The sequence below is a fragment of the Phacochoerus africanus genome, chromosome 8 (assembly GCF_016906955.1).
Source record: "Phacochoerus africanus isolate WHEZ1 chromosome 8, ROS_Pafr_v1, whole genome shotgun sequence".
Classification (NCBI taxonomy): domain Eukaryota; kingdom Metazoa; phylum Chordata; class Mammalia; order Artiodactyla; family Suidae; genus Phacochoerus; species Phacochoerus africanus.
Window position 1 is genome coordinate 84,798,348 of NC_062551.1, and position 142,733 is coordinate 84,941,080.

The window sequence follows — 142,733 nt, forward strand, 5'->3', positions numbered from 1 at the left end:
GACAGAGGCTCCTTTTAGACATTTCCCTGTGGATTGCAAAAATGGCACCAATTCTTCACCTTTCCCTGTACAGGCTTCCCGCTGTTTCCACTGGGGATTGGATCTAGGGCAACCACCACCCCAACCCACCCCCTAACATGGATACCAAAATCCGCATAGTATTTGCACATAACCCATGCATATCCTCCCATACACTTTATCTTTTTATCTTTTTAGGACCACACCTACAGCATATGGAGGTTCCTAGGCTAGGGGTCGAATCAGAGCTGTAGCTGCCAGCCCACACCACAGCCACACCAATGCCAGATCTGAGCCGCATCTGCAACCTACACCACAGCTCACAGCAACGCCAGATCCTTCACCCACTGAGCGAGGCCAGGAATCAAACCTGTGTCTTCACGGATACTAGTCCTGTTCGTTAATCACTGAGCCACGACAGAAGCTGCCCTCCCATACACTTTAAAATCATTTCCAGTTTACTTCTAATGACAAACACATTGTAAATGCTATTTAAGTAATTGTAAATACAATGTAAATGCTACGTAAATAGTCGCCCAGTGCAGGGAAAATTCAAATTTACTTTTTGGAACTTTCTGGAATTCTTTTTTTCAAACACTTTGGATCCACGGTTGGTTGCATCTGTTGTGGAACCTGTAGACATGGAGGGAGCACCAACTGTAGCCACGCCATTTACCGTGAAATTTTGCAGTGCTCTCTCACTCTGATGCTGGCCTTAGTCATGGGACTTGCTTTGACCAGTAGGATATTAGCAAATGTGACGTAAGCTGGGCCTTAAAAAGTATTTGTGTGATAGGGTTTGCCTCCTCTCCCCCCTCTGCCATTACCCATGAGAACATGCCAGATGTAGCCCCCTGGAGGAGCAGAACCGGAAGGCTTAGTCCTCCCAGCCAAGGTCAGGGAAGGTGAGCCAGTAGCCAGCCAACCTCCAGACATGTGAGCAATTCCAACCAAAATTAGCAGAGCTGCCTAACTGACCCCAAAAGTATAAGCTTCTTGTTGGATGCTTCAGAAGCATGTGATTATTTGCTCTGCACCATGATTTCAGCAACAGACAACTGATATATCTGCCCTAAGCAATGTATTATTTCCCCTGTGACCTTGATGGAAAAGTAACTCTAAATGACCCATGCCATCCATCCCTCTTCTCACCCTTGAGGACAAGGCTGTGATGGACACTAACCCTCTCAAATACCTTCTCCCGAGAATTTGAATTTGAAGATGGTGCAGCCAAGATGTACGATCTTGTCGGAGGTCATTCATCGCGGTAGCAGTGGTGGCACTCAGCTGTAAATGTGTCTCCAACCTGATCCTTGACCCTCCATCTCTCCATTGGTTCCTGTCTGTCCCCAGACTTGCGTCTCCAGCTACCCATAAGTTCCTGAGCCTCGCCCACATCCCTCCAAGAAATTGTCTTTTGCTGAAAATTGGCAGAGGTGGTGCCTGTTGCTTGCAGCTAAGAACCCTAACTGCTACCCAAATTCAAGTTCAAGTCTCAGCCTTACTACTTAACAGCTGATCATTGTCCAAGGATTTGATGGATAAATGACATTCCAAGAGTTCATTGACCCTAGGGTCACCCAAGAACTATAATGGGGAGATAAGAGAAGCAGTGTCAGGGGCTCTGATGTCAACCCCCATTTTGTCATGAAAAGGGGCAATTATCTCCTCTCCCTACAACTAGGCAGCTGGAATCCAGCTAGGTGACCATATTTCTTTCCTTTTTTTTTTTTTTAAAGGAGCACACCTGCAGCATACGGAAGTTCCCAGGCTAGGGGTTGAATCGGAGCTGCAGCTGCCAGCCTGTACCACAGCTATAGCAACACAGGATCCAAGCCACATCTTTGACCTACACCACAGCTCACAGCAACTCCAGATCCTTAACCCACTGAGCAAGGCCAGGGATCAAACCCACATCTTCATGGATGCTAGTCGGATTCATTACTATTGAGCCACATGGGAACTCCTAGCTTATTTCATATCATGTAATATCTTCAAGGTTCATCCATGTAACATGTGTGAGAATTTCCTTCCTTTTTGGCTGCATAATATTCCACTGTATGTATACACTACTTTTGTTTATCTATTCATCCCTCAATATACACTTGGATGGCTTCCACCTTTGGCTGTTGTGAATATTGCTGCTATAAACATTGGTGTTAAAATCCCTGCTTTCAGATCTTTTGGGTATATAACCAAAAATGGAATTATGGGTACATAGGGTAATTCTGTGTTTAAATTTTTTAGGAACTTGGAATTCCTGTCATGGCTTAGGGGTAATGAAGCTGACTAGTATCCATGAGGACACAGTTTAATCCCTGGCCTCACTCAGTGGGTTAAGGACCCTGTGTTCCCATAAGCTGTAGTGTAGGTCACAGATGAAGCTGGGATCTGGTGTTGCTGTGGCTTTGGCATAGCCAAAAGGTGCAGGTCCGATTCGACCCTTAGCCTGAGAACTTCCATACTCTGTGAATGCAGCCCTAGAAAGACAAATAAGTAAATAAATAAATGAATTTTTGAGGAACTGCATTTTGTTTTCCACAGCAGCTGCATTATTCTACATTCCAATTTTTAGGGCCACTGGTGTGGCATATGGAAATTCCTAGGCTGGGGGAATCGGAGCTACCCCTGCCAGCCTACACCACAGCCACAGCAACACAGGATCTGAGCCACATCTGCAACCTACACCACTGCTCACAGCAACACTGGATCCTTGACCTACTGAGTGAGGCCAGGGATCGAACCCACATCCTCATGGATGCTGGTCAGATTCATTTCCGATGTGCCGCAATGGGAAATCCCCAACTGTTGAGCATTTTTTCATATGCTTGTGGGCCATCTACATATCTTCTTTGGAGAAATGTCTCTTCAAGTCTTTTACCTATAAAGAGTTTGTTGGGGTTTTTTTTTCTTTTTTCTTTTTTGCCTTTTCTAGTGCCGCTCCCACGGCATACGGAGGTTCCCAGCCTAGGGGTCCAATCAGAGCTGTAGCCACCAGCCTACGCCACCAGCCACAGCAGCATCTGAGCCACGTCTGCAACCTAAACCACAGCTCACGGCAACACCGGATCCTTAACCCACTGAACAAGGCCAGGGATCGAACCCGCAACCTCATGGTTCCTAGTTGGATTCGTTAACCACTGAGCCACGACGGGAACTCCCTAATTTGTTGGTTTTTTATTGGTGAGTTGTAGGAGTTTTTCCTATATTCTGAAGAAGATCACTTATCAGATTTGTGATTTGCAGATAACTTCTCCCAGTCAATGGATTGCCTTTGATAGCGTCTTTTAATGCCCCATCCATTTATTTATTTATTTATTTATTTATTTATTTATTTATTTATTGCTTTTTAGGGCCGCACTTATGGCATATGGAGGTTCCCAGGCTAGGGGTCTAATCGGAGCTACAGCTGCTGGCCTATAGCCACAGCCACAGCAACATCAGATCCAAGCCGCGTCTGCGACCTACACCACACTTAGGGCAACACCGGATTCCTAACCCGCTGAGCGAGGTCAAGGATCGATCCTGCAACCTTATGGTTCCTAGTCAAATTCGTTTCCGCTGCGCCATGACGGGAATGCCCATCCTTTCTTTTAAGGAACTTATTCATTACTTCCTTCCAAAAGCCAAAATCCCCTGACTCTTGCGTGTAGCAATTCTTAAAACACTCTCTGAATGTATTTTTGAATGACACAGGAAGTGAAATAAAAAGAAAGCCAGACTAATCACACTCTGCTCCTCTTTTTAAAAAACAAAATTTGACTGAGTAAATTATAAAGATCTTACTGGCTCTTTTCAATAATTCATGGATCAAGCAGCATCCCATCTAACAGAGAAAGGAGCTCTGAGGAGTTGTACAAAATAGAAGATTTTTATGGGCAGAAGGGAGCAGGGACAAGGAAGTTTTACTAGCAAAAAGCAGATTGGTTATGGCAAGGCCACCTCCTATAGGGGCCAGAGAAGGCAGGGGGTTATCAGGCAGATTACCTCACTAGTATTATTTAGTTAGTTAGTTATTGCTTTTAGAACCTCACCTGCAGCATATGGAGGTTCCCAGGCTAGGGGCTGAATCAGAGCTACAGCTGCTGGGCTGCACACAGCCAGCCACACCAATGCAAGATATGAGCCTAATCTGTGACCTACACCACAGCTCACAGCAACGCCAGATCCTTAACCCACTGAGTGAGGCCAGGGATCAAACTGCAACCGAATGATCACTAGTTGGATTGGTTTCCGCTGGGCCACAACGGGAACCTCCTACCTCACTAGTATTGAGAAATTAGGTAATTTCAGATTTACTGGTTTAAGAGTCCATTCCTGGGAGAGGCTAATACTGTAATTAAGTTAAGTGTTAAGTCTTGGTTTGATGCCTTGGGGTTTAGCATAATTGACTCCATTTTGGACCTGTTGTCTTGTTTTTAACCCTCTTTAACGGTGTCACAATTCTAAGGGAAAATTCATATGAATATGCCACATGAACTTCATGAAAAAGGGGCTGGGGAGATGGGGGGAGATGGAGAGAGTGGAAAAGAAGGCCTTTTGTGTACATTGTAAATGAATTTTCCAAGAATACATTCAAAGCCAAAGATATTTATTGAACATAATAGACATATTATGTGGGATGAGAAATAGTATGAGAATGGTGATGAAGGAAAATAACGTGCAATCAAATGGAAAAATGGTCGAGAGAAGAATTTTGTATAATGAAGGTAAAAGGAGTTCCCATTGTGGCTCAGTGGGTTAAGGATCCAATGTTGTCTCTGTGATGATGCAAGTTCGATCCCTAAGGATCCAACATAGCCACAAGCTGAGGTATAAGTTGCAGATGTGGTGGCTGAAACTCTGATCGACCCTAGCCTGGGAGCTTCCTATGTTGCAGGTCCAGCCATAAAACGAAAAAATAAAATAAAACAGAGGTTAAAAAAGGCTCTGCGGGAATTCCTCCGTGGCCTAGCGGTTAAGGTTCTGGAGTGGCTACTGTTGTGGTGCAGGTTCGGTCCCTGGCCCAGGGAGTTATTGTTATGTGACTGTGGATAATCATTTCTTTCCTTGATATTTGTTTTCCTTATCTGAAAGATGGAAGAATGTAGGGCTTCACGTTCTCTGTCATGAAGAAGGTCTGCAGAGGAAGTCAGTGTGACAGGATGGAAAGTGCATGGCCTTCAGACACGACCGAGCCCATCACTGTGTGGCCTTGGGGGAGCACTTCACTCTCTCAGCTTGTTTGTTTTCTGTTTTTCGTTTTTTCCTTTTTTTTTTTTCTTTTCTTTGTCTTTTTGTCTTTTTAAGGCCGCACCCGCAGCATATAGACGTTCCCAGGCTAGGGGTCTAATCAGAGCTATAGCTGCCGGCCAGCGCCAGAGCCACAGCAACATGGGATCCAAGCCATGTCTGTGACCTACACCACATCTCACAGCAACACCAGATCCTTGACCCACTGAGTGAGGCCAGGGATCAAACCCGCAACCTCATGGTTCCTAGTCAGATTCCTTAACCACCGCGTCACGAGGGAACTCCACTCAACTTGTTTTTAATGAAGTGGTCAGGCCTCACTGAGAAGGGACTACTTAAGAAAAGTCTTCTTTTTCTTTTTCTTTTTCTTTTTTTCTTTTGCGGAACCAGAGGATGCAGAAGTTCAAGGGATCTTGGGCCAGGGATCCAATCCAAGCCACAGCAGTGACAGCACCAAATCCTTAACCGCTAGGCCACCAGAGAACTCCCTGAGCAAGGTCTTAAAAGAGATGAGGGCATGAGTCATATGGATATTGGGGCCAGGGGGGAACAACCCAGGCAGAGGAAAGAGTCAGCTCTATCTATAGGTAATGACGTGAGGTCCCCTCCACTCAGCGACTGTTAACTATCCACTCCCCCCTTTCCTTCCTCTGGCAGAAATGTCAGGATCCAGGTGACCACTTAATATACCTTCTAGCTTCAGCGACAATGACAGTCTGGCTTCAGAAGTTCAGAAGTTCTTTGTTCACATACACCTGCCACCTGCAGGAGTGCCTTCCCTAACTCATCATAGGAGCCTCAGCCTTGGAAAATCATTGCTGCTGGGGCTTTGGCCCACATGGGGAGCACAGGAGCCCTCAGAGAGCAAGATGGGGCTCTCACTAACTGGTATGCCTCTCAAGGAACCCCTACCCCAGCACACATCAAAGCTAGGATGGTGCCTAGGGTGCAGTTACATGGGGAGAGGAGAGAAAGGAAGGGACCCATTTTTACTAAGGCAAATCTGGGTTTGAATGTTATTCTGCCACTAACTAGCTCACGTACCCTTAGAAATCACTGAAGCCCTCTGAACCTCGATTTTCCCATCTGTAAAATGAGCATGAAAATATCAATTCTGCACAGTGGCTGTGAGAGCTCAATGAGATAAGATTCATGAAAGTGGCAGCAAACATCTGGGGCTTACCAAAAAGTAGGCCCCTTTCCCTCTGTACCAAGAATGTGGGAGGCATTCACATTCTTAGTTCAGGTCCTAATTATTTTATTCACTTTGATGGGGATTGAATCTCCTTTCAAGGAGGTTATGAGGTTATAGTGAGACAGTAGATAAAAATTGTGCTTAGTATAGTTGCTGAACCTAGGTGTTTGGCTACCTGGATGGATGGGGGAGGGAGGGAAGGAGGGATGGATGATTGGGTAGACGGGAAGATGATTGCTGCTAGGATATCAGGGGAAACATGATTTGTATTACAGAAATACCAAGTCTGCCCAAAAATCGAATCTTTCAACAAGAGGGTTTTATTGCATCTGTTTGTGGCCTTGAGTCTCAAGCCCAGATATAAGATAAATGAGCAAAAACAGGCACAAACGTGCCCAGTTCTAGTCAACCACGGCCTATACATTCTACTCTTGTGTTTATGACTCACCTTGATGAGGTAAGGGGCCAGGTCCTCCCTGAGCCAATGTCCTCTAAGTGGGATCACTGGTAGTTCCCTGGGTCAAGGCTGAGATCAGGAAGAAATGCAGGGGGAGGACTTCTTGATATGCAAGACGGCTTGAAAATCCTGACTGGTGATGCTTCATAGAAAGAATTACAGCGCAACCTTTCCCATAATCCTGTCCCCATTGCAAGAAGGGAGAAACACAGGTGAACAGCCAGCTCTGTACTCACTGCAGCTCTGCACTATGTAATTTCTGCAATCACAGAGCCCCTCTGAGTCTCGTGTTTCTCATAGCAAGATGAAGGGATTGGATCCTCCCAGCTCCAGAATGTTCTGATCCTCTAAAAATCCCTAACATCTTCCTTTAAAATATTACATGGAACTTTGGAAGAATACACCTTAAAGTCTTTCTGCATCCGTCCCTAAAGAGTCTCCTTAAACTCCTTCAAGTAAGTGCATATATATGTCAATGAGTCTGTTTATGCACATTACCTTGGGGGAACAGCAAGCTTTGAGACACACACAGCTCAATTCTAGGCCTTGCGTGGATACATTGATAAATTGATAATTACGATTCAATTCCTTCAACTACACTTCAAAAAAAAAAAATTCAGTTCCTATCCCCAGGAAAGACAGATATTGAAATGGATAAACTTCGGTAACCATAGCAATTATGCTATAAAAAAGTTGCACCTTCCCAGACCTAAAATGATGTTAGGAGACAGCCAATTACCCTGTTTGGAGGAATCCAGGAAGGCTGCCTGGAGGAGGTATACTAGGCTAAGTCAAAAAGAAGAGGAAGCATCCAAGAAAGTCACAGCCAGGCAGATGTCACAGGGGGAGTAAAGCTGGTTGTGTTCATAGTGGTACAGAGACCCAAAGGTCCCTAGCATGGGCTACAACCTAAAATACTTCTCCCACCCATCTGGGCCCTGGGTGGGAGTGAGACCCTGGCCTGTATGTTGGGGCAACCTTCTGGGAGAAGCAAGGGGGCCATCACAAGTCACTATCTCAGAACTGTCTTTTTATTGAGCACTTACTGAATGCAGACTCTGTGTGCTTTATCTCCATCACAGCCATGTTCCCTGAAGTGTGCTGTGCAAGTCTATAGGACACGTGAGGTGACAGTAGCCAGGACACCAAGAACACTATGACTTTAACACTTATGCATTATGTTTATGTTTACCGTCTATGTGTGGCAGGTGGCACTCATTTTCATTTACAATTTAGTTCTAAAGCATCCTTTAAAACAGGTTTAAATTTTAAAAAGCGGCTTGAATTAGAGATAAATATTTATTGAATCAAAATACAGATGGAACATTGCAAAAATTACAGGGGGATACACAAACAGCTGAAATTCCAGAATCACTGCACTTTAATATATAAGCATTTATCTCCTTCAGAGATCTTTTGCTTGTAAGAAATAGATACTCAAATCAGCATAAGCGAAATAAGAGAATATATCCTAACAAGGGAATCTCACAAGAATCCAAAGGAGGCAGTGCATGAGTTTTGGGAAGGGCTGGGCCTGGAGGAAAGGAGCCAGCAGCCCCTGGAAGTGCCACCACCTTCTCTCTCCAGGCCCTACAGTGCCCCCCACCCACCCCCACTCCGCTTTTCTCTGCACATCTACCTCCATCTCCTTTCTGAGCAGAGCCGTTTTCTCTACAAAGTTCATGCAAGTGCCTCCCCTACCAGCCGCGAACACACACACACACACACACACACACACACACACACTCACAGCTCAAGAGTTTATATATCTTCAGGTAAGTGGCCCACGGAACCTGAAAGAGCATCCCGTGGAGTTCCCGTCGTGGTGCAGAGGAAACGAATCCGACTAGGGACCATGAGGTTGCAGGTTCAATTCCCAGCCTTGCTCAGTGGGTTAAGGATGCGGAGTCGCTGTGAGCTGTGGTGTAGGTCGCAGACACGGCTCGGATCTGGTGTTGCTGTGGCTATGGTGTAGGCCGATGGCTATAGCTCAGATTAGACCCCTAGCCTGGGAACCTCCATGTGCCACAGGTGCGGCCCTCAAAAGATAGAAAGAAAGAAAGAGAGAAAGAGAGAGAGGGAGAGAGAGGGAGGGAGGAAGGAAGGAAGGGAGGAAGGAGGAAAGGAAGGAAGGAGGGAAGGAAGAAAGAAAAGAAAGAAAGAAAGCATCCCTGAATCTTGCCACTTATCCCTGAGAGAGAACACGACTGGCCCCACTAGAGCCAGGAGCTCACCCTTCAGCTGCCCTCAGAGGATTAGGGGGAACAAATTCTCAAAAAAAGGGAAAATGTGGGATGAGCACTCACCCTGAGCAAGAAGTGTCTGCTCCTCGTAACAACTCTATGAGGTAGGAAATTCAGCTCACAGTCCCTGGGCAGGAAGTGGCAAAGCCATGACTTGAAGCTTGGTCTCTGTGATACCAAAGTTCAAGTACTCGGCTGGGTCCCTCTAGTCCCTGTCTGCTCCATCCCACCAGCAGCTCCCATCCAGACTCAAGCAGGTCTCTGGGAGGCAGTTATGACGATCAATGCAGTATCCAGGAAACAAGGATCCTGGCTTTGTGGGGACACTGGCTGGAAGGGGGGAAGCGTTCTCAGAAGGACCACAGGGCTCTGGAAACCAGGAAAGCCTCCTCTAAGCCCCTGGTCTGGTCTGTGCCCAGAATTCAGAGCGCCTGCCTGCCCTCGGGATCATAGCTGCCCCCTCACCCCCTGGAAGCTAAGGCAAGAGGGACCCCCCCCCCCCGAAAGTGAGGTAGGGAGAAGAGCTGACCGGCTCCTTCCACTCTGGAGGCCCCACCCACCCGAGACACTTCTCCGCCCAAGCGCCCTTCCCCTTGGAAGCCTCCGTGCACTGCGGAGGTCTGGATGGCCTGTTTGGTTTTGAGGAAGCTATGCTCACCCACAGTGGGTGGCTGCCCCACAGGAGCTATTTCATCAGAGTCCCTTGTCGAGATGAAAAAACGGATGTGGTGGTTTTATCTCTCCCACTGCCCCAGAGCTGACCCAGACCTGTGCAGAAAGACACACCTGCCTCAGGAAACAGGCTCCCTCCCCGTCCTAACTTTCCACCTACGTGTGTTTTATCTTCCCTGGTTGCCATGCAGGGAAGGTGAGTCAGGAGCAGGTTCCCCTAAGAAGTGTCCCAAAGACCTTGCGTGGCACAATTCTAGCTAAAAAGTCTGTCCCAAAGATAGTGCCACACCGCCTGGGGAGCACCTGTTCCATAACCCCTGATCTGTCTTGAGAGTGATAAAAGGAGTAGCTGCCCAAAATGTTAGGTTAGACTCCCAGATGAGTCTGGGACTGCTGCGCTGATGGGGTCAACTGGGTGGCTCAGGGTCTGTGCCCACGGATGCTCCTGGTCCTGAAATTCCTCCCAGTGCCATCAGACTCAGGCGCTCAGGATGAGGTTACCTGCCAAGGTTATTAGGGCAAGTGCCCAAGGTGGCTGAATGGGGCTCATTCAAGCTCTGGATGTCCCAGCAGTCTGGCTCTACCTTTGTCTCCACATCAATGAGGCAGCCTCCATACCTAAAAGGCCACCGGTGCCCAGGGAGGAGGTGCCAGGACCACAGAGAACACCCCTTTTTTCCCCCAGATCAGTCCGTGATGTCCATGAAGGAGAAGCCTCTGGGCCTGCTACTTTTTGAGGGAATTGACAGGGACCTGGCTGAGCGGCACGACCACTTCTGTGCCCGTCTCTGTGGTGACCCGGGAGCATTTCCGGCTGCCACGCAAACTGTAGAACTTCTCAGAAAGGTGCTTGCGGAACTTCTTGGTGAGGAAACAGTAGATGATGGGGTCTAAGACACAGTTGGTACTGAGGAGGCAGAGAGTGATCTGATGCGCGTCGTTAATAGCCTGGTGGAAGTTGCCGCTCTGGAAGCCCAGCTCGGCCAGGGTCCAGGGCAGCTGCACGATGTGGTGGGGCACGAAGCAGATGATGAACACAGCCAAGACCGTGCAGACCATCCAGAGTGCCCGGCGCTTGACCTCTGCGTTGCGCTGCATCTGCACGGACTGTGTGAGCAGCGTGCGGATGATAACCAGGTTGCAGAAGAGAATGATGAGGAAGACGAGGAAGAAGCTGAACACGAGGAAGATGTGGATGATGAGTACGGGCATGCTGCCCTTCTCGTAATGCTCAAAGCAGCGAGTGACGTTCCCCGCGCCGGTCTTGCTGAGCTCGATGTTGGTGGAGTCCAGGACGAAGAAGTAGGAGGCGGCGGCCACCATGGCCACCCAGATGATCAGGGACAAAGAGATGCCACGCTTGCGGGTGGTGGCCTGAGCGGTCTTGATGGGCCGTGTCACGGCCTGGAAGCGGTTGTAAGTGATGACAGCCAGGAAGGACACTGAGCAGTAGGTGTTAATGAAGAAGAAGCAGCCAGCCAGGTTGCACAGGAATTTGGGAAGAATCCAGTTGCCCTCATGGTAGTAGTAGATGATCCACAGGGGCAGAGTGACCAGGAAGAGCAGGTCCGCCATGGTGAGGTTCAACATAAAGATCTTTATCTCATTCAATTTCTTGGAGGGGTACACGCGGGCAAAGACCCACAGCACGTAGCTGTTGGCAACGACCCCCAGCACAAAGATGATGCTGTAAAAAATCGGGAAGAGTGTGTATCGGAACTCAGAGTCCACACGCCAGGAATCATTTGGCTCCATCCTTATGGGCTGGAGGGGGCAGCTGGTCATAGGATCCTTCCTGTGCCTGGAAGACCCACAGGAATTCTGGTTAATTAAGGGCCAATAAGGAACTCTTATTTACTCAATTCCAAGACTCTCATTTTGCACATTTTAAAAACTCTCATATTGTTGGCCTCTTCCAATTCATCGGCAATTTTTTTCTTCCTACATAAAATAATGATGTTTTTAAAATAAATGGCATCTGAGATTCAGTAAAATCAGTGGCAGTTTATTTTCTTTTCTCTTGTCCCATTTAAAAATATACCTTTTTTTTTGTCTTTTTGTCTTTTTTGTTGTTGTTGTTGCTATTTCTTGGGCCGCTCCCTCGGCATATGGAGGTTCCCAGGCTTGGGGTCCAATCGGAGCTGGAGCCACCGGCCTACGCCAGAGCCACAGCAACGCAGGATCCGAGCCACGTCTGCAACCTACACCACAGCTCACGGCAACGCGGGATCGTTAACCCACTGAGCAAGGGCAGGGACCGAACCTGCAACCTCATGGTTCCTAGTCGGATTCGTTAACCACTGCGCCACAACCTTTTTAGGAGTTCCCGTCGTGGCGCAGTGGTTAACAAATCTAACTAAGAACAATGAGGTTGCGGGTTTGATCCCTGGCCTTGCTCAGTGGGTTAACGATACGGTGTGGCCGTGAGCTGTGGTGTAGGTTGCAGACTCAGCTCGGATCCCTCGTTGCTGTGGTTGTGGCGTAGGCCGGTGGCTACAGCTCCGATTCGACCCCTAGCCTGGGAACCTCCATATGCCGCGGGAGCAATCCAAGAAATCGCAAACAGACAAAAAATTAAAATAAAAAAATAAATTAAAATATACCTTTTTATTCTTGCTTTTGTTTGGTGGCCGCACCTGCGGCATATGGAAGTTCCCAGTCTAGGGGTCGAATCGGAGCTACAGCTGCAGGCCTACACCACAGCCACAGCAATGCCAGATCCTCGAGCCATATCTTTGACTTAACACCACAGCTGATGGCAACACTGGATCCTTAACCCACAGAGCAAGGCCAGGGATCGAACCCACGTCCTCCTGGATCCTAGTCGGGTTTGTTAACTGCTGAGCCACAACGGGAACTCCTAACTTTTTATTCTTTAGGTGATTTTAACTTGAAGTTTTGGATAATCTATTTCTGGTGATGAAATATATGAAAATCTATATTATAAAATTTTTAATTTTCTTACAAAATTTGAATATTTTTCTTTTGAAATTTGATTTTTTTTTTCATTTTTGGGCCATACCTTTGGCATATGGAAGTTCCCAGGTTAGGGGGTGAATCAGAGCTGCAGCTGCCAGCCCATGCCACAGCCAGAGCCATGCCAGATCCAAGTCACATCTGTGACCTACACCACAGCTTGCAGCAATGTTGGATCCTTAACCCACTGAGTAAGGTCAGGGATCGAACCTTCATCCTCGTGAATACTAGTCAGCTTCATTACCACTGAGCCACATCAGAACTCCCCGAAATAAAAATTTGGATGGTACAGAGTTTCTATCATGGCTCAGCGGTTAACAAACCCAACTAGTATCCATGAGGATGCGGGTTCAATCCCTGGCCTTGCTCTGTGGGTTAAGGATCCGGCATTGCCGTGAACTGTGGTGAAGGTCAAAGATGCGGCTTGGATCCCATGTTGCTGTGGCTGTGGTGTAGGACGGCAGTTTCAGCTCTGATTCAACCCCTAGCCTGGGAACCTCCATGTGCTGTGGGTGTGGCCCTAAAATAGTCAAAAAAATGAAAGAAGGAAGGAAGGGAAAGAAAGAAAGAAAGAAAGAAAGAAAGAAAGAAAGAAAGAAAGAAAGAAAGAAAGAAAGAAAGAAAGAAAGAAAGAAAGAAAGAAAGAAAGAAAGAAAGAAAGAAAGAAAGAAAGAAAGAAAGAAAGAAAGAAAGAAAGAAAAGAAGGAAGGAAGGAAGGAAGGAAGGAGGGAAGAAAAGAAAGAAAGGAAGGAAGGAAGAAAGGAAGAAAGAAAGAAAATGTTGATGGTAAAACGTTCCATGTTAAAAAATAATTTTTGTGTTCATAAATCTGGAAAATACAGAGAAGTATATTCGGGTCACCCAGGCAATGAAATAATAGCCATTAATTAGAAAGAATGAGATCTGATTGTACTGACATGGAAAGCTATCCCTGGATAATATTGTTACTTAAAACAAAACAAAAAAGTTGGCATGACCCCATTACATATGTGTATATGATATGGAAAATGATCTAGGAGGATACATCTCAAAGAGTTGACAGTGGTGAGTAACCTCTGGGAAGATGAGGAGGGCTTGGTGAGAAGTTTATGTACTTTATACTTTTTGTTTGTTTGAACTTTTTAGGAGCATTTATTGGTTGAGTAATTTAGTTTTTAAATATAATTTTAAAAGAAAACTATACAGGGGTTCCCTTTGTGGCTCAGTGGGCTAAGGATCCAGCATTATCACAGCTGTAATGTGTGTCTGGTTCCTGGCCCAGGAACTTCTGCAATCTGAGGGCATGGCCAAAAAGAAAAAAAAAAGGGGGAAAGTATACAGTGGAAAAACCCAGTAGACAACAATTTCACCAAGAGTAGCATCGTCATTAAGACGTGTCAACATCAGACTTTCCCACTGTGGATCAACAGTGCCTCTGCAGATTTGATCCCTGGCCCAGCACAGTAGACTAAGGATCCAGCATTGCACGGCTGTGGCATAGGTCACAGCTCCAGCTTGGATTCGATCTCTGGCCAAGGAATCCATATGGCCAAATAAGGGGGGAAAAAAAGGCATGTCAACATCACATACCCTGATATGATGTACTGAAAAGGACACATCACTTCTGTGATATTCTTGCCAAAAATGCATACTCTCAATTCAGTCATGAGAAAACATCAGACAAAATCAAACTGTGAGACATTCTACAAAATGACTGATCAAAACTGACAAGGTCATGAAGGACTGAGGAATCATCTAAGATCAGAGGATTTGAAGGAGATGTGGGAAAGCTTAGTGCAATGTGGGATCCTGTGTTGTATCTGGGAACAGAAAAAATCATTAAAGGAAAAACTGGTGAAGTTCAAATAAGGTCTATAATTTAGATAGTACTGTATCCATGCTCATTTCCTAGTTTTGATCATTGTATTTTGGTTTTATAAATTGAGAATGTTGGGAGAAGAGCAGACATAAACTCTTTGTATTACTTTGCAACTTTTGAGGCCTAAAATTATTTCAGAGCAAAAGGTTTAAGTACAGTGGACCCTTAAACAACATAGGTTTGAGTTGTGTGGGTCCATTTATACATGGATTTTTAAAAATTAAATGCATACTATGATACTACATGACCCATGGTTGGTCGAATTCACAGGCATGGAGCCAACTGTAAGTTAGAAGCAGATTTTCAACTGCTTGGAGGGTTGGCACCCCTCCCCCCCACTCCTAAGTTGTTCAAGATTCAAATATATATATATATATTTTTTTTCCTTTTTAGGGCTGCATCTGCAGCATATGGAATTTCCCAGGCTACGAGTCTAATCGGAGCTACAGCTGCCGCTCTACACCACAGCCACAGCAACGCAGGATCCAAGCCACATCTGCAACCTACACCACAGCTCACGGCAACGCCGGATCCTTAACCCACTGAGCGAGGCCAGGGATCGAACCCACAACCTCACGGTTCCTAGTCGGATTTGTTTCCCCTGCACCACGATGGGAACTCTAATTCAAACATATATTAAAGATTAAAACTAGCCATAGTCCTGCTACTTAAAGTCTGGTCCATTCTCAACAGTTCTTCACCTCCATCCACTCTCCTTCAAAACCAGTTTTTCCCTTCCTCCCCCTTGTTCTTCCCACTATGTTGCCATACAAGAGCCTGGAAGCCCCTTTGATGTCTGTGTTGGAGCTGGAGGGAATAGGATGGCAGAGGCTCAGCTGGGATGAAGCAAAGTTCAACGCTCACCGTATATCCTAGTACAGTGAAAAGAGCAGGGAATTGGGAGTGAGAAGCAAGGAAGACAATCAACACTCTGGAGCACCTCTTTTGGAGCCAGGTACCCATGCCCTACCTCCCCTGAGTCCCACAAAAGTCCTTTTGAGATAAAAGATAAAATCCTCATTTACAGAACAGGAAGCTATAGAGTGCCATCCTATCTAGTGCCACCTTCTCACTAAGGCTCCAGCCAAAATGGACTTCCCACCCAGATTTTTCTTGTCTCGGCCTCCACCCATACCCATGCCCCTGCCTTAAACATCCTTCCCCAGCCACACCCCGCTTCCACCTGGCCAACTCATGCTTCGGACCTTAGCTGAATTTCACCTCTTCAGGGAGATCTTCAGTGACCTCCAGGTCAGGTCAAGTCCCATCTCAAAGCTCCCTGTACTTGTGCGGCTTGAAGTGGGATCTCAGTTCCCAGGCCAGGGATTGATCCCAGACCACAGCAGTGAGAGTGCTGAGTTCCAACCACTAGAACACCAGGGAACTCCCTCCCTGAACTTCTTAAATCTTAGCACAATTGTAATCATATTCGTGTTTGTATGATTGTTTCGTGCTCTCCCACTTAACTGTGAGCAAGATCAAGGACCTTGTCTGTCTATTCAACACTATTCCAGCACCATGAACCAATAAATAAAAGGAATGGGTAATAAGCTTTGTTAATTACACCCATCCCTTAGGAAGCCCAAGAGCAGTGAAAATACTTGGTGAAGTCTATAGATACTTACAGATGAGTTTAAAGAAAGTACTGGCTGTAATTGGAATTCTATTGATTGGCAAAAATTTTGTTCTTTGCTCCATTTACTGTGGTGGTGGTTTGTCTGTGTTAATTGAATAAATTCCACTTATTGCAATAAGCCATTGGGATTCCTTTAAAAACAAAAAACACTCTCAAGTCACCTTGTGAATTACATAGCTGATTTAAATTACATAGTGGTGTTTTTGGGGTTTTTTGTTTTTCCTTTTTCAGAGGTAGCATATGGAAGCCCCAAGTCTGGGGATCAAATCCAAGCTGGAGCTCCTTAACCCACTATGCCACAGTGGGAGCTCCTGAATTACAGTTTTATGCTCCTTCTCCAGAAGTAAAATTGCTAAATTCTTCTCAGCTGGGAACTTTTCAACTCCTAAAGCTGGAACTTTTCCACTGCCATCTGATCCCCAAAGTGTAGGATAATTCTCAAAGTGTAGGCCACGTAAATGAGGAATGAGAGAGGTCTATCTCTGAAATTTTTCAGGGGAACTGTAAGGTCAAAACTATCATAATCATAATACCAAGACATTATTTGCCCTTTCACTGTGTTGACATTCATGCTGATGGTACAAAATGGTAAGCCCAACATCTGGCTCATTGGCACAAATCAAGGCAGAGACACCAGGCTATTATAAGAGTCATATTCTTCACAACCACGTACTCAGTACAAAAAAATTTTTAAAAAGCCAATTTTAGGAGTTCCCGTCATGGTTCAGTGATTAACGAATCCGACTAGGAAACATGAGGTTGCAGGTTCGGTCCCTGGCCTCGCTCAGTGGGTTAAGGATCCGGCGTTGCCGTGAGCTGTGGTGTAGGTCACAGACACCGCTCGGATCCTACATTGCTGTGGCTCTGACGTAGGCCAGCAGCAACAGTTCCGATTAGACCCCTAGCCTGGGAACCTCCATATGCTGCAGGTGTGGCCCTAAAAAGACAAAAAGATGAAAAAAAAAAAGCCATTTTCAGGGGTTCCTGCTGTGGTGCAATGGGGATCAGTGGCATCTCGGGAGCACTGGGACGCAGATTCAATCCCTGGTGCGGCACAGTAGGTTAAGGACCCGGTTTGCCTCAGCTGCAGCTTAGGTTACAACCTCATATCTGATCTGATCCCTGGCCCAGGAACTCCATATGCTGTGGGGCAGCCAAAAAAGAGAGAAAACAAAAAGCCAATTTTTTTTTTTTTTTTGTCTTTTTAGGACTGCATCCAGGGCATATGGAGATTCCCAGACTAGGGTCGAATCAGAGCTGTAGCCGCTGGCCTATGCCACAGCCACAGCAACACAGGATCCAAACCTCGTCTGTGAGCCACCACGGAACGCCGGACCCCCCTGACCCACTGAGCAAGGCCAGGGATCAAACCTACATCCTCATGGATACTAGTCGGATTTGTTTCTGTTGTGTCACAATGGGAATGCCCAATATTTTGTAATGAAAGGTCAATATTTGGAAGAACTGCTTATCTCAGTGAACCATTGTTTTCCAAAGGAGGAAAGTATGATGTTTCGAAATTACAGAGAGGAAAAGGACTCAAAGGGAAACAGACCAATACATTACAGTGTTAACAGATGACAAAAAGTTCATTGATATGATTCAGATTCCACACTGCAACTAACCTTTAAGAAACTACCATTTGTGGAGTGCTGATCAAAGAAGAGTATCACCAATTATACGAAAAAACCACTAAAATAGTCCTCCCTTTACAAATACACATCTGTGTGAGGGCAGATTTCTTTCATAAACTTCAACCAAAACAACACATCACATAGACTCAAGGCAGAAGTGGGTATGAGAACGCAGCTGTCTTCTATTAAACTGAACATTAAAGAGACGCACGAAAAATGTAAATTAATGCTACTCTTCTCACTAAATTGTTTATGTTTTTAAATTTTCAGCTATTTTCCACAAAAAATGTTATTTATGTTAACAAGAAATGAGTTTATTATCGGTCTCTATAGTTTAAAACAAAACATTTTAGAATGGATAGTTTTCATTTCGAATGTGGTAAAACTTGGTGGCTATAACCCATGTAAACAAAAGCTCTCTTGGACCCTCCGTAAGTCCTGAGACCAGAAGATTTGCAAATGAATGATCCATAACCTCAGCTCACTCCCCCTCCCTCCGTTTCCCCTGCGCCTAAGAGGATGGTTCCTTTGGGGCCGGCCTTGATTCTTTTTCCTGCCGGTCTCTTGCCTTAGGGGATTGCGTTCCCAGGGCCTGAGAGGCAGGGAGGCAGCCCACAGCTGGGCAGTGTGTGATGCTCACTCCAGGTCTGTGAGGAAGTCATGTCTCTATCCATCCCCCACCCCACCCCTCACCCCCAACCATAAGTAAGTGCCTTCCTCTTCTTGGGTTTAGGCTTCAGCTCAGTGAGGGCAGGGACAACTATCCTCAGAGATTAGCCGTCAGGGGTTCTCAGGCCATTTTGTTTGCTTGCTTTGTTTGTCTTTTGTCTTGGTTTGGTTTTTTGGTCTTTTTAGGGCCACACCCATGGCATATGGAAGTTCCCAGGCTAGGGGTCAAATCAGAGCTGTTGCTGCCGGCACCTCAGCCACAGCCACGTGGGATCCTACCCACGTCTGCGACCTACACCACAGCTCCCAGCCACGCTGGATTCTCAACCCACTGAGCGAAGCCAGGGTTGGAACCTGAGTCCTCATGGATGCTAGTCAGCATCGTTTTTGCTAAGCCACCATGGGAACTCCTCTCAGGCCTTTTTGCAAGAAAGACTCAGAAATAGAAAAGTAGTAAGTGTTATAATGGTCAAGGTTGTAGCTGTCAGGGTGGTTCTGAGCGGGGCCTGCAGCCCAGAGTTGAGGGTCGGGAACAACTCCTGCTGATTCTGAAGGGAGAGAAGGAGTTAGCCTGATGCAGCTGGGAGACAGAAGAACCCTGGAAGAATAGGAGAGGATGTCCCCTGTTCTCAGGGAACTTGAGACATTTGGTTTGGCTAAAACTTAAAGGTAGGCATGGGGTGAGGAAACATAAGGCCTACCCAGTAAGCATCAGCCAACTGAAGCAGGGTCTTGAATCCTATGCTAAAGGACTTTGTACTGGATTCTGCAGAAAATGAAGAATCATTGTGAGAGTTTAGAGTTTGTGGAAGATGGCTTTGACTGCTGTGTGCAGAATAAACGGGAGGGGCATCAGATCAGCGGCAGGGAGAGAGCAAAGAGATCATTGCAACTGTCCAGTGAGTCACAGGAGGCTTGGACTGTGGCAGAGCAGATGGAAATGGATGCTTGTGAAAATGATTTGGGAGATCAAAGGGACAGAACATAGTGAGACCTGGGATACTGGGTGAGAGAAAGGGAGGAGTCAGGACTGCCAGGTTTCCGGCCCAGATGATGGAGCTGGGTGGTGTCTGTCTTCATGGAGATGACACTGAGAAGGAAGTATGTGGGGTGAGGAGGATGAATTCCCTGGGAGACCTACAAGAATGCTTTCCTCTGAAACATCCAAGAGGACCCAGGGTTAAACACTGAAAACTGGTGGCGAAGCAGTGGTGCACCCAACAAGCATCCATAAGGACGCAAGTTCGATCCCTGGTCTCGCTCAGTGGGTTAAGGATCTAGCATGGCCATGAGCTGTGGTGTAGGTCACAGATGTGGCTCAGATCTGGCTGTGGCATAGGCCAGCAGCTACAGCTCCAATTGGATCCCTAGGCTGGGAACTTCCGTAGGCCACAGGTGTGGCCCTAAAAAGAGAAAAAATAAATAAGTAAAAGAGAGGTCAGAGGAGAAGGAGACGGTTTGGGTCAAGCAGCAAGAAGAGAACCCGGAGAGTGTCACACTGGAGACCCGACAGAAGAAAGTTTCACAAGCATGGAAGCAAGTGGCCAACAGTGTAAAAGCCACTGGGAGATCCAGTACAATGCAGACAGAAAAGCGAACTTTGCCCAGGGCCTCTTGGGAATCCATCTCCTGTGAAAAGAGGGAGAACAGTTTCTGAAAGCATGAGTTGAGGAATGAATGAAGGGCGAGGAAGTGGAACATCAAATTCTCATTCAGGAGGCCGAGTTGAGCAAATAAATGCTGTGTATGGATCTTGTGTGTATCCTGAGCTAAAGAAACTGTGAAAACCATTTGTTAACCAACTGGGAGAACGCAAACACAAAGGAATAGATGGAATTAGGGAATGGATGCAAATTTTGTGAGGTGGTGATCACGATTATATATGTTTTTATATTTTAAATTCCTTATCTATTATATACACATACTGAAGTATGTCTAGGTGAGATCATACCGTATCTGGGTTTTACTTTAAAATATCCCAGGAAAGGAGTTCCCGTCACGGCTCAGTGGTTAACGACTAGGAACCGACTAGGAACCATGAGGTTATGAGTTTGATCTCTGGCCTCACTCAGTGGGTTAAGGATCTGGCGTTGCTGTGGCTGTGGTGTAGGCTGGTGGCAACAGCTCTGATTAGACCACTAGCCTGGAAACCTCTATATGCCACAGATGCAGACAAAAAGACAAAATAAAATAAAAATATCCCAGGAAAAACATGCCTTGAGAAAGGTTCCCAGGAACCCAACCTGTGATGATGTGTACTCAGGCCTCCCCCGTCCACTGGGCCCACACAGGAGGCCCGGCAGAGGTAGGCATCTTCCTTCTAAATGTAGGACCAGAATCAGTTCCTTGGGCAGAACCTCTGCCCTTGCCCAGAGCCTAGTCCTTGGTGCCTCTGGTACCCACTACCCAGGCTCTTCCTGCTTCTGCTCCCTTCCGTCAAGTCATAGGTCCACATGTAACTCCCACTCCCTCGGCCTTCATCCCAAACTTAGTACCCAGATGTCCCCTGAAATCCCCCAATATGTAATCAGCCGAGTCTCCTCTGGATCCGGGGGCTCATTTACCTACCTTCGTTCATGCTTCCCTCCCCCTCTCTGCCTGGCTAACTAGTGATCATCCTTTAAGGCTGCTCAGGCCTCTTTGCACCAAGGTAGTTCTTCCTCAGCTCCCTGACTCTTTCACATCCTGCTCTCTCTCCTCAGGCCTGCTGAAGTGCCCACCCTCTGGGCTCTCAAAGCTCACTGAAACTGCCTGTGTGTGTCCTCCTGCCACTAGAGCGTAGCTGCTGGAGGGCAGAGACCATGTCCATCCATTCCCCTGACATCCTGCTGGGCACGGGCCGTGTGTTGGGGACACTGCAAAATAAAACAGACAAGATCCTGCCCTTAAGGAGGTTATACTCTAGTCATGGAAAACAGACAAAAATAAGCAGAGAGAGGAGTTCCTGCTGGGGGCAGTGGGTTAAGAATCTGACAGCAGTGGCTCTGATCACTGTGGAGGCACAGGTTTGATCCCCAGCCCAGCACAATAGATTAAAGAATCCAGCCTTGGGTTTCCTGTGGTGCAGTGGAAATGAACCTAACTAGTATCCATGAGGATACGGGTTTGATCCCTGGCCTTGCTCAGTGAGTCAGGGATCCAGGGTTGCCAGGAGCTATGGTGTGGGCTGAAGACACGGCTTGGATCCCGAGTTGCTGTGGCTGTGGTTAGCTGTAGCTCCAATTCAGCCCCTAGCCTGGGAACTTCCATGTGCCCCAAGTACGCCCTAAAAAGCAAAAAAAAAAAAAAGAGAGAGAGAGAGAGAGAGAGAGTAGAGTGATAAACAAACAAAGTAATTTCAAATTGTGGTGAATTCAATAATAGCAATAAAAATAGTGACATGATGCTGATTGGATAGGGGGCTGCTTAAAACAGAGTGACCAAGGAAGGCTTCCCAGTGGAGGTGACATATAAATGAAACCAGAGGCAGATTTACCATCAAGTCAATGATGATAAAGCTTCGAGATCCCCTCCTGGGCCTTGCTTCTAGATGTATATTTATAATTTGGTGTCTTTTCTTCAAAGAGGGACCCCCAAAGGGTACAAGCTTTAGGATCCTGCAAAACCTGAGTCTTCCTCTGGCTAGGATCTAAAAGGTGAGAAGGAACAAATCAAGAGAAAAATCCAGCAGTGTATTCCAGGCAAAGGATAGCATGTGCTAGGGCCTGCAGTGGGATTAAGCTCATCACATTTTGAGCTATAAATAAATGTGTCATTTTCAAGGAACTTCTGAAGTCATTTCCCCAGAGAAATGGAAAGAGTAAGATGAGATCATGGGGCAACAGATGCCAAATGACTCCAATGCCATGGTAAGGGGGTAGATTTTATTTTATAAACCCCAAAGGGCTGCTGGAGTGTGTCAAGCAGATGAATAATGTGATGGGACTCTCAGCAGCTACTGGGCAGAGAAGGGATGGTAGGGGACAAAAATGGAAGCAAAGAGACTATTTCGGAGGCAAAAGATGGTGGTGACATGAACCAGAAGGTAGCATTTCCAATTCCCCTCTCCAGCCCCAATTCCCAGCACAACTTTGGCCAGAAGAGGAGCTTGATAAACACTTGTCTAGTGAACAAACATCTAACAGCCACCAAGATGGACCTTTTGGAATTCCCTGGTGGCCTAGCTGGGGAATTCCCGTCATAGCTCAGTGGTTCAACGAAACTGACTGGCATCCACGAGGACATGGCTTCAATCCCTGGCCTTGATCAGTGGGTTAAAGATCTGGCGTAGCTGTGAGCTGTGGTACAGGTCGCAGACGCGGCTCAGATCTTGTGTTGCTGTGGCTGTGGCATAAGCCAGCAGCTACAGCTCTGATCTGACTTCTAGCCTGGGAAGCTCCATATGCCTTGGGAGGAGCCCTAAAAAAAAAAAAAATCCAGTGTTGTCACTGCTATGGCACGGGTTCGATCCCTAGCCCAAGAACTTCTGCAGGCCTCAGGTGCAGCTGAAAAAAGAAGACTGACCCTTTTGTGAGAGCTGCGAGAGGGCTGATCCAGGAAGAAGTAGAGGTCTGATCTCTCCAATGATGTAAGAGCACCAGTGACTGCCTGCTCCCCAGAGCAGCCTCCAAACAAGGCAGAGTGAACCCTCCACAACCTCACTCCTCCAGCTGTGGAGCTTGGACCAGCAGCAGCAGCAGCATCACTTGGGAGGCTCTTGGAAATGCAGAACCTATTAACTACTGCATTTGGAATGGATAAGCAGTGAGGTCCTGCTGTACAATACAGGGAACTACATCCAATCACTTGTGATGGAACATGATGGAGGATAATGTGAGAAAAAGAATGTATAATTGGGTCACTTTGCCGTACAGCAGAAATTGACAGAACATTGTAAATCAATTATAATTTTTTAAATTTTAAAATAAATTTAAAAAAATTTTTGAAATGCAGAACCTCAAACTCTACCCCAGACCTTCTGTATCAGAATCTGTAATGGAAGAAGAGTCCCAGGTGATTCACTTGCACACAGAAGTGTGAGCAGTGCTGGGCCTCAACACAGTGCTGGCTACATGCTTGCCTATTCTAACACCTTCTATGGCCCCCCCATGGCCCAGGACCAAGTGCAAGCCCCTTTCCCACCTTATCTCCCACCAGCCTCTACTGCTGCTTGCCCTCTACTCCAGCTACACCGAATTTGCTGCTTCTCTGAAAACTATTTCTCCTCAAACCTCCGTGCCTTGCACATACTGTGGCTCCTACTGAGAATGCATTTTGCCTATTGCTTTACCCAGCAAAATCTCACTCATCTTTTAAGATCTAATCTAAAGAGTGCTTTCTCTGGGACTCCTTCCCTGATTGCCCCAGGCAGAATGAGTAACCTTCTCTGGGTTGCCGTGGTACCGGGCACATCCCTCAGCAGAGCACTTGATACAGTATGTTGTAAATACTGATTTCTCTTTTTTTTTTTGGCTGTGCAACCACCCGCGGCATATGGAGGTTCCCAGGCTAAGGGTCTAATCGGAGCTACAGCTGCCAGCCTACACCACAGCCACAGCAACACCAGATCCGAGCTGTGTCTGTGGCCTACACTACAGCTCACAGCAACGCCGGATCCTTAACCCATTGAGAGAGGCCAGGGATCGAACCTGCGACCTCATGGTTCCTACCCGGGATTTGTTTCCACTATGCCATGATGGGAACTCCTATAAATACCGATTTCTGTGGCTGTTTCCTCACCAGGTTGAGAGCTTCTTGAGGGCAGGGATGAGACTCTTTTTAATCTCTTTATCCTTAATGTCAGACACTGGGGATGAATGAACAAATGAATGACCAGACCACTAACAATTACTCAGAGGGAACCGGCATGAAGCAAAGTTGACCAGTCTCTCTGGGGGAGCCATAGCAGGGTAGGGAGAAGGACTCTGGAGTCAGAAAGACTTGGATTCTTACCTGGCTCTGCCATTTACTTACTATGTGACCCTGGGCAAGTGACTTCACCTCTCTGAGTCTCAATTTCTTCATCTGTAAAATCTTATAACCCTAATGATGGTTCTAAAGATAAGCATGCGAAGTGGCCACCAATGGCCAGGCCTTCCTCTCACCAGTGACCCAGGCACTTGGACCCAGGGGAGGGGACTATGGGTCACCCGTGACCCCAGGGGTTGTAGCTCACATACTGGCTTTCCTGCCAACTCCAGACAGGGCATCAGGCTAATGCCAATAAAGCTCTCAGCAGGTCAGGAAGGCAATGAACATTTGGAAGGAGAAGGAGGAGGCGACTCAAACTGCTTAACATGTGAGCTGGGCTCCCTGTTGGATCAAGGCTGGGCAGCAGGCCCAGGCTTAGCACTTACGCTGGGTGGGCTAGGGGGTGGGCCAGGGGGCCATAAATATTCAGAGACATGAGAATCCTGCCATCTGGATCTCCCACCCTCTGCCCTGCAGTGTTCAGTCCCAGCCCTGACTCTGACTCCAATTCCCATCCTGTCTGGAAACAATCCCAGTCCCTAATGGACCTGGAGAAAGGGCTAGACAGTCAGAGGGGAACGACCACTGAAATCTGGGCAGAAGGACATCTGTGTGACTGATTACTTTACCAGTGCGGACCACGGATTGGGAAGTTGGGTTTACCAGTCAGACTGGCCCCTAATATTTGTGGAGCTATTTAGGGTCATGAGCGCAACTGTCTAAATATTTATAAGCTATAAATCAGTTGCATTCGAGTTCAAGCCTACTTCAAGCACCAACAGCTCCTTGCAGCGTGGGGGTGTGGGAGGGGCGTAGGCTGCAAGTGAGAACCCCCCCCCCTGGATCCAAGGAGGAGGGCAGGACTGGAGGGGAGCCAGAGCCAGTCCTAAGTGCAGGGCACTGGGCATCATTTACTAATTAAATCTACAAACACTTCTTACTCATGATCCTATTTCTTCTTCAAATCAGACTTGCAAGGTGAGTTTTACAAAATGCCAATTTTTCCAAGATAGAAAATGAGGTCAGAGAGGGAAACAGACTTGTCTACAGTCACACAGCTGGGAATTGGTGGATGAGATTTTGAACTTCAGGGTCTATCCCGTCTCTCCCAAGCCAAGCTGTGACCCCTGGTGGAAGCAGACCACTCCCTGGGCAACTAACTCATCCATTCACAGACCTGTCCTATGGCCTGAAGCCAGGGGCTTCAGAGGCTGCAGTTTCCCAGGAAGAGATGCCTTTGACCTGGGGCCCTCCTTTTATCTTTGCCCCCCAAAGTTGGGAATTGAATGGAGCAAAGGGAGGGGAAGGCCTGCTCTATGTCTATCTCACTCCTGGAGGCAGCATTAAAACTGGAATCAGGAGTTCCCGTCGTGGCACAGTGGTTAACGAATCCGACTAGGAACCATGAGGTTGCGGGTTCGGTCCCTGGCCTTGCTCAGTGGGTTAACGATCCGGCATTGCCGTGAGCCGTGGTGTAGGTTGCAGACGCGGCTCGGATCCTGCGTTGCTGTGGCTCTGGCGTAGGCCAGTGGCTACAGCTCCAATTAGACCCCTAGCCTGGGAACCTCCATATGCCGCGGGAGCGGCCCAAAGAAATAGCAAAAAGACAAAAAAAAAAAAAAACTGGAATCAAATCCTGGTTCAAACTCTAAATTCACCCCATGACTCTGAGTCTCTGATTCCTCATTGGTAAAATGAAGATTTTAAAGTGGGCCTAATGAGTTCCTGCTGTCATGCGATAGGATCAGTTGTGTCTCTGAATCACCAGGACAGAGGTTTGATCCCAGCTCAGCACAGTGGGTTAAAGGATCTGGGGCTGCTGCAGCGGTAGAATAGGTTGAAACAGTGGCTCAGATATGACCCCTGGCCCAGGAACTCCATATGCTTCGGGTGGCCAAAAAAGAAAAAAAAAATTTTTTTTAGGGCCACACCCAAGGCATATGGAGGTTCCCAGGCTAGGGGTCGAATAGGAGTTGTAGCTGCTGGCCTACACCACAGCCACAGCAATGCGAGATCCAAGCCATGTCTGCAATCTACACCACAGCTCACAGCAACACTGGATCCTTAACCCATTGACCAAAGCCAGGATTTGAACCTGCATCCTCATGGATGCTAGTCAGATTCATTTCCCCTGAGCCATGATGGGAACTCCTGAAAAAAAAATTTAATAAATAAATAAAAACAAAATGGGCCTAAGAGGAGTTCCCACTGTAGGTTAAGAACCAGACTGCAACAGCTTGGGTTGCTGTGGAGGCACAAGTTTGATCTCTGGCCAGGCACAGCAGGTTAAAGGATCCAGTGTTTCCACAGCCACTGCATAGGTCACTGCTGCCACTTGGATTCAGCCCCTGGCCTGGAAACTTCTGTATGCTGCGGGTGGGCCACGAAAAAAAAAAAAAAAAAGTGTGGGGGGTTGCTAAGAGAAAAGGAAATTAAGAAAATAATCCCACTTGCAACACCATCAAAAAGAATAAAATACTTAGGAATAAACTTAACCAAGGAAGCAAAAGACTTGTACACTGAAAACTACAAAACATTGCTGAAAGGAATTAAGACACAAATAAATGGAAAGAACTGCTGTGTTCATGGATTAGAAGACTTATTATTATTTAAATGTCCATAATACCCAAAGTGATCTATAGATTCAATGCCCTATTAAAATCCCAAGGGAATTTTTTGTAGAAATAGAAAAAAACAATCCTAGAATTCATACGGAATCACAAAGCACCCTCAAGAGTCAAAACGATCTTGGAGTTCCCATCACAGCACAGCAGAAACAAATCCGACTAGGAACCATGAGGTTGCGGGTTTGATCCCTGGCTTCACTCAGTGGGTTAAGGATCCGGCTTTGCCATGAGCTGTGGTGTAGTTTGCAGACGCAGCTCAGATCTGGCATTGCTGTGGCTGTGGCGTAGGCCGCAGCTGTAGCTCTGATTGGACCCCTAGCCTGGGAACCTCCATGTGCTGCAGGTGCAACCCTAGAAAAGGCAAAAGACACACACAAAAAAAGAGTCAAAAGAATCTTGAGAAAAAAGAGCAAAGCTGGAGGCCTCACACTTCCTGAATTCAAAACATATTGCAAAATACAATAGTCAAACAGTTTGGTATTGGCATCAAGATAGACATACAGACCAATGGAACAGAATAGAGAGCCCAGAAATGAATCCTCACGTATATGGTCAAGTGAGCTTTGACAAGGGTACCAAGACTACACAATGAGGAAAGGGCAGTCTCTTCAACAAAGAGCATTTGGAAAACTGGATGTCCCCATGCAAAAGCATGAAAATGGACCCTTACCTTAAACCACATACAAAAATTAACTTGAAATGGATTAAAGTCCTAAATGTAAGACTGGAAACTATGTTGTAAAACAACTATCTTTTAATTTTTAAAAAAGATTTTAAAAAAGAGACTGGAAACTATAAAACTCCTAGAGGAAAACGCAGAGGGAAAGCTTCATGACACTGGAATAGGCAATGATAACTGGGGTAGATAACAAAAGCATAGGTAACAAAAGAAAAAAAAATAGACATTTGGAACAAAACTTAAAACCTTCTGAATAGCCAAGGAAACAACAGAGTAAAAGGCAACCGATAGGATTGTAGAAAATATTTGCAAATCATATATTGGATAAAGGGTTAATATCCAGAATATATAAAGAACTCTTTCAGCTTAATAACAACAAAAAGCAATGAAAAAATGGGCAAGGGGCTTAAATGGACATTCCTCCAAAGAAGAAATACAACAAGCATATGGAAAGCTGCTCAGCATTGATAATCAGGGAAATGCAAATCACCACAATGAGACATCACCTCACACCCACTAGGATGGCCTCAATTGTAATGGCAGGAAATAGTTAAGTGTTAGCAGGATGTGTACAGACTGGAACACTTGCGCCCTGTTGGTGGGAATATAAAAGGATGAAGCCACTAGGAAAAACTATACCGTCATTCTTCAAAAAATTAAAAACAGAACTACTATATAATCTAGAAATCTTACACCTGATTTTGACATTGAAAACATCCCCCAAAATTGAAAACAGGATCTTGAAGAAGTATTCGTACTCCCATATTCACAGCAGCACTATTTACAATAGCCAGGAGGTAGAAGCAACCTGAATATCCATCAACAGATGAACAAATAAACAAAATGTGGTGTATATATATAATGGAATACTATGCAGCCTTCAAAAGGAAGGGAATCCTGGAGTTCCCATCATGGCTCAGCAGAAATTAATCCGTGAGGTTGTGGGTTTGATCCCCAGCCACGCTCAATGGGTTAAGGATCCGGCATTGCCGTGAGCTGTGGTGTAGGCCAGCAGCTACAGCTCCGATTTGACCCCTAGCCTGGGAACCTCCATATGCAGTGGGTGCAGCCCTAAAATGATGGAAGACCAAAAAAAAAAAATTCTGCTTCTGTCACATCCTGGCCTCATGACCATGGTTGAGCATATCATTCTCTGAGCCTCGGGTCCTTCGCCTATAAACAGAGCTGAAAATATTTCAAACACATGTCTCCCTGCATGGTATGAAGATTCAATGAATAATGTACGGAAAGTTCTCAGCACAATCCCAGGTATTCATGGTCAACAGCTCTAAAGAGCTGTATCTACAGGAAATCCAGACAATCTGCTGATCAGATTAGGCCAAATGTCTCTCAAAATAACACCAGTGCCATTGCAATGATTCACATCAAGCTCCCAGCTTGAAGACACCCATATCAGGCTTCTTGATCTATCATTAACCCTGAAAGCTTCCAGGAACCCGTCATCTTCTTATGGCAGCTGGGGACAGTTGGCAAAATACTATCAGCCAATTTGTGCCCAAGACAATTTCACCTCCAGGAGCCTCTGTTTACTGGTCTTTATAAAAAACCCAAACAAAAACAAACAAACAAAAACCACACAACAAATAATAATATTGCCTATCTCCTAGGGTTATGGAAAGAATTAAATAGAAAATGCCTGATCCATAAAAAGAGCTCAGTGAATATTGGCTACCATTAGTCTTACTTCTCTACCAAAGAAAGAGTTAGAGGTTGGTCCTGTGACGTAACACATTACACTGCATCATAATGGTTATTGATTTCTCTTTCCTTCTGGTCTGGGAACGCCCTGTGTACAGGGCCTCAGGTGTCTCTCTCTCTCTCTCTCTCTCTCTCTCTCTCACACACACACACACACACACACACACACACACGCACACCGTCCCTCATCCACCACTTCCGACCTCTCTCGCACCAGCCTCGGCTTAGATTCCCAGCCCTTAGATTCCCAGGGGCCATTAAAACACCATAGTTTAATCATTTCCCTCTGTGCATCTTAGCATTTATAACATAGAAACAATACCAACATTGATCTCACAGTACAGCTCTGAGGTTGAAGGCAGTTAAAGCTCTAAAATGCTTGCATATCTTTGAGGCTCAGTACATGAGTTACCTCCTCTTCTGATCTCATCTGTTGCTTGACCTGTTGCCCTGGCCTTCCCACGCCAAGTCCCCTCACGGAATGGTTTCATTACCATTTGTCCAGGGAGCAGAGGGATATAAGGGGTGTTTTTTGGCGGGGGGCGGGGGAGTTTTGTGGGGTTTTTTGTGGTTTGTGTGTGTGTGTGTTTGCTTTTTTTTTTTTTTTTTTTCTTTTTAGGGCTGCACCTGCAGCATATGGAGGTTCCCAGGCGAGGGGTCCAATCGGTACAGCTGCCGGCCTATTCCACAGCCACAGCAATGCAGGATCTGAGCCACATCTGTGACCTACACCACAGCTCATGGCAACTCAGGATCCTTAACCCACTGAGCGAGGCCAGGGATCAAACCCGCATCCTCATGGATCCTAGTCGGGTTGTTAACCGCCGAGCCACAAAAGGAAGTCCATGAAGGGCATTTTAAGGGAGCAAGTATCCTGATCTCTGCACTAGGCTCCTCATGGTTTCCGGAACAAGGAGGCTAGCATCACGCCGGATGCATTTATTGGCGGATGAGTGGAGCTCCTTGTCTGGGGAGAGGTCAGGGACAGGGTCTAGGGCCCCAGAGATGGGGTGGCCTGGGTGCCAGAGTTTCCCAACTTTCTTTCTCACACAGGGCCCACCTGATCCCAGGTATCTGTATTACACTGATGAGACTCAAGTCTTGGCTCAGCTGGCCAAGCACATTCCCATGGAATTGGTGGAGCTGGAGCCTGGTGTGAGCCTCCTTCTGGCTCCCAGATACCAAGACAGTATCTGTCTGTGAGTCACCCTCCCCCTTCCTGGCCTCCTGGAAGTCAGCCAGGGCAGGGAGGAGGGAGCAAGGAGGCGCTTCTTCCTCTGGGCTTCCCCAGAAAGGGCACAACCCCCGTTATGCCAGGAACCACTCTGACATCTTTTGGGCGTAGCCCAAGGGAAGATGATGGGTACAGGGCACAGATCTGGATCTGCACCCGGCTCTGCTCTTTCCTCGCTGATCTTTGGCCCTCGGCCTCTCGTTCTTTAGCTGCAAAATGGTGATAATAAAACTTTCCTCATAGGGTAGTGATAAGTAAAATGAAGCAATGTATACATGTGATTCTTGCTCAGTAACTGTGGCTCCTCTCTCCCTCTCAGAAAACGTTTGTTGAATGAATGATCAAATAAATCAGCTGTATACACAGGCAGCCACATGACCTTCTTTGGAAGCCACAGCCAAGGGTGGCTGAAGAGAAATCATAGGAATTGCAATCAGAGGATCTGAGCTCTGGCCTCAGCCACGCCACCTACCACCTTGAGTGAGTCTCTTCCCAGCTGTGACCTGTGTTTACTCAATGCCCCCAACCCCAGCTTCAAACACTGTTGTGAAAAGGAAGATTGTTGGGAGTGATAAAGGGTTTGGGAAACTGGGACTTGGGAAATTGAAATGGACTTTATAGACTGTAAAGGGATCTGCACAAAGATGTGACTTTCTTCTCTCTTTGAGCCATGAGCTCAACTCCAAACTCAGGCCCTGATTGTCTCCCACTTGTTGAATTAAGGTGGGGAGGGACAGCTCAGTGGTGGTCCTCTCTCCTCTGTCTCCCTGTCTCTCTCTCTCTCTCACACACACACACACACACACACACACACACACACACACACGTGCGCGCGCACACACACACACAAATTGGCTCTGGATTCTCTTTGGCTGAAGACACATGGGAAGAAGGGTTACCAACCTCTCAGCTGGTTTTGTTGATGAGCATGCTTCTGAGAAGTGTTGGGCTATACCAGGCCCACCTATGGGTTGGTTGTGCTCCAGGCACAGGAGGATTTAGCCAGAGCCAAATCCCCAATCTACCCCCACACAACCTCAAGCACACATGCGCACGCGTACATGAAGTACCCCAGAGACTTCTCTCCCCTCCAGCCAGGCTGCAAAGGAACCAAGAGCAGCTGGTCAGAAACGGGGGTCCCAAGGTTTGCCTTTCTGGAAACAGGCTCCACTCTGAAGCCAGACACACTCTTCGGGGACCTGTCAGGAAGTGCTTCCTGGCTATAAGTCAGTTGTTGCCCGCTCCTGGACTGACCTGTGGAGAGCAGGGGAGGCCAGTATGGGAAAGGAGGGGCTGCCCCGGGAAAAGAGAGGCACCCTCTTCCCCTCAACAAGGGCATGTTCACAGGCCTGGGATAGGGAGGAGGAGGTCTCTCCATAAAAGTCTCCCTATAGGAGTTCCCATAGCGGCACAGTGGTTAACGAATCCGACTAGGAACCATGAGGTTGAGGGTTCAATCCCTGGCTTTGCCCAGTGGGTTAAGGATCCAGCATTGCCCTGAGCTGTGGTATAGTTTGCAGATGCGGCTCGGATCCCACATTGCTGTGGCTGTAGTGTAGGCTGGTGGCTATAGCTCTGATTAGACCCCTAGCCTGGGAACGCCATATGCGGTGGGAGCGGCCCTAGAAAAGGCAAAAAAAAAAAAAGTCTCCCTATAAAGGGATAAATAGGATCCCAGCCTCTTATCACGCACACACATACACACACACAAACACACACCGGCAGTCAGGAGCAGAAACTCAGCTCTGGAGGCACATTTTGTCATTAGCGCCATACTGTGACTCTTATTCAAATCTTCATTGGGCAGATGAGGAAATTGAGGCCCAGAGGAGAGAAAGGATTAGGGCAAGGTGACAACAGTATGGAAGGCAGAGCTGGGCTCAGATGCTGAGCCTCTGGCTCGCTGTTCATCTTCTTCTAAGTACAACATCCTACTTTACCATTCACTATTCATTTCATATCGCAAGATTATACGACATGCCAAACTCTGAGCAAGGATGAGGCTGAGACAAGGAACAAAAAACTCCTCCTCCTTGAGGCAATGACGGTAAGAACTGTAGGGTCAGTATCAGCAGTAAGACACTGACTCCCGCTCTCGCAGCATCCTACAATTGACGAAGCATTTTCTCATCCTCTTAATTCACCCTCCCTATAAACCCACAGTTCTGTTTTGTTTTTTCCTCTTTTTTGGCTGCCCCATGGCATATGGAGTTCCCAGACCAGGGATCAGATAGGAGCCAAAGTTGGCCTTACCTATACCACAGCTGTAGCTACGGCAACGCCAGATCCTTTAACCCACTGTGCTGGGCCGGGGATGGAAACTGCGTCCTGGCACTGCAGAGATGCCACTGATCCTGTTGCACCACAGTGGGGACTCCACAAACCCAAAATTTAAAGGAGGAAAGTGAGGATCCTGAGTGGCTCAAAGTCCCAGCTTATAAGCAAAAGCTGACACTAAAACCCAGTGCCCACCTCAGGCCCAGGGCTATCTCTTCACCATTGGAGCCGACTTCTTTCCTTGGCTGGGTTGTTAGTACCTAAAAGCAAGGTGATTTTGCTTTCCTAGCACCTCCCAACTCACACAAACACACACACACACACACACACACACACACACATACACACACAAAGCACTTGGAACACAGCTGCATATGCAGTCAGAACTAAATCAGAGCTGCCTGAGTGCTTGGGAAGAGGCTCTGCTGGTTCCCTCATTCTTTACAGTGAGCCAGTGTCCCAGCAGCAGCTGCGCCCTGCACATCTGGACCTCCTGCCCTTGGCAGACAAGGTACCAGCCTGTGTTCTGTCCCTACCACCTCACGGGGGAAGCAGGTTTGGGGCCAGCCCTTTGTGCCAGCAACCTGAGTATCTTCATTAGCACCGCCACCGCTGCCACCACCTCACGACTCCCAAGAAAACCCAGTATCTAGTGAATTCCTAAGTACACAGCCCTGTACCAGACTTTTTACCTCTCCTGACCATCCTGCTTGGGAGATGACATTGTCCTCATTTGACAGTTTAGGAAACTGAGGTGCAGACATGGGGGTGTGACATGGCCACAGTAGATGATAAAGTAGATGCTGATAAAGCAGATGCATCCAGCTCCCTGAGTTCTAGGTAGCACCCTCTCATCACCATCACCCACTCACAGGGAAGTCTGAGGTCACTTCAGTACGGCCTTGGCCTCAGAAAATCAGAGAAGGGAACAGTGAGACCCTGGGAACCTTTGGTCACTTGGACCCAAGGAAGATGCCAAACAAGCTCTTAAAAATAGAAGGACTTGTCTGTTTAGGCACAGTCTAGAGACATGAACTTGGCCTCCTGAGGATGTTTTCACATGCCTCCCCCTTGCCCGGCAGGGTGGGGACCCCTCCTTACCTGTCTAGAAGCAGCAGCTGCCACTGCGAGGTCTGAGTTTCTGTGTCCGCAGCCCCTGGCTCCGTGCTGCTGTCCGGAATTGCAGAAGTGAGGAAAGAGCACAGCACTGCCAAGTCACCCCCTGGAGGAAATGCTGTGACCCCAGCCCCCCCCAACAGATGCCACAGGAACCTCAGAGTTGTGTCACCCAGGCACCGGGCTCCAAGGGCTCTTGAAGAGCCAGGGGCACAGTGGGGTGTGGACAGTGGGCCACCCAGCAGGCTGAAGAGCTGGGAGGAGACAGAGAAGCAGCAGAGAGGGAGAAAGAGGGGAGAGAGGTGTCCTCAAGGAAGAGAGAGAGAAAGAGAGAGAGGTGCAGAGTGAGGATGAGGAGAGAGGAGGTGTGGGTGAGAAAAGAGAATAAGAGTCGGGGGGGAAATGAGAGCTGGAGGGAGAGAGACCCAGGGAGAGACGGACGGAGATAAACTCAGAGAGACAGCATGAGAGGAAGGAGGTGAGGATGAAAACCAAGAGCGTTACAGGGAGAAAGATGCGATTGACAGAGAGAGCGCCTGTGTGTGCATGTGTGTCTGTGCGTGTGTGTGTGTCTGTGCAGGAGGGTGAGAGCGAAAACGAAAGGGAGACACAGAAGGAAGGAAGAGGCAGCTGGAATATAAAAGCATGAGAAGGGAGGAGCTCAGAAGAGCTGTTCTGGTCAGCGGCTCCCCTGGTGAGCAAGGAGCACCAAGCCCATGGAACCGATGGGGACAGAGCCCTGCAGCGCTGGCATTGCAGAGGAGGAATGGTCATAAGACCCTGGGTGGGAATTTGGCAGTGATTGAGTTAGTAGGAATAAGTGGGGGTGAATAGGTGTGGGCAACTGAGTGGGTAAACACAGGTGAGAGATGGGCCCAGTCCTTTTACCCACTCATTCATTCAACCAATAAATGTTTATTGAGGCCCCTCTGGGCACGACAGTGGCCACTAAGGAAGCAGGTCCCTCAGCGGTCAGCCAATCCAACAGCCTCCTACACAGGGCGGGAAGCAGGCCCAGATAGGACCAGGGCCCCACAGCAGGCAGGCGCAGAGCAGAGTTGCGAGTACAGGCTCCTGCTCCCCTTGCAGGGTCTGACCTCAGCCCCACCCTGGGTGTCTGGACTAGTTCCCTCCGGCTCCCTGGGACCCCACTGCTCTTCCTTGCCAAAGCCAAAAATGAGGAGTTGTGGCTCAGCAGTAATGAACCTGACTAGTAACGATGAAGATGGGGGTTCCATCCCTGGCCTTGCTCAGTGGGTTAAGGATGTTGCCATGAGCTGTTGTGTAGGTCACAGATGCAGCTCTGATTCAACCCCTAGCCTGGGAACTTCCATATGCCCCAGGTGCAGCCCTAAAAAGAAAAAAAAAAAAAAAAAAAAGGCCAAAAATGGTTCTCAAAGGACAAACTACCCTTAACATGTCCTGAAAAACTAGAGCCAAATATCTGCCCCCTCTCCCAGCTCCACCCATCACACACAGGCTGACACACTCAGACCACTTATGCACATGACCTTTGCATGCTCACGCACACTCAATACACACCATCATGCAGAGACACGCAGTCACAACTGCATGCCCTCACTCACCTGCACACTCGCAAGCTCAGGGGCTACAACCATCACCCCCTCACTCATACCTGCCCAGGGTCACATCCTTCCTCCTGCTCATTCATACACTCTTCTCAGATCCCAAGATGTGGCTCAAGCCTCCTGGAATGGACTTTGAAAAGGCCCAGGGTGGTCCTTCCCCTCATCTCCCTTGGAGGTCTTTTGAGACTTGAGCCCCCTGAGATCCAAGAGAACATGATGGTCCGTTCATCACATTTAACCTTCGTGCAAACCGGCCACCTGAGCCGATGCCCTAGCTCTGCTCCCCAACCCAAAGCCTCTTTCCCCAAAGTGGCTTCACCTTCGGGACATGGAGGGACCTTGACCACAGACCTGAGGACACCTGGCTCGACTTCAGGCTCACACCAGATTGTTTGTTTGGTTTTCATTTTTGGCTGCCCCACAGCATATGGAGTTCCTGGGCCAGGGATCAGATCCGAGCCACAGTTTCAACCTAAGCCACAGCTGCGACAATGCCAGGTCCTTAACCCACTGTATCAGGCCAAGGCTTGAAACTTTGACCCAGCACTCCCAAGACACCACTGATCCTGTTGTACCACAGCAGGACTCCTCATGCCTGCTTTTCATTCGTCCCTTATGTACGTGCAAGAAGCAGTTATATATATAGTTCGGCACCTCTTTGAGATTATCGATAAGCAGGGCAGGTAGTCAGGCGTTATTATCTACATTTTACAGATGAGGAAACTGAGGTTGAGTGCCCCCTCTCACGCCCGCATCCATTCTGTTAGCAACTCCGTCAGTTCTACTTTAAAATATATCCAAGTCTGAATCTAGTCAAGCCTTTAGATCCAACCTTCCGTTTGCAGGAAACACAGATGACAGAGGAACAAATGAAAGGACTTTTCAAGAAAGTGATGAGCCAAATCCAGAGTGCAAGACAAGGACATTTCGACAGGACGACGGATCCAGTTCCTTCAACAGATCAATCACATGGGGGAGAAGTGGGGAAGGGATTTTAATCTAGGAATCTCTAGATGAAGAGAGATGTAAGAGATAAAAAATTAAACGCAACCTGTGTGGCACCTGGATCAATCAAATCAGCTGTAAAAAGGCATATGTGTCAGTCAGGGTCCTGGAAACGTGAGCAATCTGAGGATGGAGGAACTCCTTAAAGAGATGTGGGCAGGGCCAGAGGACCAAAAGGAACAACGAAGTAGGCCAACACTGCCAAGAATGTGATGTCCTTTTCATCTGGGGCTGAGGAGAGGGAGCAGTTACTGGAACCCAAAGAGGGTAGCCATCTGGAGAGGGCTGCCTGGCAAGAGCTGTGACCTTAGGTAGGAAATTGCAGCTGATCCTCCATGACCAGGCAGAGAGGGAACCAGGAAATAAATACCCACATCTCTCTCTTCCTCTACCCTCTAATGTCTTACCAGTTCCTCCCACTGGCTGAGCCCAACCAGAGGAAGGGGAGATGGATAATGCAGTCCAGACAGATCAGTGCCCAGTGAGCACAGAGTACCCCCTGGAGAAGGGTGGAGAGTGGATCTGGAGGGGAGACAGCTTCCCTGGACAGACTTTGGAGAAAGTGAGGGAGAATTTATTATGGACAGGCTTTGAGATGGTTCTAAGGAATTTTACTAGGTTAATTACCTAAATTAATTGTACTAGGTGATAATAGTGGTGTGGTTATATAAGAAAATGTTCATATATAGAGAAATATTTAGGGATGAAATTGCAGGGAACTGCTTTAAAATATTACAGTAAACTAAGGAGAGAGAGGAGAAAGAGAAGGGAGGAGAAATGAACGATTGAAGGAAGAAAGAGAGAGGCAAAATATTGAATCTAGGGAACAGGTATTGCGTAGGCTGAAAAATGGCCCTCAAAAATATCAGGTCCCAGGAGTTCCTGTCACAGCTCAGTGGTAACGAACCCGACTAGAATCCACGAGAACGCAGTCTCAATCCCTGGCCTCCCTCAGTGGGTTAAGGATTCGATGCTGCCATGAGCTGTGGTGTAGGTTGCAGACGTGGCTCAAATCTGGCTTTGCTGTGGCTGTGGCATGGGCTGGCAGATGTGGCTCTGATTCAACCCCTAGACTGGGAACTTCCATATGATACAGGTGAGACATTAAAAAGAAAAAAAAAAGTTGATACTGATATTGGAATTCTGGCCTCCAGAAGTGTTAAGAAAATAAATGTGTGTTGTTTTAAGCTGTCAAGCTTGTGGTCATTTGTTACAGCAGCTATAGGAAACTAATACCAGGATTTATAATACTGTTCCCTCTGTTTTTTGTGTGTTTGGAAACTTTTCTGATGAAATTGCACGTGCTCAATTCACAACACTACCTATGTAATAGTCTTGCTAAGTAAAGAGAAACAGAATCTGCAAGTTAAGCTACCAGTTTACAGGAAATGTAGAAGAGGAACAGATCATAGGAATACACTCAGCAAACTCAGACCAGAGTAAATGCACAGAACAAACAAACTGGTTCCTTCAAAAAATAAGTTATAAGGGAGGAAGATGATGATGAAAGAACCTACAGATTAAATGAGAATTAAGAGGCACAGCCACCCAATTGTTATGTGGGGGCCTTTTTTGGATCCCGACCTGACCTCATCCCTGACTTCTTACCCTCCGATGCCTGTTCTAGTCACACCAGCTCTCCTGTTCTCCCGCAACACACCAGACATGCTCCTGCCTCAAGCTTCTCCACCTGCTGTTCTCTCTGCCTGGAACACTCTTTCCCAGACACCCAGGGTTCAGGTCTTGACTCAAAGCTATTTTCTCAGTGCCATCTTTCCTAATAACCCAAACAAACTGCAGCTATCTCCTGACATGACCCAGGCCCCTACCTTGCTTGATATTTCTCCACAGCAAATATCACTACCTTGTGATATTCGTTATTACATCTGATATATCATACATTTTATTTTCTTGCTTTGCTCATTATCTGTTCCTTGAGAGCAGGGATTTGTTTGTTGACTACTGTATCCCACTACCTGGAACACTGTCCAGCACATTGTAGGTGCCCGTTGATAAAGGTTTTTTTATTATTATTATTATTATTTTGTCATTTTCCCTTTTCTAGGGCTGCTCCCACGGCATATGGAGGTTCCCAGGCTAGGTATCTAATCAGAGCTGTAGCCACCAGCCTACACCACAGCTCACGGTAACGCCGGATCCTTAACCCACTGAGCAAGGCCAGGGGTCGAACCCTCAACCTCATGGTTCCTAGTCGGATTCGTTAACCACTGCACCACGACGGGAACTCCGATAAAGTTTATTGAATGAATGAGTGAGGTTAGAGGAAAGGAAGTGACTTATCCAAGGTAACAAAGCTGGTAGGTGGCAGAACCAGAATTAGGGTCCAGATGCCCTAAACGCTAGTTCAGTCCTGCACAGCTGTTATAAAGGCTTTGGTAACTTTCAGCCCTGGAGCTGTCCTTCACTCAGAGGGACGTGGATGCTTCACTTCTGTGATCGGTCCTTTTCTCATCTATAAATAGAGGGTAATTCAGGAGGAGGAGTATCACAGAGTAAAGAGCGTGGGTTTAGGATCAAAGAGACTCGAATTCAAATCTCGACTGCCACCAATGCTCTGTGTGAATCTGGAAAAGCCAATTTACCTCTTCAAGCCTCAGTTTCATAATCTGCAGACTGTGACTACCATAAGTACGTCACTCTGTTGGGAGGAATGTGAGGCCCCAAAAGGTTATGAAGCTTGGAGAGGAAAAGCAAAACTGTCACCTTCACTTGCAATATGATTGTTTACATAGAAAAATGAAAGCAATTCCATGGACAAATTATTAGAACTAGTAAAAGACTTCAGCAAGGTTTCTTGTTTGTTCGTTTAATGGAAGTTCCCAGGGCTAGGAGTCGAATTGGAACTAAAGCTGCTGGCCTACACCACAGCCACACTGGATCCAAGCCACATCGGTGACCTACGCTGCAGCTTGGGGCAATGCCGGATCCTTAACCACTGAGTGAAGCCAGGGATTGAACTAGAATCTTCACAGATGCTATGTCTGGTTCTTAACCTGCTGAGCCACAACAGGAACTCCAAGATTTCTGACTATAAAATCAATGTGTAGGAGTTCCCACTGTGGCGCAATGGTTAATGAATCTGACTAGGAACCATGAGGTTTCGGGTTCGATCCCTGCCTTTGCTCAGTGGGTTAAGGATCTGGCGTTGCTGTGAGCTGTGGTGTAGGTCACAGATGCAGCTCGTATCCTGCGTTGCTGTGGCTCTGTCGAAGGCTGGCGGCTATAGCTCCAATTAGACCCCTAGCCTACTGCGGCATGCCGCAGGTGCAACCCTGGAAAAAGACAAAAAGACTAAAAATAAATAAATAAACAAAATCAATGTATAAAAAATCAATCATCTTCCTATAAGAAGAAATAAACAGAAAATGTCATTTTAAAGACACAATTTATAATACCAAGAAAACTATTTTGGCAATTTTTTTTTCCAAAGATGTACAAAGTCTTGATGGAGGAAACTATAAAATCATTGAAAAATAATTAAGGAGTTCCCGCTGTGGCACGAGGTCGGTGGTGTCTTGGGAGCACTGGGATGAAAGCTCAATCCCTGGCCCTGCACAGTGGGTTAAGGATCTGGTATTGCTGCAGCGGTCACAACTGTGGCTCAGATCTGATCCCTGGCCTGGGCACTCCATATGCTGCTAGGTGGCCAAAAAAGAAAAAGAAAGAAAAGTAATTAAAGAACTAGATAAATGGGTAGATGTAATATATTCATGCATGAGACTGTCAATGTCATAAAGGTACAAGTTCTTGCCAATTTAATCTATAAATTCAGTGCCAGTCCAATCAAAATCCCAATAGAGGTGTTCCCATCGCTCAGCGGTTAGCGAACCCAACCAGCATCCATGAGGATGCAGGTTTGATCCCTAGCCTTTCTCAGTGGATTAAGGATCCAGCGTTGCTGTGAGCTGTGGTGTAGGTCACAGACATGGCTCGGATCTGGTGTTGCTGTGGCTCTGGCATAGGGCAGTGGCTACAGCTCCGATTAGACCCCTAGCCTGGGAACCTCCATATGCTGTGGGTACGGCCCTAAAAAGACAAAAAATCAAACAAAAAAATTCCAGCTGGTGTAAAGACCTAACTATGAAAAGTGAAATAGAAAAAATTGGGGGAGAAAATAGAGGACAAAATCTTTACAATCTAAGCATCAGGGAAATTTTCTTAAATTAAGACACAGAAATTATAAGTAACAAAGAAAAGTTGGATAAATAAGACCATATAAATTTTAAATCGTGTACATTGGAAGTTCCCTGGTGGTCTAGTGGTTAGGACTTGATGCTTTCACCACTGCGGCCCAAGTTCAGTTTCTGGTCTGGGAACTAAGATCTCACATCAAGCCCCTGCATGCCTTAGCCAAAAAAAAAAACTGTGTGCATGAAAAGATACTTGAGTTTTTAGGGAGTTCCTGATGTGGCACAGCGGGTTAAGGATCTGTAGCTGCTCCAGTCCTGCACTGGGTTAAGGATCCAGGATTGTCACTTCAGTGGCTCAGGTCTCTGCTATGGCATGGGTTTGATCCCTGGCCTGGGAAATTCCACATGTCTTGAGTGTGGCTGAAAAAACAGAAAAACAGATAAAGGAAGAAGTAGCCAATTTACAAAAGAAAAAGCCTGAAGGTCAAGAAACATAAAAATCGGGGCAACATTTCAGAAAATCAAGGGTTCCAGTTAAAACAGCAAATCACTAGACTGGAAAAAAATGAAAGTCTGCCAGTTCCAAGTACTAGGAAGGATGTAGAACAATGGAAACCCTCATCGCACTGCTAAAAAGAGACTACAAATGCACCACCATTTTCAAAGTTAATTCCAATAAAGTTGAAAATGTGCACATTCTTCTTAGGTACACACTGGAAATACTAATATTTGTATGTTTCAGAATCCCTGGTGGCCTAGTGGTTAAGGACTCTGCATTGTCACTGCTGTGGCTTAGGTTCAGTCCCTGGCCTGGAAACTTTTGCATGCTGTAGACAGGCAAGAAAAAGAAAAGAGGGGTTGGGGGAGTTTCCATTGTGGCTCAGCAGAAACAATCCAACTAGCATCCATGAGGTTGTGGGTTCAATCCCTGGCCTCGCTCAGTGGGTTAAGAATCCAGCATTGCCATGAGCTGTGGTATAGGTCGAAGATGCAGCTCAGATCCTGCATTGCTGTAGCTGTGGTTTAGACTGGCAGCTGCAGCTCCAATTTGACCCCTAGCCTGGGAACCTCTGTATGCTGAGGGTGCAGCCGTAAAGGTGCGGTCCTAAAAAGCCAAAAAAAAAAAAAAGTAAAAAGTATATACCTACAACATAATCCTGTACATATGTTAAAATGAACAGAGCTACATGTAATTGCATGGACAGTAAACATAATGCTAAACTAAAAAAGCAAGTTTCAGGAGGATAAATATAGCATGATATTTTCAAATACAATTAAAATTTTTAAATATTATTATTATTGGTAGACACAATACATAGGCATCAATATGTAAAGACAAATTTGGGTCATGATTAATTACCTCTGGAGAGACAGGGAGGGAACAGGATTAGTGAGGATACACGGGAGACTTCTATTATATCTGTAATATTCTACTTCACTCAGAGCAGGTGCATCGGAATTTATAATACATTTTTATATATGTAAAACCTGAGCCTGAGATTTGGCAAGATAATTTGGAGAATGAGAAGTCAAGAAAGTGCCACATCATAGATCAAGATTTGCTATAAAGCAGTTCCCACAGTGGCTCAGCAGAAATGAATCCAACTAGTATCCATGAAGATGAAGGTTTGAACCCTGGCCCGAATTTCCATGAGCTGTGGTGTAGGTCACAGATGCGGCTTGGATCCTGCATTGCTGCAGCTGTGGCTTAGGCCAGCAGCTACAGCTGCGATTCGACCCGTAGCCTGGGAACCTCCACATGCTTTGGGTGTGGCCCTAAAAAGACAAAAATAAAAAATAAATTTAAAAAAATTTTTTAATTAGAAAAAAAGATTTACTGTAAGTCACAGTAATTAAGATAGGATGGTGAGGAGTTCCCCGGTGGCCCATCAGGTTGAGGATCCAGCACCACCATAGCTCAGGTCTCCAATGTGGCACAGGTTCGATCCCTGGCCCAGGAAGTTCTGCATGCCATGGGCACTACCAAAAAACAAGATAGGATGGTATAAGCACAAGAATAGCCAAACAGTGCGAATGAACAGAATAGAAAAAGAATCACTGGAGGAGGGGGATTACTACAAAAGCACAGACCTCAGAGCCCCCAAGTCACTCGGGCAGCAGCTTCATTCTGACAGCTGAGACTGAGGTGGCCCTGATGCTCAGCTATCCTAAATCCTCTCTTAATCCTCCTCCTCAAAACCTCAGTTTCTCTCTCTGACTCACTCTCTCTCTTTCTCATTTCCTTTTCCTCCCTCAGATTCTAGGGATCAGAATCCCAAATCTGCCACTTAACAACGGGGGCCCCTGGAGCCTCAGATTCTTCCTCTGTAAAGCAGGGATGACACCTCCAACCTTACCAGGGAATTAGGTCTAAAGGACAGTGCCAGCGGCTCCTCTTCATTCTCCTCCCCTTTCCTTCACGTCCTCTGGTTCGGGCTGAGTCCCACCTGCCCCCCGTCTCCAGCCTGGGCACACCTGAGTGAGAAGCTCTCCCCTTCCTGGGCTGGATCCTGAAAGGAAGCTTCAGGAGTGTGGTGGGGTCCCCAGGGGGTGTGAGATTGGGGGCAGAAAATCCAGGTCCAGGGAACTCAGGGCAGGGGGTCTCCCTGAGGATTTAGGGCAAAAGAGGACTTAGGTTGGAAGGAGCCCTAGACTCTCCAGCCCGCCCCTCACCTGGGCAGACAGGCAACTGCCTGTGTGTCCAGGCAGGGGAAGGCACAGGACGCCCCCAGAGCCTGCACACTGCACTTGGAAGCTCGGTAGTTTTCTTTTTCTTTTTTTTTTTTTTCTTTTTTAGGGCTGCACACGTGGCATATGGAGGTTCCCAGGCTAGGGGTCGAATCCGATCTGCAGCATAGCCACAGCAACTTGGGATCCAAGTCATATCTGCGACCTACACCACAGTTCACGGCTACGCAGGATCCTTAACCCACTGAGAGAGGCCAGGGATCAAACATGCATCCTCATGGATGCTAGTTGGGGTTGTTACCGCTGAGCCCCTTGGAAGCCTGGAATGCTTACTGCTAGAGTTCCCTGTGGCAGTTGTTACAAGAGAGACCTCCAAGGGGTAACCCAGGTCCCTCCAGAGAGCGAGACTAAGGATCAGAGAGTGTCTTTTCACCAGGCATTCTTTTACATCTACTGAATCTTTAACTTGTTCATTGGTTACCTCTTTAAAAAAATAAAATATTAATAAATAAATAAGAGATGGAATCTGAGGTCAGACTTACCTAGGTCTAAATCCCACTGCTCTCTCCTGGCTGTGGCATATCAGGCAAGTTTGTTAACCTCTCTGAGCCTGTATCGAAACAGCTCTATTTTATAGTTGTAAAATGACTCATAAAATGTATCATATAATAAAATAAGGCTTACAAAAGCATTGAGCATGATGTCTGACCCACGGCAGGCATGTGATGTGTAGTTAGCTTTTTTATTATTATTATCAGCTTTTGTGGAGTCCCAGAGCCATTAGAAATCAGCACTCAGACAGCTAGGAGAGGGGACCCTCCCTCTGTGATGTGGCCAGGACCCCCAGCTCTGCTCCTGGCTGACCCCCCATGCACAAGCAGGATCCAGAGGGGAAGGTGAGAAGTGGGGATGGTGCCGCTGACTGGGTCCCAGCCCCTGCCCAGGCTGAGCACCACCCAAGGGTCCTGGGGACGTGTGTGTGTGTGTGTGTGTGTGTGTGTGTGTAGACATATGTTTGTGTGTCTTTGTAGAGTAGGTTTGTTTGCTGTGAGTGGAGGGTCTTCATGCCTGTGCTTGTTGTGTCCTGCAAGGGTTCATGTGGTATGTGTTTCAACGCTATTGTACACGTTGTTTGTCTGTAAAGATGTGTGTTTCGTCCTGTGGGTAACAATATCCATCCCATGAAGGGATATTGTGTCAACTGTGACACATGTGTATTGTAGGTAGTGCAGGCTCATGGGTTGGATCAGTGGAGGTCAAGCTCTGTTGTACGATGGGGAAGGGCTGTGAACCATGAACTGTGTTTGTGGGAGATGTGTGAGGGAACACCAGGTCTGTCGGTGACCATATGTGTTAACTGTGAGGGGTGAACGGATGTGTGCTGTGTCTGTGAGAGAGTAAAGGGGTTGTGTGTCTGCGAGGAGGTGCTGATGGGAGGGAATCAGGCATAACCGAGCTCTGCGGACCCCTCCAGAGCCGGACCAGCCCCAAGGATCCTGCAGAGCAGCCAGACAAAGCAGCAGAACCTGGCCTTCTCACCCAGGCTGCTAGCCTCTTACCTGAGAAACTGCAGGGACAGTGGTCCAGGAGGTGACAAAGAGGCTGAGGTCAGGGCCGCTGAGAGCATGTTTCCTGGATGGTTCCTCCGGAGAACTCAGGAAGTGGGGCTGGGAATGGGGAGGAGGCAGAAGGCAGAAGGCAGGCCCGGACCCAGGTGTGTGACTCACTTCAGCTCCAATCCCCAGTGAGCAGTGACAGATAAAGAACTAGGGGAGGGCTGCCTGCAGGGTGGGCCAGGCACCAGGCCAGGAAGCCAGCTCCTTGGGTGGGGCCCCAAACGCAAGATCACCAGGAATACTCATCCAGCAGGGAGTGTCTCTCTCTCTCTCTCTCTCTCTGCACGTTAGCTCGGCCAGTAACACAGGGCTGATCCATCCAAGGCAAAGCCCCTCTGAGAGGAAGGGCTGGGCCTGGGCTGGCAGAGGAGGGAGGAGTGGGTCCCTGGTCTGAGGGAAAAAGGGCCCTGACCTAGGGAAGGTCCCAGCCCTGTCCTCAGGAGCCCCCAATCTAGAGAGATGGGAAAGGGACACAGCCCTATCAGGAGCCTGAGCATCTGGGGATGCTGCCCCAACTCCAGTGAGCTCCATGCTGCTGGACAAGACCCAGAGCTGGGAGTTCTCATTGTGGCTCAGCAGGTTAAGACCCTAACTAGTATCCAGGAGGATGCAGGTTTGATCCCTGGCCTCACTCAGTGAGTTAATAAGGATCTGGCATTGCCATGAGCTGTGGTGTAAGTTGAAGATGTGACTTGGATCCCGCGTTGCTGTGGCTATGATGTAGGCCAGCAGCTGTAGCTCCAATTCGACCCCTAGCCTGGGAACTTCCATATGCCATGGGTGTGGCTCTAAAACAAACAAACAAACAAAAAACCCAAAGCAGCTTTCAGAAGATACCCATCTGAGGGGACACACAGCCAGTCTTGCCCACAGGAAGCTTCTGCCCCATGGGTGTGAGATAGCCTGTCCTGCCCACAATTACCCCCAACCAAGGAAGAGCCTGTCTTGAGGGATAAGAAGTCTATTAGGAAAGAGAAAATTCTGGCTCTGGAAGCCAGCCCCTTGTGAGGGGAGATACAGCATCCCGGCCCTCAGGAGCCCCCTGTCTGAGGGAGAGGACAGCCCACTCTGACGAGTGCCCACTCTGACCACAGCGAAGCACCATAGTTCTCTCAAAGCCTAGGACAGTGCCTGGGCTCCAGCTTTGTGGGTTCTGGGCTGAGAGCTACTCCTTGTCTCCACCTCCCCCCACCACCCGACCTCCCCGACATAGCGAATTGGGCTTAGCAGGAAACAGAGAAAAGCAAGCTGGGCCCTGACATAGGTGGACATTCTCAAATACCAGCTCTAAGAACCCACAAGACCGGGGTCTGACCACCACCTCTGATCTTCGGCTAGAGCGCGCCATTGAGCATCTTGGAGCCTCGGGTTCATTTCCAGGTCAGAAACAGGCGCTCATAATCCCTCCATTATGCCTGGCGTGACATTGGCGCATATTAGGAACTCAGTAAGTGAAAATCGCTCTATTTACCCAAATTCCTACCTCCTGTCCCAGAAGTGGGGGTCAAATTCTTTCTCCATATGAGACTCAGTTGGAGAACTTGTTTAAAATGTGTATTAAAAAAAAAAAGTAGTTCCCCTTGCGACTCAGCGGTAATGAACCCAACTAGTATCCATAAGAACTTGGTTTAGATCCCTGGCCCCACTGAGTGGGTGAAGGATCCGGCGTTGCCACGAGCAGCGGTGTAGTTCGCAGACGCAGCTTGGATCCCGAGTTGCGGTGGCTGTGGCGTAGGCAGGCAGCTGCAGCTCTGATTCAACCTCTAGCCTAGGAACCGCCATACGCTGCGGGTGTGCCCCACCCCTCCCCCCCAAAAAAAAACGGGTTCTCAGATTCCACTCCAAGTGACAATCAGTGCTGGTGACAGGGCCCAGGAAGTGAATAAGCACCAGGTGATTCCAAGGTAGGAGGCCCATGTTGCAGAGCAGACTTGGAGGGAGGCCAGAGGAAGCCAGGGACTGGGCAAAGGGAAGCTCATTACCTAAAGGCTCCTTAGCTACACTCACCTGCCCTGAGTCACAAGTGAAGGGTGAGGATTTGGGCATCTCTGGCAGAATTCCAAGCTCTACCCAGCCCATTCGTGCCTGCCTGATGTTCCAGTGCTGGCTGGGTTAACCCAGGACTTTGTTAAAGATGCAGCCATCTGTCTCTTCCAGCCTGAATCCTAAATCAGAACCTTCAGAGACCAGAGAAATGTTTTTCTACAAGTTTCCCAAATGTCCTCAATCCTCTGCTCTTCCACCCAGTTCTTGGAGCAGGAACCACCCTGCTGGAGGAGAAGCAGGGAGGGAGAAATACCCACTCTGTACCCTGCTGAGGGTTTCCCTGATCCCCTTAACCCTCAGGGAAACGGATTTAAGAAATAAGGAAGCTGGAGTTCCCGTCGTGGCACAGTGGTTAACGAATCTGACTAGGAACCATGAGGTTGCGGGTTCGATCCCTGGCCTTGCTCAGTGGGTTAAGGATCCGGCATTGCCGTGAGCTGTGGTGTAGATTGCAGACGAGGCTCGGATCCCGTGTTGCTGTGGCTCTGGCTCTGGCCAGTGGTTACAGCTCTGATTAGGCCCCTAGCCTGGGAACCTTCATAAGCTGCGGGAGCGGCCCTAGAAAAGGCAAAAAGACAGAAAAAAAAAAAAAAAAGAAGGGTGCATGACCTCCAGCAAGGGGGCAGATGAAGCAGAAGAGCTAGGATGGATAGAGGGTGGGGAGAAAATGGGGAGGGGCAAACCCTGCCTCACTTGCGGTTCCACCCAGCACAGGCCCAGACTCATCCACAGCCTCCCACGCACACATGCACCCCCACGGCTCCACCAGCCGGAGAGAGGACCCAGAAATGGGGGCCCAGCTGTAACCACTGAGAGGCCACAGCCATCCACAGGGGAAGGGAGGAAGGGGTGGTTGAGGGGGTTAGGGGGGCGTCTGCACAGTCAAAGGCAATGACTGACGCTTTTGGGATTTATAACTTCATTTTCAAGGGTCCAGTTCCCACTATACATGTGAGGAAGCTGAGGCTGAATTGAGGTCACTGGCCCAAATGACAGGATTCTTTTTTTTTTTTTTGGCTTTTTAGGGTCCCACTTGCATCATATGGAGGACCCCAGGCTAGGGGTCAAATTGGAGCTATAGCTGCCAGCCTATACCACACCCACACCAACTCGGGATCCAAGCTGCCATCTGCAAACTACACCACAGCTCACAGCAACGCTGGATCCTTAACCCACTGATGGAGGCCAAGGATTGAACCCGCATCATCATGGATACAAGTTGTGCCGCAACTCGAACTCCCTAAATGGATTCTGACCCAACCCATCTGGCTGGGCCCACGGTAGCCCCCAGGCAACAATGAGCTCTGGGGGGAGGTGTGGGGGTGGTACGATCTGCTCCATTCTTCACAGCAAACTGCAGGAAGAGGAGTGAAGTGGCTCATCCAGCCTTTCATTCGCTCTGGGCCCTGGCACACCTCCAGCGAGCCTTTCCTGCCTGAGATGCTGCTTAACCTACTCACGGATGGAGGGGCCGGACAAGCTGCACGGACACAGCCCTGGCCAGAAAGCGTGTTGAGTAATAAGGCCTCAGTTCACTGCCCAAAGCACCTCTCTCACAGGCCAGGTCATCACTGAAAACATTGCTCTGAGCAGGGTTATGGGAATGGGCTGGTACCTTTGCTGACCTTCCAGGTGAGTCTGTGGCTAATGTGTGCCAGAAAGGAAATGGGAAGCCTTAGTTCGGTGGGGCAATGATGTCATGGCTGAAAGCCAAATTGCTTAATACGAGTTTCTCACCTGCCTGGTCTCACCTCACCCCACTTCTCGGCTCCAGGCAAGACACAGGGCATTCAGCTCCACAAAAAACCTATGCTCTTATCTCTGGGTCTTTGCACACTGTCCCCTCTGATGGAAATATCTCCCCTGAAGTCCTACCCAACCTATGCCAGTAAGTCTTCCCTTCCTCCTTCCTCGCCCATAAGACTTTACTGGAAACAGAAGTTGTTCAGGCCCAAGGGATAAGTCCTGGTCTATTTCCCAGGCCCACTATCATTTGCTGTTTTCCTAAAGTTACAGCTAAAGATGGCCATGTCACACATTTTCTGGCCAATGGCACCTTTGGGGGTTAATTTTTCCTCCTGGAAGGCTTCTGTTTGGCAATTGGCACAAGGTGTGGTGCTGCCACAACTTTCTCTGAGACTGTGCAACTCTAAGACGACAAGTCCTGGGAGAATGGAGAGGAGGCAGAGTAAGAGCCTGGTTCCTGGGTGGTATGGTTGACGCCACGAACAACACTTGAAACCACCTGTCACCAGACTGCTTATGTGAGAAAATAGGCCCCCATTTGTTTATGCTAGTTATTCCTTGCAGCTAAAAACATTCCTAACAGATCCATCAACCTCTGGGTTCTAACTTTTAAGAGGCCACCTTCTCCAGGAAAGCTCCTGGCAGCTAAGAACAGATCAAAGGCCCCCTCCTCGTTGCAATGGATGCATCGTGCCTTTAGTGATCTTTGTACTGGTTCACCAGCCACTTGCCCCAGGAGGATGAGGCAGGCAGCAGGGGCCCCATGAGGTTCACCAATTTATTCCTAAGCCAGTGTATCTGTTGAGCACACAAGCATACCCATAGCTGACTACGGGCACAACCTCCTTGAAGGCAAAGACAGGGCCTGGCCCTCATGAGCCTGCAGTTGAACTGTAACCACATGACCTCCAAGGAAGGGATGGGTGTGTGTGAGGTGGGGGTCACTCTCCGCACTAGAACACAGCTCGGCTGCTTCCTGCACAGGATGGCCTGCATCACCTCAGATGGGTATCATTCCGCTGGGTGACAGTTCCCTCTCTCTGCGAGAGCCCCACCCACCCCTGTGGGCTCAGTCATCTGCGGTTTGGACGTGCCAAGCTGCACACAGAAGGGCAGTACGACAACCAAACTTCTGTCCCCTCCCAGAGCAGCTGGTCAAAGTTGCAGATCTCTTGATGCAAGACACTGTGCCTTTGTGATTATTGTACCTCTTCACTCATCTGCAAAACAGTGCCAAGTCTAGCTTCAAGTCACCCGGCTTCTCCTAGCTTCCCATTTTAGGTGTCTCCTTCCTATGTCTCACCTGATGTCCCTCCCAAAGGCTGGTCCTGTCTGCCACAGCCAGCAAGACACTGGAATACATATCATAAGTGGGGTGCTTCCACCCATTATTTCATTTAATCCTCAAAATAATCAGTATCTTCATTTCACACAGAAATAACATTGGCAACACCCGCTGAGCACTATGGTCCCTACCTTGTAAGTGCCACAGCTACTCCTCCCTAAAAGCTGCTAGAGATCTGTGTTCCCATTTGTGGACGAAGAAACGAAGGTTTGGCAAATAAGTGGTCAAGGAGCCAGGGCTGTCCACCTCCAAAGCATTCTGCGCGTGGCCAAGACCAACAGGAGACCCACCCTTGGAACAATACCAAACGTCGGTGGTTAGGGTATAAAAATTTATTACACATACAGAATATTACCACTAACAAATGCAGACAGGCTAGGACACAACGGTACACGATGGAGAATGGCCAGCTCTTTGGAAAGTGAACAGGTTTGGGTGGCTTGCAGCCTCGTGCCACGCAGACTGGCCGGACAGGAAAGCACATGCCAAACTCCAGGGGACGTCAGGGCATCGAGTGGCTGCTCTGTGTGCCCACTGCCTTCCCCGTCTGATCTGGGGCTTGGAAGGACGCCACACCCAGAAGCAAGCAACTGAAGCAAAGGGGCTTCCTAAGGTGGCCCGGGCTTGTCTCTGAAGTCAAGGCAACACCATTTTAAGCAACGTGTTTAATTAACTGGATGATTTCCACAAACTATACACAAAGTTTCTAACCATCACAATTGAGTGGAGTACAAAACATTAAGTTACAGGCTGTGGGAGGAGAAGGCAGCACCAATGGCGGCACCTTCCGATCCTGGTTGGTCTGGGGTAGGGGTGGGGGAGGTTTCTTTTTAAACCGAGCCCCTCATTTCAATGTACAAAAGAATTACTCTGATCGATATTAAATTGTATTGAAAACAAAATGGACTAAAAAGCAAAGACTACTCTATGTTGGGGTGAAAATGGGAAAAAGAATGAGTCCTTCAGAGCAGGAAGGGGAGAGCCGAAGGAAGGTTCTGTGGCCGTGACCTCAGGTCACTCACGCTGTTCCATTTTTACTTTCGGTGGTCTCAGGAAGGTCCGGTTCTTCTTCTCTTTCTTCCCCTTGGTATTAGCTTGGAAGTTTCGCCAGCTGTCCACACGACCATCTCGACTTTCCTAAGCACAAAAGAGGTTCGAGGTGAGGAACCAGTTAAGGATGGGGGGGCCTGAGGCTGCTCTGCCATCTGGCCAGAGCCCAGCCCAGCCCTCAGAATAATCCAAGAGTAGAACAGAGCAGAGCTTTTCTCCCACTTATACGGGCCTAAGAAAGGGTCCCACTACCCCTAGAAGGCAGGATAGGCCACAGGCTGGAAAAGAGGACAAAATGAGTAATACTCATCATGACGAGGCCACCATTTGCTGGGGACCTCTGAACTAGACATTGAACACGTGCTATTTCTAACCCTCCTAAAAAGCTGACTACAGTGTGTTGTGCCACTGGCATTTCACAAATGAAGACACCAGGGCTCAGAAAGGTTGCATCCTTTTCTCAGAGCCAGCCAGCAGTATAGACGCTCTTCCCCCAACTCCTGGCACCTCCCTTCTGGCCCCTAAAACCTGGAGGGAGGCACAAAGCCAGCACAATTCCTGGCCAGCTGTGCTGGGAGGGCCGTGAGGATCCCACCCCCTTACTGAGGGGACTACTCATTTTCTCTCTCTGCATACAGGCAGAGAGACAGAAACAAAGCCAGCAGCTCTGGTTAACCAATCCCTACCCTGAGTCCTAAATTTTACAGAGGACAAGACCAAATGTTGCTCAATTCAGGAAAATGGCTGAACAACTGAAGGATGTAATGAAGATATCAAAGAGGAATCAAGTTCAAAAGCCTTGAGTCTCTCTGCAGGCAGGACTCCAGGGTAACAAAAACCTTGGTTTCTATTAACTAGAACGCTAAGGGCCCAACTCCACGTTCACCCCCTCAGTTAAATGTGCAGGCTATTTTTCTTGAGCCCACGTGGCAGCTGTGCCCATCACACCCTTGCCAAGGCTACAGAGCACAGAGGCAGCTAGGCCAGGACCCATTCCCCAGAGCCCCCACTCTTCCCCACGTAAGCCATTTCCCTGACTGGCTGGCCCCTTCAGGCCTGGGAATGCCAGGAACCAAGGTTCTAGGCTGGGAAGTTTTCTTACTCTGGAGTGAGAGTCCCTGGCCACCCTAGAAATGTACCTCAAAATTTTTCTGCCACTCCCTTTCTCGTTTGGCTTTTTCTTGAGCTTCAATCTCTTCTTCCCTTTGTCGCTTCCTAGGAAGAAAACCAGCCCATGGGATTTACATGATACTTAGAGACTGTTAACCATATAAGTTAGGTATCTCCCCACAGAAGCAAGCACAGAAAGTTCCCTAGGGTTCTCCAAAGACGGCTCTCTGGAAAGGGCTCAAAGCACTTCAGGAATGTGTCATCCCAAAGCACGCTGAGGAGGCCATGGGGCCAGATACAAACACTTGCGTTACAGAGAGAAACAGATGAAGTCATCAAAGCCTAGCCAACACTAATCGGAGGTTCTGGGCTCAGTCCATGATGAAACTAATTTCACTGCAGTTGAGTGACCATTACCACAGTACAGGTTCTTATTCAAGAGGCTCTTGGGACAAAACACTCTCTAAAACAAGGACACTTCACACAACCCCAACTAACAAAACCTACTTACTGTTAAACACCAATAAACAATACAAAATACATAAACTAAATTCATCTCAAGATTTCTGAGAAACAAAGGAAATCATATTTGTAGGACAAAAAAACATTTTGTAAGTGATTACATTCACCACACTACATACTCACTCAAACTGCAGCCGGGAGCCACACAAAACACTCTGGCCTCAATAAGCCTACTTCATTCCCAGAAATTGGGAAGAAAACACACAGCACTCTTGATTATAAACTCCCTAGGGACAGACCTATTCAATATTTCCCAAAAGTCAGAGAAAATTCCTTGCCCAGTGATTCACAAGTTTGACTACGTCAGATAACTATTTTAAACGGTCTCTTAAATGATGTACTACATGGAGTTCCCGTCATGGCTCAGTGGTTAACGAATCTGACTAGGAACCATGAGGCTGAGGGTTCGATCCCTGGCCCCACTCAGTGGGTTAAGGATCCGGCATTGCCATGAGCTGTGGTGTAGGTTGCAGACGTGGCTCAGATCCTGAGTTGCTGTGGCTGTGGCACAGACTGGCAGCTACAGCTCCAACTGGACTCCTAGCCTGGGAACCTCCAAAATGCCACAGGTGTGGCCCTAGAAAAGACAAAAAAAAAAGATGTACTACATAAATTCTCATCAGGAAAATCCTCAAAGACTGCCTTGGTTAATCCAGGTATTTACATATGGCTTAAACAAATATACAAATATATACCTTTCATGCATCTCCTTGGCTTCTCTTTCTTTCCTTTTAATTTCCAGCTCAGCAAAGAGTTTCATGGTCTGTTTGTATACTGCTTGTTTAAACTAAAAAAAAAAAAAAAAAGATTAAGAACAAAAGAAAAGTAAATATTCACCAGCAACCTGAATCAAATACTTTTAGATGGAGCCCAAAACGAAATCAAATTCAACCACCAAAGAAAAAAAGATTCTTCAGAGAGAAGCACTTAATGATGCTGGCTCTCTCCTGGGAGATAAATAAGACAACCGCCAATGAGAGCTTTCCATTTTCGCCACGCAGCTGATATAGAGGAAAAAGGCACCAATACAAAAAAAAAACAAAAAACAAAAAAAAAAACTATGCATTTATCACAACCATTGAAATTTTGGAGGGCCCATCCTCCAAAGAATTTCGAAAAATAACTTTCCTTCTTTCTTTTCACGGACACTTCATATTTACTGTGAGCTAGACACCAAGCTCGGCACTAGAGATGTTCAGGTGCTGTCAGGCACATGAGCCTCAGGAGTCCACTAACTGTGGCAGAGCTACTACTTGTCCCCACTATCTGTTCACCCTTCTGGTAAAATCCTTTATCTGTTCTCCCTTCTGGTAAAATCCTTTATCTTAAAGCACACGGCCACCCAGTATAAAAGCCTGTATTTCCCAGACTTCTTTGTAGTTAGATGTGGCCCTGTAACTTAAGCTTTAGCCAACTGGTTATAAGGAAAAGTGAGGTGGCAACTTCCTGTAATGTTTTCTTTTGTTTGTTGTCTTTTTAGGGCCACACCTCAGGGTGCCCAGGCTAGGAGTTTAACTGGAGCTGCAGCTGACAGCCTAGGCCACAGTCACAGCAACGCAGGATCTGAGCCACGTCTGCGACCTACACCACAGCCCACAGCAATACCAGATCCTTAACCCACTGAGCAAGGCCAGGGATTGAACCCACATCCTCACGGATACCAGTCAGGTTCACTACCACTGAGCCACGACGGGAAGTCCCAAAATGTTCTTAAGAGGAAGCACTTAAGAGGGAAGCTTATCCCTTCCTGCTCCCTTCCTCTAACCTGCTGTTTGTACATGGTGCGGTGACAACACATCCTGGACTGTGAGGATGGAAACAACACTTGCTGGCAGAGCTACAGAAAGGAGGACAATGAGTCCTTGAATGACACAAGGTCCAGCAGCCATCTTCCCAAAGACTGTTACACAGGAGAGAAAAAAAGGCATTAACTTGTTCAAACCACTGTCATTTGGAGTCTCAGTTGCACGCAGTTGAACTTATATTCTTACTCATACACTGACAGAAAGAGCTAACCACAATATTAGGTAGAAAACAAAACTCTTATCTTTTTCTTTTTTTTTTTTTGTCTTTTTGTCTTTTTGCCTTTTCTTGAGCCACTCCCACAGCATATGGAGGTTCCCAGGCTAGGGGTCGAATCAGAGCTGTAGCCACTGGCCTACACCACAGCCACAGCAACGCAGGATCCGAGCCTCGTCTGCGACCTATACCACAGCTCATGGCAACGCCGGATCCTTAACCCACTGAGCAAGGCCAGGGATCGAACCCGCAACCTCATGGTTCCTAGTCGGATTCATTAACCACTGAGCCATGACAGGAACTCCAACAAAACTTTTATCTTTAAAAAAAAACTCCCCCAGGAGTTCCTATTGTGGCTCAGTGGGCTAAGAACCTGAAATAGTGTCCATGAGGATTTGGATTCGATCCCTGGCCTCACTCAATGGGTTTAAGGATCCAGGGCTGCCACAAGCTCACAGATGCAGCTCGGATCCCGTGTTGCTGTGACTGTGGCATAGGCCCCAGCTACAGCTCCGATTTGACCCCTAGTCTAGGAATTTCCATGTGCCACAGGAGCGGCCATAAAAAGAAAAAAAAATTTCCCCCAAACATACAATATTTTAAATATATAAAAAAACATAAAAGATAACCCATCATGTGGATTTCAGTGGGTTTATATCCTAAAACCAGAAACATTAGAACAAAAAAGCGATATATGAAGAAAAAGGGAAATAAAGGAATCTCAAAATTACTCTCACTTCTCTTTAATACTGTTGCCTGCCAGGCACTGGCTCAGTGAAAGCAATGCTGACAAATTCCAGTCCTTAACAAGGACAAACATTGCAAAGCTGAACTGCTAGATGAACAGCTACTAGTGATTTTAAAATTTTTACATTTTCCTGCCTTTTCCAAATTTTTTATCATTAGCACATGTTCCTTTATATACAGGAAGAAAGTTAAGGTTTTTAACAACTTAGGAGAACCAAGGAGTATTTATAAGAAGGTCTTCAGAAAAGTCTAAAAGGATAATTAAAGGGAAGGGAAAGTAGGACTGAGGAGAAAAAAACTAAAATACTGAAGTGGGGTAAACCCCAAACAGGTGACCAGGAGAAAAGATAACCTAATAGTTCTCAAGCACTGTTACCACACAGAAGAGGGAACCAGGTGCTGTTAGTAAAACTACCGAAGGAAGAAGTTTACAGGAAGTTTTCCTAGTGGGACAGCCTCTCCACTAAATCTTTAAAAATAAGCACATGGATAAGTTACTTATTCACCTTATTTGAGGCAAAATTAAGACGACTAAATTTTTCATGCTAGGAGTTCCCGTTGTGGCTCAGCGTAAACAAATCTGACTAGTATCCACGAGGACACAGGTTCAAATCCCGGCCTCACTCAGTGGGTTAAGGATCCAGCATTGCTGTGGCTGTGGTGCACGCCAACCACTAAGGCTCCAATTCAACTCCTAGCCTGGAACCTCCATATACCATGGGTGTGGCCCTGAAAAAGACAAAAAAAAAAAAATTTTTTTTTTCATGCTAGTGAGGCCATTGGACACAAATATTTAAGAGAACCTCTCTCTTAATCAGTCTCCACTAAAGAACCCACGGGATTAACCGATGTCCTCCACTGCTCTGGAAACACATTCCTACCGGGAGCACAATGAGTACAGGTGGCTAGGAGACTGCAGTTGATCAAGAGTCATCTGTGGTTGCTCCCAAAGCTGTCCATCCCAGTTGCAGTTACTACTGTATTTATGTGATTTAAACATCATAGAAATTGATGAACATGGCTATAAAAATAGATGCCTGCTGGTTCTTTTAAAACTAAGTGGAGGGAGATTCCCATCATGGTGCAGCGGAAACGAATCCAACTAGGAACCATGAGGTTGCCGGTTCAATCTCTGGCCTCGGTCAGTGGGTTAAGGATCCGGGGTTGCCATGAGCTGTGCTGTAGGTCGCAGACGCGGCTCAGATCCCATGTTGCTGTGGCTGTGGCGTAGGCCGGTGGGTATAACTCCGATTAGTCCCCTAGCCTTGCAACCTCCATATGCTGTGGGTTCGGCCCTAAAGAGACCAAAATAAAACAAAACAAAACAAAACAAAACAAAAAGTACTAAGTGGAATGCTTTAGAAAGAGTCAATAAACATAAGTCCCTAAAAATAACTGCCGTTGAAGGTACAAGTGAGAGAGCTAGATAAGACAAAAAACAATCTAGGACTTGGCCCTTGATTTGCTTCACAGGTACCAACGATGTCAGTGTACCTCAAAAGAAATTAAAGTTGAAGTTCCCGTCCTGGCTCAGTGGTTAATGAATCCAACCAGGAACCATGAGGTTGCGGGTTCGATCCCTGGCCTTGCTCAGTGGGTTAAGGATCCGGCATTGCCGTGAGCTATTGTGTAGGTCACAGACGCGGCTGAGATCCCGAGTTGCTGTGGCTCTGGTGTAGGCCAGCAGCTACAGCTCCGATTAGACCCCTAGCCTGGGAACCTCCATATGCCCTGGGAGCGGCCCTAGAAAAGGTTAAAAAAAAAAAAGGAAAAAAAAAGAAATTAAAGTTCCCGTCTTGGCTTGGCAGAAACGAATATGACTAGCATCCATGAAGACGCAGGTTCAATCCTTGGCCTTGCTCAGCAGGTTAAGGATCCAGCATTGCCATGAGCTGTGGTGTAGGTCGAAGATGTGGCTCGGATCTGTGGCTGTGATGTAGGCTGGCAGCGGCAGTTCAGATTTGACCCCTAGCCTGGGAACCTCCATATGCCTAGGGTGCAGCCCTAAAAAGACAAACAAAAAAAAGTAGACACTGTGGATAATGCTTTGTGTGTATGTTTTATAAAGTCAACTGCAAGCTCCAATGAGCAGACACACCTTCAAAGCCCAAAGCTCTGTATCAAAAAAATAAGGTGGATTTTTCAAAAATGTTAATGAATATACATTTAAATATTTTCATTAAAATGTTTCTAGCATGTATGTACCATTCTTTAGGCTTCTCTCTCCTTGACTCGCCAGTGAGTGAACCCAATCACACAAGCTGAGGTGTCTTTTCCCGTATTTAACTTACCAGCTCAGGATCATCTTCCTCCACATTTGTAGGCTTTCCTTCCTTCTTTAATTGCTTTTTTCGCTCTTTCACCTAAAAAGAATTTTTTCCCATCAAAAAGTGAGCACTCATACTTTGAGAATATTCAATAAGCTGCACATATATAATATGTACACTTTTCTATAACAAAAAAAGTTTGCATTGAAAAAAGCTGAGCCTCTCCCCTCCCTTCCAAAATAATGATGCAATCAAAGAAAACTAGGAACCAGGGGGTCTTTTCTCTAACCTCATCTAAAATCCAACACAAGGGGACCAGCAGGGGAACTGCCCCCAACTCATCAGATCCTAGGCCAGATCCAAGCAGCCTTTGATACACTGGACAGATTATGCATTTATGTTTCATGGCCCATGGTTATGTGTTAATAGCAAAAAAAGTATATCTGTCAAGTTTCAGAAGAAGCTACAGAATTTGTGCCATCAAATATAATCGTTTTCAGGCATTTCTACAACTGCATTCTGGATGACTTTCACTGTGAAACCTCCTTAAACCAATAATTTTCACATCACATTAACTGCTGTTTTTTATCACTTTGGAGCACCATTGAGATTACCACCACAAAAAAATAAATATACCCATTCACATAAGAATGATATTACTCCATTAAACTACCATTTAATCCAGCAAAAAGTCAAGTGCCTTAAGCTCAGAAAGGCCCTACTGCCACCCTGTGGTCAGAAAGCCTGAGGATGGCTCCTTTACAGGCTAAACACAAAAGGGTAATGACCACAATTCATGGTCAGGTTCTTTTCAGGTTTCTAACAGAATTTGGCCCATAGGTGCCATTTCCAACAAAACCAGCAAGACACAGTTACGGCAGTCTGTGCCCTCTTTTTCCTCATCTACACTGGATTCATTACTACTATTGGTTATATTGTTGTTTCAGATTCCAAAGCTCTCCAAAGAGAAGGTCACATCCATATTCACTCCCAATTGAAACAGCTCTTTTTAATTTTTTTTTTTTTTTTTGTCTTTTTGCCATTTCTTGGGCCGCTCCCATGGCACATGGAGGTTCCCAGGCTAGGGGTCGAATCGGAACCGTAGCTGCCAGCCTACGCCAGAGCCATGGCAACGCGGGATCCAAGCCGCGTCTGCAACCTACACCACAGCTCACGGCAACGCCAGATCGTTAACCCACTGAGCAAGGGCAGGGATCGAACCCGCAACCTCATGGTTCCTAGTCGGATTCATTAACCACTGTGCCACGACGGGAATTCCTGAAATAGCTCTTATAAATGGCCTCAAGATTCTTGTCCCAACAATTAAAAAAAAAAACAAAACAAAGACTTTTTCTTACCTCAAGGAAGCTATTTTAATATTTTTCACCACTCAGGAGATTTAGGTAATGCAAAAAAAATAAAGCCAGCTATAACTGAATTTATTTCAATTGAGTCTTCCCAACCCTGTTATTAATACAGACATTTACCTCCTATTTTAATTTTTTTGAATTTACTCATATCCCCTTGTCAGCCTTTCTCAAGCCCATGTTTCAACCCTTTCACAGAGATAATAAAAATCCAGGGTCAAGCATCAGCATGGCTGCTCCACTTTTCCACTCTCAGAATAAGGCAGTGTGACAACATGTGATGAAAAGGCAAGAAAAGCCTTCTTTCCACTACATGGGACTGGTAAGGCAAGAGTTAGGAGTGTTCTGGCCACAACTCATCCTGAGCTCTAGAGCTGAGTGCCGGCTCTAGGCACACACTACTCATGACACCACAGCACAGTGGTGGAGACCAGAGGAGCGGTCCCGCCAGTCAGACATTGCCATGTTAACGTTTACCCTCCTGCAAGGCTCCCAACCTTACTAATACTTCCTGTAAACACAGCAGCACTATAAATACTTACGGTGTGTTCCACGTATTCTTTTCCTGCCTGAATTACATCCAGGGCCCTCTTCTTTTGTTCCTGATCCAGTAGCAACTTGTAAGCTTTGTCCACAGCTAATGCAAAACATTGAAATTAACTGTTTCTGCAAACACCCTCTAAAAGTCTGAACTATACTCAGGCAGTGTAAATGGACTTGTGCCATCTAAAAACATTCCCTACTTTGTTAAATTATTTACTGTTGTTACACTCATTTAAAAACATACAGCTAAAGCATTGACTTTCCTTGAGAGCCTTGGGAAAAAATTAAATATACACTCAAGGCTAAATATACCACATTCAAATTTAATTCAGTGATCAAATACTTCCAACTAACCATTTTTTTTTATGTTCAAAGGAAGAAAAAAATGATCCTATACAATAACAGTCTCTGTTGGCACATAAAACTTTTAACAAGGCAAAGTTAAGGTCTATTTCGAAACAGAAACATTTTGCTTTGGAATGACAACTGTTCTACTGAAGGCCTCAGCTTCTTCATGACCAGAAGACAAAACTAAAACATTCTTTTCTTGATCCAGGACTAGGAACAGTTAGTCCCTAGCATTGCTAATACATTACTCAGAAGCAGGTAAATTTACAAATACCTTCAAAAGCCTTTTGTGCTCTGTCAGCATCATCTTGATTTTTGTCAGGATGCACCAGTATGGATAGCTATAAGAGAAAGATTTGTCAATAAGAACATGCAGTAATTCTGCGCCTGCTCTGTCTCTTTACAATCAAAAGCCCTAAGTATTCTGACAAGCATTTTAAAAAATTAGTATCATAAAATGCCCAGAATTATTAGCCCTTAATAAAATTCAAGTACCGAAAGGTAAATGTACAAGTAGAAAACCTTTAGTTGAGAAAAAATGTAAGCCTAGCAATCAGGAGGATGTTGTGATAATTGGGGGGAGGAAGGGGAACAGAAAGTACCAAGTTCCTTTTATGTTTCTTATACTGAGCACTAAAGAGGATTAAACAGGTATGAGACAGCATCTCTCTCCTCAAAGAACTTCTGACATAAAGCAGTGGCTCTCAGTTCTGGCTGTGCTCCAGCCCTGTGAAGATTTTTAGGAATACAGAGGTCTACTTTCCAGCCTGAGACCTTCTGAATCACTCTCTAGCATCTGTACTTTTTAAGCCTCTACTAGACTTCATATCAGATGATAGTAAGGAATTAGTGTTAATTTATTAGGTGTGACGAGTAATTACGCAAGGAAATGTCCTTTTCTGTCCCCCCTTTATACGTAGGGTATAAGGAAGGTCCCGGCCAAGGAGTCAAATCAGAGCAGCAGCTGCAGGTTTAGGCCACAGCCAAGGCAATGCCGGACCCGAGCTGCATCTGTAACCTATGCAGCTTGCAGCAACACTGGATCCTTAATCCACTGAGCAAGGGCAGGGATTGAACTTGCATCCTCACAGACACTATGTTGGCTTCTTAACCTGATGAGCTACAACGGGAATGCCAAGAAAATGTCCATTTTTACCTTGGCAGGATAACTGCTTAAGTATTTAGAGATAGAGAATCATGGTATCTGTAATTTATATTATAATGATTAATTGGCTACAAAAATTTATCGGTAATGAGCAGCGGAAACAAATCTGACTAGAAACCATGAGGTTGCGGGTTTAGTCCCTGGCCTCGCTCAGTGGGTTAAGGATCCGGTGTTGCTGGGAGCTGTAGTGCAGGTCACAGACACAGCTGGGATCCTGCATTGCTGTGGCTGTGGTGTAGGCCAGCAGCGATAACTCCGATTTGACCCCTAGCCTGGGAATCTCCACATGGCGCAGGTGCAGCCCTAAAATGCAAAAAAATATATATGTAAATAATGAAGCAAACCATTGCATACAGATGAATATATGGGCATTCACTGATTTCTTCTTTCTTCATTTTTTTTTGGTCGTGCCCACAGCATGCAGAAATTCCCAGGCCAAGGATCAAACCCATGGCACAGCAATGACAACACTGGATCCTTGACCAAGGAATCCCATTTTATTCTTTCTTTTTAAAATGTAATTAAAATTTCTTGGATTTCCCATCGTGGCACAGTAGAAACGAATCCAACTAGGAACCACGAGGTTGTGGGTTCAACCCCTGGCCTCACTCAGTGGGTTAAGGATCCGGCGGTGCCGTGAGCTGTGGTGTAGGTCACAGATGGGGCTTGGATCTGGCGTTGCTGTGGCTGTGGCTTAGGCCGGCAGCTATAGCTCTGATTAGACCCTTAGCCTGGGAACCTCCATGTGCCACAGGTGTGGCCCTAAAAAGCAAAAAATAAAATAAATAAAATAAAGTAAAATAAAATAAAATTTCTAATCATAAAAAATTTTAAAAACAAAAACCCCCATAGGTAACTCTTTCAGAGAGCCTGGGTTAAGACCACAGGTGACTCTTTCAGACAGCCTAGGTTAAGAACCACTGACCTACTCTCACTGACAAAAACAGTGCGAAAAGAGGGACTACGTTCAGGGAGGACAGCAAGTGGGAATCTAAGGCTAAATCCAGCATGACTAGAGCCTGAATCCTGGGTTCTAATTCCAACTTCAATCACCTACTAGCTGCGAGACCTCAAGCAATTCACTTAATCTAGCTCTGCCCCAGTTTTCTCCTTTGTAAATGGGACAATACTATATACCTATATCTCACTGTGTTGTTACAAGGATGAAACAAGATAATGCAAGTAAAGAACTTACTGTCTAACACGCACTAACAATAGCACATGAAACGGACATACCATATGCCAAGACCTAGTATAAGTGCGGTATGTGCGCTACACCTCATGCAAATCCTTACACCAACTCTAGGTGGAGTCACCATCATCATGTGCATTTTACAAATAAGTGCATTTTACAGGGCACAGAAAGGTTAAGAGTAACTTGCCAGAGCTCACACTGCCTGTAAGATGTACAGCCAAGACTGACACTCAAGCCATACAGCTCTAGCACCCACGTTCTTAACTACCTGGCCGGATTAATGACTAAATAAGAACGTAGTTACTGAGTTATTTGTATGATTACATAAAGATCTTAAAAGTTTTGACTATGAATTTGAATGATTGCTCATTTAATTGGGAAAGACCTCTAATACATTATATTTGAAAACCTGAAATTCCAGGAAAAGGTAAAAAAGTTAAACACAAGTCCAGAGTGTAACTCAGGAAGAAAAAAAGCCATCAAGTTATATAATGGGAAATGATTGAGTAGGCAAAGATAAAAAACACCTTGGCTTAATAGTAGATCAGAAGTGATTATGAGTCAGCACTGTGGGGGCAATGACTGTACTGAACGAGCAACCACCAACACTGGATATTAACAAGTCTGTCATGCAGGCGCTGAGAATTATAGTCAGCACTGGTCAGGCCCTATTAAAATAGGAAGTACATGAGTTCCCGTCGTGGCGCAGTGGTTAACGAATCCGACTAGGAACCATGAGGTTGCGGGTTCGGTCCCTGCCCTTGCTCAGTGGGTTAACGATCCGGCGTTGCCGTGAGCTGTGGTGTAGGTTACAGACGCGGCTCAGATCCCGTATTGCTGTGGCTCTGGCGTAGGCTGGCGGCTACTGCTCCGATTAGACCCCTAGCCTGGGAACCTCCATATGCCTCGGGAGCGGCCCAAAGAAATAGCAAAAAGCCAAAAAGAAAAAAATAAAATAAAATAAAATAGGAAGTACCTAAGAGATATGCTAAGGAAAAAAAATTTTTTAAAGACATGAAATACAGAGAAAATCCAATTTGCAAAGGGCTAGGGGGTTGCTCAGCTGTCAAAACTGGAAGAGTGTTTTTAAAAAGGCTACTGGGAGTTCCCAGCATGATGCTGCAGAAAGAAATCTGACTAGGAACCATGAGGTTTGCAGGTTCAATCCCTGGCCTTGCTCAGTGGGTTAAGGATCTGGCGTTGCCATGAAATGTGGCATAGGCCGGCAGCTACAGCTCTGATTAGACCCCTAGCCTGGGAACCTCCATATGCCCCGGGTACAAAAGACAAAAATAAATAAATAAAAGTAAAAAAGGCTACTAATATGTAAACCAGCTATAATGAAAAAAAATCATTATATAAAAAAATGAAAAATAAAAAAGGCTACCATAAAACTTTATAGCATGAGTTATTAAATATTAGAAAAGGCAAGAATCAGAGGTTGTAGATCTCCTTTCCTAGAAAATTTTCAGAAAGCATTCTTTATATTAAACCAAGTATCTTCTGAGTATTCATATGTAAGTTTGCAGAGAAGAGAATTATTGAGGAATGAGATCTCAAAACCAGAAAACTGTTATGAATTGTTTAACATGTTCTCCCCTAGAAGCTAGGGCATTTGCTAAGAATGATTCCATGTAAGCTCTATTATTCCACTTTGTACTTCTCCCACAATTAAGGGGATGGAGAGATTCTATTTGGATATAAAATTCATCCTTTTCACAGGTAAGCTATAGTCATTAAATTGTTTAAGATTTTTACACCACTGTAGACTTTTTAAAGAGTTACATAGCCTTTAAAAAAAAGGGGAGGGGGTTAAATTTTGGCCAAAAAGTCATAATAGCAAGTCCTAAGAGAATCACATGCTTAGTACATTTTCAAAAGGTTCAAACTCCATCTATTACAGGAACATAGTACCATACCTGCCGAAACCTCTTTTTTATTTCTTCATCTGTCACTTCAGGATCTATCTGAAGAACCTGGAAGAATCAAAATCAAAACTGTAAAAGAGATTTTAAAAATTTATAAACTTAAGAGATGCTCAATAATTATACACATTATAATTAGTATCTAGAACAGTACTCAGCCTTCTAGAATAATGCCTGGCATGTAGTTCTAAAAAATGTTCAAGAAATATAAATGAGTAAGCCAATAACAAAATAGTAGCTATAGTGTTTTAGGGTTTTCTATTAATACAGTGGTTATATTTACTCCATCAGAAAAATAATATACTACCCTACACCCAGGGATATGTTTCCAGACCATGAGAAAAATGTTCCATTCCCCTTCATTCATTAAGAAAAGTACCCACCCCCTACTTATCTTTGTATATGCAGACAAAGCATAGCAACTCAACAGGGAAATAATTAGGCTGGCAACCTTTCATCTCAATCCAAAAATGCCCACTTAGCTCCACTTTATATCTATAACTTACATAGCCCGATGGTTCCCAACCCAGAGTAGGAATCTGAGAGCAATGCCTGGGGCTCACTGTAGGAAAGTCTAATTCCACTACAGCCATGCAATTCTGAACACACCAGATCTCATCTGATCTTGGAAGCTAAGCAGGGTTGGGCCTGGTTACTACTTGGATTGGAGGAAAATCTGATTCCAGCTCAGTAAAACTGGGGTACAACCAAATGGCAGGAAAGTCTGTATTTTTTAGCACCACTGTTTTAAAAATAATTTCATCATTCTTCTCCAAACCTGGATATCCTAGTGTTGATATTCCTCATCAAGGATTCTGATCACAGCACCAACAAACACGTTCATTCAAACATTTATACAGTAGCTACTACCTGCTGAACATGCTGCCATGCACTAGAAATGCAAAGACAAGTAAACATGGGCAACACTTTTTTAAATTACTAAATAGCAAGAATTTTTTTAAAGAAAGGATTATCGGAGTTCCCTTCGTGGTGCAGGGGAAACGAATCCAACTAGGAACCATGAGGTTGTGGGTTCAATCCCTGGCCTTGCCTCATGGGTTAAGGATCTGGTCCTGCCGGGAGCTGTGGTGTAGGTCGAAGGCACGGCTCAGATCCCGAGTTGCTGTGGCTGCGGCTGTGGCTGATTAGACCCCTAGCCCGGGAACTTCCACATGCCTCAAGTGTGGCCCTAAGAAGCAAAAATAATAATAATAATAATAATAATAAAGGGATTATTATAAACTATACATTTAAACCACATGGTTTCATAGCGTAGTCCACAGATTCAACCTAACGCCAATTATTTATTTACTTAGTATTAAAGGTGCAAGGAAGGCAAAGAAGGGCAAAGGGTGAGAAGGCCTGTTAGAAATTTAGATGAGTAAACCAGCTATAATGAAAAAAAATTTTTTTAATTAAAAAATAAAAGAGTTGTTCCCGTCGTGGCGCAGTGGTTAACGAATCCGACTAGGAACCATGAGGTTGCGGGTTCGGTCCCTGCCCTTGCTCAGTGGGTTAACGATCCGGCATTGCCCATGAGCTGTGGTGTAGGTTGCAGACGCGGCTCGGAGCCTGCGTTGCTGTGGCTCTGGCGTAGGCTGGTGGCTACAGCTCCGATTAGACCCCTAGCCTGGGAACCTCCACATGCCACAGAAGCGGCCCAGGGAAATAGCAAAAAGACAAAAATAAAATAAAATAAAATAAAATAAAATAAAATAAAATAAAATAAAATAAAATAAAAAAAGAAATTCAGATGTGCAGGCCTCATTTCAGTGTGACTAAATCAGAACCAACATTTCAACAAGATCCCCAGATGATATGAATCCTGCTAAAGTTTGAGACGCACTGCTAAGGCATGATGAGGTCATAAATAAGTGCATTTGGGAGTTCCCGTCATGGCTCAGAGGAAATGAATCTAGTAACCATGAGGTTTCCGGTTCGATCCCTGGCCTCGCTCAGTGGGTTAAGGATCTAGCGTTGCCGTGAGCTGTGGTATAGGTTGCAGACGCGGCTCAGATCTGGTGTTGCCGTGGCTGTGGTACAGGCCGGCAGCTATAGCTCCGATTAGACCCCTAGCCTGGGAACCTCCATATGCCCCGAGTGCAGCCCTAAAAAGACAAGAGACAAAAAAAAAGAAAGAAAGAAAGAAAGAAGTGCATTTGAGGTTAGCAAAACTGACCATCAGTAATTAAGGGGCACAAAGAGAAAAAAAAGAAATCTTGAAATGAAAAATACATACCAAGTACAGCAGAAATTGGCACAACATTGTAAATCAACTTAATAAAAAAAATTTTTTTAGGAGTTCCCGTCGTGGCGCAGTGGTTAACGAATCCGACTAGGAACCATGAGGTTGCGGGTTCGGTCCCTGCCCTTGCTCAGTGGGTTAACGATCCGGCGTTGCCGTGAGCTGTGGTGTAGGTTGCAGACGCGGCTCGGATCCCGTGTTGCTGTGGCTCTGGCGTAGGCTGGTGGCTACAGCTCCGATTCAACCCCTAGCCTGGGAATCTCCATATGCCTCGGGAGCGGCCCAAGAAATAGCAACAACAACAACAACAACAGACAAAAAGACAAAAAAAAAAATTTAAAGAAAAATACATACCAAAGAAATTAAAACTCAAAAGTAATCAACCAAGCTTACTCAGATGTCACAGGCTTAGAAAAACTTGACAAGTAATGTCAAGATTTATAGCAAGCTTTTACCACATTCAAACAGCAATAGAGTTACTGGTAGGCAATGAATCTGAATCATCCCTGCAGTCAGTAGACTTTTGAAGGTTATTACAAGAGCACACCCATTCTCAAATGCCAGCCATATAATTGGGAATGAGGGAAAAGGAAGAAAAATTTTAGAACAAAGACTTTTCAAAAGTCAGTGCACTCCCTTAAACCTTCCCAAGGGAGAAAGGATTTGGGACAAAGTCACTCAAGAGGAAAAACACAGCCATGTAAGATGTGTAGACAAAGGAAGGTAATTGTACAAACACAAATATTCAGAAAACCTTCTTTCCTTGGTCCTGGGGAAAAGGAATGTCCTGGAGCAAACCAAAGTCCAGGAAACCGAACAAGATGTCCAAAATCAATGTGAAAGGATGGAAAGTTCCACTTTCACAAAAAAAAAAAAAACCACAATACCTCAGTAAAGCTATAACCTAGAACTAATCAAGCTAAATGTAGTTCATAAACCTGGACTGGTTCCCAAGTTCAAAAATAAAACAAACAAACAAAAAAAGGAAAGAAAAGGAGTTCCTGTCTTGGCACAGTGGTTAACAAATCCGACTAGGAACCATGAGGTTTCGGGTTCGGTCCCCGCCCTTGCTCAGTGGGTTAACGATCCGGGCGTTGCCGTGAGCTGTGGTGTAGGTTGCAGACTCGGCTTGGATCCCACATTGCTGTGGCTCTGGTGTAGACCTTCGGCTGCGGCTCCGATTCCACCCCTAGCCTGGGAACCTCCATGTGCTGCAGGAGCAGCCCAAGAAATAGCAAAAAGACATAAATAAATAAATAAATAAATAAATAAAATAAAATAAAACAGCTATAATTGGAGTTCCCATCGTGGCTCAGTGGTTAACGAATTCGACTAGGAACCATGAGGTTGCGGGTTTGATCCCTGGCCTTGCTCAGTGGGTTAAGGATCCAGCATTGCCATGAGCTGTGGTGTAGGTCACAGACGAAGCTTGGATCCCACACTGCTGTGGCTCTGGCAAAGGCTGGCAGCTACAGCTTCAATTCGATCCCTAACCTGGGAACCTCCATATGCTGCAGGTGCAGCCCTAGAAAAGATAAAAAGACCAAAAAAAAAAAAAAAAAGCTATAATTGAGATTTGCTTAAGATAACTGGAGCCATTTGAGTGTGAACTCTGTGCCAAATATTAGTGAATTGCAGTAATGTTGTCTTCCCTAGGTGCAGTAATGGTGCTGTGATTACATGGAAATTTGTTCTTATTTTGAGGCGATCCATGGTAAGCAGTTAGTCATGAAGCATCAATGTCTGTAGCTTACTTCCAAATGATTTGGCAAAAATGAAGAGGGTATATATATAAACAAACACACACACTAAAATTTATTTTTCCAAGAGTACACATATATATCATACGTGTACTGATCACTGGCAACAAATATTCACTGACTGCCTTCAAAGCTAGCTAATCCAACTTCTTTTCCATCTTTAAGAGCTGGAGGTGCCAGGGAGTTTCCACTGTGGCTCAGCAGGTTACACACCCAACTAGTATCCATGAGGATGTGGATTAAATGCCTGGCCTGGCTCAGTGGGTTAAGGAGCTGGTGTTGCCATGACCTGTGGTGTAGGGTGCAGATGCGGCTCAGATCCCAGTTGCTGTGGCTGTGGCACAGGCTGGCAGCTGCAGCTTTGATTCGACTCCTAGCCTGGGAACTTTCATATGCGGTAGATGTGGCCCTAAAAAGCAGAAAAAAAAGAGTTGGAGGTGCCATATGTGGCCCTGAAACACAGTAAAGACAATGGGTCTATACCTGTGGCCCAAACCTCTCTGCAGCCAGCTTTACTCATTCAGTACAAACTTGAGGAGCACCTGGGATCACTAGATACTGTGCTCACAACCATTCTCATGGAATTTAATGTCCACAAGGGAAGGAACAGATAAGTCACAAGTAATTCTTACCAAAACGATAAATATATGGCTTTAAGGAAGCACACAGGTCTATTCGATTCTTGGAAGATTTTTTTCCTGAATTCCTGCTATGTCTCAGGCTTTGGGGATACTGCAATAAAAAACCCACAATCTTGGACCTCAGAAAATTAACTAATTATCACATGGAAACAAAAATGCTTGACTGTGGCATTTATATAAGTCCCTAAACTCAAACTGCAATAGTCTCCTTTGGGATCTGCAGTTTGAAAGAGGAATCCAGTCTTAGGTCACACCTGAATTCTCTGACCTGTTAATAATGTGCAAGTTCCAGAGTCCTTTGGGATGAATATCTTTCTTTCCAACGTGCTGTTTTAAACAAGATACAGAAAACAAAGTCTGTGGTGCTGCATTCTGGGGCTTTAAAGTTAAATAGAAAAAAAAGGAACAGGAAAAAGACTAAGCAAGGGCACAGGTTCACCTAAGCTTATGGAAGGAAGTGGGGGAGAACAATTTTAGAATGCCTAAGAAACATGCTTGCCTAATGGCTGAAGGTTAGAAATGTGTCCAAATAGGGAGCTGTAGAGATGGCAGGAAGAGGGGAAAAAAAAGCCCCTAGATTAGGATTCCTGTAATAAGACCCCTTAGAGTCCCATTCTAATTTCTCCCTTTTCTACCTGCTGCTCAGTAAAACAGTACATAGGAACAGGAGGACTACTCACATTTCAATTTATAGCTGAGAGGACAGCTATTACTGTATCACTTCTCCTTACTAGAAAAAGACCAGTCTGCTTACCTCTGCAGAAAAATCTGATTCATTCAGATGTCTTGATAGTAGTACATGAAAAAACAGAAGTTAGTGATTTCTTAAATTGCTAGGATCACCTAATTCTGACTTAAAAGTCAAAAAGCAACTTTTTAAGAAGACAATGACGTTGGGAGAGGAAGGAATAAATTAGGAATTTGGGGTTACTACTACTATATATTAGATATAGAAAACAGATAACCAACAAGAATCTACTTTATAGCACAAGGAACTACAGTCAATACTTGTAATAACCTATAATGGAAATGAATCCACAAAAGAACATACAGGAGTTCACTGTGCTCAGCAGGTTAAGGATCCAGCGTTGTCACTGCTGTGGTGTGGGAATCTGCCTGGGAATCTCTGCATGTCAAGGGCATGGCCAAAAAAAGGAATTTATGTGTACACACAAACACACATACACACAAACATGCAGTTCTGATCTGATCCCTGGCCTGGGAATTCCATATGCCATAAGGCAGCCAAAAAAAAAAGTATGACTTGAAGTTCCCATCATGGCTTGGCAGAAACAAATCTGACTAGCATCCATGAGGACAGAGGTTTGATCCCTGGCCTTGCTCAGTGGGTTAAGGATCCGGCATTGTCGTGAGCTGTGGTGTAGGTTGCAGATGTGGCCTGGATCCCGTGTTGCTGTGGCAGTGGCGTAGGCCAGCAGCTACAGCTCTGATTTGACCCCTACCCTGGGAATTTACATATGCTGAGGGTGCGGCCCTAAAAACACATGTGTGCGCGCGCGCGCACACACACACACACAAAGTACGACTAAACGGAAAGAACATGCCATCAAATTCTGTATCACCTTTCAGACATATTATCTCCCTCTATGCCCTCCCCAAATCATAGCAAAATACTCTTAAGCTTTTCACCTCCTTCTTCCCTTTCAAATACATTAGGTGGGGCGGGGCAAAGTACACATCTATTTTGGGTGGAGAGTCAAGATGGCCTAGACTAGAGAGCCCAATTGGGACAAAGACAGTAACCACATGGGAACACTGGCCAGTCACACAGTGCTGGAGCCCAAACGAGGTGAGAAAAGCATTCACAGAAGGGTAACCCAACACTGTGCCAAAACGGGTTGAGGAGGACATCTCCTTGGACAGGTAGCCCACCATAGGGTGTTAGAACCTAAGCAGGTGAAACTGTCAATATGGGAGGATAGCCCAGTGCAAGGTCTCGAAGCCCAAGAGGGATGAAAAAGGCATTTCCACGGAGGTAGAGCCCAACACAGGGTGGCTGAGACCAAGCAGGGTAAGGAGAATGTCCACAAGGGAAGATGGCCTGGCAGAGGGTACAGGAGTCCAAGCAAGGACATCTCTACAAAGGGGTGGCCCAGCATGTGGTGTGGAAGCCTGTGCATGGTGAGGTTGGTGAGGTGAATGCCCGTGTAGGACGGCATCCAGTGTAACAGGGCAGCCCAACTCAAGGTAGAGAAGCCCAAGTAGAACTGGCAAAGAGAGGTGGAACCTGAGCAGAGAGAAGGGGACCTCCGGGCAGGGAGGTGACCCAGAGTGTGGAATCAGAGCCCAAGTAAGATGAGGTGGGTGTACCCAGAAGAAAGTGGCCTGACAAAGGATGTCAAAGCCAGAGCAGGGTAGGAAGCATGCCTGCTTGGTGGGGAGATTGCTGGAGCCCAAGAGCAATGATGAGAGCTCCCAGGGGCTGAAGGGTAGGCACAGGCGGCCAAAGGCAGGTGAAAAACATACCCACAATGAAGGAAGACCTGGAAGCGGAGTTTAGAGCTCAGGATGGGGAGAAGGATTTCTGCACAGTGAGGCAACCCAGTGTCAGTGTCTGAAAGCAGCAGAATGAGGACGGCATTCACATGAGGGAAGGAGTGGCAATGGGAGATCAGCTGCATACAGGAGGATCGATTAAATATATATTACAGATAGTGGGAACCAGATTTCTCACTATCAGACAAGGGAGCTATGAACATGGAAAGTAAAAAAAAACCTACAATAAACCCTGTTGGGGAGTTCCTGTTGTGGCTCAGTGAACCCGACTAGCATCCATGAGGATGAAGGTTCGATCCCTGGCCTCGCTCAGTGGGTTAGGATCTGGCGTTGCCATGAGCTGTGGTGTAGGTTGCAGACGTGGCTCAAATCCCACATTGCTGTGGCTGTGGCGTAGGCCAGCGGCTACAGCTCCGACTGGAACCCTAGGCTGGGAGTCTCCATATACTGCCAGTGCAGCCCGAAAAGACAAAAAAGACAAAAAGAAAAAAAAAAGAATAAACCCTGTGGTATTGGATTGAAATTCTATGTAAATATGTGTAAGTGTATGTGTACATACACACACCCACACCCACACACACACTCTCACTGGCCCTATTTACCAATAGAGTCTGAGAGAAGGGACATCCCAATGGCAATGGGTATACCAAGCACCCAAATCTTTTTTTTTTTTTGTCTTTTTAGGGCCACACCCATGGCACATGAAGGTTCCCAAGCTAGAGGACAAACGAGCTGGAGCTGTCAGCCTACACCACAGCCACAGCAACATAGGATCTGAGCCAAGTTTGCAATCTACACCACGGCTCACAACAATGCCAGATCCTTAACCCACTGAGCAAAGCCAGGGATCAAACCCATGTCCCCATGGATACTAGTCAGGTTCATTAACCACCAAGCCACAACAGGAACTCCCAAGCACCCAAATCTTGATTTCTAAATATTACTCTTCATTAAAAGGAATCAGAGCGCCTCAGGAAAATGGTTAACTCCTGGCTAGGTCAGGAAAAGCACAATAATGCCTAGTAATCCAAGAATGAAGACATATCAAAAAGACAAGAGCTGGCTTGAAAGTAACCTACTGGCCAAATCTGGGACATTTGTGCATCAAAATAAACAACAGAGAAATATAACCTGTTGAACAAAACAGGAAACCCCAAGTCTCTACTGACAAACGTAGAGAAATTTTGATAAGGAAATACTTATCAATTACAAAGGGAAAAAAAATTAACTTCATGAACAAACCTAGCAGGCATCATGTGATCAAGTTAACATCACTAGTAACCAGATAAATCAGAATCATGCACCACTTTACAAGTCACAAAGAGAAGAATTCAGTATTGTCTCTGCTATTCCTGTCAACATTGCATAAACTGAATCTAATGTGAAGAAACAGCAAACAAACTCAAGCTGAGAAAGATGCTATAAAATAACTGGCCTGTAAGCTTCAGAAATGCCGAAGTCATGAAAGTCAAGGAAAGACTGAGCAGCTGTTTCGACTGAAGGAAACTAAAAAGACAGGACAATTAAATGTAACAGAACCCTAGTCAGGTTCATTACCACTGAGCCACTATAGGAACTCCTTGAGATTATTTTAAAATGAAAATACTATTGGAGTTCCTATTGTGGCTCAACGGAAACGAATCTGACTAGCATCCATGAGGATGCAAGGTTCAATCCCTGGCCTAGTTCAGTGGGTTAAGGATCTGGCATTGCCGTGAGTTATGGTGTAGGTCGTAGACGTGGCTCAGATCCCGTGGTTGCTGTGGCTATGGCGTAGGCCAGCAGCTACAGCTCCGATTCAATCCCTAGCCTGGGAACCTCCATATACTGCAGGTGCATCCCTAAAAAGGCATTAAAAAAGAAAAGAAAAGAAAAATAAACAAATAAATAGATGAAAACATTCTTGAAAAATTACTCTTCAAAAACAGAAACGGAGAGTTCCCATTGTGGTGCAGCGGAAACTAATCCATCTAGTGACCATGAGGTTTCGAGTTCAATCCCTGGCATTGCTGTGGCTGTGGCTGCAGCTACAGCTCCAATTCAACCCCTAGCCTGGGAACCTCCATATATCACAAGTGCAGCCCTAAAAAGACATAAAAAAAATAAAAAGACTTCTAGAAATGGAGAATGGTGATGGCTGCACAACACTGTGAATGCACTTAATGCCACTTAAACTATACTCTTAAAAATGGTTAAAACGGTTAATTTTATGTTATGTCTGTTTTACGATTTAAAAAAATGGGGGAAAAGTTTTTTCCTTTTTCTCTTTTTTTGCACATCCTGTGGCATCGGGAGTTCCCAAGACAAGGATCAGATCTGAGCCTCAGTTGCCACCTACACCACAGTTGTGGCAATGCAGGATCCTTTGAACCCACTGTGCCAGGCCATGCATCAAACTCAAGTTCTACTGATGATCCGGCTGCACCACAGCAGGAACTCCAGGAAAAAGTTTTTGATAAGTGCTCAGTAAGTGTTTTTTATAAGATGTAACAACACTCATTTCAAATTTATTTGTAATTGCGAACAATGAGAAACGAGTTGGAGTTCCCATTGTGACTCAGTGGTAACAAACCCAACTAGTATCCCTGGCCTTGCTCAGTGGGTTAAGAATCTGGCATTGCCATGAGCTGTGGTAAAGGTGGCAGACACAGCTCAGATCCAGCGTTGCTGCGTTGCTGTGGCTGTGTTGTAGGCCAGCAGCTGCAGTTACAATTCAATCCCAGCCTAGGAACTTCCAAATGGCCTTTAAAAAAAAAGAAAAAAGAAAAAAAAAGAAACGAGTTTATCCTACTATAAAGGAATTTTTAAAATAATAACTATAAAGATTTTTTAAAGTGTATAAAAATAGTTTCTGTAACAATATAGCATTTAAAATGGCATGAAGTGGGAGTTCCCATCTTGGCAGTGGAAACGAATCTGACTAGGAACCATGAGGTTGCAGGTTCGATCCCTGCCCTTGCTTCGTGGGCTAAGGATCCGGTGTTGCTGTGAGCTGTGGTGTAGATTGCAGATGTGGCTCAAATCTGGCATTGCTGCAGCTCTGGCGAAGGCCAGCAGCAACAGCTCCAATTAGACCCCTAGCCTGGGAACCTCCATATGCTGCAGGTGCAGCCCTAAAAAGACAAAAAGACAAAACAAAATAAAATAGCATGAAGTGTATGACCCTCGTTTTTAAATAGAACTTAAATAAAACAGGTTAAGTATAAACAGGAGTTTTCTTAGGTGGGATTATACCTATTTATTTATTCCTTTTTTTGCCTTTTTGCCTTTTCTAGGGCTGCTCCCATGGCATATGGAGGTTTCCTGGCTAGAGATGGAATCGGACCTGTAGCTGCCAGCCTATGCCACAGCTACAGCGTGCAGGATCCAAGCCGTGTCTGCAACCTACACCACAGCTCACGGCAACAATGGATCCTTAACCCACTGAGCAAGGCCAGGATTGAACCTGCAACCTCATGGTTCCTAGTCGGATTTCTTAACCACTGTGCCATGACGAGCACTCCATGCTTATTTATTCTTGCTTTCTCTATTTTTCTCATTTTTACATAAAATATAGTTTATTTTTATAATCAGGAAACATTTAAAGTTATAAAAACTAAGGAAACCCCAAAGTGTATTTGCTTGTCTAAAATCTTGTGATCATTTTATGGTGGTTAGGGTTAGGGTTAGATTTTTTACTGTGGTGAAAGAGAAATATTTTAACAAGCAAATTAAAGCAAAGACCATAAATTCAATCAAGGATAGCTATCCCTTCACATCTGAAAATAAATCCATATTACATTTGGGATACTAAAAGATGAGAGTGAGCTCTACACACAATAAAATCACCCAAGTTCAATTCCAACTATGCACAGTACAAATTAGGTGAGTGTTCTGATGCAGGTCTGCCTGTAGCTGTGTAAAGTTCTCTACCACTGGCCACAGCAACACCAGACAGCTCACCTCAAATGGGTTCAAGTTGAAGTAGGAGGAACCAGGACGAGTCAATCTTTCAATCTGATTTTTAGACGTTAGAACTGAATCTCTCTTCTCTATTTGTTTCACCTAAAATGTAAGGGATAAAAATTTCATTAGTAAAGCTCAATAATGAACTCTGAAGTATCATCTTAACAAGTACTCATTGACATGTTCAGCAAACATTTATATGCGTGTTCACATGTTCAAGATACTTTGCTACAACAGCTACCACTTACTGAATTTTAATATAATGTAAAAAACTTTACAGGTATTTATTCCTTTCAACAATCTCATACAATAGGTACCACCATTATCCCCATTTTGCAGATAAGAAAACTGAGAGTTAGGGTAACTGACTTATAACCATCCAAATTGTAAACCAGAATTTTAACCCCACAGCAAACTCCAGAGTAGACAACAAGAAGATTCAAGGATAAAGAAGTCACAGCCACCACTTCAAAGAGCTTCCACTCTAAAGATGGAAGGTGCACTTGTGAGCATTCATACCTAATTTACAACTTTTTAAGAGAAGAAAAATATAGTTACACTGAAATACACACTAAAAATAGCACCAAAGAAGTATGTGGGGGGGAGCAGATACCTTGGCCGTTTTAAGTCTATTAGAGTTAGAAAAATCCATGACCTGAGACAATGTTAAGGAGAACAAGCACCAGGTAGTCCTAGGAAAAACCCCTGGTGCCGCTGTCAGAACTGAAATTTTAGTTGGAATGAATCTCTGGTATATTATACACCATCTCTATTTCTAGGGCCAAGACAAATTTGGAAAGGATTTCAATAACATAAGCTAATCCCTCCCAACATCTTCCTGCCTCACTCTTTTGTAAAACAGCATGCCACTCCCCTCCATACTCTTTTTTCCCCAGACTTATTTTTCCTCATAGCACTTACCACTTACCTGACACTATCTTGTATATACGTTCATTGTTTATCCTTCTCTACAGAATGCAAGCTGTACAAAGACAGGATTTTTTCTCTCTGTTGTTCTCTACCATATCTCCAGAAACTAAACAGTACACTAGTCCATATCAGGTGCTCAATAAACATTAGCTGAATGATGATTAAAGGGTCCTCCTTTAGTTACTTTCTCTCATCCAATTAAACCCAAGACAGCTTTTGCTTAAACCAAGAAACAGTAAGTAAAATAAGTTCCACTATAATTGCTGAGTAGTCATTAGAAGCCAGTAAACTGGTACCAGAGTATTAACATTTTCAAGTGAATTAAGCATTTCAAAAGGACTGACTACAGTGGATGTGCTAATTTCCATTTTTAAATTTAATATTTTTGGGGGGTTTTTTTGTTTGTTTTTTGTCTTTTGTCTTTTTAGGGCCGCATCTGTGGCCTATGGAGGTTCCCAGACTAGCAGTCCAATCAGAGCTACAGCTGCTGGCCTACGCCACAGCCACAGCAATGTGGGATCTGAGCGACATCTGTGACCTACACCACAGTTCACAGCAATGCTGGATCCTTAACCCACTGAGCAAGGCCAAGGATCGAACCCACAACCTCATGGTTACTAGTTGGGTTAGTTAACCACTTAGCCACCTAAACTTAATATTAGCCTAAACTTAATATTTTGGAGAAACAAATATATAACAAGCACTGTCACAAATATCACAGATAAAAAATGAATGTGACATGGTGCTTAACTCTGAGTACTTCAAAGCCAGGTGTGGAGCAACTCCATTCTTCAAATCTATGTCAACTTGAAAAGGTCCACTTTCATCCTTGTTTTAACTCTTACAAAGATGTTTCTGCTTTATATTTTATGAAAAAACCCTTTCTCATATTTAATCCTCAATAAAACTCTTGTTTTAATATTAACTCCTGTTCTACAGACGTTAAAACTGAGGATTAGCAATATTAAGGCCTTCAAAGGATTCAGTCACAGTCACTTCAACTACCTTGCACGAATCCAACCCGTGATCCTCTGACTCCAAAAGCCATGCTTTTCTTTCATTTATCCATTCACTTATTCATTCATTCTTTTACTCAACAAATACACACTGAGCAACCGTGTCCTAGGCTCTGGAGATGCGACAGTAAAGAAGACTCAGACCAAATGCACTCCTGTGCTAACATGATACCAAGCTGTTATCTGCTGTAAGAACCGAACAAATTATTTCACCTCCCTTAAGCTCAGGTTTGTCATCTGTAAGATGGAGATAATGCCTACTTGGTATGATGCATAATGCCTTGCGTTCGCAAATGGCAAAAATAACTACTAATAAAATTCACTGCAGTGTACTATGAGTAGAGAGTGCTTCCGTTTAAAATAAAAATGGGGGCCAAGCCGGTTAAGTTGTCCCCAGGAGGGCCCAGCCTCCCAGCGACTAAGTGGACTTGGGGAACTCTGCACGCGCCCAGGCGCTTCGTTGGCCACACAGGCCGCCTACCCGCAAACGCCGAACCCGCGCTCCTTTTTCGTTGTCCAGAGGATCCTCCCGCTGCATCGGGAAAAGACGTACAAACACTCCCGGCCCCCCACCGCCCCAAAGGCCAGACAGGAGGGGCAGCCCAACTGTCCAGGCCAGAAGGATCACTGCCTTCGCCCGCTGGGAGGGAAGCGCCCGGCCGAGTCGCCCCGGTGCCAGCATTCTTCACTCTGTGCTCACCTCGCTGTAGAAGGTCATAAAAGCTTCCTCTGTGCTGCCTCCGCCACCCGAAGCCCCACTCTCCCCTGGAGCCGCCATTTCCCCCGGCCCAGCCACCACGTGACTCTTCTGCGCAGGCGCCACCTCACAAGAGTCTTATAGGTCGGCCTCTCTAGCTCCGCCTCCTTTCTTGCGATCCTTAAAGGGCTCGCAGCCCAGTCAGACGTCTCTAAGTAAACTCCTTTTTAAATTAAGGTAAAATACACATAATATACAACCAACCACTTTAAAATGAACAATCCAGTGGCCTTTAGTACAGAAACAGTGTTATGCAACTACCACCTCTATCTAGTTCCAAAACAGTTGCAACATCTCAAAAGGATATCTGGCCCCTATAAAGCAGTTCCTCCCCATACTTTCCAACCCATCGCAACACCAATCTGTGTTCTGTTTCGCGGATTTAGTTATTCCCTACATTTCATATAAATGCCGTTATCCAATATGTGACATTCTGTGTCTGGCTTCTTTCACTTAGCATGATGTTCTCAAGGTTCATTCAAGGCATGGCATATATCATGACTTCATTATTTTTTTGGTTGAATAGTATTCACTATATGTATATACCACAATTTGTTTATACATTCATCAGCTGATGGACATTACATTTGGGTTGTTTCCATCTTTGGGTTGTTGTGAAATAGTGCTACTATGAACATGTGTATGAGTATCCGTTTCCAATGGGGGGGGGATATACCTAGAAATGAAGTTGCAGAGTCATACGGTAATTCTATATTTAACCTTTTGAGCAACTGCCAAGCTGTTTTCCACAGCAGCTAACCCATTGGAGGGCTACAATTTCTCCACATCCTCACCAATGCTTATTATTTTCCATTTTTTAAAAAATTATAGCCTGCATCATAGTGCTTGGATCAATCTTTTGCACAAACTCAGCAGGACCCTCCACTGGATACCAGCTAGGAAACAATCAAGAAATAGTAGTATCTGAGGACTAAAATCAGAGTGTCTGAAATGGGAATGGCCCTTAAATATCTAGAAACACTCCAAATTTTTATCACCAGGTAGCAGGCTTATGAGTGATTATTATTTCTATTTCCTGCTTTTGTATTTTTCCAAGTTTTCTGTAATGAACATTTGGAAATGTACCCTGCAGCCATTTCCTTCTACTTAAGTCATATAAACCAGGGCTGGTATTTTTCAAACCAAAAGATGATCAATAAAAACAGTTCCACAGTTTCATAGAAAGCAAGGAAGATATTTTTAAAGTCATGAGTAAGATCTAGCCCAACCCTCTCATCTAAAGGAGAAAAAATCACGCCCAGAAAAGGAAAATGACCCAGGCAAAGGCCATAAACTACTATTATCTTGATCACATTTGTTAGATGGCCAAGGAAGGTCAAGGCAAAGCCTTACCTAGATTCTGCTTTTCCTCTTCATTGCATCACATTGCCAAAAGTCCTGTTATACAGCCCATTTGATAACATATCAATGCATCCTGCAAATATTAATTCAAAGCCTACCTGACTGACCAAGGCCCTATTAACTTCATAAGATCAAAGGTGCAAAGAGAGAGAGAAAGAACAAAATAGGAGGCTAAGATAGAATGACAAAGGAGGTCAGGGAAGTTTTCTCTGAACTTACATTTAAACTGAGACTTGAGAGTGAAATGCCATCGCAACTAAAGAACACTGACCATATACACATACTTTTTTAAGAAAATTTGCTCACAAGTCTTGATGACTAAGTCAAGGAATCCTGGACAAAGCTGCCCACTCTCACTAGCGTAGTACCCATCTTATTGATGCTAGTAGTCCAGGAAAGGGAAGACTTCCTTTGGGTGTTTAAAAATAACAACTTTAGGATTGGAATCGTAAGGGAGGGATGGACACATGCCTAAATCTAATAGCTCCAGGAGCCGAAATCTCGCCTTCTGACCCTCTGCTCCTGTTTTTCCCAATCTCCTCCATTGCTTTCCTCCAGTCCTTTGACCCTGGAGCCCTTGCGAGTGGTTGGCTAAGAATAGGCCCGCCTCTCGGTCAGGATTCGCTGTAAGCCACAGGAACCCCGCCTCCCCCTCTCATGATTCGCTATTCCTGGGTTCATCCCGCCTCTCCAGAGAAACAATTGGCTTCCCGGCCAGCAGCGCCGTTAGCGTACGGAGGCGCTGCACCTCGGGTCACTGGAGAGGTACTGCACTGACAGCGATGGCAGCCACGGCGTTGGCGGTGCGCTCGCGGATCGGCGCGTGGAGTGTCTGGGCCATGCAAAGCCGAGGCTTCGGCTCTGATACGGTACGCCGGCGGCAGTGCCCGCTACCCGATCCCTGAGCGGGGATTCCCATCTCTCCCTCCTCGCCTTTACCAATGCCCCGGTCTCTCTCCGCAGCCAGAGGGTGTCCGCTCCGGTGCGGGCGCTGTCCGGGACGCCGGTGGAGCCTTCGGAAAGAAAGAGCAGGCTGATGAGGAACGATACTTCCGGTGAGAGCCACGGGGCCCAGAGACCAGCCCTGGAAGTCTCACGGCCTTCCAGTCCTTCTTAAACTGCCAATGGCCCCACCCTGCTGCCCTCCCTGGTGTTCTGTGGCGTCCCATCTCCCAACAGAACTTCCCAGCCCCGACCCACTACACTCATCGTTTGAGGGCCCTACTGTTGCCACCTATAGGGCGTTCCCACTGCCCTGCCGAATCCCAAGGCCCTCAAACCCAAGACATTTCCACCTGCGAGTCTTCAGAATTCGCCAACACGGCTCAATTCTTCCTGAATCATTTACCATCTCCGCCCGTGGAGTTCTCTCCGCGTCATGCGAAACGCCCCCCAGATTCCTCCCAGAGAGTCTAGATCCGAAGGTTCCAATTACGCGCAGACCCTCTGAGCCTATCCCTCCAGCCTCCCCCACCCATCACCCAGGCCTTCGCTTTGCTAGCCCGCATGGATGGATTCCCTGACCTCAGACCCTCTCGGCCATTTCTAGACCCTCACACCTCTCCAACTTGCCTGAGCTAGTGGGTTGCAAGAGCATGTGGCAGCCTCTCCTGGTTGGAACCCTCCCCGCTTCTTGTGGGCTGGGCCTATATACTCTGTTTACCAACCTTGAGTTATCTCACAGGGACTGCTAACCACAGTGAGGAGCAGTGTGGAATTAATCTCGATTCTTGGCCTATCTTCTCACTTCTACCCTCTCCTGCACACTCTTAAGAATTATCACCATGACAGATACCATACCAGAGAGACAAGGTGCAGCCCTTAGAGACCTCTAATTGGCCTCCTACATTTTATAGTTAAGGAAAACTGAGGCCCATATATGGCCGAACCAACGTTTGAATCATCCCTTCTTGAGACCTACATTGGACTGCCAGGAATTGCAAGAGTCCCCTTCTTTTTTTTTTTTTTTTCCCCTTCATTTTGACCTTTATAGTGGGCCTTGCATTTCTCAGGCAAAGAAAACTGGGATAGGACACATATATTTGTCCTTTAACGGTACCCCATCGTATATTCCCCCCACCGTTTGCTCTTTTTTCACCCCAAAAGGGATTCTATTCTCTGTGTTATTCTCTAATAAGTCCCCCTATTAGAGACTTATGTCACACCTTTCTGGAGTTTTCTACTCTAAAAACGACTCTGAAGGGAATTGCTCCTTAGTGGTGAATTTTCAGACACTGGCACCAGGAAAATGGAATCATTTTGGTCATCTAGAAATGATACATCTTAAGATGGAATATTCTTTCGTAGCGGGGCCTGAGAGGGTAGAAGAGGATGACCAGCCAGACCCCAATGGGATTGGGACTCCTGTTCTTTACCTTAGGTATTTCAGGTTATGCTTAGAGATCTCTTTGGGGTGAAGGATTAGGATTAAACCAAGAGCCACTGTGTCCTTGTAGAGCTCGGGCTAGAGAACAACTGGCAGCCTTGAAGAAACATCATGAAAATGAGATCTCTCATCACGTGAAGGAGATTGAGCGCCTGCAGAAAGAAATTGAGCGGCACAAGCAGTCAATCAAGAAACTGAAAAATGATGATGATGATTAAGTGCACACAGTTACCCATAAAATGGGCACCTGTTATTGCCCACTTCTATGTAGCCATCATTCTGGTTTTAATTAATAGCTATCTGTGTGCTGCCAACAAATTACAATAAATTGTATCAGTGCACTGTGTCTAATGCCTTCTACTATCTGCAGAGGGGTAGGGGAGCACACTGCTGGACCACTAGAATAAATCAGACAGGGTTCCTGAGGTAGGGGACTGGGAGATGAAGCACAGAGTGATGAGTGCTGTGCAACGTGAGGTTACTGGTGTGACACAGAATGGAAAGGCCCCTTTCCATGTCAACGCCAGTCAAGTTATTCAGAGGTTCCTGTTGTGGCTCAGCAGATTACAAACCCAACTGGTATCCATGAAGATGCAGGTTCAACCCCTGGCCTCATTCAGTTAAGGATCTGGCATTGCCCCAGGCTGTGTAGGTTGCAGATATGGCTCTGATCTGGAGTCTGGCTGTGATGTAGGCCCACAGCTGCAGCTCTGATTGGACCCCTAGCCTGGGAACTTCCATATGCCACAGGTGCACCCCTCCAAAAAAAAGAGGTTTTCAGAGAGCTTGGATAAACCTCAATCCAAAGTGTAAGATCAAGAGTAGCCTGGAAAACAGGAAGGATTGTTCAAAAAGGTATAATGCAGGGCACCATCATTAGTAACCATTTCAAATTTATAAAATGCATTAGAGAATTCTGCATATGAACTAGTTATCCTTGTTCTAATTATCCTTGTGCAGGTTGAGAGGGCTGGAATTAGAAATCACCTGTTACCTGCAGTCACTCGGTATATTAGAGGCACGATTTGGCGTCCAGGTGTTTTGACTCATAATCAAGTCTGTTGACAAAGAATTAGAATTATTGCTAAAGTTATATTTTGGCTTCCCCAAATATGCTCTTGGCTCAAATTAGACCTTAAGACTGTTTAATTATATTTTACAAACTAGTGGTATAACTCCTCTAGACAAAAAAAACAAACCTACCTCAAGTAACATTTGGGCCAATGGCAAGACATTTTCAGTTCACCAGTTCAGTAGATCATTTGGCCCAGAATTGTGATAAGTCGTTGTAAGACCCTACTATACAAAGGCCTCTAGGGCTACTGAGTGATAACCGCTTGGACAAGTCACTGACCCTGCCCTTGCTGATTAGACACTTGGTGACTGTTTCTTTCTTTCTTTTTTTTTTTTTTTTTCTTTTTAACTGCTGCACTTGCAGCATATGGAAGTTCCCGGGTCAAGGATGGAATCTGAGCCACAGTTGCAGCAACCCTGGATCCTTAACCCACATCACCAGGCAGGAGATCAAGCCTGCACTGGTACAGATACAACCCCAGACTCTTAACCTGTTGCACCACAGCTGGAACTCCTATTTATAGATAATCCTGAGGTATGAGTGCTGAGATTACACTGGCCAGCAAAAAAAATGACCTCAAAGATGAAGTGGGAGAAATGGTCATATTAAGTCATTTATTTACTGGGGGGTGACACCTGCAACATGTGGAAGTCCCTGGGCCAGGGATCAAACCCAAACCACAGCAGCAACTGAAGCAGCTGCAGTGACACAGAAGAGAACTTCTCATACACCTTTTTTTTTCTTCAGGGCAGCACCTGCAGCATATGGATGTTCCCAGGCTAGAGGTCAAATCAACAGTTGCCAGCCTATACCACAGCCATAGCAACACAGGATCCGAGCCACATCTGCAACCTACACCACAGCTCATAGCAACACCAGATCCTTAACCCACTGAGCAAGGCCAGGGATCGAACCTACATCCTCATGGATCCTAGTCGATTTCGTTACCACTGAGCCACAACAGGAACTCCGATATACCTTTTTTTTAATTTCAGAATGTTACATAGTTTGCAGAGTTTAAAAAAGGCACACAAAATCTCAAGTTTGGAGTTCTGTTGTGGCTCAGTGGGTTAAGAAATGAACAAGAATCCATGAGGTTTGGGGTTCAATCCCTGGCCTTGTTCAGTGGGTTAAGGATCCGGCATTGCCACAAGCTGCAAGTTAAGCATGTGGCTGGGGATCCTGCGTGGCTGTGGCTGTGGCTGTGGCTGTGGTATAGGTCTACGGCTGCAGCTCCAATTCATCCTCTAGCCCGGGAACTTCCATATGCCGCAGGTGCAGCCCTGAAAAGAAAAAGAATCTCATGTTTGAAGACAACAGCATTTTTGTGACTTCTTATAATCCTTATTGGGAATGATGTTTCTGAGTTGATTCCTCAATAGCAGTGTACTATCTGCTCTTGTTATATATTTTAAATAAAAATCAATCTAACAATGACTGAATAAAAAAAGCAAAAAAGTTGGAACTTTAAAGTGAAGATGGGCGTTCCCATTGTGGCTCAGTGATTAACAAATCTGACTAGGAACCATGAGGTTGTGGGTTCAATACCTGGCCTTGTTCAATGGGTTAAGGATCCAGTGTTGCCGTGAGCTGTGGTGTAAGTCTCAGACGGGGCTCGGATCCCGTTTTACTGTGGCTACAGCTCTGATTAGACCCCTAGCCCGGGAACCTCCACATGCCGCGGGAGCGGCCCTAGAAAGGGCAAAGAGACCAAAAAATAAAAATAAAAAATAAAGTGAAGATGAAAGGAAGAGAAAGAAGAAAGGACGTGCACAAAAAGAAAAGGTAAAGATAAGGAATCATAAGTTTGAATTCTTGAAATGGTTGAAGAATTTTTGGAGTAGCCTAATTTAAGACTACCTGAACTTTACAAAAATGGTAACTCAGTCTTTTTGTTAGGACATACCTGTGGTTAGTTTTTCTATCATGCTGTAATAAAAGCAAGATATGACTATGTTTTTAAATATTTTAAATTTTTAACAAATATATGTTAAAATCCTAAGATAACTTATGTGATATGAACCAGTAACTACAGACACAGCACAGGTCATAAGATTCACCTCAGACCCAGTAGCACCCCCAGGTGGCTTTTAGAATTTGGAAAATACTTCAGCTGAGGTTCTCTTTTTTTTTTTTTTTTTTTTTTTTTTTTTAGGGCTGCTCCCTTAGCATATACAGGTTCCAGGCTAGGGTTCGAATCAGAGCTGTAGCCGCCGGCCTACACCACAGCCACAGCAATGCAGGATCTGAGCCATGTCTATGACCGCCACCACAGCTCACGGCGATGCCAGATCCTTAACCCACTGAGCAAGGCCAGGGATTAAACCTGTGTCCTCATGGATGCTAGTCAATTCCTTAACTGCTGAGCCACAACGGGAACTCCTAGCTGGGGTTCTTTATATATTTTTTATTTTATTTACTTTTTTTTGTCTTTTTTTTTCCACTTGCGCATATAGAAGTTTCCTGGCTAGGGTTTGAATTGGAGCAGCAGCTGCCAGCCTATGCCACAGCCATAGCAATGTGGGATCCAAGCCTCATCTGCGACCTACACCACAACTCACGGCAAAGGTGAATCCTGAACCCACTGAGCGAGGCCAGGTATCGAACCTGCATCCTCATGGATACTAGTCAGGTTCGTTACTGCTGAGCCACAACAGGAACTCCCCCAACGTTAGCATTTTAGAACACAGCATTCCACAGAATACAATTTAGAAAATCCTATACTGGTTTATTGCCTTAGTAAAATCCTTTTTATTTACAAGTAACAGAAACCAGCACTGGCTGGCTTAAGCAGGAGAAGAACAGTAATTTACTAGAAGAAACGGGCTATTGTCTCCCAGAATCTCAAAGACTTGAACAAACAAACTCAGGAAAGGCAGGGACCAGAGAAGCTCTGAGAACTTCAGGGGCAGATCTGTCTAAGCAGCTTTCTAACCAACTGTGTCAGAAACATCAAGATGCTTTTTTCAAGAAAAGTATTTCTATGGAGTTTTACACCAGAAAATTATTTAACAGTTGCACAATGATTTGTATTTATGGAGCACTCATTATTGCTCATTAAATCTCATATTTCTGGTAAATAGGTCCATTCCATTAGCTTAAGTTTATAACTGAAGCAGGGAATTCTGAACTTTCTCAAGGTTGCACAACCAGGTTTGTGCTGAGCAAGGACTTTACTTCAGAATTCCTGCTCCCACAATTTTTTTGCGGGGGTAGGGGGTCACATCTGCAGCATGAGGAAGTTTCAGGTCCAAGGATTGAATCTAAGCCACAGCAATGACAAAGCCAAATCCTTAACCACTCACTAGGCCACTAGGGAACCCCTGCTCCCACAGTCTTGACTTGCAGTTCCAGTGTAGTGTTTCAGCCTCCTATCAGCTCCCTCTTCAATGTGGGACATGTTGGGGGGGGGGGCTTGCCTGGACAATTGGGGATGACCTTGGGTTACTGCACTATTCTTTTATTTATTTACTTATTTTGGCAGCCCTGAGGCATATGGAATTCCCAGGCCAGGGATCAGATACAAGCTACAGCTATGGCAACGCAGGAGCCTTAACCCACTATGCTGGGCTGGGGACTGAACCTCCGACCCAGCACTCCAGGAATGCCGATGATCTTGTTACACCACATCAGGAACTCCTGTTCCACTCTTGAATATTCACTGCTGCATCTCCTATGTATTCCATTTTCTGATTTTTTTTTTTGGTCCTTTTTTTTTAGGACCACACCTATGGCATATGGAGGTTCCCAGGCTAGGGGTCCAATCAGAGCTGTAGTCACCGGCCCATGCCACAGCAACTCGGGATCCAAGCCGTGTCTGCAACCTACACCACAGTTCATGGCAATGCAGGATCCTTAACCCACTGAGAAAGGCCAGGGATTGAACCTGAATCCTCATGGGTACTAGTTGGGTTTGTTAACCGCTGAGCCACAACTGGAACTCTTATTTTCAGATTTTTTTTTAATGTGTTCATTAAAAATTATATTTAATATCTACTACTTGCAGGGCACTCTTATACGGGGAGTACAAATACAAAATAATTTCAGCTCCTGGAGCTCCTGTCGTGGCTCAGTGGTTAATGAATCTGACTAGTATCCATGAGGACTTGGGTTCAACCCCTGGCCTCGCTCAGTAGGTTAAGGATCCTGAGTTGCCACGAGCTGTGGTGTGTGTAAGTCTCGGACGCATCTTGGATCCTGCATTGCTGTGGTGTAGGCCAGTGACTACAACTCTAATTGGACCCCTAGCCTGGGAAACTCCATATGCCACAGGTGCACCCCTAGAAAACAAAACAAAATAATTCCAGTTCCTTATGGACCCCACAACCTAAAAGGCAAAGACAAGTGTTTAAACAATAATGTAGCTTTTTTCCTTTTTTTTTTTTTTGGCCATGACCCATGACATGTGGATTTCCTAGGCCAGGGATCAAACCCATACCACCTCAGCGACCCAAGCTGCTGCAGAGACAATGCCAGCTTCTTAACTCAGTGGGCCACAGGGGAACTCCAAAAACAATGTAGCTGTAACACAGGTGAGTTTAGAGTGTTGGGCAAGGACATGGGACAGGCATTCCACCCAGACCCAGGACTCAAGGTTGGAATAGCCCCAGGTCTGGGTGGGAAAAGGGTAGAATTCAAGACTGAGTGACAACATCTAAGGAATCCTGGCATTGAGAGAGACACTCTTGGTTCCTAGGGAATTGACAATAATTCAGTCTTTATCTCTGGTGTATGGAGGGAACAATAGGGGAAGAGGTGGTAGTGTGATAAATTACATGAATCTTTTAAAAAAAGAAAAAAGAAAGGAGTTGCTCAGTGGTAACAAACCCAACTAGGAACCATGAGGTGGTGGGTTCGATCCCTGGCCTCGCTCAGTGGGTTAAGGATCCAGCGTTGCCGTGAGCTGTGATGTAGGTCGCAGATGCGGCTCAGATCCCGAGTTGCTGTGGCTGTGGCGTAGGCTGGCAGCCACAGCTCCGATTAAACCCCTAGCCTGGGAACCTCTATATGCAGGGCATGTGGCCCTAAAAAGACCAAAAAAAAAAAAAATGTGAATCTTTCCAGGGCTGAGTTGGCCACTTGTAAGCTGAATCAATCACTCTGTCCCACCCTTCAGTCTTTCCTTCTTCCTTCCTTTTTTCTTTCCTCTCTCCCTCCTTTGTCCCTCTCCCTCTTCTTTTTAGGTATAGTCCTTTTTTTTATCCCTTGTTCTATTTTTCTTTTTCTTTTTAGGGCCGCACCCTTGGCATATGGAAGTTCCCAGACTAGGGGTCGAATCAGAGCTGGCCTACACCACAGCCACAGCAATGTGGGATCCTAGCCGCATCTTCAACCTACACCGCAGCTCACTGCAAAGCCAGATTCTTAACCCACTGAGTGAGGCCAGGGATCAAACCTGCATCCTCATGGATTCATTTCCACTGTGCCACAATGGGACTCCCAGTACAGTCCTTTATTAGAAAACACTTAAACCGCTTGTACCCTACGTGGAGGAATCTTTAACCTCAAACACTGGAAAAAAACAAACTTGGGAACAAGGAGAGGAACAAAGTACTAGGGGACAAAAGCCAACCCTTCACACGTTGGTGCCACCTAACACAGCCTCACAATTAGCAGATTCCACAGGTTCTTCCTTGCTCATCACTCTTTTCTTAAATGCAGGTAACAATTCACATAACAGAAAATCAATCATTAACCATTTAAAATATAACATTCAGTGGCACTTAGTATATCCACAAGGCTGTGCAAACATGGCCTCTATTTAGTTCAAGGCGTTTGCATCACTCCAAAAGGAATTCCATACCCATTAAGCTGTCACTCTCCATTTCCTCTCCACTCAGCCCCTGGCAACCACTAGTCAGTCTGCTTTCTTGCCTGTTCTGAATGTTACATGCAAATGGAATATACAATATATAACATTTTGTGCCTAGCTTCTTTCACTTAAGTTTTTTAAGATTCATTCAAGTAGCAGGTTTTATTTAGTATTTCATTCCATTTTTGTTTTAAGATTTTTTTTTTTTTTTTTTTGGCTGCACCTGCAGCATGTGGAAGTTCCCAGGTCAGGGATGGAACCCATGCTATAGCAGCAACCCTAGTGACAACACCAGATCTTTAACCCACTGCACCACAAGAGGACTCCTTCATTCCATTTTTTCAATGTCAGAATAATAGTCCATTATGTGGATATACCGCTTCTGGTTATCCATTCATCACCTGAACATTTGGCTTGTTTCCACCTTTGGCTACTGTGAATAGTGCTGCTAAAAACATTCCTGTTCAAGTATTTATTTGGACACCTATTTTCAGTTCTTTTGGATACATATCTAGGAGTGGAATTGCTGGGTCATCGGGTAATTCTAGGTTCAACCTATTGAGGAATTGCCAAACTGTTTTTCCACAGCAGCTGCAGCATTGTGCATTCTCAAGAGCAACGTGCAGAGTCTAATCTCTCCACATCCTCACTAACATTTGTCCTACCTGACTTTTTGATTCTAGCTGTCCTAGTGGATGTAAAGCTCACTGTGTTTTGTTTTTTGTGGGTTTTGGTTGTTTGCTTGTTTGTTTGTTTTTTGTCTTTTTAGTGCCGCATCCACAGCATATGGAACTTCCCAAGATAGGGGTCTAATCGGACTTGTAGCTGCCAGCCTACGCCACGGCCACAGCAACGCCGGATCCTTAATCCACTGTGCAAGGTCAGGGATCAAACCCACAACCTCATGGTTCCTAGTCTGATTCATTTCCAATGCACCACGACAGGAACTCCTCGTTGTGTTTTTTTTGTTTTTGTTCTTGTTTTTTTTTTTTTTTTTTTGGTTTTTAGAGCTGCACCCGAGACATATGGAGGTTCCCAGACTAGGGGTCAAATTGGAGATACAGCAGCCTCAGCAATGCCAGATACCACAGCTCACAGCAATGCTGGATCCTTAACTCACTGAGCAGGGTCTGGGATTGAATCTGCGTCCTCACAGATACTAGTCAGATTTGTTTGCACTGAGTCACAACAGGAACTCCTGAGGTGAGTTTTCTTTCTGACTTTCTGCATTTCTGAACTCCAGAAGTGCTGTACTCTAATGATGCATGATACATCCTGTAGGTTCACAGATGGTAGTTTTGGCAGAAGCACTGCGTGCAAGGAAAGCAAATTCATAGCCAGGGTGTCCATTCCAGTAAGAACCAAACACTGCCCTTCCCATGTGGAAGGGGTCCTTTGTAATCAACCCACCACCAGGTAGCTGGCTGACTAACCTGGGGAAGGGTGCCATACCAAGGGCTCAGTGTTGATCTCTACTGCTAGCAGATTGGGCACTCAGCAATAGCCAGGTGGGCCCCGTGGGTCCCAGTTCCTCAGACTGGGCATAACCTTCAGCTCTGCCACCACGGCCACTTTGTTGATGAGCCCATTGGGTGATGTTGGGAGTACCTAGAGAAAGAAATTGACTGGCAGCCATACAATAGGTTATCCTATCCACTTGAATATTAATATCTTCCTCTGGTGATGTCACCCTTTGGTGGCATTCACATGGGACACAAATAGGAGTTCCCGTCGTGGCTCAGCGGTTAACGAACCCACCTAGCATCCAGGAGGACTCGAGTTCAATCTCTGGCCTTGCTCAGTGGGTTAAGGATCCAGCACTGCCATGAACTGTGGTGTAGGTGGCAGATGCAGCTCGGATCCCGAGTTGGTGTGACTGTGGTGAGGACCAGCGGCTACAGCTCCCATTGGACTCTTAGCCTGGGAACCTCCATGTCCACAGTTGCGGCCCTAAAAACACACAAAAACAGACACATGGGACAAAAATATTTTCACTTTTCCTGCCCATTTAAAGATATCTATCCACATACCTCTTCCCCAGATTTTCTTGTCACCAATTTTTCAGTCTCATTCCTTCCAACTCCTTTATCATTACAACCAAACCATTGGCCACAACCCATGAACCGGTTTATAACTGCATTTCTGACCATTTCTCCTTCCAAACAAAGTGGATGGCTTTGCACTTCTTGAAGTTCTGCCCGCTGGGAGGATTCTCATCACCGTTGCCTGTGGGGATGTCCCAGAAAGAGGCTATCATGTTGCATATAGTACAGAACTCTCTCTCAACCAGGCTTGAGTTTTTTCTTTCTCTGCCAACTGGCTATAGGGAACTCTCCATGAGGCCACAGGTATAGGCTTGGAAAGAGAAGGTACTAATATTATTATTATCATCATCATCATTATTATAATTGTCTTTTTGGGGCTGCACCCACGACATATGGAGGTTCCCAGGCTAGGGATCTAACCAGAGCTGTAGCCACTGGCAGAGTCTGGACCTACACCACAGCTCACGGCAATGCTGGATCCTTAACCCACTGAGAAAGTCCAGGGACCAAACACACATCCTCATGGATATCAGTAGGGTTCTTAACCCACTAAGCCACAATGGAAACTCCTTTTTTATTGGCTGTGCCTGCAGTACGTGAAAATTCCTGGGCCAGGGCTCGAACCCCACAGCAGTGACAATGCCAGATCTTTAAACCACTGAGCCACTAGGGAATTCCTGGACCTAATTTTTATAGCTTAGCAACTTCATCAATTTTTTGTAAACCTAGAGGAGTGGATACAATCTATCAGCAGACCAAATATGACCCATTGTATATCCAAATACAACTGGATGATAGGATCCACAAAGAGTTTTATGCTCAGTAGTGACTTCGTCGAACTATTTTCTTTGTTTCTTTTTGGTTTTGTTTTTGTGGGGTTTTTTGTTTCTTTGGTTTTGCGCTTTTCAGGACCACACTTGCGGCATATGGAGGTTCCCAGGCTAGGGGTTCAATCAGAGCTACAGCTGCCAGCCTACGCCACAGCCAGAGCAACATCAGATCTGAGGTGCATCTGCAACCTACACCACAGCTCATGGCAATGCCAGATCCTTAACCCACTGAGCAAGGCCAGGGATCAAACAAACAACCTTATGGGTCCTAGTTAGGTTCGCTACCTCTGTGCCATGACGGGAACTCCTTGGTCAGACTATTATCGTGTCTTTGCTTATCTGAGCTATCCATATTTGCTTCCATCTTCCTCATCTACTTGACCTTGGCAACCAGATATTGCACATTATTCATCTTTGTACCTCTGCCTGAAGCAGAGTGCCAGGCTCATTTTAGGGATTGCTATGGACTGAATTGTGTCCCCCTAATTTCATGTGTTGAACCCCTAACCCCCAGTGTGATAGTGAAATGGAGTTTTAACTAAAGAACAACCCCCCTTGGCTAAGAAGGCAGCTGCAAGCCTTTCCAGCTGTGCTAATCACTATGCCACCCTTCTTGTAATAATGTAACAACTGTGTGCTCTCTGTCCAAGCCAGCAGCCCTGCTAATTAGGTACCTAGCATTGCTTATCAGTTCTGCTTCTGTAACCTTGCTTGCTCAGTTTCTTAGGGAGGAACACTGTCTGCTTGGGGATGGGGGAGGTCCGGGATGCTTACATGGGAAAATCAAGACCTTGTAGTGTATAAAAGTTACTGAGAACAAAGACCTGGTGCTCAGACTCTGGAGGTGACTCCTCTGAGCCCGCACCAGTGCTGAATAAACCTTGCTTTTCCATATCTCCGAGTGCTGTTTGTCTCCCAGTTGCCACAGTTTTTGCGGTTTCCGCAACAATAGTATTTCAAAATAGGGCCTTTGGGGAGATAATTAGGTTTAGATGAGGTCATGAGAGTGGGATCCTCATGATGGGATTAGTATGCTTACAAGAAGAGACATCAGAGAGCTTACTTATGATCTGCCATCCGTGGACACAGTGCTAAGGCAGCTATTCGTAAGCCAGGAAGACAGCTCTCCCCTGAACCCCAAAATGCTGGCACCTTATCTTGGACTTTCAGCCTCCAGAACTGTGACAAAATAAATTTCTGTTTTTTAAGCTACCCAGTCTAGGATATTTTGTTATGGCAGCTCAACTGAAAACAGGTTTAATAATATTCACAGATACAAACTTTTAAAAGTTTTTATCATTAGCATCAAGCAAAATGTATTTGTTTACAGTCTTTGACTTGTGAATTTGCTTCTAGAAATTTAGTTTCATTTGACATGTAATATAATTTTATAAACCAATTTTACCTCAGTTAAAAAAAATTACTAAAAACAACATGACCTATCTGTAAAATCTCAGGTTATTATTTTTTTTAATTATGTTAAGGAATACTTAATATCTTGAAAATTATCATGAAATGTAGTAAGTAGAAAAAGCAGGCAATATAACCATACATAATTTATATACTATATATATGCATAGGTTAAAGAACATATATATAAATTTTATCTTTTGTCTTTTTTTTTAGGGCATATCTCCCCAAAAAAGATTTTTAAAAGAATATATAATATATATTAAATAAATATAACCCCCCCCCAAAAAAACCCAATATGTTAACACTGATCCTCTCTTGGTAGTAGGATTAGAATTTTGAAAGGATTGCTCCCATTCTCTAAAAGGATCCTTTTTTATTTATTAAGTTACCAACATAATACATTTTGGCATTCATTTATTTATTTGCTTTTTCAACTGAACCAGTGGTATATGGAAGCCCTGCAGCTAGGGATCAAATCCCAGCCCAAACTGTGACTTCTGGCAGGCATGGCTGCAGAAATGCAGGATTCTTAACCTACTGCACCACAGCGGGAAGTCCCATCTTGGTTTTTAAACAATCATTAAATAAATATAGTGCATAAAATCTTACAATTCTCTATCATCCTTTTATTCCAGATGTAACTGGATCCTAACAGTTTGTTGCAAACTACACATCTGTATATTTATGGATGGTATCTATGACATAATTCTTTTTTTTTTGTTTTTGTTTTTGTTTTTGTCTTTTTGCCTTTTCTAGTGCTGCTCCCCCTGCACATGGAGGTTCCCAGGCTAGGGATCTAATTAGAGCTGTAGCCACCGGCCTATGCCACAGCAATGCAGGATCCGAGCCGAATCTGCGACCTACACCACAGCTCACAGCAAGGCCGGATCCTTAATCCACTGAGCAAGGGCAGGGACCGAACCCGCAACCTCATGGTTCCTAGTCGGATTCGTTAACCACTGGGCCACAACGGGAACTTCATATGACATAATTCTAAGTGCATCACTGGGCAACTTGGTTTTTTGTTTGTTTTAACCTAACATTAAATGCAGCATACATTTTCATTTCACCTAGAGCATCTACAATAGAGCACGTAGAGCTACCTCCTGCTTCTTTGCTGCATGATATTCCACTGTGGAGACAAGAACAACGGGAAGTCCATTCCTGCTGGAGGGTCTTTTGGGAATCTGGTTTATTATTTGAACCAGTCCTCTTTGGTGAGCATTTTGGTCCCTTCCAGTTTTACACTTGTACAATAGAACAATGGACAGGAGTAATACCAGTTTAGAGTAGAAAGCCTGAAAAACATTAGAAAACATAAAGGGGGGAAATATTTCGAGTTACGTCTTTTGTACCTTTACACTTTCCTGTATTTTCCAAAAGTTCTGATATAACATATGTCATTTATAATTTGAAAGGGAAAAACATGCACTAAAACCAAAAGTTCATTAAAAGAAAATGAAAGAGAAAAAAAAAAGAAACGAAAGCGAAGGGGATAGTCCCTGCCACCTCCCAGGGGAGGGGGCCGGCGGCGGGAGGGGCGGGCCGACACAGTCTGCACCAATCAGAGCCCGGTTGATAAGCAGAGCGAGGAGAATTTGGAGACACTCCCCGCCGAGCAAACTGTCTTGCGGTTTAGTTTCCCTAACCAGCCTGGAAACCTGCCTGGGCCTAGCCCGCATGCCGCTGCGGACTGCTATTGGCTGCCAGGCAACCCCGCCCATCTTCCTGTTCATTGGACGCCCGCGGTTTTCGTAAGAGGAGCCTGTTGCTGACCGAAAACAAGTAAGCGCAGTAGCTTTTGTTCAGGAGATTTTTGGACTGCAAACGTCCTGGGCACCCTTGGGTCAAAAAAGCAACATCACTTGGGTTCCTTTCCTGGCTCAGCGTAAACGAATCTGACTAGCATCCATGAGCACGCAGGTTCTCTCCCCGGCCTCGCTCAGTGGGTTAAGGATCCGGCGTTGCCCTGAGCTGTGGTGTAGGCAGGCCAGCAGCTACAGCTCTGATTCGACCCCTAGCCTGGGAACCTCCGCAAGCCACCCGTGCGGCCCTAAAAAGACAAAAAGACCAAAAAAAAAAAAAAAAAAAGCTACATCACTAACCATCGTTAGGCCGGGTTTCTAGCGCCAAACTTTTAATTTGAATGGTTATAATCACCTTTCTTGAACACAAAACTATCTGCCAGTCACTGTACTTTAAAATAAGAACAATAGTAACAATTTAAATGATACTTACAGTTTGTGGGTCTCTTAATCTTTATTCAAGCCTTGTTAAGGAATTTGTATGCCTTAGCTCTCATCCTTACAATAGCCCCTGTGAAGGAAAACGTTATCGCCCCATTTTACTCAGCAGGAACCAGGTTCAGAGAGGCGAAGTGACTTGCCTGGATTCGCACAGCTAAGGGTTAAAACTGGACCCTTCAACATTAATCCTGCTTCCAAGCACAATTTTTTCGAGGAGTGGGGGGTATACAAAAGACTTTTGAGGACAGGAAGAAGTGGATCAGGATGGTGGCAAGGCCCTGGGGCATTGCTTCAGTGACAGGCCTCAGGGTGATTGAGAATGGAATATATGGAGCCTCTAGGCGTGAAGGAGAAAGGAGGAAGAGGGAAATCAGGACATCGGAGCCAATTCAGCAAAGACAGTTCTTCCTGGAAATGTGAGGCTCCTGGGGCCGTGTGTTGTGGTGCAAGTGGCCCTCAACTGGGGACCTGGACCCCAAGGTTCCAGGTATTGCCCTGTGACCAGCTTCCTGAGGGACCTTGAGCAAATGCCTTCTCTCTGGACCCCAGGCTTCCGTCTGTACGGTGAGAGAGTAAGCCGAAACAACGGGAAGTGCATTCTGGCTGGGGGGGCGGGGGAGTGTCCTTTGGGAATCTGGTTCCTGCTGGCATCAGGGAAACTCCTCAACAACCACACAAACTTTACTTAGCTGTTGCCTGGCCTCTTTTCAAGAACGGACAATCCTGTGAACCACCTTTTCCCCTCCCCGTCTGTTCTGAGCTATAGCAGAGTCGTGCCTGCAGGGGGCGCTGAGGGTTCATAGCTGACAAAACCGAACCGGAATTCTTAGCCAATTATCCGAAAGCACCCAGCTCATGGGTTTTGGTATTTTGTTTATTAAGAGCGTTGAGCTTTTTTTTGAAACCTGAAGATTTCTGTCCTCAGGATACAATCGACGAACCTGAATTATGAGTATTGCCCAACATCCGTTCTCTCCACAGTGGTCCTGGAGGGTTAGCATTAATTTCAATTCGTTTTCCAGGTAAGGAAACAGATTCTAAGAGCCGAAAAAATTCTTTTGGGGTCACATTGCTAAAAACTGGTTGCCTGACTCCTGGGCAGTGCTTTTAGGAGATAGTTGGCTCTGTTTTCAAGAGTCTGTGGTTGTTCTGCCTCCTAATGCATAACCGGTGGGGACAATTTCAATGTTGGTTGTATAATTTGACAGCTCAGGACTGGTCAGCCAGAAGGACCTCCTCAGCACCTAGCCAAATGCCTGCTTAATGAGTAATTAAATGAATGATGTGTGAATGAGCCACAGAGGTTGAGTCTGTGCCTTGCTTTTATCAAATAAATCAGCTGGAGTTGGGTTTCTTTCCTGAAATTCCCCCAAGGCAGAAATTATATTCTGAGATGGGAGAGGAGGGTGTGGCAAAACAATAAGAGCTCAGAAAATTACATCTGGGCTGAGAAATCGTAGCCCCAGGTCTGGTCAGGGTATAAAATCATTCTATTATAGCAGAGTGACCCCAGAATTTGGGATTAGAAAATTAATTCAGGAAGACTGAATGCAGAACAGATGAGAATCCCATGAGGGTTAAAATCTGTGAGAGGGTCTGAAGCTGAAGAAACCTCAACATCTCAAATCCAATCTAGTGGTAACTTCAGGACTGGAATGTGATTGAGGAATTAAAAAAAGCTTTGGCCAATCAGTGGCCTCAGCATAGCTGATGCAACAGTGGAGAGTATGGCAACAGGAGGTGGATCTTGCCTGAGCCAAAAATACAAGGTGTGGGGGAGGGGAGGAACAAGCCCAGGCCATGTCCCCTAGCCATGTTCTCCTGGGCTGGAAGCTTCACTGCTGGATTTCCAGAGCCCAGGACAGTGCCTGGAACACACCAGATGGTCAATAAATGTTTACTGAATGAAAGAAAGAGGAAAGAAGCTGGAGCCCCAGCCAGCAGGTTTGCTTTGTGGGGAGCTGGTTGAAGTGATTCATCTTCTCACAGGTTCCTTTTGCTCAGATTCCAACTGCCTAGCCACCTTCAGATGATAATTTGGCTTTTCATGGAGGCTGTTTTAGAAAGAGGTATGTACTGGCCCAGTTATAGGCCCAATTATGTTTCTCACTCCCAGTTAATATATTGGAGTTCTGCTTTACACATCTGTTTCTTGTGTCTCATGCTTCATACATATCCAGGTCCTTCTCTCATCAGTGGTGCAGTGGAGTTTCTGCTTTGGAGCCATTCCTGTCTGGTTTTGAATCCTTACTCAACACATTACTGATGTTGGCCAGCATATCCCTTAAGCCTCAGCATCCTCATCTGTCAAAGAGGGGCCTAGTGCCTACTTCCTGAGGTTGTGGTGAGTTACCTGGGATAACAGGTATATCCTGGACTTTTGTTGGAGCTTGGTAAAAAGCAGTATCTGTGCCCCTTCCCAGCTTTCCTTCCAAGGAGATTGGGTCACAAAATTTCATCCAATTGAGAATATCATTATCTCTTGCTTTTCACAAATTCGCTAATGAAGTGAGGCCTTAGGAATGACTTAGTTGCTTCCTTGAAGACTCTAAAGGGTCATTTCACAGAGGAGAGCAACTCATATTCATTCATTCAAAAGTATTTCCTGAGGACTCACTACATATTAGTGGGGGAGAGAGAAACTGTAAGGCACATTTCCTGCCCTCACACAGTCTGCTGCAGTCAAAAGAAGACACTGTATGACTTTGACATGAAATTTTATTTTCCTGAGCTCAAATTTCCTCATTTTGCAAAAGTGGTCAGTAACCTATTCCATTGTTAGTTGGAGAGAAGGGGTAAGACATGCAGACGTGATAACAAGGCTGCATCAAATCTGAAGACCAGAGGTACACAAAGGTAACAACAATGTGTTGAGGTATTGAAGACTGGAAGAGATGCCTTCACTCTGGTCACAATTTACCAATAAAGTTAATGAATGGTGGGTTGGATTTCAGTGGGCAGAGATTTGCAGAGCGAAAGGCTTGAAGACCAAACAAGGATCGTGGAGGTGGCAGGAATAAGGCTGGAAATGTAAACTGAGGCGGATCTTGGCAGATACTGAATGTCAACCAAGGGGTTTAACCTTTATCTGTAGCTGATGAAATGCCAGTAAAGCTGATGTAAACATTGATATTACAAAGGATATTTTAAAAATAAAAGCTGAATCTGACATAATTAGAGAAGGTGATTTAGAGGGGATTCAATTCAAAGGAAGATTTAGTTAACAAGGGCATGTTATTGGCAGGACATTGTGCTCAGTGGCATAGGGCAGAAGACAAAGATGTCAAGGTGTGGACCTCGCCCTCAAGGAGCTTATAATCAAATGGGTCAGATAAGACTTGCACAGAGAAAAATACAATCCAAGGTAGACTTGTGATAAGTGTTGTGATAGAACCCCAGCCCAAGTGTCAGTAGAGAGTGAGATTAATTTACTTCACCCGGGAGGCTGGAGGCAGGAGACCAAGTCAGAGGGTCATCTTTGGAACCCTAAACCTAGACTGGGAAAGCCCCAGGGGGGACATAGGAGGTCGTCCATTCCACCTTCGCTTGGGATAGGTATTCTCTATCCTGAGTAAAAAATGACTTTAATATTGAAACAAAAAGTGGAGCTCTGAGGAAAAATTGTGAAGGAAAAGGTGGTGGGAAGGGGACAAGAGAAGATGAATTAATTAATTTTTGCTTTTTAGGGCTGTACCTGTGGCATATGGAGGTTTCCAGGCTAGAGGCTGAATCTGAGCTGCAGCTGTGGGTCTTCACCACAGCCACAGCAATGCGGGATCTGAGCTGCGTCTGCAACCTACACCACAGCTCACGGCAACATGGATCCTTAACCCCCAGTGAGTGAGGGCAGGATCCAACCCTGTCGATCATTAGTCCTCAGAGGTTCATTACTAATCGGGTTCATTACTGCTGAGCCACAACAGGAACTCCTGAAGGCAAATTTAGCTTTGAGGTGCTGAGGTACTGGTAGAAGAGACTTACTCCCAAATGGAGAGTTGAAGGCCAGGAAATGGATGAGATCAGAGAGGGAGAGTGTGTCTGGAGAGAGGAGGGATGAAAACAGAAACTGGGGGAACACCCATGTTCCAGGAGGTAGGAAGAGAAAGAGGAGTCAGAGAAGGAGTGGCCAGAGAGAGGTGAGAAAAAAAACCCAGCAGAATACCTTGTCACGAAGTTTTAGAAGAGGGGTGGCAAGAATGGAAGACTGGGTGGGAAGGCCCCAAGGGAACAGAAGACGGAAACTGCCATAGAGATTGAGGTTCCCAAGGGCATTTCAATGAATGAAGGCCTTTCCAAAGAGTCCACAAATAAGCTGGATTCCCAGTGTCTGGGACATTTTAAGGCGGAGCCCTCCCGGAGGCCAGAGGAACAGGGCTGAGTGCTGTGATCTCCAAAGACCTGGCGTTCAGCTCTGTAATTAGCACTACCTCTCCTAACCCGAACCAGTCCCTCCAGGAACTGAAAAGCTGAAGAACGTAGTTGGGAGGGATTTCACACCTGGCTCTTCGGCCCAGCCCGGTGATGTCCTGTTTCATCACGCAGCTCTAATGACTCTCCGGGCTGTCACTCTCATCTGGTATTGCCAGCAATCTGACTAATCCCTCTTGCAAAAGTTTGCAGCATTCGTCCAGACTGACTACAGCTCCCAGAGTTCCTGGGAGCTTCCCGGTGCCGATTGGATGAGCCGTCAGCTCCCGAGGGAGGTGTCGCCCCCGCCTCCCCGGGAAACAGGCATCTGATTGGCTGCGGCGCGGGGCTTTTGTGTCCCCGCCCTTCCCCGGGGACCGCAGCGGGCAGAGCGGCGCTGCTGGTGTCGGAGCCGGGCGAGCGCTGGCAGTTCCGCGGCGGGGATGCTGAGGAGCGCTGGGTTTGCGAGCAGCCCTGGCCACTGCGGACTTCCGAGGTGATCCGCACGGTGAAAACCCCTACGCCGCGGCCAATCACAGGCTCCCGAGGTCATTTACCCCTCCAGAAGCCAGACGAGCGAGGAGTCCAGCGCAGAGGCGGCGGTTCCCGGATCCTGGGCTTTCGGAGCGTTCTGGAACCCCGAGAGACACCCCGAGGGCTCTAGAACCTCCCCAGCGGCCCCCAGTCCCGGCTTCCTGTGCTCGTCCGTCCGAAACCCCCTCGGGTGCACGGGCGGTCGGCGAGCCGCGGCTGGGTCCTGGCGCACACCATGATCGTTGCGGACTCCGAGTGCCGCGCGGAGCTTAAGGGCTACCTGCCCGGGGCTGGAGAGGTAAGCAGGGGCCAAATGACGCCACCCTTCCCTTGAACCGAAGCTGCGTCCGAGCTTTGGGCTGTCTTGAGCTGAGTCTGTGAGCCCCTAGGCTCGAGGACGGAGAGTGGAGCCGGTAACCCGGAGTGGGGTTGCATCAACTGGCAGCCTCGGCCCTCTCCGCCTCCTCCCCCTCCCCCCCGGGCTGTGGAGCCCTCCGAGGCTCGCTCGGACTCCCGGCCAATGAGAGGGGAGCCTTCTCGACGTTATCTTGGATTTGGGCCCTCGTCGAGGGAGTCTTCAAGTCCAGGCAAATCCCGGCGCTGCGGCCCGACCACTCCTCCTCCCCGCCCCCTTCCGCAGATCCCCTCCTCCAGGCTGGGGCTGGCGGGCAGAGGAACTGTTTCTAGGTAGGATACGTGCCCGTTCCAAAGCCCCCGCGCGGGGATTGGTGCACTTGAGGCTGGCCAACGAAGGTCGACCTCGTCCCCCTTCCCTACCTGCACCCCCGCCCCCACCTGCACTCTAGATTTGGAATGGGGGCGCGGGCGTTCTGGGGCCTTGGCTGGCTGCCAGGTGCGCCGCGGCCAAAGCTCGAGGGAGAGGGGGAAAACCCTGGCTGAGGCTCCCGAAGCCAAGCGCCGACTTGGCTGCGCCCTACTAAGTGGTCTGACGTCCCAGAAGTTTGTTTCGCGGGGACACTCTTTGCAGTGAGGCTGGGAATGAATACAGCTGGACCAAATCTGACACCCCTCCCCCATTACTACCACCACGGACAATGGACATCTTACTTTTTATGCACCTACTTGATGCCAGGCTCCGGTTTTGCCTTTTCTCTGAGTCCTCAGGACTAAACTAGCAAAATATGAGCTATGCTATAAGCCCTCCTTTACAGGACGAGAAAACTGAGGCCTAGGAGGGGCTATAGAGAGGTTTCCTTCACTAACCCCACAGAGTAGCTCATTCTTTGGCTTGCATGTCTCCCGGATTGCCAAGTGTGCTTGGCATAACACGGAGCTTTGCTTTAGTTTCCAGCCTAGAGCCTGGTGCAAGTGTCTTAATTGGAGTTGAGAGTCAGACAAGTGCTAGTCCTAAACTGTGACCCTGGGAAAACCTCTGCCCTTCTCTGAGCAGCATGTTTTTGGGGGGTCCAGGGTTTTCTTTAGCTTATTATCCTTCCTACCATGGTTTAGGAGCCTCAAGAGGAGAATGGCGCCTGCCACTTATCAGCTGTATGACTTTGACCAAGTCACCTTACTGTCTGAATCTGTTTCCTTCTTTGTGAAAAAATAGAGGTAATTTTATTTATTGAGAGCACCTGGGCACTAGAGCAGGTGCGCTCCCGGCTCCTGTCCCAGCCCTCCCACTTATTTGCTGTGTGACCTTGACCAAGCGATCATTTCTCTCATCAGCAGCTTCCTCCCATGGGGATTCAGTCATCTCCCAGGGCTTGTTGGGAGAATTAACTGGGAGTATATGCAACGGCTGATGAACAGTACCTGGAGTGTAGAAACCACGTCATACATCACACATGCTAGCTGTTGTTAGAATGTGGCCACAGTACACATTTCCCTTCCCCAGAGTATTTCACATGGGGTTGTCTCAGCCCATCCTTCCTGCCTGAGGTGAAAGGCGGCCCATCCCTCTTTGGGACAGTGTCGGGGAAGTGATCAGGGGAGAAGAGAGCACCCAGATGCTGTGAGCAGGCTCTGAGGGCGTGGCCTTTAGGTGGAAGCCAGCTGTCAACAGCAGGAGGGAATGGGGGAAGCTGGCAATGTCTGAACTCTTTCTACATATTCTTCTTGCTCAAGAAAAGAGAACCTAGGGAAGAAGATGTCTGCTTTAAGCATAATCTTTAGATGACAACAGGGTGCTGAACTTACAGAGCCAGGTACCCAAAGCCCAAGGGAAGTCAGGCAAGTATGTGCAAGGAAGGTGCAAGCCCCTCAACTCCATCACTTCACCACACGCTCTTTCACCAGGTCAAGTCCTTCAGACGCTTCACTCCAGTACTGGTAGTACGTTCTCAAAGCCCTACTGGGCTCTAGAATCACTTCCTCAAACATCACTGCCTCAGAGAAGTCTTTCCTCTCCCACCAGATAAGTCTCTCTGCATACCTGCTTCCTGTCCCCCTTCTTCACTGTAGGAGCTGTTATCCCAATTATAGTGTAACAGTTGTGTAATCAGGCCTTTCTTCTCTGTCCCCCGTGCTAGATAAGAAACACTCTGTAGGTCCCATCCCTAGCACTGTTCTTAGCATCTAATAAGTGCTTGTAACTCTTTGTGCCTTGTTGGCTTAGCTGACCCTTGTGAACTGTGCAGGCTTTGAAGTCAGATCTGAGCTCTGCCTGTCTGGAACAGGACTCTGCAAGAGCCTCAAGGAGCTGTCTCTGAAGTAGGGATAAGAAGACCCATTTTCCTCCAGGTGGTTGTGAGACATCTTGATTGGCCAGATCAAGTGTGAAGCACTTAGCCTAGTGCCTAGCCCATGGTGGGCATATGTGTGTATGGCTGGAGATCCGAAGCTGCATGGGTTCTGTGTCTCTTTCAGGTGTAAACCCAGGCAAGTATCTGAGTTCAGCAGCCCATGGAGAGGGGAGTTTCTGCCCTTTCCCAGACTGCAGAGTGACTTCAAAGGTGTCCGTAGCTCAGTCCTGGGGGTTGTAGTCTCCGGATCTGATCCCTAGAGTAAAGCCTGGGGCTACTCCAAGAGGCGGATCCGGGTGGTGGATAGAACCCTTGCAAGCCAGACTGAGCTGGATTCACATCTCAGATTGGCCACTTGTCAGCTGATGCTTGACCTTTGGAACCTTAATCTTTCTTTGTGTGCAGAATAGAGAGACACCCCCCCCCCGCCCCCCACCCCCAAACTGATGAAGGTTAGCTGGAACTGGTGTGCCAGTGCCTAAGCTAACAGGAAAGGTAACTTTTGGTGAGCACTTAGATCAGGAGCCAGGCACTGAGCTGAGGTGATCATTCTCTCTTTACAACTCGCCTGAAGCCCTCTCTGTTGAGTAGCCACCCACATGGCTGTCTGACCTCAGTGTTCCCACTGCCTTGTGTGGTCCCCTCTGTTGGAACTCACTGGTTTTCCCTCTGCCCCATACTAGCTGGGTTGCCTTGGGTAGGTCACCTGTGCCCTCTGGTTTCCCTTTCTTCATCCATATAGTGAGGGTGGAGATCTTACCTTTATCAGGTGTGCTGTGCCTGCACTGTCCAATATGGTAGCCTTTAGCCACATGTGGCAGTTTACATTTATTATTATTATTATTATTTCTTTTTAGGGCCACACCCACGGCATATGGAAGTTCCCAGGCTAGGGGGTCAAATCGGAGCTGTAGCCACCAGCCTACACTATAGCCACAGCAATGGGGGATCAGAGCTACACTGCGTCTGCACCCTACACCACAGCTCATGGCACCACCAGATCCTTAAGCCCTTGAGAGAGGTCAGGGATCAAACCTGCAACCTCACGGTTGCTAGTCGGATTCGTTTCCGCTGAGCCATGATGGGAACTCCTACATTTAGATAAATTAGATTTTTTTAAATTAAAAATTCTGTTTTCTAGTTGCCTGAGTCACATGTCAAATGCTCAGCTGCTGTGGCTAGAGGCGACCATCTTTATTGGGCAGTGCAGATAAAGAGTGTTTCGTCACTGCAGAACGTTCTGTTGGACTCGCTATGCTAGACACTGAGGTAACAACAGGAAACTAGATCCAATGTGTGTTTTTGAGGTGAGAAACACACTATATAACAAGGGGTCTGTTTGGGACAGTTAATCCCCAGAGGCTTGGGACAGGAGAAGGAGCTCCTCACTCCTGGTAAGCCCCTGAGGCGAAACCATGGTGCTGCTGAGACCTTGAGAAGGTTAGAGAATGGGAATAGTTTCTGCAGTTGAAGAACCTGATTTGTAGTCTAACTTTGCTAACTCCTTCCTGGCTGAAGACCGGAAGTGACTTGATCTCTCTGAACTTCCCCATCTGTAAAATGGGAGCTCTTTAGCAGACTGCCCTTTAAACTGCCACTGGTAATCATCCTTGTTACCTACCATTATTAATGACTTCCTACCCCAGGGAATAAGGGAGGGCCGATTTGGAGGTGTCAACTCTTGGCTGTGGGTCTCTGCCCGTCTGCTTCCTCTCAAGGTTTGGGTGTCTAGGTTGGGGAGGCGTTCAAGGTATAGGAGCTCTAGGTTAGAATCTACTTATTCTTGGAGTTCCCGTCGTGGTGCAGTGGTTAACGAATCCGACTAGGAACCATGAGGTTTCGGGTTCGATCCCTGCCTTTGCTCAGTGGGTTAAGGATCCAGCGTTGCCATGAGCTGTGGTGTAGGCCGCAGATGCGGCTCAGATCCTGCATTGCTGTGGCTCTGGTGTAGGCTGCGGCTACAGCTCTGATTTGACCCCTAGCCTGGGAACTTCCATATGCCATGGGAGCGGCCCAAAGAAATAGCAAAAAGCCCAAAAAAAAAAAAAAAAAAGAATCTACTTATTCTTAACCTCCAGAACTTTTGTTTTGCAACTTTCTGTTGCGTCTGACTGAATTATGGTTCCCTAGATCTTTTTTTGGGGGGGGCTGTGTCTATATGGAGGTTCCCAGGTGAGGGATCCAATTGGAGCTGTAGCTGCCGGCCTATGCCACAGCCACACCCAATCAGAGCCCTGTCTGTGACCTACACCACAGCTTATGGCGACGCCAGATCGCTAACCCACTGATCAAGGCCAGGGATCAAACCTGCGTCCTCATGGATGCTACTCAGATTCATGTCTGCTGAGCCATGATGGGAATGCCCCTAGATCTTTAAAGGCCCTTTACAAGACCACCAACTCCTTTAGATACTTGAAATTTAGATAGTTTATCTCCTCAATGGCTTTCCCTGTCTGCTAGGATGGAGATATTGCACCAACACCCCCATCATATACTCTCTCATTGCTCTCCCTCTTTTACTTTATATAATCTGTAGCTTGAAATCTGATTCATCATTTATTTGTCTCCTTTAGATTATAAATTCTAGGAAGACTAAAACTGTCTTCTCACTCCTGTGCTCTTGCTGCCTGTGATGTAGTCATCAAAAATATTTGTTGAATGTGGAGTTCTCGTCATGCCTCACTGGTTAACGAATCCCACTAGGAACCATGAGGTTGCAGGTTCGATCCCTGGCCTCGATCCAGTGTTGCCATGAGCTGTGGTGTGGGTCGCAGATGCAGTTCAGATCTGGTGTTGCTCTGGTGCAGGCCGGAGGATACAGCTCCAATTAGACTCCTCACCTGGGAACCTCCATATGTGCAGGTGTGGCCCTAGAAAAGACAAAAAGAGCAAAGAAAATTTTGTTGAATGGATAGATGAATTCTGGTTCCACCAGGAGAACATCTAGCACAGAGCCTTACACCTGAGAGAGTGATCAGTAAGAGGTGTGAAACAATGGCCCTCCCTTCCTGACAAATTATGCTGGGCCCCACCCAATTAAATTAGAATTGCCAGGGGTGGGACCTTGGCAATGGCATTTTTTTAAAAGAAAAGTTTCTCAAAGGGATTGGCCCTTGTTTGAAATAACAATGAGGTTAATGATCCGCTGACTTGTTAAGTGCTCTCTGTGATAGAGGGACTGAGGTCAGGGCTGTACAGGCATCACCTCATTAAGTCCACATGACTACCCAGTGAAAGTAGGTACTATTACCCCATAATTTGGTGAGGAACCGGAGGCTCACAGAGCTGGCAGATAAATGGGTGTTGGAGTTATCATTTGCACCTTGCAGTTTGGGTCCAGAGCCCCTGTCCTTTAATTGTCCTCTACATACTTCACCATCATCATCATCACCTTCCTCTTCCTCTTCATCAGGTGGATAATGTTGGTAGATCCAGACCTACCACTTAGAGACCATCAGGCATCCGTGTCTCCCCTTCACAGTTCTTGAGGCAGTTTTTTTTTAATTTTTAATTTTTTTTTTTGTCTTTTTAGGGCTGCACCCGCAGCAGTGGAAGTTCCCAGGCTAGGGGTCAAATCAGAGCTATAGCTGCCGGCCGACACCACAGCCATAGCAATGCAGGATCCTTAACCCACTGAGCGAGGCCAGGGATCGAACCTACATCCCCACAGATCCTAGTTGGACTTGCTACCGCTGAACCACAACAGGAACTCCTTGGGCAGATTTTAGAGTGAGAAAGGAGTCCCTAGTACCCAGTGGTCCCCCTCCCTGTCTGCCCCCTGCAACTCCCCAGTTCTTCCCTGCCCTTCCCCTCTCCACCTGGCTGTGGTTTTCTCTCTGTCCTCAGGTCCCCTGAGGGGGAGGCCGGGTTTGTGGAGTCAGCAATCCTTATCTCCCAGACAGAGCAGTTAGGCTTTTTTTCTTCGGTGAGGGAGGAGGGAAGCTGAAACGGGAGTGCTTGGGGATTGTTGCGGTTTCTATGCTGGACTGGGACCAGTCTGGCCTGGTAGATCTCAAACGTATGGGCTGAAAGGGGCCTGAGCAGTCAGCCCAAGTACTTTCTTTGTCCACAATTAAGGCCCAGAGAGTCTAGGTTGCTTTCTCAGAGTCACACAGCAAGTTAGTGGCAGTAGAATTGGCACTCCTCCCTGTGACTTTGGGACCCCTGTTCTTTCCTTCAGGGTCTTTCAGAGCCTGAAATCTCCGCCTCCCTTAGGGAGCTTTTGGCTCTGTGAGAAGGAAGGTTCAGTTATAATCTTTAGTCCCTGGACACCTGAGGATTCCTACGAACTCTGGATTTGAATGAGGAGGGGAGAGGTAGGAGGACCCTGTTTCTGTCCAGTGAGGGTGTGACTGATTCAGTTAAACTGTTTCTAAGGCCAGTACTGAGAGCCCCCTCCCAGATATCAAAACAAATGAATAAATAAAATTGGTGGTTTCCATGGAGGCTTCAGTACACCCATGTCAGAATAGCTGCTCCCACTGGCGTTGTACGCCCTGCCCTCCATGCCTCTCTGCTCTCTAATTCCTCCATTCACAGACTAGTGTAAATTACCTGGGCCACTGCTGCTCTGCACAAAGTGTGATCTGATAATAGGGAGACCTAAATCCGACAAGTAGAGGCAATTTTTCAGAAGCAAGAGCACTGGGAATTGTGAGGTCGCAAAAGAGGGTAAGAAGAAGGTTCTTAGACCCTAGATGACTGTGAGTTAGCACTGCAAAAGATGTGACCAGTGGGAGGGCGGTGGGCCTGAGCCACTGATTTATCTGGAAGGCTAGGGGAGATGAACGCAAGCTTTAAGCCAGTTGGTGAGCTTTGCACTTGAGAAAGTTTACTCTGGTTACAGAAAGTTTGCCCTGTTTAGAAACCACCAGGGTCCTGTACCCACTAAGTCTGCTCCTAGTCCTCGAGGTGGGGTTCGAGTGGGGTTTATTCATTTGTTTGGTTGACTGGGTGGAGGATGACTAGGAAAGAACAGGGCTGTGGAGGCAGGGACACCATTGGTGAGGCTGTGGGTGACTGTCCAGATAAAAGACAGGTATAGGAGGTGATGATGGCTGGTGGGATTAAGAAATGACAGTTTCTTTCATTTGGGAGTTCCTGTCTTGGCACAGCAGAAACAAATCTAACTAGTCACCATGAGGACACAGGTTCGATCCCTGACCTTGCTCAGTGGGTTAAGGATCTGGCATTGCTGTGGGCTGTTGTGTAGGTCACAGATGTTGTCCAGATCCCGTGTTGTGGCTGTGGTATAGGCTGGCAGCTGTAGCTCTGATTCAACCCCTAGCCTGGAAACTTCCATATGCCAAGGGTGTGGCCCTTAAAAAAAAAAAAAGAAAAAAGAAATGACAGTTTGAGGCGTTCCCATTGTGGATCAGCGGGTTAAGACCCCAACATAGTCTCCATGAAGATGCAGGTTCAATCCCTGGCTTCACCCAGTGGCTTAAGGATCCGGCACGGCTGCAAGCTGCAGCATAGGTTGTAGATGTGGCTCGGATCCGGTACAGCCGTGGCTTGTGTTGACTCTGATTCGACCCCTAGCCCAGGAATTTACCTATGCTCCAGTTGCAGCTGTAAAAGAAAGGAAGGAAAAAAGAAAGAGGGAAGAAGGGAGGGAGGGAGGAAGGAAAGACAATTTGAGAGAGACTGAAGGTGCATCGTAAGAATGGAGGGGACTTGATAACCTGGTTTCAGGATGCAAACAAGGAGGATGCTCACATAGGTTCTCCAGGGATGCCAAGAAGCTGGCCTTGTGGAGATATGTAACATGGTTGATGCATGTGGCTGTGTATTTCATTTGCCCAGGCCCTTTCTAGGCAATAGTGGGGCTCCTGGGCCTCTTCTCATTTCCCGAAGAACTCAGCTTGTGGGTGAGCCCTCTTGCTATAGCTTATACCCACAACACTGGTGTATATCTATCTCCACCTGACTCCTTCACGCAGGATGCACTAGAAAGGTGATTTCGAAAGCTCCATATCGCCTCTCAGGTAGAAGGAGAAAACCGGAGAGAGAACTATCTTCTTAGTCTTCCTTTTTACCTCCAACTAACTATGAAATATTTCCTTCTAGGAACAGAGGGAGAGCCGGGCTCGGCGAGGCCCTCGAGGGCCCAGTGCCTTCATCCCTGTGGAGGAGGTAAGTTTGGAAGGGGTTAGGAATTGTTGGTCCTGGGAAGAAAGGACACAGGGCATTGAGTGGATAGGGGGCTCTTGCCAGCTCTTGAAATTGCCCTTTGAAATTACCCCTTGAGGTTCCTGACTCATTTAATCTACAGAACACCTTGATGAAGCAGGTGTATCAACCCCATTTTGCTGGGAAGAAACAGGCTCAAAGAGATAAAGTGATAACACAGCTAGGTAATGAACAAACATGTGATTCTCAGAACAAGATGTGTTTTTCCTTAAGAAGCTAGAACTGTCTATGTTTATCTTCTCATCCTTGACTGTGCACATATTAAAGTTTTTTCCAACTTCAAAAATAATATACGTTCATTATTTTAAACTTTCCAGTGTTTCAGAAAGTTCTAGTCTCCTGTAATCCCACCCCCATGGAGATAATCACTGTTAACCATTTGCTGCTGTGCTCCAGACTTTTTTTCCACACAGAGCCAAGGCATAGTTTATAACATGGTTTTGTTGTTCTTGTTATTATGTTGTTGTTGTTTTTTTCACTCAATACAACAGAGACATCTTTTATCTACTGAGATCATCCATTTATTTCACAGATATCTACTGAATGATTAATCTGTGTCAAGCACTGTGCTAGGTGCTGAGGATACAGCAGAGAACAAGACAGACAAAAATCCTTGCCTTCATGGAACTGACATTCCAGCGTGGGGTTGGTGGGGGGGTGGAGGGGGGTGGGGGAAACCGACTTCAAAACACATGTACAGGCAAATTGAAAAATAATAGTTTTCCTTCTTTTTCTTTGGCCTTCAATGAACAAACACAAATGTTGCCTTGTCCTCCTTGCCCTCCTACATGTGCAGGCCAAGTAGTTAATGAGCTGTTAGCAAATGTCTGAATCCTCCAGTTCCCTCCACCCTTTGTAAATGGAAAGCAAACAACCACCTCATTATCCACGTCTGTGGCTCAGAATTTTAAGCTCACATAGTGTTCTTATATCTTATTTTTTCATTTATAAATAATCACTCCCCTTTCTTTCCTAATAAAGGGAAGAAATATGCTTTGGGGTTCATCGGGAATTGAATCTTGGTTCTATCATTTACTAGATCTGTAACCTTGGGCACAGCATGAAACCTCCCTGGGCCTTGATTTCCTCATGTGTCAATGGGGCGAAATAGTAGTAGTCACCTCCTCCCTGTAGGATAACTGGGTAGAGTCAATGCGGTAAGGCATGGGGAGCTCCACACTCAGACCTGGCATGGAGAAATCACTCAGGAAATGTGGACTGCTTTGTGTCTGCCTCCAGTGACTGCACAGATGCGTCCATTAGAACAGATGCTCCATGAAAGCAGGAGAAACTGTCCTTTAATCTCTGCCTGAGTTTTCCTGTCTAAAATTGGAAAGTCCCCAGTAGCCTGGAGTTCCCATTGTGGCTCAGCAGGTTATGAACCAGACTAGTATCCATGAGGATACGGGTTTGATCCCTGGCCTTGCTCAGTGGGTTAAGGATCCCCTGTGGCTGTGGCTGTGGTGTGGGCTGGCCCCCTAGCCTGGGAACTTTCGTATGCTGCAGGTACAGCCCCAAAAAGACAAAAAAAAAATGAAAAAAATAGACTTTTAACTTCATAGTTGTGAGGATTAAATGAGTTAATAATATGTGAAGTGTTTGAATAGTGCTTGGCACATAGTAAGCATTATATAAATTATAAATAATATAAATTATTATTATGTAAAGTGTCTCTCAAGTATTTATTAATCACTTACATATCTTTTCCTCCCCTATTCTCCCTTTTTTGGACGTGGTGGTTCCTTGCTAGTAAAATCCCAGTGGATCCAATGTATATGTTGGTCCCTTTGGTGGGGAGGGGGGAGGGGAAGTCATCCTCACCTTTGTTCTGCAGGTCGTGCGGGAGGGAGCTGAGAGCCTGGAGCAGCACCTGGGGCTAGAGGCGCTGATGTCCTCAGGGCGGGTGGACAACCTGGCAGTGGTAATGGGCCTGCACCCCGACTACCTGACCAGCTTCTGGCGCCTTCACTACCTGCTGCTGCACACGGACGGGCCCTTGGCCAATTCCTGGCGCCACTACATCGCCATCATGGTGAGCCTGTCTGAGCCTGACTCGCGTTAGAGTGCCCACATCAGGGGTGGGAGGTGGGGGTTCAGTCCTCATCTCTCCTTGCTGGGGGACTTGATTCTACAGACAAGGAGGAAAGGCAGCATAGAGTAAGGCCCTGGCTTTATCTGACCATCCCCTGAATTCCAGATTTTGAAGAGAGGCACCCTTAGTGCCTGCTTTACAGGTTGGGAAACTGAGGCACAAATTAGTCAGGTGACTTCCCCAAGGTCAGACAACAAGCCAGTGGCAGAGCTGGGGTTAGAACCCAAGTTTCCTGCCTGTTGGGCAACAGGGAAGCCTGTGAAGTCTTGCTCCTTGGGGTGCCCACCCTGAGCACCCCAGCTTGGCACAGAAAAAAGAGGGTGACCTGGGCTCTGTCCATCGCCCCCACAGGCTGCTGCTCGCCACCAGTGTTCCTACCTGGTTGGCTCCCACATGGCCGAGTTTCTGCAGACCGGTGGTGACCCTGAGTGGCTGCTTGGCCTCCACCGTGCCCCTGAGAAGCTGCGCAAGCTCAGTGAGATCAATAAGCTTCTGGCACATCGGCCGTGGCTCATCACCAAGGAGCACATCCAGGTACAATGAGCAGAAAGGCGGGTCCCCGAGGGAGCCTGGGACCTGGGCTGGGGTATGGAAGGCAGCCCAGGGCAGGCACTGAGCAAGTCTGGTCTTTTCTCTCCAGGCCTTGCTGAAGACGGGCGAGCACAGCTGGTCCCTGGCCGAGCTCATCCAGGCCCTGGTCCTGCTCACCCACTGCCACTCACTGGCCTCCTTCGTCTTTGGCTGTGGCATCCTCCCTGAGGGAGACCCGGAGGGCAGCCCTGCGCCCCAGGCCCCTTCACCCCCCAGTGAGCAGAGCACACCTCCCAGCAGGGACCCACTGAACCACTCTGGGGTAAGTCACAGGTCTCAGGCTTGGTGGGAAAGGAAGCTGGCATGGCCCTTTGTCCTTAGGTAGAAGATACTGCCTCGGCTTCTAAAGCTGCTTCCCTAGCTCACCCTGAGGGGTCTTAGAAAAGTTATGGGATTTTGAAACTCAGTTTCCTCGTCTGTGAAATGAGGATAGACCCCTACTTCCTAGAGGGTTGTGAGGATGAGATGAAACAACCATGTGGCTGGCCTCTGTATGGAGCCATGTAGGCCCAAAGTCACTGGTTTACAGCACTTTAAAAATACAAAGTTTGCCTCTTATTCTGTAAGATGACCTTGTTGGTTTTAGTATAGAAACACAGATACTTTAAAAATATATTTTTTTAATTTTGATGAGACTTTGCCATTCATTCATTCATTTATTTTGGTCGTGCCCAAGGAAGTTCCCAGGCCAGGGATTGAACCTGTATCAAGCAGTGACCCAAGCCACAGCAGTAACAACACCAGATTCTTAACCATTAGGCCACCAGGGAACTCTGTGAAAATACAAATACTTTATTTTTATTTTATTTTTTTATAACACAAATACTTTAAAAAGCCCTTTCCTGGGAGTTCTCATTGTGGCTCAGCAGGTTAAGAACCCAACTAGTATCCATGAAGATGCAGGTTCGATCCCTGGCCTTGCTCAGTGGGTTGAGGATCTGGTGTTGCAGCAAACTCTGGCATAGGTCACAGATGATGCTCGGGTCTGGTGTTGCTGTGGCTGTGGCGTAGGCTGGCAGTGGTAGCTCTGATTCAACCCCTAGCCTGGGAATTTCCATATGCCCTAAAAAAGCAAGAAATAAAAAAACCCTTTCCTGTGAGGGAGGTTGACCCTTAGAGAAGGCGTGTCTATTCTCTAGCTCCTTAAACATCCCTTTGGGAGGCACAGGCCATGTGGGCTATCCAGCACGGAATCCAGCACAGTGGCTGGTGCAGAGGAGGCACTGGGCCTTTATGGAGGGAAGGCCTGGCATGTGGGAAAGACGGTGGGATTTCCTGGGGCTGAGGAAGAAGGGGTAGATGGTCACCACTGCGTCCTTCCTGCAGGGCTTTGAGGCCGCCCGTGATGTGGAAGCGCTGATGGAGCGCATGCGGCAGCTGCAGGAGAACCTGCTGCGGGACGAGGGGGCATCGCAGGAGGAGATGGAGAGCCGCTTCGAGCTGGAGAAGTCAGAGAGCCTGCTGGTGACCCCCTCAGGTACAGGGTCTCAGGCCGCCAGGTGCAGGGCCTGCCCCCTCCTCCCACCGTCTCTGCTGGAGAGCTGGTACCCCCAGGACCTGCACCTCTGCTGCCACCTCTTCCAGGATGTTCTGAGCCTGAGCTCTGGGGTCAGACATGGGCTTAGCTCCTGGCCTATTAGCCTGTCTGGCACTGTGACCACGGAGAAGTTACTTGCTCTCTCAGGGTCCCAGTCTCCTCCCATGTGAGAGATGGGTGTGGAGGGTAAATGGGACAACACAGGCAGAGCGCTTAGCACAGAGCCTGGCTCAGAGTAAGTGGCTCCACGAATAATCACTGCTGTTATGATTGTTAGTGTTCCTGAGGGCCTTATCCTCCAGGCCCCAGACCTGATTTACCGCCTTCCCAGGCCTGGCTCTGGCTGAAGTCCTGGTTCCACTCGCTGTGGCCAGGGGCTTTCTCTGGTCCCCTACTCTGTATTGCCCAGGCCCCTACTGGTGATTAATCAGGAGTGGAGCTCCCTGTGATCCAGGCCTTGGCCTCACCATGACCTCTTTCCGATGCCCTCAGCTGACATCCTGGAGCCCTCTCCAAACCCAGACATGCTGTGCTTTGTGGAAGACCCCACTTTCGGATATGAGGACTTCACCCGGCGAGGCACGCAGGCACCCCCCACCTTCCGCGCCCAGGTAGGCTCTCTCCGCTGGTCTCAGCCTGGCTTCCAGTTTACAGGCAAGTGGGTGGATGGCTTGTGAGGAGAGATTTGGGCGCCTTCTCTCCCTCAATATTCCGTGAGGGACATGGGAGACCCTGGATACGAAGGGACTCATCTGTGCCCTAAGCTCAGGGGATCCTGATCACAGGGTGAGTCAGCACTAAGCTGCATCCTCCTCGGCTTCTTGGGTCCAGACCAGGCAGCTGGTTAGATTTGTGGGTGGAGGGAGTTCCTTAGTGGTTTAGTGATTAAGGATCCAGCATCATCACTGCCGTGACTGGGGTTGCTGCTGTGGTGCGGGTTCAATCCCTGGCCTGGGAATTTCCTCGTGCCATGGGTGCGGCCAAAAAAAAAAATAGATATGTGGGTGGAGAGAGGCTTTAGGGAGAGCCAAATGTGCTCCAGAGGATGGCGTCTCTCTGGCCAGTCTACTCACTGACCCCTTCCCATGTTTCCCAGGATTATACCTGGGAAGACCACGGCTATTCACTGATCCAGCGGCTCTACCCCGAGGGTGGGCAGCTGCTAGATGAGAAGTTCCAGGCAGCCTATAGCCTCACCTACAACACCATCGCCATGCACAGCGGAGTAGACACATCCATGCTCCGCAGGGCCATCTGGAATTACATCCACTGCGTCTTTGGCATCAGGTGAGTGTGAGGCCCTTCATCCAGCGCAGGAGTGTCCTGTCAGCCCTCGATCTGAGTTCACAATGTTTTCCTTTTACTCTGTGTTTTCTTTTCCTGTCTTCCTGCCTTTATTATTTTTCAAAGCAAATGTTTTTCTTTGCAGATTACAAAAGATAATAAGGGAGCTCCCGTTGTGGCGCAGCAGAAATGAATCTTACTAGTATCCATGAGGATGCAGGTTCAATCTCTGGCCTCGCTCAGTGGGTCAGAGATCCGGCGTTGCCATGAGCTGTGTAGGTTGCACACAGGACTCAGATCCTGCGTTGCTGTGGCTGTGGTGTAAGCCAGCAACTGTAGCTCCGATTCAACCCCTAGCCTGGGAACTTCCATATGCCGCTAGTGCAGCCCTAAAAAAGCAAAAAAATAAAAAAGTAATAGCTGTGCTCACTTTTGAAAGTCTTTAATCCCCTTGCGAGAGATCACAATGAGCATAGAGAGAGAGAAAGAGAGAGAGACGGTTATGTTTGTGTTTCCATTCCAAATAGCAGTTCTTCTCTTATAATAAATTAAAAAAAATAGAAATACCCAACAGTAGGGGGCTTTCAATGACATATCAGAGTTCCCTTGTTTCTCCATTGTCACAACAGCAGCTTGGGTCGCTGCTGTGGCGTGTGTTTGATCCCTGGCCCAGGAACTTTCATGTGCCGCAGGCATAGCCAAAATAAATACCTCCGTGTATATGTACATACATAGCCATTCAGTGAATCTTTTATATATGTATATAGTACATAGCTATTAGAAATTCTGATAACGGGAGTTCCTGTTGTGGCTCAGTGGTTAACGAATCCGACAAGGCACCATGAGGTTGCGGGTTCGATCCCTGGCCTTGCTCAGTGGGTTAAGGATCCAGCGTTGCCGTGAGCTGTAGTGTAGGTTGCAGACGAGGCTCGGATCCCATGTTGCTGTGGCTGTGGCGTAGGCCGGCGGCTACAGCTCCAATTTGACCCTATATGCCACGGGAGTGGCCCAAGAAATGGCAAAAAGACAAAAAAAAAAAAATTCTGATAATGGTTTGTGTTGCCATGGGAAAATGTTCAAAATGTATTGAGAGAAAAGAAAGCTGGTTTCCAACCAGAATATTCTTTTCATTTCTTTTTATTTATTTTTTTCTAAAACTGTACATTCATGGGAAATGTGTGGAATGCTATATGCTAAAAATGTTATTGAATAATGGTTGTCTGTTTGGTATGTAATGAATTACATTGGTATGTAATGAATTACTGTTACCTAAGTATTTTCTGATTTTTTTTTTCTTTGAGTAGGTTTTTTTTTTTAATTGATAGGATCATACTTGATATATTCTGCAACAAGCTTTTTTCACCTCAGAATCTATTGTGAACCACCTTCCGTGTCAGTATGAATAGATCTTTTATGCTTTTGAGCCACTGCATGGTGTTCTGTTATGGATGAGTTGTTAATTATTCAACCATTTCCCTATTGTTGGATATTTAGGTGGTTTGCAATTTTTCATTATTATAAACACTATATGCATTGACTGGTTTCATACCTAAGTTACTTGCAAGTAAATCTGAGGTGTGAAGTTACTTGTCAAGAATATACACAGAACAGGAGTTCCTGTTGTGGCTCAGCGGAAACAAATCTGACTAGTGTCCATGAGGGCATGGGTTTGATCCCTGGCCTCGCCCAGTGGGTTGAGGATCTGGCATTGCCGTGACCTGTGATGTAGGTTGCAGACGTGGCTCGGATCCCACATTGCTGTGGCTGTGGCATAGGCCAGCAGCTATAGCTCTGATTGGACCCCTAGGCTGGGAACTTCCATATGCCACCAGTGCAGCCCTAAAAAAGCAAAAAATGAAAAATAAGATACATGCTTGGTGTTTGTAAAGAAAAACAGCTAGCTTTTTTAGTAAGTTTGGAAGACAGATAACAAATAGAAAATAAAAATCATCCATGGTCCCATCTGCTCTTATTATTGTCAAGTATTTCCTCCTGTCTTTTTTCCATGAACAAATAACTTTAACTTATTCAATTTTGCAAAAACAAGACTCTCTTGTCTACTCAATTCACTTATTCTACTTAATTTAATCAAATGGGAGCATATTTTAATAAACATGTGACTTTTTTTCTTGTTTAACAATTTATTCCAAGCATTAAAAAAAAAAAAAAATCCCCAAAGTTTTAAAAAGGTACAGGTTCCTTGTAGAAAATGTGTCTTTCTGAGTAGTACTCACAGCAAGTCATATTTCACTAAGTGGGTTGAGCTGTACTTAACTGGCCACCCTCTTTCTGGCCAACCTCACTGGCAGGAGAGGGCAGGGATGGAGGGGCATCTTAGAATCTGGCACAGGCTAGTTCCTGCTCAGGTCTAGGCTCCTCCACTCTCCAACATGGTCCTTGCTCCTAAACTGTTGTCTACCAAATCTGTCCTCTAGTCTAAAACCAGTCTTCTTCCTCCTCACTGAGGACTGAGGAGTGAAAAAGTGGCTTCTAGACTTGTTACCACCTTGCTCTTTGACTTTGAATAAGCTGATTGCTTTCCCTAGGCCTTAGTTTGCCCATCTGTAAAATGACTGCCACCTCCTTTCCCCCTTTCCCTCTTCCTTCTCTAGAATAAATATTTGCATTGATCTCCTGACACATCTTCCATGGCTATAAAGTAGTGAATATGACCTTGGAGCCAGGCAGTGCTGGTTTTGAATCCCATTTCTAGCTGTGTGACTTAGGGCAGGTGACTTCATTTCTCCAACCTCAGTTTCATCTACAAAATGAGGCTGGTGAATACAATGTATTGTACACAATACTTTTTGTATACAACAGTATACAGTAGTTTTGAAGATGCCATGAATACGTAATTTTTTATTTGTTTGTCTTTTTAGGGCCGCACCAGCGGCATATGGAAGTTCCCAGGCTAGGGGTCCAATTGGAGCTGCAACTGCCGGCCTCCACCATAGCCACAGCAACGTGGGATCCAAGCCATGTCTGCAACCTACACCGCAGCTCATGGCAATGCCAGATCCTTAACCCACTGAGCGAGGCCAGGGATGGAAACGAATCCTCATGGTACTAGTTGGGGTCGTTAACCGCCGAGCCGCAACAAGAATACATGTTTACACGGCATGTAGTTGGTACTCAAAATACAGCGCGCTCCTCCTCTGCATTTCTCTGCGCATCCAGTGGCCTGTGATATATGACATCAGCTGTTTTTCTAAGAGGAACCAAGCTTCTAGTTGCTTCCTACCTCTGCCTTTTCTTGCCACTCTCTGTTCCTCCTCCTGCAGGGTGGGGCTGGGGGAGAGGAGCTGCTTGTAGGAGCAGAGGGTGAGTGATGCTACTGGGGCCTTTTCATCCAGATATGATGACTATGACTATGGGGAGGTGAACCAGCTCCTGGAGCGGAACCTCAAGGTGTACATCAAGACAGTGGCCTGCTATCCAGAGAAGACCACCCGAAGAATGTACAACCACTTCTGGAGGCACTTCCGCCACTCAGAGAAGGTGTGGCTTGTGGGGCAGGAGCAGGATGGAAGTAGATGAGCCTGGCCAGCAGAGGAGGCAGGGGTTCAGGACCCGATGAGGTGTCCCCAACTAACTCTGTTCTGCCAGATGGGACATCCGGATATATTGTCCCAGGTTCATGTCCTACTCCACTGTGTGCTTTCAGACTCCATTTACTCAGCTGTAAGATGGCAGTGTACTTCATAGGATCCTCAGGGGCAGCCAGAAGGACCTATCACTTGGTAGCGATGTGACCTTGAACCAATCCCTTTCCCTCTGAGCTTGTTGTCTTTACAATAGAAATAAAAATGGCCTGCATTTCAAGGTGGCTGGGAGGACGAAATGCATGTAAACCTCTGATCCCATTTAGATGCTCCAGAGTAGCTTTTGTTTTTAAGCTTTGGGGGATAAAGAGATTATTAGTCATGAGAGGGGTAAATGTGCTTGAAATTCTTCCATGGTCCCGGCACAAAACTGCGCAGAGCCTTAGGAAAGGTCAAGGCGTCTTGTAGAAAAGGGGAAGGATGAAGTGCGTGGTCAGGAATAGTGGCCGTCTGGGAGGGAAGGGGATGACGAGGACTGACATCATTTGCCAACGAGTCCTTGTCCTTGCCCCAGGTCCACGTGAACTTGCTGCTCCTGGAGGCCCGCATGCAAGCCGCCCTGCTCTACGCCCTCCGAGCTATCACCCGCTACATGACCTGACTCGCCCGCAGGACCTGGGCCCAGCACAGCTGACCCTGGGGCATCTCTCTCCCTGCAAGGACGTCTCTGTTTGGAGACAGACCCTAATCCCCTCCTGTCCCACACCCACCCACCCTACTCTGGGGATGGGTCTGTGTGTGACTGCACAGCCACCCCCGCCACACCCTCCTTCTTTCTCCCTGGAATGGACAGAATCATTGCACTGACTCTGGGATCTCAGCTCTGTCCCCTGAGAGCTGGAAGAGGACTAGCAGATGCCCAGGAGGCTGGCCCTTCTCCCTGCCCCTGCCCCCAGAGGCCAAGGGCACAGGAAGGAAAATGGGCTGAGCTCGGACTTATGTGCCAACAGGCCAGGCCCCAGGCAGCACAAGTACCATGGCCTTTCCTGGCCTGGGAAGTCCCTGGCTGGCCCCCGGGAGAGGGACAGTCACCTTCAGGGACTGACACTCCAGGCGGCTTTGCCTTTCCTCCTGCTTTCTCATCTTCAGACTTCATTACCTCCCACCTACCATTCACCCATCAATGTGAAAGTCAAGGTCACAGCTGGTCTGTGCATCCGGCTCCCCAAAAGTCTGTTCTGTTGGGCAGCCTGCAGGCGCTTGGTTCCCTGGCTGCCCCGATGCTAGTTCTGTTCCTTTGACCTCTTTCACCCTCTTACCGTTTTCTCCCACGCCTAGTGATATGAGGCCCCAGGAAGAGGACCAAGCACGTAAACAAGTCAATTATCTCTAGAGCGTTTGGAGCCTCTACTGGTCCCTTTGCCTTCAGAAGAGGAGGGAGTATTAGAGTATGAATTCTCTGTTCTTGGTTCTTTACAGGTGGGGTTTCTCAGGGCCTCTCCCCTAGAGCCACAGTTAGTGCCCAAGAGGAGGCAGACAGGTGAATTCTGTTCTGCCCAGGGCCATATCTGCCCTGCAGAGACTGGCACCCCACTCTCCCTCCCATCTCCATGGCTCTGCCACAGACATTTGCCAAAAAGGTGAGGCTTTCTAGGTGGTGTAGGTGGCACATGGCTCAGGGGGGAGCGTCAGGGTTCTGGTGTGGGCCAGGTGACCGTGGCTCCACGAGCAAACCTCCCTAACCTCCTCCATTTCCACCGCTGCAGCCTGAGGGGTAAGACTAAGTTTCTGCGATGACTGAGACTTCACTCTGATTCTCAGGCCAATCTGCTGGCAGCACCCTGTACACCTTGCAGGATCTTGGGGGCCCCCTGGGGAGCCTCACCATCACCACCATAACTCCTTGTAGTCTGTTCCTCCAGGCCACCTGCCAAGGACCTCCCCATCCCCCATCCCCACTTCTGTCCCTTCTCGATTTTAGGGAGATTGCTTGGAGGCAGAAGCAGCCAAGGACTGATCCCAGGCACTTTCTGTAGCAAACAAGCTGTGAATTATGACTTCCCTCGCCCTTCTGGCAGTATGTGCCTCCTCTCTGACCAGTTGGAAGGTGACTGAAGAAAGGCAAGGGCCACGATGCTGCTGCTTCTGCCCCTCCTCTCGGGTGGGACGGGAGAGGAGCCTGGTCATTGTGCCACATTTCATCCCCGTGCGGGCATGGGCAAGTGACTGGCACCCCCTTCGGGCCTCAGAGCCCTCCGTGCAATGAAGCTGGGCTGGAGGGAAGAGGTCCCAGCACTGGGGTTTGGATTCAAGAGGGGACTGACGACTGTGAAATTCCCCCGGTGGGTGGGGAGGGGTATCCAGTGTTCAAGTGCAGAAATCTTCGCCTTTGCTACCAGTTCTGTATGGTGAGAAATAAAAGTGCACCAAGGTTTTGTTTTGTACTTCTTGTTAATGGGCTGTTTTTCCATTTCCTAAGGGTCATGGTTCACCTCTTAGTATAAGCGGGGAGCTGTGATTGCATCATGGACCTGAGCTGCTAGCCCTTAACCCTGCTGAGCTCTGTGCCCAGTGACTGCAGGGTTGGGAGTGGTTGGCATTGACCATCCACTTCTGTCCCTTTGGTGTTCAGCCCTGCCACCCATCTGTGGCTGGCCTGGCATCATGGAATAATGGCCATATTGTTTTGCTCACTAAGCCTGGCCCTGAGCTGGATACTTGGAAGCCAGTTCTCTGAATCTGTAGCAAAATCCTGCAAGGGCCTTGAGGCTCAGAGGTAAAGTGACATCGCTGAGGCCGCATCAGTGGTCAGTGGTAGAGCCAGAATTGCACCTGGGGTTGGTCCCCTTGATCCTGAGGTCTTGCCATTTCACCTTGCTGTTTTTTCCCACTACTGGGATCCCCCTATGGCCGAGAGAGGGTGTTTGAGAATCTCTGGGAGGAACCTTTGCGACCCCTGCCCCGTCACATTATGCTGGCTTGTTTCTCATCTTTTCTTCCCTGGCACCAAGGGAGACAGATGAGGCATAACGAATTAGATGTGGCTCAGGGTTGTGCCAGTCCCATTTAGTAGCTGTGTGACCTTGGTGAAGCTTCTTAGTGTCTCTGGGGCACCAGGAACTCTAGCAAGCTTATCAGGAAAACCACATCATGACTGAGAGCTAAGATCTCTCCTGCTGACTTCCCACTTCCTCTAAATACTGCCGTCATGGAGTTCCTGTTGTGGCGCAGTGGAAACAAATACAACCAGTATCCGTGAGAATGTGAGTTCAATCCCTGCCCTCACTCAGATTCAGCGTTGCTATGAGCTGTGGGGTAGGTCGCAGATGCAGCTCTGATCCCGCATTGCTGTGGCTCTGGTGGAGGCCAGCAGCTGTAACTCTGATTTGACCTCTGACTAGGAACTTCCATATGCCATGGGTGCGGTCCTAAAAAATACATACATATATACATACATACATACCGCCGTCATCAAATGAAAACTGGGTCTCCAGGAGGGCTCTCCTGATTGATTCCCCTATGTCCTTTCCTCTCTTCATTTTTTCAGTGTTCCTATAAATTTGTTCCTCCTTCCAGAGTCATTTGAGAAGGCTTGGGACAAATTAAGTCAGGTTTGGAGTACAAAATTTGGGTCTGGTCCTGACTTAGTCATCTACTATCCCTGAGAGGGAGAGGGTTGATTAATTTCACTGTGCCTCAAGTTTTTTTCTGCTTTTTTAGCTGGGGCAAGGTGTTCTCTTTCTTTCTTTCTCGTTTTTTTAGGGCCACATCCACAGCATATGGAGGTTCCCAGGCTAGGGATCACCTCGGAGCTGGAGCTGCACCACAACCACAGCCATAGAAACGCCAGATCCAAGCCAAGTCTGTGACCTACACCACAGCTCACGGCAACCCTGGATCCTTTAACTCACTGAGCAAGGCCAGGAATCAAACCTGTGTCCTCATGGATGCTAGTCATATTTGTTTCCATTGAGCCATGATGAGAACTCCACAGATGTCTTCTTTTCCAGATGACGTTATTGAATGACTGTTGCCATCTGTTTTTATTATTTTTATTTATTTATTTATTTATTTTTTATTTTATTATTATTTTTTTAGAGCCATACCTGCAGCATATGGAGGTTCCCAGGCTAGGGGTCTAACCAGAGCTAAAGCTGTTGGCCTACGCCACAGCCACAGCAACGCGGGATCCGAGCCACATCTTCGAACTACACCACAGCTCTCGGCCAGATCCTTAACCCACTGAGCAAGGCCATGGATTGAACCTGCAACCTCATGGTTCCTAGTCGCATTCGTTAACCACTGAGCCACAACGGGAACTCAAGCCAGCTGTTTTTAAATCTCTCCATCTTCAACCTGTGAGAAAGGAGTGGTGGCCCATTTTACAGACATGGAAAAGTAACCTCAAGTTAAAGTCTAGGGAACATCAACTTAACGGACAGATCCGGGTCAAACACCAGCTTTGACATTTAATGTCTGTCTGAACATAAGCAAGTTACTTCAATTCTCCCTCCTCAGTTTTCCTTGTCTATGCAATGGAATTAATACCTAGGGTCACAGGAGGGTTGTGTGGCTTAAACAATGCACAGTTCAGGTACCCAGCACCTTGAATTAGTGAGCCATTCAGTGTTCAGATTTCTGCCCAACATCAAAAACTGAGGTAGGATTTGAACTCTTGTCAGTCTGATTCCAGAGCATTGCTTTTGTCCCCAAACTCCCTATGCCCTTAGCCTGCATTTTTAAAAATCAGGTTCAAGCCAATTTACGCATGGAATTGAAAATGCTTGGCTCCAGATTGGATCAAAAGAATCTGTTTTAGACTTGGGCAACCTGTAATCCAGGACCTGGGCTTATCTACCCAGGTTGGCATTTGTGGAATTTTCTGGAGGCTTGCTTCTCCGTTTGGCTTTGGAAGCCATGCTTGGATTGAGGACGGCTGAGAGTGGGTAGAAACAGACTGAGTCTCCTCCAGCAGGTTTCAAACAGTCACCAGAGCCCTAGGACAGGTGGAATGGAGAAGTGGTTCACGAACTTTTTGTGCCTTAGTATTTCCTAGAGGACAATTGTGTAGAGCTAGAGCTCAGATATTTGCAACTTTAACAGCTTCCCTGCTGTTCTGATGCTCAGGACATTCTTTGATTCGACAGCAGATATTGTGCACCTAGTATTTAAATTCCCTGGACACAGAGCAGTGAACAAGACAGGCATGCTTCCTGCCTTCTTGTTCTTTATTATCTCCTGGAGGAAAGAGACATTAGATCATCACACAATTAGTTATTTAAATGATAATCATGGAGTTCCTGTTGTGGCTCTGCTCTGTGGTTAACGAATCCGACTAGGAACCGTGAGGTTGCGGGTTCGATCTCTGGCCTCGCTCAGTGGGTTAAGGATCAGGTTGCCGTGAGCCGTGGTGTAGGTCGCAGACGCGGCTCGGATCCCACATTGCTGTGGCTGTGGTGTAGGCTGGCAGCTACAGCTCTGAGTAGACCCCTAGCCTGGGAACCTCCATATGCCTCGGGTGCAGCCCTAGAAAAGACAAATAAATAAACAAACAAATAAATAAATAAATAAAATGATAATTGTGATCTGCACCTCAAATGAGAGATAGGAGGTGCTGTTAGAGTATTTCCAGCCTAGAATCAGAAGCTTTTCTTCCAAGGAAATAGGTTGGACTTCTGCAGAAACTAAAACACATCCTAGAAGAGTGCTTTCCACCCACTGAAGCACCTTCTTGGAACCTGAGGGCTCCATGGAACAATTAGAAAACTGCTCATCTACATTCCTCTGTAGGGGATGCTGTGGTGTGCAACCCAGGCTGTGGCACCCGTTCCTTCCCACTCCACTGGGGATGATGGTTGCTGAAGGATCTCAGCTGAGTGCCTTTCTGGGAACTGCCCTAAACCGAAGGGAGTGACCAAGCTCACAGTCATGCCCCTCCAGGCAGTCTGCCTCCAATGACTTGTTGATGGGAGAGGAGTCTACAAAGGCCTGCCCCTTTGCCTCCATTTGAAACAACTGAAGGGGGAGTTCCCATTGTGGCTCAGCGGTAACAACTGGATCAGTATCCATGAGGACGCAGGTTCTATGGCTGGCCTCACTCAGTAAGTTAAGAATCTGGCATTGCCGTGAGCTTTGTGTAGGTCGCAGACTAGGGTCGGGTCTGGCCTTGCTGTGGCTGTGGTGTGGGCCGGCAGCTCCAGCTCCAACTTGACATCTAGCCTGGAAACTTCCATATGTTGCAGGTTCAGCCCTAAAAAGCAAAAAAAAAAAAAAAAAAAAAAGAGAGAGAGAGAGAGAGAGGAAGGAAAAGGAAGGGAGGAAGAAACAGAAAGATAAACAACTGAAGGATTGTCCCAGCTCTAGTGCTCTGAGGCCAGTCTGCTCAGCCCTGCTTCTCCTGGTCCTCCGATCCCCAGCAAAACTCCTATATGCAAATTTCCACCTCAGAGTCTGCTTACCAAGGTACTTAACCTAAGACACTCTTACAGATGGTGAAAATAAAGACCAGAGAGGAGAAAGGTCTTGGGTGAGCTCTCATGAGCCTGAACCTTCAGATCCCTCTTCACAGTTTGTCACCACCCTGCGTCAGAGTCCTACAACTTCCGGTGCCAACTTTCTCTTCCTGAGGTTGAAGGCAACAGCTGCAATGCTGAAGGGGCAGAAAAGATTCTCGCCCTCATCCCCAGTCCCATGACTGGAAACCTTGGGCAAGTCACTTGCCCCCTCTGGGAAGAAAGGTAAGTACTCTTGTGTCCCTGGTTCTGAGAAAAACCATGTCTCAGCAGGTTATAGCAGCAGAATTTCTTTCCCCTCATGTCTGAATCACCTCTGATCTCAATATTGGTTCACATCAGGGAGAACCTTGAGCTTCTGTCCCAATTCTCAGTTTCTTTTCTTTTCTTTCTTTCTTTTTTTTTTTTTTAGAGCCACATCCGCAGCATATGGAAATTCCTGGGTTGGGGTCAAAAGGGGTCTCGGAGTGCAGCTGCCTGCCTGCTCCATAGTCACAGCAACACCACATCCAAGCCACATCTGCAGCCATGCCAGATCCTTAACCCACTGAGCGAGGCCAGGGATTGAACCTACATCCTCAAGGATTCTAGTTGGGTTCTTAACCTGCTGAGTCACAACAGGAACTTCTACCAATTCTCAGTTTCTAAACTCACATTCCAAGTAGGAACCCATTTTCTTGGTTCATGCTAACATTATTGAGTGCTTTCTTTGTTCCAGACACTGCTAGATGCTGGCAGTACAGCAGTGAATAAGACAGACACCGTCCTGGTCCTCATGGACCTTAAAATCCAGTGGAAAAGATGAACATCACGCAAATACTTGTGATGCGTCCCAGGCAAATAAAAGCAGAGGGAGCCATGAGATCGTGCGCCTGGGAAACCCCTACACGCGGTGTGGGAGTTCCCAGAGAGATACCTCAGACATGAAGGGTGACAAAGGGTTGGCCAAGGGTCCGAATGGAGAAAGTAGTGTGGAACAAAAAAAATTTCTGGCAGAGGAAACAGCTTGGGAGAAGATGTGAAACAGGAAGACAGCCCAGCAGGGGCAGAGGGAGAAGAGAGAATATGAAGAAGGGTGAGGTAAGAAGGCGGCCCAGGGCAGACCTGGCATGTTAAGACTTTTGGACTTTATCCTATTGGCAATGGGAAGTCTTCAAAGGATATATTAGGTTTTGCTTTGTTTGTTTTTTTTGTTTTTCTTTTGTCTTTTTAGGGCTGCACCCAAGGTATATGGAGGTTCCCAGGCTAGGGGTTGAATTGGAGCTGTTGCTGCCGGCCTACACCACAGCCAGAGCAACGCCAGATCCAAGCTACATCTGTGACCTACACCACAGCTCACGGCAACGCCAGATCCTTAACCCACTGAGCAAGGCCAGGGATCGAAACCGCAACCTCTTGGTTCCTGGTGGGATTGTTTCCACTGCGCCACAATGGGAACTCCCAGGATATTTTATTTATTACAAAATAGATGCTATGGTGGACTGAATGTTCATGTCCTTCTCAAATTCTTTTTCTTTTTTTTTTCTTTTTAAGAGCTACACCTAGGGCATATGGAAGTTCCCGGGCTAGGGGTCATTTCAGAGTTGTAACTGCCAGCCTCACACCACAGCCATAGCCACAGCAACAAGGGATCCAAGCTGCCTCTGTGACTTACATCACAGCTCACGGCAATGCCTGACCCTTAACCCACTGAGCCAAGCCAGGGCTTGAACCTGAATCCTCATGGATACTAGTTGGGTTCTTAACCCGCTGGGATACAACAGGAACTACCCCCCACACCACCTTTTTTTTTTTCCTCTCAAATTCTTATGTTGAAACCCTAATCCCCAGTGTGATGGTATTTGGAGATGGGGCCTTTGGGAGGTGATTAGTTAATGAGTATGGACCCCTCATGATGGTTTGGGGTCCTTAAAAGAAGGGACAAGAGAGATCTTGCTTTCTCTCTCTCTTTCTCTCCACCACGTGAGGATGCGGGCATTCATCAGGAACCGAATGGGCTGGTATCTTGATCTTGGACTTCCCAGCCTCTGGAACTGTGGAGACATACATTTCTATTGTTTAGGCCACCCAGTCTAAAATATTTTTGTTATAGCAGCCCCAAACCAGGCAATAATATTTTATTAGAAGAAGGAGTGGAGGAGTTCCTGTCGTGGCACAGCAGAAACAAATCTGACCAGGAACCATGAGGTTTCGGGTTCGATCCCTGGCCTCGCTCAGTGGGTTAAGGATGCGGTGTTGCCATGAGCTGTGGTGTAGGTCACAGGCTTGGTTCGGATCCTGCGTTGCTGTGGCTGTGGTGTAGGCTGGCAGCTGTAGCTCCAATTCAACCCCTAGCCTGGGAACCTCCATGTGCCACAAGTGAGGCCCTAAAAAGAAAACAACAACAACAAAAAAAAGAAGATGAAGAGGGAGTGGAGAAGGGACTAAGACTTATTTAGGACTTCCTGTGTGTCAGATACCTCATTAAGTAATTCACAAGCATGACCTTGTTTAATCCTCACAGCAGCCCTATACAGTAGAGCCTGTTCTCAGCTCCTTTTATTATAGATGGACATAGCGGAACCTAGGTTCAAAAGTCCCCTCAACCAGGGAGTTCCCGTTGTGGCACAGCAGAAACAAATCTGACTAGTATCCATGAGCATGTGGGTTCGATCCCTGGCATCACTCAGTAGGTTAAGGATCTGGCATTGCTTCGAGCCACGGTGTAGGTCATAGATGCAGCTCGGATCCCGTGTTGCTGTCGCCGTGGTGTAGGCTGGCAGCTATAGCTTTGATCTGACCCCTAACCTGAAGGGTCAAAAAAAAAAATTATTGGTGTCAGGATCAAATGAGAAAATGTCTACAGAGTGTGTGTTTGGTTAATTTAGTTCCTCCCTTTAGTGGAAGACAGGGATTGGGTCAACGACATTCTCTCAGATTCCATATGCCACACCTGCAGTCCTAAAAAGCAAAGAAAAAGAAGAGAAAAAGAAAAAAAGTTCCCTCAACCAAAAAAGGTTTCTCTGGTTCCCCATCTCCACCTTGAGTGTCTATCTCCCTTTTTTGACCTAAGCTTACCAAGTGCTTCTGCTTTTCGAAGGCATTTTTTTCTGTCTAATATTATAATCATATGCGTGGCTTGCTCGTTTCCCCACTCAACCGCAAGCCCCATGTAGGCAGAGGTTTTTTCCTGCGTGTTCACTGCTTTATCTCCAGAATCTAAAGCAGGATGTAGCATGTGGTGGGGACTGAAGAAATAAGATAGGTGTGGAATATATGTTTGTATCCACCAGGCTATCTGGTCTAGTGCTGGGTCTGGGCAGCAATGTTCCAGAAATAACAGCCTCCCCATGTTTTGGGCCTGGAGTCTGCTCCTCTGCTCTGCCCATCTCCCCCTGGCTGGTTGTCTGTTACGTCTGCAGCTCTCAGACTCTCAGCGTCCGTCTGGTGTCAGGGAAAGAGCTTGGACTTTGGAACCAGATAGACGAGGCTCAAATCTGAGTGCAAGTCCATCTGGAATGAGGCAGGGAATAAGTAAACAGAACCAAGTACCTATATGACCTTTGATAACTTTCTTGAATTTCCTCATCTATAAAATGGGACCTTTACCATCACAAATTATTCGTGTCAGATCTCTTGTGACTCATTGGGTTAAGGACCTGGCATGGCCACTGTGGCAGCCTGGGTCACTGCTGGGGAGTTCGATCCCTGGCCTGGGAACTTCCACAGGCTGTGGACATAACCAAAAAAAAAGTTATTGTTGTCAGGATCAAGTGAGAAAATGTCTATAGGAGTTCCCGTTGTGGCTCAGCAGAAACGAATCTGCCTAGTATCCATGAGGATGAAGGTTTGATCCCTGGCCTCACTCAGTGGGTTTAGGATCTGGTGTTGCCGTGAGCTATGGTGTAGGTTGCAGAGGCAGCTCAGATCCTACGTTGCTGTGGCTTTGGTGGAGGCCAGAGGCTGCAGCTCTGATTCAGCCCCCTAGTCTGGGAACCTCCATGTGCCACAGGTTCGGCCCTAGAAAGAGAAAAAGACTAAAAAAAAAAAGAATGACTCTGAAATTTCAAAGAGATGTGAACTTAAGGAAGAAATGGGGGAAAATGATAAAGTTCTGTTTTAGGATGTCTTGTTGCTGAAGAGAAAAACAATCATATCAAACAAAGAAAGAGTATATAATCATAAGTATGTAGTCTAAATGAAAGACTAAATGAAAGGCAGTTAAGGACAAAAATTAATACCTGGATCATGTTATTGAGTTAAGTTATAGCACTCTTCAGAGCATTTTTTTAAAGTCACTTATTTATTGGAGTTCTCATCATGGCCCAGCGGAAACAAATCTAACTAGGAACCATGAGGTTGCGGGTTCGATCCCTGGCCTCGCTCAGTGGGTTAAGGATCCGGCATTGCTGTGAGCTGTGGTGTAGGTCACAGATGCAGCTTGGATCTGGTGTTGCTGTGGCTGTGGTGTAGGCTGGCAGCTGTAGCTCCGATTAGACCCCTAGCCTGGAAACCTCCTTATGCTGAGGGTGTGGTGCTGAAAAGACAAAAAATAAAAAATAAAATAAATAATTTTTTAAAAATCACTTATTTATTCATGTGTTTATGTATTTATTTGTGTATTTTTTGTTTATTTTTTTATTTTTTTATATCTGCACCCAGGGCATATGGAAGTTCCCAGGCCAGGGACCAAACCCTTGCCTCTGCAGCAAACAAGCAGCAGCAGTCAGATTCTTAACTCATTGCATCACAGCAGGAACTCCTTAAAAAAATTTTTTTTAATGTGAAAAATCAACAAATTACGTAAGAAAGAAAACCAAGGATTTCCCGTTGCAGCGCAGCGGAAAGGAATTTGACTAGGAACCATGAGGTTGAGGGTTCAATCCCTGGCCTCGCTCAGTGGGTTAAGGATCCAGTGTTGCCGTAAGCTGTGGTGTAGGTTTCAGAGGCGGCTTGAATCTGGTGTTGCTGTGGCTATGGCATAGGCCAGCAGCTACAGCTCCGATTCAACCCCTAGCCTGGGAACCTCCATGTGCTGCAGGTGTGGCCCTTAAAAGACAAAAAGACCCCAAAAAAAAAGAAAAAAAAAGAAGGAAAATCAAACTGTCTTCTCATTGTTCTAATAGCATCAAACAGATGCATTTCCTCAAACACAGCCTTGTATATATAATTCTCCTGCTTCAATATCTTTGATGGATATATCTTGCCATTCCTTTTAGTTTTGCATTTAAGGACAGATTAGTTTTGGAGTTCCTCTCTGGTGCAGTGGTTTCAGGATCCAGCAATGTCACTGCAACAGTTTGGGTTGCTGCTGTGGCTCGGTTTTTATCCCTGTTTCAGGAACTTCCACATACCTCGGGTGGGGCCAAAAAAGAAAAAAGGACAGATTAGTTTTGCCTGTTCTATGATCTCATGTTAAGTAGAATTATACACTATGTATCTTTTGTTTATGATTTCTTTTGCTCAGCCTAATGTTTTTAAAGTGTATACATGAGTTGCCTATATTGGTAGGTCATTCCTTTTTGTAGCTGAGTGCTATTTCAATGTATGAATATACCCCCAGGTAATTCCTCTGTTTACCACTTAGTGAACATTTGGCTTGTTTCCAGTTTGCAGCTATTTGAATTAGGCCTCTAAAATATTCAGTTATACGTCCTTTTGTGGACGTATATTTGCATTTCTCTTCGGTAAATACCTAGAAATGGAATCGCTGGGTTGTATGGCAAATATATGTTTAACTTTACAAAAAACTACCCAACTGTTTTCTAAAGTGGTTGTACAATTTTACACTCACCAGCAATATTCAAGAGTGTGAGTTGCTCCACCTCCTTTTTCATACTGGGTATAATCAGTCTTTTTCATTTTAGTCATTCTAATAGGTTTGTCATGGCATCAAAACTTTTTTGTGTGTGTCTTTCTAGGGCCGCACCCGAGGCATGTGGAGGTTCTCAGGCCAGGAGCCTAATTGAAGCTGCAGCCGCCAGCCTACGCCAGAGCCACAGCAACCCAGGATCCGAGCCGCGTCTGCGACCTACACCACAGCTCACGGCAATGGGGCATCCTTAACCCACTGAGCAAGGCCAGGGATTGAACCCACAACCTCATAGTTCCTAGTCGAACTCACCTCTGGTGTGCCACGACGGGAACTCCAAAACTTTTTTTTTTTTTTGACCATGCCCATGGCATGCAAAAGTTCCTGGATGGAACTGTGCCACAGCTGTGAGAATGCCAGGTCCTTAGCCCACTGCACCACCAGGCAACTCCTGTCACTGTATTTTTGATTCTTCTAGAATTTCACGTAAGTGGAAGTATTCATGGTGTAATCTTTTGTGAATGGCTTCTTTTGGTTAGCATAATGCTTTTGAGATTCATCATGATATTACGTTTATCAGTCGTTTATTCCTTTTTGTTGTAAAATAGAAAACTAATGTATGGATATATATTGCAATTTGTTTATCCATTCACCAGTTAATGGATATTTGAGTTGTTTGCAATTTTGGCTATTATGAATAAAGCTGCTATTTGTGTGGGTATAGGTTTTCATTTTTCTTGGGTAAAAGCATAGGAGTGAAATTGTGGGGACACGTGGTAAGTGGATATTGAGTTTTGTAAGAAATTTCCAAATCATTTTCCAAAGTGGCTTAGCATTTTGTATTCCATCAGCAACATATGAATTCCAATTGCTCTGCATCCTTGTTCAACACTTGGTATGGTCACCTTTTTTTTTTTTTGTCTTTTTCGCTATTTCTTGGGCCGCTCCCTCGGCATATGGAGGTTCCCAGGCTAGGGGTCGAATCGGAGCTGTAGCCACCGGCCTACGCCAGAGCCACATCAACGCGGGATCCGAGCCGTGTCTGCAACCCACACCACAGCTCATGGCAACGCCAGATCGTTAACCCACTGAGCAAGGCCAGGGATGGAACCCGCAACCTCATGGTTCCTAGGCAGATTTGTTAACCACTGCGCCATGACGGGAACTCCATGGTCACCCTTTTTAATATTAGCCATTCTTATAGATGGATAGCAGTATTTCATGACTTTTTTTTTTTTTAGTCTTTTTAGGGCCACACTAGTGGCCTATGGAAGTTCCTAAGCTAGGGGTAGAATCAGAGCTGCAGCTGCCAGTCTACATCACAGCCTCAGCAATGCAGGGTCTAAGCTGCCTCTGGGACCTACACCACAGCTCATGGCAACACTGGATCCTTAACCCACTGAGCAAGGCCAGCAATTGAACCTGCATCCTCATGGATACCAGTCAGATTCATTTCCACTGAGCTACACTGGGAACTCCCTCTCATGACTTTTTAATTTGTATTTCTGAGACTACTAATGATGTTGAGCTTCTTTTGATGTACTTATTGGCCTTTTATTTATCTTGTGTATCTGTTGAAGTATCTTTTTGAATCATTTGTTGGTTTTCTTTATTGTGGTGTTTTCTTATTTTTAAGAAGTAGGAATTCTTCATCTATTCTAGATATTCTGGACTTATCCTTTACCAGATGTATTAATTGCACATATTTTATCCCAGACTGTGTCTTGCGTTTTTGTTCTCTATAAGAGCAGAAGATTTTAATTTTGATGGAATTCAATATATCATTCCTTTCTTTCTTTCTTTTTTCTTCAGGGTTGCACCTGTGGCGTATGGAGGTTCCCAGACTAGGTGTCGAATTGGAGCTGCAGCTGCTGGCCCATGCCACACCAATGCCAGATCCGAGCTGGGTCTGCAACCTACACCACAGCTCATAGCAATGCCAGATCCTTAACCCAATGAGCAAGGCCAGGGATTGAAACTGCATCCTCACGGATACTAGTCAGATTCGTTTCTATTGAGCCATGATGGGAACTCCCATTTTTTTCTTTTATATTTTGGGCTTTTTGGGTTCTATTTAAGGAAACTGACTAACCCAAGGTCCCAGATATGTTTTCCTGTGTTTTTCCTCCAGGAATTTTATTCTTAACATTTCTATCTATTATTCATTTCATGCTAATTTTTGTGCATAGTGTGAGGTAATAGTAGAGGTTCATTTCTTTTTCCTTCAAATATCCAGTTGTTCCAGCACATCTGTTGAAAAGACGATCCTTTCTTCATTTAATTATTTGGGTACATATGTAAGTCTACTTCCGATTTCTTTAATCTGCTTCCATTGATTTATATGTCTATCCTGGCCCTGATATTTAAATTTGTAGGAGTTCCCATCGTGGTGCAATCCGACTAGGAACCATGAGGTTGCGGGTTCGGTCCCTGCCCTTGCTCAGTGGGTTAACGATCCGGCGTTGCTGTGAGCTGTGGTGTAGGTCGCAGACGCGGCTCGGATCCCTAGTTGCTGTGGCTCTGGCGTAGGCCGGTGGCTATGGCTCCGATTCGACCCCTAGCCTGGGAAACTCCATATGCCGCAGGGGTGGCCCAAGAAATAGCAAAAAGACAAATAAATAAATAAATAAATAAATAAATAAATTTGTAATGTATTGTTTACTATTTGATTACATGCATTTCCTGTAAGTAAACTCCATTCCTTCATGGAGCCAGACAAGCAAAAAAACAGATATTTTCTGTTCATTAGAGAGAAATCAGAAAATACAAATAAGCAGAAATAAGGACATAAAAGTTGCTAACAATTCACCCCTAGAGTGTACTACTGTTATTTTCTGTAGAATTTATCTTCTAGATCGTCCTTCTATGTTTAAATATGGTAGGAGTTCCCTGGTGGGTCAGCAGATTAAGAGTCGGATGTTGTTACTGCTGTGGCTTGGGTTGCTGCTTTGGTTCAGGTCCAGGTTCAGTCCCTGGTCCAGGAAATTCCACATTCCACAGGCACAAACAAACAACAACAAAAAAAGTTCTTCAAAAAAATAAATAAATATGCCAACAAAGTGGTGATATATTAAACAATAAGTTTACAATTTGTTTTCCCCTCCACATTATGTTGTGGAGTGTATTTGATTAAATCAGTGGTTCTCACCCTGGGATGACTTTGCCCCACGGGACAGTTGGCAAAGTCTGAAGATATTTTTCTGTTGTCACAAATGGGCAAGTGCTAGTAGCATCCAGTGGGTAGAGGCCAGGGATACTGCTAAACATCCTACCATGCACAGGACAGTCCTTTGCAATAAAGATTCATCCAGCCCAAAAAATCAATAGTCCCAAGGTTGAGAAATCCTGAATTAAATAACATACATAACGTGTTCACTCCAACACTTGGCACAAATCAATTGCTTGGTAAATGGAAAACAAGTAACTTTGGGGGAAAAAATATTTCGAAGAGCAGGAATGTGAGTGTGGCGGATCCAGATTCCCCATGGTCCTTTCTCCGAATATCTAGCCATGAGGCTGTTGTGAAGTGGGGAGGCTCACGATACAGAAGTGGTTTTTTTTCTCCACAAATTCCTCAGAAACCAAAAGGTGGGAAAATAGCCAAAGACAGGAGACCTGCAGCCTTGGACATTGGACTCTTCTAGGGGGTGGGGGGAAGATGAGACGGCTCAGTCATTTCCCTTCCCCCTCCAGGCAGCATCTCCCTTGGCTGGAGTTCCAGCTGTGGTCTGGATTGGTGCAAAGACCTTTGCGCTGTCCCAGATCCGGGACTTAAAACCCATGGGCTCCCCCCAGTTTACAGGAGAGCTAGAAAGACATTCAAGGTCAGCAGGAATTAAGCAGGGCAAACCCCTCGGGGGTTGGGGGGACAGTGTCACATGGTCTGATGACAAGGGTAGGATAAACTGGAGAGGGGCAAACCGTAGTCCAGGGAAAGCACAACCAGAGCAGAATTTGATTCAGTTCGTTAGAGCCAGGTATTTAGCAACTGTCATTGCACTCCTACTGTGTGCCAGGCACTGTCTTGGCATAGCGGTTTAGGAGCATGACCTTTTTAGAAAAGCACATTTCAGTCCCAGGTCTGCCAGCCCTAGTTATTTGTCCTTTATAAGGCACATCATGTCTCTGACATACATAATATGTATTCAATACATTGTGTATGTGAGTGGTTCAGTTTTCCCAAAAAGCTGTGCAGTATGGATTACCATCACCTCTATTTTACAAAAGAATAAATCAGGACTCAAAAAGGGGAAGGGCTTTGCCTAATGTCACAGGACTAATTAAATGGCAGAGGATTGCTGTGACAGACTTTTGGGAAATAGAAAGGTGAATAAGATGCAGTCCTTGTCTTCAAGAAGCTTAGAGTCTCATAGGGGAGGAGAGGAGGTAAAGAGAAGTAAAAGTCTAATTCCAAGCAAAGAGGCAATGAGAGAGGTGCTAATAAAGAGCATTCTGGTGTGGTAGGGCAGGGCAGAGGTCAGTTTCGGGTGGAGGCAATCAGGAAGGCTTCCTGGAGGAAATGGTAGTTATAATGTAGACAGTAGACTCTTCCTTTAGCATGAAGTCCTGAGATGTATAATAACTGAGTTGGGTCATAGGATGTGTGCTGATGGCAGCAAGGACAGATGATCTGGCTGAGAACATTAATACATTGGGACAAGACTGGTGAAAATGGGCCAAGGTAATATTCAAAGTAGTGGAAAACTAGAAAGGCAACTGATCACAATGGATACAAGTTGTAAACAACCCCCAGGGCCACACTATTGGGGATAAACTGGGTACCATGCTGAATATCCTGGAAAGGATTTGGCATTTACACACTCAGCCTCCTTGACACCTTTTGGGAACAGCACACCCCCATTTTGCTTTAGAGATCCACTTATCCTGCTCTTCTTCTCTATGGTTCTGGTGGGCCCAAACCCCTCTTTATCTCTCCAGAGGTGGACACACAATGACGTCTAGCCAATTAGAATACGAAAATGACTTGTATAAAGATGAACATTTAATACAAGCCGGGCCAGTGAGAACCCTCCCCAGCACATTTGTTGAAACTCTTGGGGGGAAAGGAGCTGTGTTTCACCAGGGAAGCTAAGAGAAAGTCAAATTTAGAGTTTAAAGAGAGAGACAGACAGACACAGAGGTAGAGTGAGAGAGAGAGAAATTCTTTACTATTGTTTTTGAGTCTCTAGATGCAGAGAATCCTGAAGTCTTCAGTTAGAGGAAGGTGGCTTTTTTGTCACTGGCAACTAGAGGTCTCAAATGTCATTCTTCAGGATTCTATACAGACTCTAGAAAGACTTGAAAAAGTGAGGAAAACAGCCAGCAAGAAAGCAAAGGAAGGAGTTCTTGTCGTGGCACAGCATAAACAAATTCGACTAGAAACGATGAAGTTGCAGGTTCAATCCCCAACCTTGCTCAATGGGTTAAGGATCTGGCGTTGCTGTGAGGTATGGTGTAGGTCGCAGACTCGGCTCGGATCCTGTGTTGCTCTGGCAGTGGTGTAGACTGGCAGCTGTAGCTCCTATTCAACCCCTAGCCTGGAGGTGGGAACCTCCATATGCTGAGGGTGTGGCCCTAAAAAAAAAAAAAATGAAAGCAAAGGAAGGCAATGTAACAATTACAAAAGGAAGCTCCCTAGGGGGTAAAGAGAAGGGGCTGTGTAAGAAAAGAAATGAAGTGCCTACCGAGTCCCTCTTCTCAGGGAAAGAGGGTACCTGAATTTTTGCCTTGATTTAAAGAGACTGAGAATCCAAGAAATTAGTCTCCCATCATCCATTACTTTCTCTCTGAGCCAGGACTTAAATACTTCAGTGAATCCCATTTTATTTATTTATTTTTTATTTATTTTATTTTATTATTATTATTTTTTTTTGTCTTTTTGCCATTTCTTTGGGCCGCTCCTGCGGCATATGGAGTTTCCCAGGCTAGGGGTCGAATCGGAGCTGTAGCTGCCAGCCTACGCCAGAGCCACAGCAACGCAGGATCCGAGCCGCATCTGTCACCTACACCACAGCTCACGGCAACGCCGGATCGTTAACCCACTGAGCAAGGCCAGGGATCGAACCCGCAACCTCATGGTTCCTAGTCGGATTCGTTAACCACTGCGCCACGACGGGAACTCCGTGAATCCCATTTTAAATTAGAGCAGCATGGAGGAGAAAAGAGAAGAGAAAAGAAACAAAAAAAAAAAGAGAGAGGCAAAAATTTAAAAATAAAAAATAGAGAGGCTTCTATATGTCACAAAATTTAAAACACAAATGTCAGTCATTAAAATCATGTTGTAAGTGAATGTGTATGATCATAGAAGCTCTATCCAATGTATCATTAAGCGATAAATCAAGTTATAAAGCAGAATGTATAGGCGTTTCCCTCGTGGCTCAGTAGTTAATGAATCTGACTAGGACCCATGAGGTTGCAGGTTCCATCCCTGCCCTTGCTCAGTGGGTTAAGGATCTGGCGTTGCCATGAGCTGTGGTGTAGGTCACAGACGCAGCTCGGATCCCGAGTTGCTGTGGCTCTGGTGTAGGCCAGTGGCTACAGCTCCGATTGGACCCCTAGCCTGGGAACCTCCATATGCGGTGGGAGCAGCCCTAGAAAAGGCAGAAAGACAAAAAAAAAAAAAAAGCAGTATGTATAGTATGATCTCACTTTTTTGTTTTGTTTTGTTTTTTGTATTTTTAGGACCACACCCATGGCATATTGGAGGTTCCCGTGCTAGGGGACTAATCAGAGCTACAACTGCTAGCCCACACCAGAGCCATAGCAACGCCAGATCTTCGACCTACATCACAGCTCACGGCAACACCAGATCCTTAACCCACTAGCTGCAGCCCTAAAAAGACAAAAAAAAAAAGGAATAAAGTACTGATAAAATTTACAACATGAGTGAACCTTGAAAACATTACACTAAGTAAAAGAAGCCAGTCACAAAAGATCACATTTTGCATGATTCCATTTACATAAAACATCCCAAATAGGCAATTCTATAGGAACCAAAAAGGAGATCCTTTATTGCCTAGGGTTGGGACTGGGGAGTATATTGGGGGAAAATAGAAAGTGATGCTTAATAGGTGCTAAATCTCTTATTGGGTGATAAAATACTCTAAAATTGATTGTGGTGATGGTTGCACAAATTCATGAATATACTAAAAATCATTGAATTGTACATTTTATTTTTGCTTTTTTTTTTAGGGCCACACCCTTGGCATAAGGAGGTTCCCAGGCTAGGGGTCAAATTGGAGCTGTAGCTGCAGGCCTATGCCACAGCCATAGTAACACAGGATCCAAATCGCGTCTGCCATCTACACCACAGCTCATGGCAGCACCAGATCCTTAACCCACTGAGGGAGGCTAGAGATCGAACCTGCGTCCTCATGGATGCTAGTCGGATTCGTTTCTGCCGAACCACAACAGGAACTCCTCAAGCTACTATTTAAATAAGAGAGAGGTACTTGCAGGAATAGGTATCCTTTCTTTGTTCCACTATAATCTTTTGGAGCTAGGCATTATGTCTGAATGCAATGCTTGGAACTGGGGCAACCAACTTTCAACCACGAAAATGATGAGAATGCCAACATGCTGAGAAGGCAAACTGAGGTAGAACATGGATCCTCAATGAAATTTTTGAACAACTGAAATAAACAAGTCTAGAAATTCTCTACCTCAGGACTTAATAATGTGAAAAAGACAATTGTCTTAAACAATTCTAAGGATTTTGGGGGTTTTTTAAATTTTTTTTTCCCCTGGAGTTCCCATCATGGCTCAGTGGTTAATGAACCCGACTGGTATCCATGAGGAGGCGGCTTCAATCCCTGGCCTTGCTCAGTGGGTTAAGGATCTGGAGATGCCGTGAGCTGTGGCGTAGGTCACAGACACTGCTCAGATCCCACATTGGTGTGGCTGTGGCATAGGCCGGCAGCCACAGCTCCGATTTGACCCCTAGCCTGGAAATTTCCAGATGCTGCGGGTGCAGACCTAAAAAGACAAAAAAAGGCAAAAAATAATAATAATAATTTTTTTTTGGCCACCCTCATAGCATGCAGAAATTCCTGGGCCGGTGATCAAACCCACACCATAGCAGTGACAATGCTAGACCCTTAACCCACTGAGCCACTGGGGAACTCCTAAAATAATTTGAGATGAAATTTATATAACATAAAATTAATCACTTTATTTTTTTATTTTTTTGTCTTTTGTCCTTTTAGGGCTGTATCTGCAGCATATGGAGGTTCCCAGGCTAGGGGTCTAATTGGAACTATTGCTGCCGGCCTACGCCAGAGCCACATCAACTCCAGATCCAAGCCAAGTCTTCGACCTACACCACAGCTCACGGCAACGCTGGATCCTTAACCCACTGAGTAACGCCAGGAATCAAACCCACAACCTCATGGTTCCCAATCGGATTTGTTTCTGCTGCACCACGATGGGAATGCCAATACCTTTATTTTTATTTTATTTTATTTTTTCTTTATAGGGCCACACCCGTGGCATAGGGAGGTTCCCAGGACAGGAGTTAAATTGGAGCTACACCTGCCGGCCTATGCCACAGCCACAGCAATGCAGGATCCCCAACCCATCGAGAGAGGCCAGGGCTGGACCCCACATCTTCATGGATACTAGTTGGTTTCATGTCCGCAGCACCACGATGGGATCTCCAAAATTAATCACTTTAAATGCCATAGTTCAGTGGCATTTAGTGCATTCACAATGTTGTGCAACCACTCCATCTGATTTCAAAATACTCCCATCACTCCAGAGTAAAGCCCCTTATGCATTAAGTAGTTTCTCCCATCCGCCTTTCCTCAGCCCCTGAGAACCACTCTGCCGTGTTCTGTCCTAGGAGACCAATATATTCTGAGTGTTTCATACAAATGAAATCATACAATACATGACCTTTAGTGCCTGGCTTCATTCACTTAGCATAATGCTTTTTTTTTTATTTTTATTTTTTTTGTCTTTTTGCCATTTCTTGGGCCGCTCCCGCGGCATATGGAGGTTCCCAGGCTAGGGGTCCAATCGGAGCCATAGCCACTGGCCTATGCCAGAGCCACAGCAACGCGGGATCCGAGCCGCGTCTGCAACCTACACCACAGCTCACGGCAACGCCGGATCGTTAACCCACTGAGCAAGGGCAGGGATGGAACCTGAAACCTCATGGTTCCTAGTCGGATTCGTTAACCACTGCGCCACGACAGGAACTCCGCATAATGCTTTTTGAGGTTCATCCATGTTGGAGTATGTATTGATACTTCATTGATTTTTACAGCTGAATGATATTTTATTGTACAGATGTACCATAACTTGTTTATTCAGTTACACCCGTTGCTGGATATTTGAGTCGTTTCCACCTTTTGGCTATTGTGTATAATGTTGCTGTGAACATGTGCCTACATGTACTTGTTTGAGTGCCTGCTTTCAATTATTTGGGGTATATATCTAGCAGTGGAATTTCAAGATCGCATGGTAATTCTATGTTTAACCTTTTGAGGAACTGACAAATGGTTCCCCATAGAGGCTGAAACATATTGCAGTCCTAATAGCAATATATATGGGTTTCTGATTTCTCCACATCCTCACCAATACTTATTATTATTTTTGTTGTTTTTATTTTTTATTTTTTGGGGGGGTGTTTTTGGTTTTTTGTTTTTTTGGCTACACCAACAGCATGCAGAAGTTCCCTGGCCAGGGATCAAACCTGAGCCACAGCACCAACCTGAGCCATAATGTTGACAATACCAGATCCTCAACCTGAGTCACCTGGGAACCCCTTTTTTTTGTTGGTTTTATTTATTTATTTATTTATGTTTTATTTTAGCCATTGTGGTGCACTTGAAGTGATACTTCATTTACCTCTTTGTGGTTGTATTTTATTTCACTAGCAGCTAGAAAGAGAAATTGATACAAATGTTGAGAGTAATGGAATTATTTATTAAGTTCTTACAATTACCAGATACTGTACTTAACATTTTATGTGTGTTTTTGATTTTAAGAAATCTGTAAAATGAGTAAAAACTGAGGGCAGAGAAGAAGAATAACCTACTTGAAGACAGAGCTGAAAAATGGTGGAGGTATGATTTGAATATAGGGCACAGATTGAACTTTTTCATTAATAAAAAAAATCAAACAATGTTAATTTTCAGATGATTATAGATTCACATGCAGCTTTAAGATATAATTCAAAGAGATTCTATGTACCATTACACAGTTTCTCCCAATGGTAACATATTGCAAAATTATAGTACATTATCACAACATTGATACCGTCAAGATACAGAATATTCCATCACTGCAAAGATTCCTCATGTTGCTCTTCTATAGCTTTAGCAAATGCCTCCTGCCTCCACCCTCTCTTTAACCCTTGGCACTAATAATCTGATCTCCATTTCTATAATTTCGTCATTTTAAGAATGTTAAGGAGTTCCCTGGTGGCCTAGCAGTTAAGGATTCGGCATAGTCACTGCTGTGGCTCAGGTTCGATTCCTGGCCCAGGAACTTCTGAGTGCCATGGATGCGAACAACAGCAGGAGTTCCCATTATGGCTCAGCAGTAATGACTAGTAACCATGAGGACACATGTTTGCTCCCTGGCCCCAATCAGTGGGTGAAGGATCCAGTATTGCCGTGAGCTATGGTCTAGGTCTCAGATGAGGCTCGGATCTGGCGTTGCTTCGGCTGTGGTGCAGGGCAGCAGCTGCAGCTCCAATTTGACCCCAAGCCTGGGAACTTCCATATGCCAAAGGTGCAGCTTCAAAAAGACATAAGAAAGAAAAAGACAAATATAACAACAAAAGAAGAATGTTATACAAATGAATTGTACTAAGTATAACCTTTTGAGATTGGCTTTTTCCGCTTAGTATAATTCTCTAGAAATCCATCCAGGTCATTGTGTCTATTTAAGGACATCTGGGTTGTTTCTAGTTTTAAACTACCACCAGTAAAGCTGCTCTAGACATTCATGTATAGGTTTTCGTCTTAGCCTAAGTCTTTATTTCTCGGGGAGAAATGCACAAGTGTTTAATCGTATGATAGTTATGTGTTTCCTTTTTTTTGGCCATGCCTGCAACATGTGGAAGTTCCTGGGCCAGGGATTAAACCTGTGCCACAGCAGTGACAACACTGGATCCGTAATGGATAGGCCACCAGGGAACTCTTACTTTTCAAGAAATTATCAAACTGTTTTCCAGAGTGCAGAGGCCAGGATTTTAATGACGATATTCTATTGCCTATAAATGAAATTCACAGGGCCTTTACACACTGGAACACCTACAGCAAGGACTGCTGAGCTGCTGGCCTGGGAAGGGCTGAAGCGCTTAGTCTTTTCTCCAGCACATGGTCTCTGCGGGCCGCCAGGTCAGTATATCATGCTCTGGGTTCACCAAGTCCCCAGGAAGCCCCTGCTCTGCCCTGATGTGGCTGGAATTTGGCTTTTTCTGAATCAGGGCCCTTTTGAATGTATTTAACAGAAATCTACTAAGCTTTAGGCTAAAAAGGGGACTCGATTATGAAGATACAGTGCAGCTGTATATAAGTGCAGCTCAGCAGTGCAAGAGACTGGAGCCAGGAAATGGAAAAGTTCCTTAGATCCAATCAGCCAGTCTAGGGGCCAGTCCTATGGTGTAAGCATGACTGCAGGCAAACAAAATAATAGCAATCTCCAGCTCAGGGGTCCATGACTTGGGATAAAGTCCTGGTTCTACCACTTAGAAGTTGTGTGACCTTGGGCAAGTTATTTAACCTCTCAGTACCTCAGTCTTCTTATCTGAAAATGGGCTCGTAATAGTATCTAGATTATTGCGTTGATAAGGGGAGTAAAGGAGCTAATCTATGTAAACTGGTTTTAAACAGTGCCTGGCATGTGGCCGATGCTAAGGTTAGTTATTGTATTATCATTATCCCAACATTAAATAAGAAGGCACTTAAACTATAGCGCGGT

The 142,733-nt window shown here is 46.2% G+C and overlaps 4 protein-coding genes across 9 annotated transcripts; 2 read left to right on the forward strand and 2 right to left on the reverse strand.

Moving 5' to 3' along the window:
- Positions 1-8,972: 8,972 nt before the first annotated feature.
- PTAFR (platelet activating factor receptor) lies at positions 8,973-34,769 on the reverse strand. Of its 3 annotated transcripts, XM_047792861.1 has the most exons (3): positions 34,177-34,769; positions 22,066-22,218; positions 8,973-11,618 (listed from the first exon to the last, which is right to left on the reverse strand). In XM_047792861.1, the coding sequence occupies exon 3, from the start codon at positions 11,600-11,602 to the stop codon at positions 10,544-10,546; it is 1,059 nt and encodes a 352-aa protein (XP_047648817.1). In that variant the 5' UTR covers positions 11,603-11,618; positions 22,066-22,218; positions 34,177-34,769; the 3' UTR covers positions 8,973-10,543. The 3 variants fall into 3 exon arrangements, with proteins under 3 accessions (XP_047648817.1, XP_047648814.1, XP_047648816.1); XM_047792858.1 differs by lacking the exon at positions 22,066-22,218; XM_047792860.1 differs by lacking the exon at positions 22,066-22,218 and having other exon boundaries at positions 8,973-11,758.
- Positions 34,770-50,694: 15,925 nt separating this feature from the next.
- DNAJC8 (DnaJ heat shock protein family (Hsp40) member C8) lies at positions 50,695-80,364 on the reverse strand. 2 transcript variants are annotated; one of them, XM_047792863.1, is made up of 9 exons: positions 80,028-80,364; positions 75,741-75,842; positions 64,630-64,686; positions 60,625-60,691; positions 60,002-60,096; positions 58,117-58,188; positions 53,755-53,846; positions 52,567-52,642; positions 50,695-51,514 (listed from the first exon to the last, which is right to left on the reverse strand). In XM_047792863.1, exons 1-9 carry the CDS (start codon positions 80,088-80,090, stop codon positions 51,392-51,394), a joined length of 747 nt encoding a protein of 248 aa, XP_047648819.1. In that variant the 5' UTR covers positions 80,091-80,364; the 3' UTR covers positions 50,695-51,391. The 2 variants fall into 2 exon arrangements, with proteins under 2 accessions (XP_047648819.1, XP_047648818.1); XM_047792862.1 differs by lacking the exon at positions 80,028-80,364 and adding an exon at positions 78,390-78,571.
- Positions 80,365-80,512: 148 nt separating this feature from the next.
- ATP5IF1 (ATP synthase inhibitory factor subunit 1) lies at positions 80,513-82,540 on the forward strand. Its single transcript, XM_047792864.1, has 3 exons — positions 80,513-80,677; positions 80,772-80,863; positions 82,265-82,540. The coding sequence occupies exons 1-3, from the start codon at positions 80,591-80,593 to the stop codon at positions 82,410-82,412; spliced, it is 327 nt and encodes a 108-aa protein (XP_047648820.1). The 5' UTR covers positions 80,513-80,590; the 3' UTR covers positions 82,413-82,540.
- A 13,949-nt stretch (positions 82,541-96,489) lies between these two features.
- On the forward strand, positions 96,490-120,943 carry SESN2 (sestrin 2). Of its 3 annotated transcripts, none has more exons than XM_047792865.1 (13): positions 96,490-96,637; positions 97,605-97,684; positions 97,796-97,959; positions 100,229-100,854; positions 109,331-109,396; positions 111,288-111,485; positions 111,897-112,079; positions 112,186-112,398; positions 113,463-113,613; positions 114,166-114,284; positions 114,770-114,960; positions 118,311-118,455; positions 119,074-120,943. In XM_047792865.1, the coding sequence occupies exons 4-13, from the start codon at positions 100,792-100,794 to the stop codon at positions 119,158-119,160; spliced, it is 1,416 nt and encodes a 471-aa protein (XP_047648821.1). In that variant the 5' UTR covers positions 96,490-96,637; positions 97,605-97,684; positions 97,796-97,959; positions 100,229-100,791; the 3' UTR covers positions 119,161-120,943. The 3 variants fall into 3 exon arrangements, with proteins under 3 accessions (XP_047648821.1, XP_047648822.1, XP_047648823.1); XM_047792866.1 differs by having other exon boundaries at positions 97,620-97,684; XM_047792867.1 differs by lacking the exons at positions 96,490-96,637; positions 97,605-97,684; positions 97,796-97,959 and having other exon boundaries at positions 99,418-100,854.
- The last annotated feature ends 21,790 nt before the right edge of the window (positions 120,944-142,733 follow it).

Bases quoted from the DNA above. Each gene is read 5' to 3' on its own strand.
- ATP5IF1 (XM_047792864.1), top strand. From the start codon at position 80,591: ATGGCAGCCACGGCGTTGGCGGTGCGCTCGCGGATCGGCGCGTGGAGT. The intron at 80,678-80,771 runs GTACGCCGGCGG...CTCTCTCCGCAG, and splicing joins GAGGCTTCGGCTCTGATACG to CCAGAGGGTGTCCGCTCCGG. The intron at 80,864-82,264 runs GTGAGAGCCACG...GTGTCCTTGTAG, and splicing joins GATGAGGAACGATACTTCCG to AGCTCGGGCTAGAGAACAAC.
- PTAFR (XM_047792858.1), bottom strand. From the start codon at position 11,602: ATGACCAGCTGCCCCCTCCAGCCCATAAGGATGGAGCCAAATGATTCC.
- SESN2 (XM_047792865.1), top strand. From the start codon at position 100,792: ATGATCGTTGCGGACTCCGAGTGCCGCGCGGAGCTTAAGGGCTACCTG. The intron at 112,080-112,185 runs GTACAATGAGCA...TTTTCTCTCCAG, and splicing joins TCACCAAGGAGCACATCCAG to GCCTTGCTGAAGACGGGCGA. The intron at 112,399-113,462 runs GTAAGTCACAGG...TCCTTCCTGCAG, and splicing joins ACCCACTGAACCACTCTGGG to GGCTTTGAGGCCGCCCGTGA.
- DNAJC8 (XM_047792862.1), bottom strand. From the start codon at position 78,467: ATGGCGGCTCCAGGGGAGAGTGGGGCTTCGGGTGGCGGAGGCAGCACA. The intron at 60,692-64,629 runs GTATGGTACTAT...TTTCTCTTATAG, and splicing joins TAAAAAAGAGGTTTCGGCAG to CTATCCATACTGGTGCATCC. The intron at 60,097-60,624 runs GTATTTGTAAAT...GTTTTGCATTAG, and splicing joins AGCACAAAAGGCTTTTGAAG to CTGTGGACAAAGCTTACAAG.